This window comes from Hemiscyllium ocellatum, assembly GCF_020745735.1.
Source record: "Hemiscyllium ocellatum isolate sHemOce1 chromosome 27 unlocalized genomic scaffold, sHemOce1.pat.X.cur. SUPER_27_unloc_40, whole genome shotgun sequence".
Classification (NCBI taxonomy): domain Eukaryota; kingdom Metazoa; phylum Chordata; class Chondrichthyes; order Orectolobiformes; family Hemiscylliidae; genus Hemiscyllium; species Hemiscyllium ocellatum.
In genome coordinates, this window is record NW_026867510.1 from 174,678 (window position 1) to 298,976 (window position 124,299).

General features: G+C 46.7%; 23 non-coding genes across 23 annotated transcripts; 19 read left to right on the forward strand and 4 right to left on the reverse strand.

The window, feature by feature from the left end:
* Nucleotides 1-19,191: 19,191 nt before the first annotated feature.
* trnan-auu (transfer RNA asparagine (anticodon AUU)) lies at nucleotides 19,192-19,265 on the reverse strand. Its single transcript has one exon. It is a non-coding gene; the product is annotated as a tRNA-Asn (tRNA).
* Nucleotides 19,266-21,907: 2,642 nt separating this feature from the next.
* trnan-guu (transfer RNA asparagine (anticodon GUU)) lies at nucleotides 21,908-21,981 on the reverse strand. Its single transcript has one exon. It is a non-coding gene; the product is annotated as a tRNA-Asn (tRNA).
* Nucleotides 21,982-34,971: 12,990 nt separating this feature from the next.
* trnae-uuc (transfer RNA glutamic acid (anticodon UUC)) lies at nucleotides 34,972-35,043 on the forward strand. The gene has a single exon. It is a non-coding gene; the product is annotated as a tRNA-Glu (tRNA).
* A 1,840-nt stretch (nucleotides 35,044-36,883) lies between these two features.
* Nucleotides 36,884-36,955, forward strand: trnae-uuc (transfer RNA glutamic acid (anticodon UUC)). Its single transcript has one exon. It is a non-coding gene; the product is annotated as a tRNA-Glu (tRNA).
* Nucleotides 36,956-37,520: 565 nt separating this feature from the next.
* Nucleotides 37,521-37,592, forward strand: trnae-uuc (transfer RNA glutamic acid (anticodon UUC)). Its single transcript has one exon. It is a non-coding gene; the product is annotated as a tRNA-Glu (tRNA).
* Nucleotides 37,593-39,204: 1,612 nt separating this feature from the next.
* On the forward strand, nucleotides 39,205-39,276 carry trnae-uuc (transfer RNA glutamic acid (anticodon UUC)). Its single transcript has one exon. It is a non-coding gene; the product is annotated as a tRNA-Glu (tRNA).
* A 567-nt stretch (nucleotides 39,277-39,843) lies between these two features.
* On the forward strand, nucleotides 39,844-39,915 carry trnae-uuc (transfer RNA glutamic acid (anticodon UUC)). Its single transcript has one exon. It is a non-coding gene; the product is annotated as a tRNA-Glu (tRNA).
* A 1,841-nt stretch (nucleotides 39,916-41,756) lies between these two features.
* Nucleotides 41,757-41,828, forward strand: trnae-uuc (transfer RNA glutamic acid (anticodon UUC)). Its single transcript has one exon. It is a non-coding gene; the product is annotated as a tRNA-Glu (tRNA).
* A 2,230-nt stretch (nucleotides 41,829-44,058) lies between these two features.
* On the forward strand, nucleotides 44,059-44,130 carry trnae-uuc (transfer RNA glutamic acid (anticodon UUC)). The gene has a single exon. It is a non-coding gene; the product is annotated as a tRNA-Glu (tRNA).
* Nucleotides 44,131-44,697: 567 nt separating this feature from the next.
* Nucleotides 44,698-44,769, forward strand: trnae-uuc (transfer RNA glutamic acid (anticodon UUC)). Its single transcript has one exon. It is a non-coding gene; the product is annotated as a tRNA-Glu (tRNA).
* Nucleotides 44,770-45,337: 568 nt separating this feature from the next.
* Nucleotides 45,338-45,409, forward strand: trnae-uuc (transfer RNA glutamic acid (anticodon UUC)). The gene has a single exon. It is a non-coding gene; the product is annotated as a tRNA-Glu (tRNA).
* A 565-nt stretch (nucleotides 45,410-45,974) lies between these two features.
* trnae-uuc (transfer RNA glutamic acid (anticodon UUC)) lies at nucleotides 45,975-46,046 on the forward strand. The gene has a single exon. It is a non-coding gene; the product is annotated as a tRNA-Glu (tRNA).
* Nucleotides 46,047-46,613: 567 nt separating this feature from the next.
* On the forward strand, nucleotides 46,614-46,685 carry trnae-uuc (transfer RNA glutamic acid (anticodon UUC)). Its single transcript has one exon. It is a non-coding gene; the product is annotated as a tRNA-Glu (tRNA).
* Nucleotides 46,686-47,253: 568 nt separating this feature from the next.
* On the forward strand, nucleotides 47,254-47,325 carry trnae-uuc (transfer RNA glutamic acid (anticodon UUC)). The gene has a single exon. It is a non-coding gene; the product is annotated as a tRNA-Glu (tRNA).
* Nucleotides 47,326-47,893: 568 nt separating this feature from the next.
* On the forward strand, nucleotides 47,894-47,964 carry trnae-uuc (transfer RNA glutamic acid (anticodon UUC)). The gene has a single exon. It is a non-coding gene; the product is annotated as a tRNA-Glu (tRNA).
* A 549-nt stretch (nucleotides 47,965-48,513) lies between these two features.
* Nucleotides 48,514-48,585, forward strand: trnae-uuc (transfer RNA glutamic acid (anticodon UUC)). The gene has a single exon. It is a non-coding gene; the product is annotated as a tRNA-Glu (tRNA).
* Nucleotides 48,586-50,197: 1,612 nt separating this feature from the next.
* On the forward strand, nucleotides 50,198-50,269 carry trnae-uuc (transfer RNA glutamic acid (anticodon UUC)). The gene has a single exon. It is a non-coding gene; the product is annotated as a tRNA-Glu (tRNA).
* Nucleotides 50,270-50,836: 567 nt separating this feature from the next.
* trnae-uuc (transfer RNA glutamic acid (anticodon UUC)) lies at nucleotides 50,837-50,908 on the forward strand. Its single transcript has one exon. It is a non-coding gene; the product is annotated as a tRNA-Glu (tRNA).
* Nucleotides 50,909-51,473: 565 nt separating this feature from the next.
* Nucleotides 51,474-51,545, forward strand: trnae-uuc (transfer RNA glutamic acid (anticodon UUC)). Its single transcript has one exon. It is a non-coding gene; the product is annotated as a tRNA-Glu (tRNA).
* A 1,204-nt stretch (nucleotides 51,546-52,749) lies between these two features.
* Nucleotides 52,750-52,820, forward strand: trnae-uuc (transfer RNA glutamic acid (anticodon UUC)). The gene has a single exon. It is a non-coding gene; the product is annotated as a tRNA-Glu (tRNA).
* Nucleotides 52,821-53,387: 567 nt separating this feature from the next.
* On the forward strand, nucleotides 53,388-53,458 carry trnae-uuc (transfer RNA glutamic acid (anticodon UUC)). The gene has a single exon. It is a non-coding gene; the product is annotated as a tRNA-Glu (tRNA).
* A 23,474-nt stretch (nucleotides 53,459-76,932) lies between these two features.
* Nucleotides 76,933-77,004, reverse strand: trnaw-cca (transfer RNA tryptophan (anticodon CCA)). The gene has a single exon. It is a non-coding gene; the product is annotated as a tRNA-Trp (tRNA).
* An 11,640-nt stretch (nucleotides 77,005-88,644) lies between these two features.
* Nucleotides 88,645-88,717, reverse strand: trnaw-cca (transfer RNA tryptophan (anticodon CCA)). Its single transcript has one exon. It is a non-coding gene; the product is annotated as a tRNA-Trp (tRNA).
* Nucleotides 88,718-124,299: the final 35,582 nt, after the last annotated feature.

Here is a 124,299-nt window from a genome sequence, read left to right on the forward strand (position 1 = left end):
TTTCCCATCCAATTTCTCTACCCGCACCACCCCCCGCTCCCCCATCCTTTCTTGTGCTTCGAACCCTCTTCGTTCACTGTATCAGCCCTTCTCAGGACAGAGAGAGAGCGGATGGTGATGACTATATAGGGAAAAAAACCTACCCAGGTAAGCTTGCGCTACACCAGCTTCCGGGTCCGCTCCGCGCCTTTTCCAATAAAGGCGCGCAGGTAAGTCCCGGAGATGTGACTTGACTCTCCAGTCTCCCCAATGTTACAAAGATCGGATCAAGTCTTCTTACTGCCGCAGCCCGGGTTCGATTCCCGGGCAGCGAGGCAATTTTCACAGCGCAGCTACAAGAGCGGATTTACGTCTCCCTGGTGGTCTCGTGGTTAGGATTTGGCGCTTTCACCCCGCGCGGCCCGGGTCCGATTCCCTCTGCAAATGTGTTGCTGGTCAAAGCACAGCAGGCCAGGCAGCATCTCAGGAATAGAGAATTCGACGTTTCGAGCATAAGCCCTTTATCAGGAATAAGAGAGAGAGAGCCAAGCAGGCTAAGATAAAAGGTAGGGAGGAGGGACAAGGGGGAGGGGCGATGGAGGTGGGATAGGTGGAAGGAGGTCAAGGTGAGGGTGATAGGCCGGAGTGGGGTGGGGGGCGGAGAGGTCAGGAAGAGGATTGCAGTTAGGAGGGTGGTGCTGAGTTGAGGGAACCGACTGAGACAAGGTGGGGGGAGGGAAATGAGGAAACTGGAGAAATCTGAATTCATACCTTGTGGTTGGAGGGTTCCCAGGCGGAAGATGAGGCGCTCCTCCTCCAGCCGTCGTCTAGTTGTGTCTGCCGGTGGAGGCCTTATTTTCACGATGGACATCCAGTCCCTGTACACCTCCATCCCCCATCACGAAGACTCAAAGCCCTCCGCTTCTTCCTTTCCCGCCGCACCAAGCAGTACCCTTCCACTGACACCCTCCTTCGACTGACTGAACTGGTCCTCACCCTGAATAACTTCTCTTTTCAATCCTCCCACTTCCTCCAAACTAAAGGAGTTGCCATGGGCACCCGCATGGGCCCCAGCTATGCCTGCCTCTTCGTAGGATATGTGGAACAGTCCATCTTCCGCAACTACACTGGCACCACCCCCCACCTTTTCCTCCGCTACATCGATGACTGTATCGGCGCTGCCTCGTGCTCCCACGAGGAGGTTGAACAGTTCATCAACTTTACTAACACCTTCCATCCCGACCTGAAATTCACCTGGACTGTCTCAGACTCCTCCCTCCCCTTCCTAGATCTTTCCATTTCTATCTCGGGCGACCGACTCAACACAGACATCTATTATAAACCGACTGACTCCACAGCTACCTGGACTACACCTCCTCCCACCCTGCCCCCTGTAAAAACGCCATCCCATATTCCCAATTCCTTCGTCTCCGCCGCATCTGCTCCCAGGAGGACCAATTCCAACACCGCACAGCCCAGATGGCCTCCTTCTTCAAGGACCGCAGATTCCCCCCAGACGTGATCGACGATGCCCTCCACCGCATCTCCTCCACTTCCCGCTCCTCCGCCCTGAGCCCCGCTCCTCCAAACCGCCACCAAGACAGAACCCCACTGGTTCTAACCTACCACCCCACCAACCTCCGTATACAACGTATCATCCGCCGCCATTTCCGCCACCTCCAAACGGACCCCACCACCAAGGATATATTTCCCTCCCCTCCCCTATCAGCGTTCCGCAAGGACCACTCCCTTCGTGACTCCCTCGTCAGATCCACACCCCCCCACCAACCCAACCTCCACCCCCGGCACCTTCCCCTGCGACCGCAGGAAATGTAAAACTTGCGCCCACACCTCCACACTCACTTCCCTCCAAGGCCCCAAGGATCCTTCCATATCCGCCACAAGTTCACCTGTACCTCCACACACATCATCTATTGCATCCGCTGCACCCGATGTGGCCTCCTCTATATTGGTGAGACAGGCCGTTTACTTGCGGAACGCTTCAGAGAACACCTCCGGGCCGCCCGAACCAACCAACCCAATCACCCCGTGGCTCAACACTTTAACTCTCCCTCCCACTCCACCGAGGACATGCAGGTCCTTGGACTCCTCCACGGCAGAACACAACTACACGACGGCTGGAGGAGGAGCGCCTCATCTTCCGCCTGGGAACCCTCCAACCACAAGGTATGAATTCAGATTTTCTCCAGTTTCCTCATTTCCCCTCCTCCCACCTTGTCTCAGTCGGTTCCCTCAACTCAGCACTGCCCTCCTAACCTGCAATCCTCTTCCTGACCTCTCCGCCCCCACCTCACTCCGGCCTATCACCCTCACCTTGACCTCCTTCCACCTATCCCACCTCCATCGCCCCTCCCCCTAGTCCCTCCTCCCTACCTTTTATCTTAGCCTGCTTGGCTCTCTCTCTCTTATTCCTGATGAAGGGCTTATGCTCGAAACGTCGAATTCTCTATTCCTGAGATGCTGCCTGGCCTGCTGTGCTTTGACCAGCAACACATTTGCAGCTGTGATCTCCAGCATCTGCAGACCTCATTTTTTACTCGGGTCCGATTCCCTGTCAGGGATGTAGTTTTCAAATGGTCTTAATGCGCTGTACAGTTGTTTCTTGATCTTCGTCGTTCCTGGGCATTGCAATGTGAAGTAGCTCGTTGAAATGGCATCCTGATGCAGATTTGTTTGCATGTGTTGGGATGATCGCTTCTGCAGCGACAAACAAGTGAACAATCCTCACTCTCACTGTTAGGCCCAACTTGTCATCTGCTTTGTAGGTAGAATCACAGGTCCTCAGCACTGCACACACCTTTGCAGTCATTCATGGCTTCTGATTGGTGCAAGAAGTGATGGTCTTGGACACAATAACACCGTCAATACACTTGCTAACGTAGGAAATCGTCGACACCATGTACTCCTCTAAATTGATGGGTATCGCTAAAATTTGGGTCTCCCGGAACACCCACCAGTCAGTGCGCTCAAAACAGTCTTGAAGAGCAGAAATGGTTCCACCTGGCCAGGTTTTACCTGCTTCAGAACGGGTCTAACACCCCTTATATATTGGGATGAGCATAATAGAGATGTTCTCTGCGGAGCTGAGGTAAGGCCGGGATATCATTTTAACCCCAGAATGAGAAAATAAATTGAAAAGGATGGGAAGGGTGTAGAAAGAAAGTGCCATACTCACAGATGTTGGACAGAGGAAGGATGTTGCAGTCTCGGGTGAAGCTCTATCTTCATTCGGAGAAGTAGAGGCAGCTTCCGCAGCTCATTTAGACAATAGGTGAGCTCTGATTGGCAGGAGGACCAGACTCCTTTCGGATCCTCCAGGGTTTGCAATTGGTCTGTCGCCAAGTATGGTTCATGTCTTTGTGCGACATACGGGCCGTTGGCCAAAAGAACTTGTAACACAGCGACATCACCGGTCGGCGCTGCGATTCCTATTGGCTCCTTCATGACGCCCTGCCCTCCATCGTGAACGTCACAACGCGGGAAGAGGCCACTTTCAGAGGGAAACTCCCTACCTCTGGGCAACATCTGCTAGCAAATCAATGACTCCCCTTTCCATTCCTCATGCTGGCTTGGAGACGGGGAATGAGAGGGGGAGGGGTAAAACTATTCAATATAGCAGCTGGAAAAAGAGGAAGTGAATCAAATGGAAGGGGTTTCAACTTATCTTTGTCTCTCAGATCCGCAAGGCATTTATCAGGACTGGAACTAGAGAAGGGACAGAGATTGATCTAGTGTTATTAGATTACTTACAGCGTGGAAACAGGCCCTTCAGCCCAACAAGTCCACACTGACCCGCCGAAGCGCCACTCACCCAGACCCATTCCTTTACATTTACCCCTTTACCTAACACCACGGGCAATTTAACATGGCCAATTACCATTTTTGGATGGTGGGAGGGAAGGACAAAGGGAGAATGTGCAAACTCCACACAGAAAGTCACCTGAGGTGGGAATTGAACCCGGGTCACTGGTGGTATGAGGCAACAGTGCTAACCACTGTGCCACATAAATGGCTTTATATTCATTATGCTAGTCTCCGAGATTCAAATACAATTATCTGTTGTATTTTTGTTCTTTAGCTATGTCATATACATCCAATTATAGAATTATTGAAGGGAACAGTAAGTGACCATTGGACAGAGACCTCCCAATTCATATACTCGATGCTCTGACCAATATAGGGCTACTTTCTCTGGAGTGTCAGAGGGTGAGGGGTGACATTATACAGATTTATAAAATCATGAGGGGCATGGATAGAGGATATAGGCATGGTTTTTTTCCCTGGGGTGGGGGAGTCCAGAACTAGCAGGCATAATTTTACGGTGAGAAATGAAAGATATAAAAGGGACCTAAGGGGCAACTTTTTCACGCAGAGGGTGGCACATGTATGGAATGCGCTATTAAAGGAAGTGGTGGAGGCTGCTACAATGACAACATTCAAAATGGCATCTGGATGGGTATATGAATAGGAAGGGTTCGAGGGATATAGGCCAAGTACTGGCAAATTGAACTAGTTTAGGTTTGGACGTCTAATCAGCATGGACAATTTGGAATGAATGATCTGTTTCCGTATGTACATCTCCATGATTCTAAGATTCTTTGACTCTCCTGAGAGCTCAAACCCCCCAAGCCTGGCAACATCCTTGTGCATCTTTTCTGAACCCTTTCAATTTTAACATCCTTCTGATAGCAAGAAGGCCAGAACTGAACACAATATTTCAGAAGTGGCCTCACAATTTGGGATAACTGGTCAGCATGGATGAGTTGGACGGAAAGGTTTGTTTCCATGCGGTCAGGTTCTATGACTCTATGGTGGGGATATAAACCATGTCTGCATTCCCGTCTCCATCCTGCCATTTGTGGTGTGTCTCAGACTCTAGGAACATCAGTGGGTCACACAGACCCTGAAAATTTCAAAAATACCTCCAAAAGTCACCAGGATTGTAAGACATTATCAGAAACTCTCATTTTTTCCAATTTGGCCAACCTTCAGTACCGGTCAAAGTATTCTCTGTTTCCCATGTTATCGTTCTGATAGCCTCCTGGGGAAGGGACAAACTGGAGCCAATCTTTCCATGGGATAGATTTCTTCACAGAGTAAAACATGACAATTATACATTTCCCGACTCCACTGCTTCAGTAAGTGTGTCTTAATAGGTGCTCACCTGGCCAGTGAATGTCAGCACTCTTATGTACTATTAGTCGAGAGTGCGTTGCTGGAAAAGGACAGCAGGTCAGGCAGCATCCCAGGAGCAGGAGAGTCGATGTTTTGGGCATAAGCCCTTCATCAGGATCGACGTTCGGGCAGACGACCTTCATCAAAATCAGCTATTCCTCAGAACTGCCTATGGAACTATCTGATCTCACATGGACTCCAGACCACATTCAGCCCAACACAGTTTGAACCTGATCAGGAAAGCCAGTACACCTACAAATTCGAAACCTTCAGCAACAATTCTCTTTCCGAATCCTCTGCTCCATGCTAGCAGCCATGCACCACCACCTACTCTACCTGCATTCAGTCCTGCCTCAGCAATACTCCCCTTCCTCTTGAATACTAATACAAGTCACACCCACAAAGAATCCAAACATGCTCTACTTGGTGTGACTGGATTGGTGTCTGAGCAGATGGGATGACTGACTAAATCCCTTTCCTCACGTGAAGCAGGCGAAAGGCCTTTCCCCAGTGTGAACCCGCTGGTGCCCCTGCAACTGGAATAATCTGTGAATCCCTTACCATACACAGACCAGGAGAACGGTCTATCCTCAGTGTGGATGCGCCTGTGCGCCAGCAGGATGGATGAATGGCTAAACCCTTTCCCACAGACGAAGCAAGTGAACAGCCTCTCCTTGGTGTGAATGTGCCGATTTGTCGGCAGATCAGAGGGGTTAATGGATCCCTTCCCACACTCGGACCAAGTGACTGATCTCTCCCCAGTGTGAACCTGCTGGTGAGTCACCAGGGTGGATAAATGAATGAACCCCTTCCTGCACATGGAGCAGGAGAGCAGTCTCTCCCTGGTGTGAACTCGAAGGTGCATAAACAGGGCAGACAAGTTAATGAATACCTTCATGCAGACAGAGAAGGAGGATGGTCGCTTCCCTAGTATGATCTATTGGAGGACCAGCAAGGCAGATGACTGGGTGAATCCGTTCATGCACTTAGAGCAGGCGAACGGGCTCTCTCCGGTGTGAGCCGGCTGGTGGGTCACCAGGGTGATAAATAAATGAACTCTTTCCCACACACGAAGCAGATGAAAAGTCTTTTCCCAGTGAAACTCTACCGGTGGAGCACCAGGGTGGATAAATGAATGAAGCCCTTGCTGCATAGAGAGCAGGCGAAAGGCCGCTCCCCGGTGTGACCATGGCAATGGCGTTCAAGCAAATATGGAATTTTGAATTCCTTCCCACAGTCCTCACATTTCCATGGTTTCTCTATGATGTGGGAATCCATGTCTCTGTCCAGCTTCGACAACTGTTTGAAGGACGACTCACACATGGAACATGTTAAATCTCTTGCCACTGCCATTCACCAGGCTTACTTTCCAATTAAGAAGATCATGCATGTCCCGCTGTAGTGCTAACTTCATTTGCTACCTGTACTCAATAACATTTCATTCCCTGTCACTCAAACTTCAGTTCAATTCAGCCCTGAATACATTCAAAGAGCCTGTCTCTATTACTCTTTGTGTGGGAGCATTGCAATAAAGAAGAGCGAATAGATTCCTCATTCTGCTGATATGGGAAAGCCCTTATTTATAATCTGTGTCATCGAGTTCTAGATTCTCTGACAAGGAAGCATTTTATTGGCATCTATCCTGACAAGCCTCCCCTCCTCAGAAAGTGCCATACTCACATGTTGGACAATGGAAGGAAGTTGCAGTCTGGAATGAAGCTCTATCTTCATTCAATTTCAGTGTAAAATTGAATTCCCTCCTCTAGACAACACTGAGGAGCAAAGCAATGTCTCCCCTTTTCCATTCTTCATCTTGGGAGGGAGAGATGGGGGAAACTGTTCACTTATTGCAACTGCAGTGAATCCAGGGAGGGACAACACTCTGCAAAGGTGCTCAGATGCTCTCTGTCCCACTTAAATGTATTTTCACTTTTTTCTTTAATTTGACACATTCATTTGAATACAATTTGCACCCTAGAAATGGATAGCTTCTTTCCTCATGTACACAATTAAAAGGGTAGTTTCTCATGGAACTGAGCAGCATTTAAGGGATTAGCACATTGATATAAAAAGTACATATGTGTTGCTTCATTTTGAGTATATCTAATATGATTTACTGTTGTAAAAGTTTAATGGTTAATATGCTTTATCTTCTAATAACATTCTATATTTCTTGTCATCTTTTTCATTTAATAGAATAGAAGGAAGTCAATCAGCAACTTAAATGGCTTTCTTTTCTCAAGCGGCCTTGTTATTTCATTTTCATGTCCTTGATTCAGCTCCATTTGCAACAACTTTGACAGCATCTTGTTCTAGGTCATTGTGTATGGAGGAAAGCTTCACTTAGGTGCTTCTTAAGGCTGGCTGACTGGCTGCATGACAGTTTTCAGTTTTGGTGTCCTGGATAACGTGTGATCAGAAGGTATTTGGCAGTTTACAGGAATTTGGTGCCTATGCTATGTTCAATTAACAGTACACTTACTTTGTTAATTTTTCTGAAGAACATCAAGTGTCTCTACTACCCTTCTTGAATAAGGGAACCACATTTGCTATCCTCCAGTCTTCTGGCACTATTCCTGTAGACAACGAGGACATAAGAATCAAGGGCAATGGCTCTGCAATCTCCTCCTTTGCTTCCCAGAGAATCCTAGGATAAATGCCATCAGGCCCAGGAGACTTTTCAATTTTCACCCTTTCCAGAATTTCCACACCTCTTCCCTACATACCTCAAAGCCATCCATTCTAATTAATTGTGACTCAATATTCACATCGGCAACAATGTCCTGTTTCTGAGTGAATACTGACGAAAAGTATTCATTCAGTGTCTTCTCAATCTCTTCAGACTCCATGCGCAACTTCCCACTACTATCCTTGACTGGACCTATTCCTACCCCAGTCATTCTTTTATTCCTGACATACCTATAGAAAGCCTTTGGGTTTTCCCTAATCCTACCAACCAAAGAATTTTCATGTCCCCTCTTTGCTGCTCTTAGCTCTCTCTTCAGATCCTCCCTGGCTACCTTATAACCCTCAATCACCCCAATTGAACCTTCACGCCTCATCTTTACATAGGCCGCCCTCTTCGCTTTAACAAGGGATTCCAATTCATTATTAAACCACGGCTGCCTCACACGATGCTTTCCTCCCTGCCTGACAGGTACATACTTATCAAGGACACTCAATAGTTGCTCCTTGAACAAGCTCCACATATCAATTGTGCCCTTTCCTTGAAGCCTACTTTTCTGAGCCGCGCTTCCTAAGTCATGCCTCACCGCATCATAATTTCCCTGCTCTCAGCTATAACTCTTGCCCTACAGTGCACACTTATCCCTCTTCATCACCAGAGTAAAAGTCACCGAATTGTGGTCACTGTTTGCAAAGTGCTCACCTACCTCCAATTCTAACACCTGGCCTGAGTCGTTAGCCAGAGCTAAATCCAGTATGGCCTCACCTCTTGTTGGCCTGTCAACATATTGTGTCAGGAAACCCTCCTGCACACATTGAACAAACACCGTCCCATCTAACGTACTCGAGCCATAGCTTTCCCAGTCAATATCTGGAAAGTTAAAGCCCCCATCACAACCACCCTATTACTTCCACTCTTCTCCTGAATCATTCTCGCAATCCTTTCTTCTCCGTCGCTCGGACTATTAGGAGGCCTGTAGAAAACCCCTAACAGGGTGACCTCACCTTTCCTATTTCCTATTTCTAACCTCAGCCCAAACTACCTCAGATGGCGAGTCTTCATCCATTGTCCTTTCCACCACTGTAATACTATCCTTGACAAGCAATGCCACTCCTCCCCCTCTTTTTCCCCCACCTCTGACCCTACTAAAGCATTTAAACACTGGAACCTGCAACAGCCAATTCTGTCCCTGTTCTACCCATGTCTCCAAAATAGCCACAACATCGAAATCCCAGGTACCAACCCACGCTGCAAGTTCACCTACCTTATTTCATATACTTCTCGCATTGAAGTATACACACTTCAAGTCACCTTCCTGTTTGCAGGCACCCTCCTTCGAGATTGATGCCATGTTCCTAACCTCCCTATACTCAAGGTCCTGCACCCTAAAGCGACAGTCTAGGTTCCCATGCCCCTGCAGAGTTTAACACCCCCCCAAAGAGCACTAGCAAACCTCCCCCCAAGGATACTGGTGCCCCTCAGGTTCAGGTGTAGACCACCCTGTTTATAGAGGTCCCACCAGTCAACAATCCACAAGCCAGGGACACAGCCAGACAGAACGGACTCAGGATGATCCAAGTAATGATTACAGACGCTCACAACAGACTTCAAAAATACCGACAAGAAATTGCGCGCCAAAAATCGTTAATTTCAAAAACCACCAATCAGGAATGGACCCGGACCATAGAACAGGCCGTCACCATAGGACAGAACAGGACCACACACTGCAAAAAAACGGCACTAAAAGAAAAAATGGCCAAACTAACACACAACGAAGAGGACACCACAACACACACCTGGGTTAAAAACCTCTCCCACAGACAGCTCACAGACATGGAAAGAATAATACTGGCCAAGGGACTCAACTACAACCACAGGGACGCCAAGACAGCAGACGTCCTAGCAGCACTAGAATGCACACTCAGGAACAATGGACTGACAGAAGAGACACAACAAACAGTGAGACAAAGTATCACACCTCTGATAACAAGGAAAAGACAAACAAATAACCTCAAAACCCAGGAGAGAGAAGCACTAAAAACACTAAGAAACGATAAGAAACTAAGAAACACTAAGATACTACCAGCAGACAAAGGCAGAATGACGGTCATCTTGGACAAAGCAGAGTACATCCAAAAAGCGCAACAACTACTTGCAGATACCATCACCTACCAAAAGAGGGAGTTTGACCCCACCCCACAGCTCACCAATAGGATAAACAACACACTGAGGAATCTACAAAAAATGGACAGATAACCAGGTCGGACTGCAAAGAATGAAACCTGAAAGCAACAACACCCCAAGATTCCATGGATTACCTAAAGTGCACAAACCAGACATCCCACTCAGACCCATCGTATCACTAACAGGGACACCATCACACAAACTGGCTAAAGAACTACAGCAGAAACTGAAACACCTGATCAGCGGATCCAGACACTCTATACAATCAATACAGGAATTCTTGGACATCATCAGAAATATACACATAGACAAGGAAGAAACCATGGTCTCCTTCAATGTAACAGCACTGTTCACCTCTATCGACGAAACCCTAGCCAGAGAAACAATAGCCAATCTGCTGGACATACAGAACAGACAACAGGACGCTGAACCTATCAACAAAGACGGCATACTTAAACTACTGGACCTGTGCCTCACAACACATTTCACATTCAACAACCAGATATACGAACAAATCAACAGAATACCCATGGGCCCACCGATCTCTGGACTCATAGCAGAAGCAGTAATGCAAACGTTAGAACAAACAGTCTTACCGCAAATTCAACCCAAACTCTGGGTCAGATATGTTGGATGACACCTTTGTAATCATTAAACACACAGAAATAGAGAACACACACACCAGATCATCAACGCCACACTCACAGGAATCCGATTCACGAGAGAGGAAGAAAAGGATAACCAACTCCCATTCCTAGACGTGATGGTACAGAGAACACCGAACGGAGAATTCACCACAAAGGTATACAGGAAAGCCACACACACAGACCAAGTCCCGAACTATGAAAGAAACCACCCCAACACACACAAACGAAGTTGCATCAAGACACTATTCAAAAGTGCCACAACACACCAGAACTGCAAAAAGAGGAAGAACACCTATACAATGTATTCGCCAAAAACGGATACCCATGCAATTTCATCAACAGATGCCGAAGGGAAAGACAACAGAACGAGGACATGCCGCAACCCAAAGGACTAGCCATACTACCATACATAAGGAGCATTTCAGAACTGACAGCCAGACTACTGCGACCACTAGGACTCATAACAGCACACAAACCAACAGCCACTCGCAGACAACAACTCACCAGAACGAAGGACCCGATACCCACCCTGCGCACCTTTATAGCAAAAAAAACCTACCCAGGTAAGTTTGCGCTACACCAGCTTCCGGGTCCGCTCTGTGCTATTTTTGAAAATAAATTTAAATTTTTTGTTGTTTTTTTTTCTGTCGACACCAGTTTGAAGTTCCCCATGGACTGTTCGCTCTACTGTGACATCTAAGAATGGGACTTTGTTGCTGTTCTCCTCCTCTTCAAACCAGGAGCACCCCTCAGGCCACAGTCTCACCACTTGGAATACCAATATACACACTAGTCAAAGACCTCCACTGAAGACGAAAACACCAAGTCGAAGATTCACGCCACTCCAGTTACTCCATCCAAGAATTCTTGAACACCAAAGACAACACGCGCAAACCAAATACTTAACCGCAGAAGCAATCATCCCAACATCCACACACGAGTGAACAATCCTCACTCTCTCTCTCTCCGTGGAGCAGGTAAGGGCAGTTTGGCACTGTCTGTTTGTAGACGAGGTTACGTTTGTTTCACGGTTTAAATTTATTTTTTTTTAAAAAAAAGCGCGGAGTGGACCCGGAAGCTGGTGTAGCGCAAACTTACCTGGGTAGGTTTTTTTTCCTATAAAGGAGCGCAGGAGAGTCCCGGAGATGTGACTTCACTCTCCAGTCTCCCCAATGTTACAGAGATCGCATCGGGAGCAATGGATACCAAAAACATTACGTTGATGGATGTACCAGTGAAAGTCTTCTTACTACCGCAGTCTGGGTTCAATTCCCAGACAGCGAGGCAATTTTCAGGAGAGCTACAAAAACCGGTCTATGACTCCCTGGTGTTCTAGTGATTAGCATTCGGCGATCTCGTCCCCGCGTCCCGGGTTCGATTCCCGGTCAGGGCAGTAATTTACAGCGGGTCTACGGGCTGTCCATTCTACTTAAATGCGCTGGACAGTTTTTATTGATCTTCGTCATTCCTGGGTGCTGCAGTGTGAAGTAGCTCGTTGAACTAGCATCCTGATGCAGATTTGTTTGCATGTGTTGGGATGATGGCTTTGCAGCTACAAACAAGTGAACAATCCTCACTCTCTCGGTGGAGCAGGTCAGGGCTGCTTGGCAGTGTCTGTTTGTAGACTCGATTACGTGTGTTTTACAGTTTAAATTTAATTTTTCTTGTATCCATCAATGTACGTTTTTGTGTCCATTGCTCCCGATGCGATCTCTATAACATTGGGGAGACTGGAGAGTCAAGTCACATCTCTAGGACTCTCCTGCGCGCCTTTATAGGGAAAAAACACCTACCCAGGTAAGCTTGCGCTACACCAGCTTCCGGGTCCGCTCCGCGCCTTTTTCCAATAAAGGCGCGCAGGCGAGTCCTGGAGATGTGACCTGACTCTCCAATGTCACAGAGATCAGATAAAGTCTTCTTACTGCCGCAGCCCGGGTTCGATTCCCGGGCAGCGAGGCAATTTTCAGCACAGCTACAAAAACGCATCTATGTCTCCCCGGTGGTCTAGTGGTTAGGATTCGGCGCTCTCACCGCCGCAGCCTCTGTTCGATTCCGGGTCCGAGAAGCAACTTTTAGAGGGTCTGCTAGCTACCCATTCTTTTTAAATGCGCTGTTCAGTTTTTTTTATTGGTCTTCATCGTTCCTGGGTGCTGCAGTGTGCAGTAGCTCGTTGAAATAGCATCCTGATGCAGATTTATTTGTATGTGTTGGGATGATTGCTTCTGCAGCTTAAGTACTTGGTTCGCCGTGTGTTCTTTTCCTGTAGACGCTGTTTTGAATTGACCATTGACTGTTTGCTCTACTGTGGCATCTAGAAATGGCACTTTGTTGTTGTTCTCCTCTTTCGTGAATTTTATGCCAGTAAGGATATTGGTGATGGTGTTGTAGGTTTCCTCTAAGTTGTTTCACTTTGTGATGACAAAAGTGTCATCACTGTAGCCGACCCGAAATTTGGGTTGGATCTTTGGAAGGGCTGTTTGTTCGAGTCTCTGCATTGTTGCTTCTGTTAGGAATCCTGATATTGGTGGTTTCATGGGTGCTCCGTTGATTTGTTTGTTAGTCTTGTTACTGAATAGGAAGTGGGAGGTAAGGCACAGCTCCACGAGCTTGACAGTGTTATCTTTGCTGATGACGTTGGTGCTGTTTGGTGTTTGTGTCTTTGGTTCTTCAAGTAGTGTCTTCAGTTTTCTTTGGTCACGTTGATGTTAATGGATGTGAACAGGGCTGTATGTCAAAGGACAGCTTCATTCCATCCTCTTCTATCTTGGTGTCTTTGGTGTTCAAGAATTCTTGGATGGAGTAACTGGAGTAATCGTGAGTCTCCCTCGCCCCCTCAAAACCGCGTATCTGTGCCCCAAACAAGAGAGTCCCCAATAACTAATGCTCTGCTCTTCTCCACCCTTCCCTTCTGAATAACAGGAACAGGCTCCGTGCCAGAGGCCTGAACCCCATTGCTTAACCCGGTAAGTCGTTCCCCCCACAAGTATCCAAAAAAGTAAACTTGTTCTTGAGGGGAACGACCGCAGGGGGTCCCTGCACTGGCTGCTTCCTCCAAGTCCCTCTCACTGTCACCCATCTGTCTGCAATCTTTGGAGGTAGTACTTCCTTAAAGCTCCGATCTATGACCCCCTCTGCCTCCCGAATGATTCTAAATTCATCCAACGCCAGCTCCAGTTCCCAAACGCGGTCTTGGAGGAGCTGGAGATGGGTACATTTCCTGCAAGTGTAATCAGCAGGGACGACCATGGCATCCCTCACCTCAAACATGTTACAAGAGGAACATTGCACTGCCTACACTGCCATCCCTCTAAAAGTAACCTTTAAAAAAAAAATTAGGTCTAAAGAATAGAACAAGCAAAATGCAGCACTGACCTGCTCACCACTACGGGTCTTATTATAAGGTTAGAGGAGGAGGGCGGGTGGGAGGCACTACCCTTTTTTGTGCCTCCGGTTCCTCTCCTGCGCGCCTTTATAGGAATAAAAACCTACACAGGTAAGTTTGCGCTACACCAGCTTCCGGGTCCGCTCCGCGCATTTTTTTGAAAAAAATTTAAATTTAAACCGTGAAACAAACGTAACCGCTTCTACAACCAGACACTGCCAAACAGCCCTTACCTGCTCCGCGGAGAGAGTGAGGATTGCTCACTCGTTTGTAGCTGCAGAAGCAATCAGCCCAACGCATGCAAACAAATCTGCATCAGGATGCTATTTCAACGAGCTACTTCACACTGCAGCACCCAGGAACGACGAAGATCAATAAATAACTGTCCAGTGCATTTAAGAAGAATGGACAGCCGGTAGACCCGCTGAAAATTACTTCGCTGACCGGGAATCAAACCCGGGCCGCGGCGGTGAGAGCGCCGAATCCGAACCACTAGACCACCAGGGAGACAGAGACCGGCTTTTGTAGCTCTCCTGAAAATTGTCTCGCTGCCCGGGAATCGAACCCAGGCTGCGGTAGTAAGAAGACTTTCACCGGTACATCCATCAATGTAATTGTTTTGTATCCATTGCTCCCGATGCGATCTCTGTAACATTGGGGAGACTGGAGAGTGAAGTCACATCTCCGGGACTCTCCTCTCCTTTATAGAAAAAAAAACCTATCCAGGTAAGTTTGCGCTACACCAGCTTCCGGGTCCGCTCCGCGCATTTTTTTGAAAAAAATTTAAATTTAAACCGTGAAACAAACGTAACCGCTTCTACAACCAGACACTGCCAAACAGCCCTTACCTGCTCCGCGGAGAGAGTGAGGATTGCTCACTCGTTTGTAGCTGCAGAAGCAATCAGCCCAACGCATGCAAACAAATCTGCATCAGGATGCTATTTCAACGAGCTACTTCACACTGCAGCACCCAGGAACGACGAAGATCAATAAATAACTGTCCAGTGCATTTAAGAAGAATGGACAGCCGGTAGACCCGCTGAAAATTACTTCGCTGACCGGGAATCAAACCCGGGCCGCGGCGGTGAGAGCGCCGAATCCGAACCACTAGACCACCAGGGAGACAGAGACCGGCTTTTGTAGCTCTCCTGAAAATTGTCTCGCTGCCCGGGAATCGAACCCAGGCTGCGGTAGTAAGAAGACTTTCACCGGTACATCCATCAATGTAATTGTTTTGTATCCATTGCTCCCGATGCGATCTCTGTAACATTGGGGAGACTGGAGAGTGAAGTCACATCTCCGGGACTCTCCTCTCCTTTATAGAAAAAAAAACCTATCCAGGTAAGTTTGCGCTACACCAGCTTCCGGGTCCGCTCCGCGCTTTTTTTGAAAAAAAAATTTAAATTTAAACCGTGAAACAAACGTAACCGCGTCTACAAACAGACAGTGCCAAACAGCCCTTCCCTGCTCCGCGGAGAGAGTGAGGATTGTTCACTCGTTTGTGGGTGTTGGGATGATTGCTTCTGCGGTTAGGTATTTGGTTTGCATGTGTTGTTTTTCTGTTGATGCTAGTTTGAAGTTCCCCATTGACAGTTCGCTCTACTGTGACATCTAGGAATGGAACTTTGTTGCTGTTCTCCTCCTCTTCAAACCAGGAGCCCCCCTCAGGCCACAGTCTCACCACTTGGAACACCAATATACAGACTAGTCAAAGACCTCCACTGAAGACGAAAACACCAAGTCGAAGACTCACGCCACTCCAGTTACTCCATCCAAGAATTCTTGAACACCAAAGACAACAAGATAAAAGAGGATGGAATAATACTGTCCTTTGACATACAGCCCTGTTCACATCCATTAACATCAACGTGACCAAAGAAAACTGAAGACACTACTTGAAGAACCAAAGACACAAACACCAAACAGCACCAACTTCATCAGCAAAGATAACACTGTCAAGAACGTGGTACTGTGCCTTACCTCCCACTTCCTATTCAGTAACAAGACTAACAAACAAATCAACGGAGCACCCATGAAACCACCAATATCAGGATTCCTAACAGAAGCAATAATGCAGAGAAAATGGAACAACTTAGAGGAAACCTACAACACCATCAACAATCTCCTTACTGGCATAAAATTCACGAAAGAGGAGAACAACAACAAAGTGCTGTTGTTCTAGATGTCACAGTAGAGCGAACGGTCAATGGTAAATTCAAAACAGCGTCTCCAGGAAACAACGCGAACCAAGTACTTAAGCTGCAGAAGCAATCATCCCAACACATGTAAACAAATCTGCATCAGGATGCTATTTCAACGAGCTACTTCACACTGCAGCGCCCAGCAACGGCGAAGATCAATAAACAACTGTACAGCGCATTTAAGAAGAACGGATAGCCCGTAGACCCGAATTCCTGATGAAGGGCTTATGCCCGAAACGTCGAATTTCCTGTTCCTTGGATGCTGCCTGACCTGCTGCGTTTTTCCAGCAACACATTTTCAGCTCTGATTTCCAGCATCTGCAGACCTCACTTTCTCCTCGATAATTTTAACTGTGTCCAGTGAGAGGAAATAATTTGTTGTTGGTGAGAAACATTTCTATCTGAACTCGCTGTCACTCTCCTGATAGATTGTCTCTGGATTATGTAATAAACTTATCGGCATTATGTCATTCACACCGCACTGTCACCAACTGAAAGAAGCGGCTGCCCAGAGATAGACGGCTGTGTTTAAATCCAGCAATGCACTGGGGGAAGCTGAGCATTTACCCAAACACTGGGCACACCACCTCCCTGACACAGTGCTCACAAATCAAACTGGCAGCAAAGCTTCACGTGTGATTCCGGAAAGAAGCCTGGGCTTAACAGACATCCAGAGCGAACTCAATTCTTTCGCAATTGGAAATATGAGGAATCGACCTCAGTGAACCTGACGTGATTTGAACACGCAACCCTTTAATCTGGAGTCAGACGCGCTACCGTTGCGCCACAAGCTCATGGAGTGTTTGGGGGCCTGTATTCATGCTTAAGGGAAGTGACCGCACTACAATGATTTCACGTTATGAGTAACAACGGAGATCAACAGTTTATGTCTGTTCTGTCTCTCCACTTCTCCTTCTATTTCTCGAAACAATTTCCAACTCTACCTCAATAAAAATCTGAAAGAACTGCGGATGCTGTATATCAGAAACAAAAAACAAACAGTAGTTGCCGGTGACCCTTCGATAGAACTGATGGTGATTGGGAAAACGTTGGTTTATATGCAGGAGATATTGTGGGAGGAAGGCGGATGCAGTAAATGATAGATCAGGACAGACCCCAAAGAGAGGGAAGAACTGTTGGACAGGAAAGGGAGTTGATAACGATCTGCGTGGGAGGGTGAATAACTGTTAATAGAGACTGTTCGTGGCTAAGAATAGGTAGTGTGTAATGACAGACTATGTGATAACAAGGCTTGGTGTGTGTGGTAGAGATGAGGATACTATGGATTTCAGGCCCTAGAATTATTGAATTCGATATTGGGACCGGAGGGATGTATGGTCCACAAGTGTAATATCCGGTGCGCTTCGTTCTGCTGGTGCTGGGCTTCGCTGGGACAATACAGCAAAACCTGAGACAGAGATGTTGGTCAGGGAACAGGGTGGGTGTGGAATTGGCAGGCAACTGGAAGCTCAGGGTCTTTTTTGCAGGCAGAACGTAGATGTTCTGTAGATGTTTGGGGAACATTTTCCTGACCCCATTAAAAGCACACATTGTCAAAGCCGAGGAAGAGCAGCAAATAAAGCCCTCCTGGGTGGGTTCGAACCACCAACCTTCCGGTTCACAACCATGAAAGTATTACAAGCATTTTCGACAAGCGATACAGGGGACTGGGAAGAAAAGTATTATAAACTGTGAACAACAAAGTTCTGGAGCACAACACTTACATTCAAAGACCGAAAACATCCAGATTCTGATTAAACAGATTGCATTGTGGTGCTTTTCTGCAAAACATCCACTTGCAATATCCGACAGAAGAGTGACAAAACCCATCCCTGTCAGCCCAGGATAGAAAATCCGAAGGGATGAAGGTTGCTTATTTTCTGAAGATTCACAAACTAAGACTGGGTTTTGGTTATTGTTTCCTTTCCACTCCCAGGAGCCGCAGTGGTTGGGGCGGTGGGTTGGGGAAAGTAAAATGTGCCCTTGAGCAGCGTGTGAGGCTATTTCAGCTTCCGCTGTGACTTGACTCCGATGTTCTGAGGGACATTTATTGACGCGAGACAGTGAAAAGATTCTCATTCCCGCAGATCGGGAATTCAAACCGTATGCCGGCTTCAGGACAATGAGAAAGATTAATTGGGGTGTGTGAAGAATCTGTGAGCTGCATTTCAAACAGGTGGAGACAGATGCGTCATTCATTGCGCCCCTGGCCCAGTGCGTATCTAACGCCACCATGCTGCAGAGTTCTGACGCTAACACGGACATGCGCAGCAATGGGAGCAGTTACAAGGTCAACAACCAAAGATAATCACCGTTACTGCTTTCCTTCCACAGTCCCAACTTTGTGAAGCAGTATCTTTCACTGGCAAAGGAAACACCCTTGTCCTCAGGGTCACACCTGCGTGGGGAAACCGCAATGGGTTTCAAGTCCATCGCATAAACCACTCAGCCCACGAATACAGAACCACACTGACAGCTTCACTTCCCAGGTCTGTCTGCCTGCGGAGCTGAGAAAGAGTGAATCATCGCAGAGTTTGTTTGAATCCATTCACTTTAGTGATTCGAAAGGGTAAATATCTGCACACTGCGAGTCTAGGTGTTTCATCGCAAAAGATGAAATGAACTTTCAGTTAAAAACAAATCTAGAAATTTCAGGAGGAACGGAGAAGGTCAGGCAACATCTATGGAAAGAGAATCAGACACAGCATTTCAGAATTCCGTTTTCTCCGACAGGAGTTGTCAAACCTGCCGAGTTTCTCTTTTTAGGCTCGGGTTCACAGCATCCGCAGTCCCTTACGTTCGACAATAATACAAATCCAAAACCCCTTTGTGGAGAAGGTTCCCGAGTGGATAACATTTTCCTTATCGCATTAAAGTGCACACAGCCGCGAAGCCAAGAAAGAGCAAAGAACTAAACGTCCCTGGGTGGGTTCGAACCAACAACCTTGCGGTTAATAGCCCAACGCGCTGACCAATTCCGCCACAGAGACAGGCAATGGCAGGAACTGCGCCATCGCTTAGGGGAGGCTATTAGTGAATTCATAATTCAGCCTGCCCCGCCTAGAATTACAATTGTCATCTATCACTTTTACTTTTCCTTAATAATGCCTGGACATTCATTGTGGAGACACCGGGGACAGTCTGATCCCACCCTCTGCAGACATATCCATGTCACGAGGAACTAATTTTCTTCCTCCGGGACCGTCGCCCTTCGAGCCTTTCAGTGTTTTGCCTGTTCCCGAGTTCCCTCATTGGCTCGAAGGCGAGAAGGGGTTTGAATTCCTGATGTGCACGAACGACAATTCTTTCAATCTCTCAGATCAGTTCATGTCCCGAGAACATCAGAGTCAATCTCCCAGCCTCTTCAACAAGGGGACGGTGTCTGGACTGTCTCTGCTCAGTCTGACGGTTCACCTTTCATTCTCATCTAAATCCGCTTCCCAAAGAGTTTCTAAGGGTTCACAAAGCTGGAAACTGGGATTTCTGTTTTGCTTCATGAACATTTTTCCATTTCCTAACTGACAATATTTTGCCAAAATCTCTTCCCAAGTGTCCGCCATGCTTCATTTTCAGGGATGAGGAATTTCCATTGTGGGGAGACATTCCCAAGATTGGGAATGTTCGCTTTGGAGCAAAGAAGTTAACTGGAGATTTCCTGGGCTGTTGGTAATGATGGGAGAAGAAGCGGTGGGAATGGGCAGATTAATGATCAGAAGAACCAATTGCCACTGACCAGAGTAAGTTACCAGAGAACAGGAATTGAAGTTCTTGAATGAAAAGCAGCACTTGTGCCCAATAAACACAGAGAATACTGCAGAAAGCCAACAGGTCGTGCATCATCTGTGGAAAGGTAAACAGAGCTGACGTTTTGAGTCTGGTACGTTGTTTGTTCCGATCTCGAGTTTCCTGCATGGAAATCAATTCCCAGACATGAGAAAACGGGACTTTATTGAGACGGGTTTTGTGAAGTTTGAGCGATAATGCAACCAACAGGAAGTCATTTAAAATCGCCAGCGAAGAAAGCATAGCCAGCAGGTTACCACCCTGGGCGGGGAGCCCCAAAGGATCTCCACGCCAGCACCTTAAGTATTCGGCCACAACTACACGCCCAAAGTCATGATCTAAAATTTCTCATGGAATTGCTCTAACAGGAAAGGTAAATACTGGGCTTGTCCTGTCCGCGCCATAGCCCCAACGTATCCTGTTCCCCTGGATTTGATCAGGACAGAGGAGGCTGATGGGAGATCGAATTGAACTACACACATTGATGAGGGACAGAGCGGGTGGGAAGGATCCATTTCCATGCGTAGAGAGATGAATAACCAGGGCCGAAAATAAGGAGCCACTTCAAGAAATTTGGGTTCATTCAGCAAAGCTAATGTAGAACTGTTCACAGAAAATTGTGATGAAAGTTGGGGCGGAGGGTTGGAGAAAGTAAAATGTGCTGGTGAGCAGCGTGTGGGGCTATTTCACCTTCCTCTCATCTGACAACGCTGTGACTTGACAACGATGTTCTCAGAGATAATTATTGATGCGAGACAGTGAGAAGATTCTCATTCCCGCAGATCGGGAATTCAAACAGTATACCGGCTTCAGGACAATGAGAAAGATTAATTGGGTGTGTGAAGAAGCTGTGAGCTGCGTTTCAAACAGGTAGTTGGAGACAGATGCGTCATTCATTGCGCCCCTGGCCCTGTGCATATCTAACGCCACCATGCTGCAGAGTTCTGACGTTAACACGGACATGCGCAGCAATGGGAACATTCACAAGGTCAACAACCAAAGATAATCACCGTCACTGATTCCCTTCCACAGTCCCAACATTGTGAACGAGTACCTTTCACTGGCAAAGGAAACACCCTTGTCCTCAGGTGCCTGCTTCATTTCGATCACGATTTCCAACCCCTCACTGTTCTAGTCTCATTTCCAAACACTTGGCTCATAGCCTCAAAAGAAGCTCTGCGGATATCTGTTTGATCCACCCGAACAGGCAGTGGGTTGCAGATTCCCACCAGTCCCAATGTGAGTGAAATATTTTTCCCCTCCACTGATTTGAATCTTAAAGAAGAAGCCGGGGAGCAAGCTCCCTTTCTTTTCGACGACATTTCTCATTTTGTAGTTGGCAGGGGTCACACCTGCGTGGGGAAACCGCAATGGATTTCAAGTCCATCGCATTAACCACTCGGCCCACGAATACAGAACCACACTGACAGCTTCACTTCCCAGGTCTGTCTGCCTGTTGAGCTGAGAAAGAGTGAATCATCGCAGAGTTTTTTGAATCCATTCACTTCACAGTGATTCGAATGGGTTAAATATCTGCACACGGCGAGTCTAGGTGTTTCATTGCAAAAGATGAAATGAACTTTCAGTTAAAACAAAACACGAAACTGCAGGAGGTCAGGCAACATGGGTGGAATGAGAATCAGAGACCACATTTCAGAACTCCTTTTTCTCCGACAGGTACTGTCGAAACTGCCGAGTTTCTCTTTTTGTCTCGGCTCCTCAGGCCCGCATGTCAGACATTAATTCAATCCAGAAACCCCTTCGGGGAAAGGATTTCTGTTTGGGGGACGTTTTCCTGACCCCATTAAAAGCTGATGGCTTCAAAGCCAGGGAAGAGCAGCGAACACACCGCCCCTGGGTGGGCTCGAACCACCAACCTTTTGGTTAACAGCCGAACGCGCTAACCAATTGCGCCACAGAGGCAAGCAGGTGTAGGGGTTGCACCATCACTTAGAGGTGGCTGTTAGTGTGTTCATAATTCAGCCGGCCCCGCCGAGAATTACAATTGTCGTCTAACAGTTTTACTTTTACATAATAAAGCCTGGGACATTCATTGTGGAGACACCGGGGACAGTCTGCAGACACATCCATGTGACGAGGAACTAGCTTTTTACTCCAGGGCCGTCGCCCTTCGAGCCTTTCAGTGTTTTGCCTGTTCCCGAGTCCCCTCATTGGCTCGGAGGCGAGAAGGGGTTTGAATTCCTGATGTGCATGAACGACAATTCTTTCAATGTCTCAGATCAGTTCATACCCCGAGAACATCAGAGTCAACCTCCCGGCCTCTTCAACAAGGGGACGTTGTCTGGATTGTCTCTGGACAATCGATAGGATGAATGAAGATTGGTAAATGTATTTGTGACAGTTCTGTTCTAGCCCTGTGAGCGAAACGTGGATCTGAAGGAATAAAAGGGACATTAACAACATCGATCTGAAATTGGATACGTGACAAGAAACAGAGCCATCACTAACATTTTGCTTTTGAACTGGAGAAGGTTTCTCGTGAAATTAGCTTGAGGCTCGAGGTATGCAAGATCAACATAACTTAGGTAAAACACGCAAACACTTTCCTCGTTAGCAGACAGTGAAAGGCTTACAAAACGCAAATTAAACATTTCGACAAGTGATACAGGGGGCTGGGAAGATAAGTATTATAAACTGTGAACACCAATGTTCTGGAGCACAACACTTACATTCAAAGACCGAAAACATCCAGATCCTGATTAATCAGATTGCATTGTGGTGCTTTTCTGCAAAACCTCCACTTGTAATGTCCTACAAAAGAGTGACAAAGCTCAGGATAGAAAATCTGAAGGGATGAACGTTGGCTTATTTTCTGAAGATTCGCAAAGCTAAGACTGTGTTTTGGTGATTGTTTCCTTTCCACTCCCAGGAGCCGCAGTGGGGGAGAAAAACACCATCTGATTCACTCCTGTCCCTTTTAGTGAAGGAAACTGCTGTTGCAGGAAAGGGTCCACTCAGTCATCCCAGCTGCATGCTTTACCTGGCTGTACCAGGGATCCAGTAACAAACGGACAACTCAGCTGACCAACAAAGAAAGTGGGGTGGGGGGACTGGATGCACTTTGAGCTGGAGGTGTTTTCTTTTAAAAGCACTTATTGTATGCCTCTTTTCCTGGTGAAATCTGAAGCTGTAACAAAATAAGTTCGTAGTAAAGGTTACCTGAACATACCGTCAGGTTCAGACTCTGCGAGGTCCAACAGGTTTTTGTTTTAAAGCTGCTCATTTCTTTCAGCCTCCAGCACTAATGTCATGTCTCAGAAGGATCAGTGAATGAGTAGCTAATCTTGTTAGAAATTGTATATTTTTCAGGACTACAGGTTCATTGTTTCATTGGCATTGCAAAGTTTACTGGCAACAGTTAGAGGTGTGGGCTGTATTCACTGGAAATAAAGTTTCAAAATCTCACAAACACCAGGGTATAGTCCAACAGGTTTATTTGGAGGCACTGGGTTTCGAAGTGCTGCTCCTTCATCAGGTAGCTATGGAGTAGGATCACAAGGCACAGAATATAGTGCAAAAAGATTATAGTGTCATGCAACATAAGTGATGAATTGAAGAAACCTAGATTTCTGTTAAATCATTCATCTTTTAAAATGGATTGCAGATTTCGGCTAATTAATCTGTACATTCCAGAACTTATTTTAAGTCACGTTTTCCAGGAAACTTAATGTTTTATAAAAGGAGGGAGCACTTCACGTCAAACAATGCATGAAAGCTGTGAGGTTAGAGTCTGTCTGTATCCCAATCTTGAGTCAGACTGGTTCTACTTCCAAATATATAATCCTGCAAATGCAAATTCACTCCAAATGCGTGAGTGCGTGCATGAGAGAGAGAGTGTGTGTGTAAGTACGTGTGCATGCTGGGTAAAGTGTGTGTGTGATGGAGTATAATCATGTGCGAAGATGTATGCATTGGTGTGAGTGTAGGGACGTATTATTGTGTGTCTGAGAGAGAGCATGTCTACCGGAAAGGCTCTGCACGAGCGTGTGAGTGTGTAAGTGTGAGAGAGAGCATAACAGTGAAGTGGGGTTACCTGTCATGTGACATGAACCCAAGGTCGCGGTTGAGGCCATCCTCCTGGTTTGCCAAATTGGCTGTTAGCCTTTGCTGGGCCACTAAAAGTGATAAAGCAGTTACACAACACACATGGGAGAGGGCAGGGTGGGACGTGTCTTTCGATTTGCAGAAGGTGGGACGTTCTGGGTGCTAGAAACTAGGGAAAACACACACTGGAGGACCTTCGGCACAGAGAGATGGAGCTGGAAGCCAGGCTGGAGACACGTTGGGGGAACCACTGTGGATACAGGCCGTTTGACCCACCAAGTCCATACTGACCCTCGGAAGAACATACCCTCACCCCCGACCCACCCGATAACCCCCACAGCTTATCCCTGAATTTCGAACGCCCAATCCATTCTAGCCTGCACATTTTTGGAACATGGGAGGAAAACCAAGCACCCAGAGGAAACCCACGTAGACAGGGAGTGGGGGAGGGGTAGGAAAGGGCAAAATCCACACTGTCACCATGAGGGTGGGTTCAAACCCAGGTCCCTGGCGCTGCAAGGAATCCCCTCTCCAGCACTCGGCAACCGATTGGCTTCTGCCCAATCCTGGTGACACTCCAGTCAGTTTGAGGAAATCAATTTGCTTCCATAGAGTTTCCACGGGTCAGGGGTCGTTGTTACCCGCCAGATTCAACAATCCAATGAAAGGCTCGTCTACAGCGAGAACACTAGTCCACATTTCGCGAAAGAATTAAAGTTCTCTCTGCAATTAGAGACATTGAGCACTCCCACGCAGGCTACGTGTATTCATGGGGATTCTCAATGCACGTTGATATTCGAAATTCCCCAATCCTGGGAAAAAAGATTGAGTGCATTCACCCTCTCCATGCCTCTCAGGATCTCTTCACCTCTATAAGCCCGCCCCAACCCCCCGAGGCTCTTATGCTCGAAATAAAAACGTCATAGCTTGTCCAACCTCTCCCTGTTACTCAGACCTTGAGTCCTGGTTTCTTGTAAATGTCTTCTGCACTCTTTTCAAGTTTAATAACATCTTTGTTTCGCAAGATGATCAAAACGAATCACAATACTCCAAGTGTGGCCTCACCAATATCCTGATTAACTGCAACATAACTTGTCAACTTCTATACTCAATTCCCTGACTGATGAAGGCCAGTGAGGCTTAAGCCTTCTTCACTGCCCTGTCTACCTATTTTGTTGGACATATCGGACCTGCTCCAAACTGGATAATCTAACTGATGTGACAGGAAACCGCTTCCTTTCTTGAGACAAGTCTCCCAGAGAGAACTTGCTGGCTGACTGTCTGAACTACTGAACCTCAGTGCCCTACTGCCCTCAGGAGGAGGGTCCACATATTTGCGTAAAGTGGTGCTCGCAACTTTTATCATCTTTGGGATGGATCTCCATTCATTCAGTGCTATGGAGTCATGTAGGCCAGAAACATACCCTTCAGACCAACCAGTCCATGATCCCCAACTAAACTAATGCCCCCTGTCTGCTCTTGGCCTATAACCAGTTTGTTAGTAGTTGTGTTTATTTTTTAACTGTAACGATTGGATAAAAAAATTGCTGATAATTGATTTTAAAGTGTTGGGGATTTATTTTTATCACTAGAACAGGTTACACCACTTTTCAGGTTAATTTTACCTAATGTAGGGCAACATGTTCCTCTGGGTGTTTCTGTTTGAGATCTTGAATGCTGCTGTGATGTCCTGCTGAATGCAATGGAGTCAATATTAATCCTCGCCTCACTGTGGCTGTGAGTGAATTGCCTTAATTTGGCTCCTGACTCAGAAACTGCGCAGAGAATCAACTGCTGAAACAATGATTTACACTTTATTGTATGTAGCAACCAAAGATACCACCCCCCCCCCCCCCACCCAACCCCTCTCAAGTCACCAAGTTCAACCTCACTCCCAACTTGGGGATCACCCAATTGATGGCAGAATTTAACTGACTTTCCACCGACAATATCTGTCTCTGGAAGTGTTCAGGGATTCACTGCAGTGTTGTTCTTCCAAGTACTACTGCTGCATCTTTCTGGGTTTAAATTCTGGTGGAGATTCCTCACTTTGAAATCTGTGGTGTGATGTTTCTTTAGATTCTAACACCACCTCCCACATTGCTAGAGACAGGTTTAGCTGTCTGTTTGAAACAGCCTGTCCTGTAAGTAACCTCTTGGTGTCAAGGCCATCCTTCCACAGACAGACTAACTTGTCCTTTTGTCACGAGTTTATTAAAAACTTATCTCATCTGTCCCAGGAAACAGCTTGTTGTTATATATCCTTCTTCCCAGGGATAGTTAACTGGCAGAAATTAGGCCATTCAGCCCATTGAATCTGCTCCACCATTCAATCTTGGCTGATAACTTTCTCATCCCCATTCTCCCCGTAAACCTTGATACTTAAGAATGATTATATGGTGGAGCAGACTCAATGGGCTGAATTGCCTAATTTCTGCTTCTGAGGGCTTATGATTTTGCAGTTTCTCAGTGGCCCTTTGTTTCTTGGTCCAGAAGAGTTATTGCTGACCCAGGTAGTTTGGAAAGTTCTGGAGTTTACAGGACCACACCATATTCCTCTCTGCATTGTCCAGGAATAACTATCCTTCTGAGATATTGGAAATTCCAGAGATACCTTGGTATCCCTGAATAAAATCGGTTTGTCAGAAAATCTCTGCTGCTACTCTGGAACAGAAGGATTATGGGGAGAAAATTCAGAAATCAGATGTGCAAAGAGACGATGGAGTTCTATTCCAGGATTCTCTCAAGGTAAACTTGAAGGTTGAATCACTAGTTGGGGAGGCAAATGCAATGATGGCATTTATTTTGATCAGACTTGAATATAAAGGCAGGGATGTACTTCTGAGGCTCTGTAAGGCTCCGGTCAAGCCGCATTTGGAGTATTGAACGCAATTTTGGGCCCCATATCTCAGGAAGGATGTACTGGCCCCTTTATTATTAACTATTCAATTCAGCTCATTGAATCAATTCTGCCATTTATTCAGATCACATTAGCTCTGGTAAAGATCAACTCCACTTTCTTGCTATTTCCACATAATCCTCGATTCCCTCACTAGTTAAACAAAAACTGACAGCCTTGAATGTAATTAACGACCCAAGCTCAACAACCCCCTGTAGTAACATGGTCCACAGATTTACAGTCCCCAGTAAAAATTCCTATCTGTCTTCAACATGCAATCTCTCATTTGCAGGTTATTCCCTCTGGTGCTAGACTCACCCACAAAGGTAAACTTTTCCACATCAAGCCTGTCAAGTCTCCTCAGAATCGCTTATGTGAAAATAAGGTTACCTCTAAATCTTCTCACTTCTAATAAGTATAGGCCCAACCAATTCACTTCTCTTCATATGATATTCTTTTCATCCTGGTCAAACTTCTCTGGACTGCCACCAAAGTCAGTATATCTTTCCTTGGGTAAAGGACCCACCCAGTGTTCAGTTTTGGCCTGACTGTTGCCTGATAAAGGTTCACTATAACCTCCCGACTTTATACTCTATTTAAAGGTCAACCTCCCATTTGCCTTCCCTATTACTCACTGAACTTGGATGAAGAGATGCATGGGTATGGGCTTCCAAATCCCTCAATTCAACAGCTTTCTCCATTTAACATTCAGCACTGTTCGTCCTGGCAAAGTGCACAACCTCATTTCCCCAAATTCTATTCCATTTGCCATTTGCTTAACCTGTCTATATACCTCTGCAGATATTTCATGTCTTCTCACCACCTGCCTTCCTATCAACCATCTTTTCTGCAATCTTGGCAACAGTGCATTCACTTCACTTATCCAAGTAAATAATTGTAAATAATACATATTGTAAATAATTTTGGTCCCAGCACTGATCCCTGTGGCAAACTACTGATTACAATTTGCTATCCTGAACATGCCCCTTATCCCAATTGTATCATTGGTTAGCCAATCCTCTATCCATGCCTCTTTGCTTATTATTTCATGAGATGTGAATATCATTGGGTCTGCCAACAACCCTTCCCAAACTGTCCTTGAAAATGTGGCGCTGAGCTGCCACTTAAATTGCTTCACATAATTTGGTCTGAAATAATGTTCAGGAGCGAGTTCCAGGTTTTTGATCAATAACAAAGAAGCAATGCGATATATTTCACAGTTGGAATGCTGTGCTCACACTTACCTGCTCTTGGTGGTTGAGGTGATGGCTTGGAAGTGCTTTTGAAGAGCCACCAATTAATCAAGCCAGACTGATAGATTGTGGCCAGAGATTCTGCTTTTTGACTTTCATCATCAATCTACATTCTTTCCAGCCAAGAGTTTAGTCTGAAACTGCCACACAATTCCTCCTGTTATAGCTTCAATCAACTATAATAATATGACGATTCTTGGGATGAGTTTTCACACCTGAGTGCAAAATAAATATAGATCATTGTTTCCAGCTCTGCTGGAACAAAAAAAAAACAGCAAATTGGTGGATAATTACAGTTGGTGCAAACAAAGCTAGCGATCGATAAAGACTAACCCTGTTTACTTCAATGGCCAAATTACATTTTGAAAACCAAGTACACTCAGACAACTTGTAAAAGTGGTTCATAGGAGGAGAAATGGGGCATTGAAGAGGAGTGAAATGATTGCTTTTGGTCACCGCCACCATTGTCTGAAAAAGATGTTGAAAGGATTCTTAAAAGGTGGGCAACAAAGTGGAGTGGTATAACACTTCAGACACCGCAAAGTGTAAGATCACTTTCTAGTGGAAGAAAAAGACATTTCTTAATTCTCGAAGAACGGGGGAACAAATGGGAATAAATCTGAATTGGGAACTCTTTCTTATTAAGGATGTTCCTTCACCACAGTCTTGGTTCAGAGCATAAGTTCTTCATCAGGAATGAAGGTTGGTCCAACGGGGCTGAGAGATAATTGGGAAGGGGATGGGGATGGAGGAGAGGTAGCTGTGAATGAAATAGGTCGATGGAGGTGCTGATTTATCGTGAGAGGTAAGACAGGAGGGTGGAGCGAATAGGTGGGAAGCAAGATGAAAATGTAGGACAGCTCAAGAGACCAATGCCGAGTTGGAAGGTTGGATCTGGGACAAGGCGCGTGGTGTGGGAGTGAGGGTGAGGAGAAATATGGAAACTGGTGAAATCGATATTGATCCCATGTAGTTGCTGGGTCCCAAGGCGAAAGATGAAGTGTTCTTCCTACAAGCGTCAGGTAGCTAGAGCTTGGAGGGGGATGCGGCACAGGACTTGCATGCCCTTGACGGATTGGGAGGGGAAGTTAAAGTATTCAGCCACAGGGCGGTGGGGACGTTTAGGTTTGGAGTCCGAGAGCTGTTTCCTGAAATGTTCTGCAAGTTGGCATCCAGTCTCCCCAATGTGGCAGAGCAATGGACGTATAAATAAATTTTATAAACAAATTGTATAAATTTTAGCATGCTGGAGTTATTATCTTTAATGAAGATAACGAAAATATTAATAAAATTGGGTGACTGTTTGAAACGGTTTGTTGGTCAGGCTCAACTCATCCCCTTGAAATGAGACAATGCCATTGATAGCGGTGAACTGCTCTTTTTGCTGTAAAACCACAAGTTCTTGATTTATTTTCACAACTTACTGGTATTCACACCTGCACATTCAATGTCAAACTCTGACATCAGAAATGAAATTACAACATTAATTTTGACTTACAATATTCGAACAAACAAATTAGTAGCACACAGTGAATGCCAAGCCTGATAAATATGAAATCAAATTTGACCAAAAAAATATACAATCAAGATGGGAGATAATAAATGGGGGAAGTGCAGAAAGCAAGAAATGCAGCATCAAAGAAGGTGCTCCTCCAGGGAGTGTATTTTACGAACTACCACTGCTAAATATAAACAAACACTCTGACATGACCCTCCGGTTTTAATGTGAACCAAAGCCCCATACAGTAGGTACCATTTAAATAAGTTAATAGATACAAGCCTTGAGCAAATCCAGCCCCCCTTTTGGAACTCGGAGTTTTCTCCAGCTCCGGGGGGTTGTTGAGCTCCTGGGCTCTAGCTGCCACTGCTCTTCTGAAGAAGCTTTGGGAAGCAGATGCAAAGGCAAGATACAGAACAGAGCACCTTTGCCAAGGAAAGCAGCTTATGGAGACATTGAGCAATAGCATCACATGGTCTTGACCCCTCGGTTATGCGCCCAGCACACTCATACTGCACTACTCTGCTTCAGTGCTCCCAGTCGCAGGATTGTGGATCAGTTTAAAGTCGATCCTATATCTCTGATAACATCGCTGCACAAGGCAGTGAAGAAAGGTTTAATCACACTAACCTTCATCAGTTAGGGAATTGAGTAAAGATGTTGGCAAGATATAGTGTGGTTATGCAGAACGTTGATGAGGCTGCACCTGGAATATTGTGATCAGTTTTGGTCTCCTTGGTATCGTGTGATTTCTGACATCTTCAACTCTGGGTTTGTGTTGAACTTGATAGGATATTTTGTCCAACTCAGCATGTTTAAACAGTATCGCTCGGAGGGAGTCATTTGAAATATTTGAGGAGGTGAGTTCAACAAGATTGAAGTATTCAAAGTTACTTGGACTCTCTTTTAAACTTACATCGGGACCAGGAGTCAGAGACACATACAACATGGAAACAAAGCCTTCAGTCCAACTTTTCCACGCTGACCTGATATCCTAAATTAATCTAGTCCCATTTGACAGCACCTGACCCATATACTCTGGCAGCTCAATTCATGTATGTACCACCCTCTGCATGAAGAAGTTGACCCTTTAATATATTTCGCCTCTCACCCTAACCTATGCCCTCTAGTTCTGGACTCCTCCATCCCAGGGAAAATACCTTGTCTTTTACCCTGTCCATCCCTCTCATGAATTTGTAACCTCTATTAGGTCACTCCTCTACTTCCAATGCTCCACTGAAAACAGCCCCAGCCTATTCAGACTCTCCCTGTAGCTCAAACCCTCCAACCCCCAGCAACATTTCGTAAATCGTTTCTCATAGAGAAGTCAACGTTTAAGCCCTGAAGAAGCGTTAATACCCAAAATGCTGACTACTCCACATCCTGGTGCTGCCTGGCTTGCTGTATTCTCCCGACCTCCTGCTTGCCTACTTCGGGTTGCAGTAGGTAGTGGCTCAGTGGTTACCACCGCAGCCTCACTGTGCCACAGATCCAGGTTTGATTCCAGCCTTGAGTGACTGTCTGTGAGGAGTTTGTACATTCTCCCAGTGTCTGCGTGGGTTTTCTCTGGGTGGTCCTGTCCAAAGACATGCAGGTCTGAGGTTTGATGAAGGCCTTCCTGCACTTAGAGCAACTGAACAACCTCTCCCCCATGTGGACCCACGAGTGGGCCAGCAGGTCAGAAGAAAGAGCAAAGCCCTTCATGCACTCGGGTCAGAAGAACGGCCTCTCCTCGGTGTGGACCCACTGGTGTCTCAGCAGGTGGGAAGAACTGCTAAAGGCCATCTCGCACTCAGGGCTTGAGAACAGTTGTCCCAGGTGTGGATCAACCAGTGAGTCCGCATGGCAGAGGAATCACTAAAGGCCTTCCCGCACTCGGGGCAGCAGAAGGGCCTCTCCTCACTGTGGACTCATTGGTGCTTCAGAACCGTTTCAAATTTCACAATATCCTTCTGATAGGAGTGAGACCAGAATTGCACACAATATTCCAAATGTATTCCACAATATTCCAGTGTCCTGTCCAGCCACAACGAAACTTCCCAACTCCTATACTCAAGTTAGAGGATTGTGAAAGTTTTTAAAACTCACAAAATAAAATAGGAAAAAAAGGGAAGGACAAACCGAATTTTTGAAGTCAACTTGGAAGCATCATTGAGAAATCAGCGGACTGGGTTTATTAGGTACCTGTTCTCCTTAAATACACTATATACATCTTTCTCTTCTGCTCTTCGTAGTTCACAAAACCATGCTGAGTATCCTTGATCACATTATTCCTATCCAGATGTTCATAAATCCTATCCCTTACAATTTTCTCTAAGACTTTGCCCACAAAAGAAGTGAGACTCACCGGCTTATACTTACTAGGGTTATCCCTACTCTGCTCCTTGAACAAGGAAACCACATTTGCTATCCTCCAGTCTTCTGGCACTATTCCTGTAGACAACGAGGTCATAAAAATCAAGGCCAATGGCTCTGCAATCTCCTCCCTTGCTTCCCAGAGAATCCTAGTATTAATGCCATCAGGCCCAGGGGACTTATCTATTTTCACCCTTTCCAGAAATTCCAATACCTCTTCCCTACATACTTCAAAGCCATCAATTTTCAATATTCATATCGGCAACAATGTCCTGTTCCTGAGTGAATACTGATGAAAAGTATTCATTCAGTGTCTCCCCAATCTCTTCGGCCTCCATGCGCAACTTCCCACTACTATCCTTGACTGGACCTATTCCTACCCGAGTCATTCTTTTATTCCTGACATACCTATAGAAAGCCTTTGGGTTTTCCCTAATCCTACCAACCAATTACTTTTCGTGCCCCCTCCTTGCTGCTCTTAACTCTCTTTAGATCCTCCCTGGCTAACTTATAACTCTCAATCGCCCCAATTGAATTTCATGCCTCATCTTTACATAGGCCGCCCTCTTCACTTTAACAAGGATTCCAATTCATTATTAAACCATGGCTCCCTCACATGACCCTTTCCTCCCTGCCTCACTGGTACATACTTATCAAGGACACTCAATAGTTGCTCCTTGAACAAGCTCCACATATCGATTGCACCCTTCCATTGAAGCCTACTTTTCCAAGCCACGCATCCTAAGTCATGCCTCACCGCATCATAATTTCCCAGTCCCCAGCTATAAATCTTGCCCGACAGTGCACACTTATCCCTCTTCATCACCAGAGTAAAAGTCACCGAATTGTGGTCACTGTCCCCAAAGTGCTCACCTACCTCCAATTCTAACACCTGGCCTGGTTCGTTACCCAGAACCAAATCTAGTACGGCCTCACCTCTTGTTGGCCTGTCAACATATTGTGTCATCTAACGTACTAGAGCTATAGCTTTCCCAGTCAATATCTGGAAAGTTAAAGACCCCCATAACAACCACCCTATTACTTACACTCTTCTCCTGAATCACCCCGGCAATCCTTTCTTCTACGTCTCTAGGACTATTAGGCCTGTAGAAAACTCCTCACCTTTCCTATTTCCAACCTCAGCCCAAACTACGTCAAATGGCGAGTCTTCATTCATCGTCCTTTCCACCGCTGTAATACTATCCTTTACAAGCAATGCCACACACACCCTCTTTTACCCCCACCTCTGACCCTACTAAAACATTTAAACACTGGAACCTGCAACAGCCAATCCTGTCCCTGTTCTACCCATGTCTCCGTGATAGCCACAACATCGAAATCCCAGGTACCAACCCACACTGCAAGTTCACCTTCCTTATTTCGTATACTTCTCACATTGACGTATATACACTTCAAGCCACCTTCCTGTTTAGAGGCAACCTCCTTCGAGATTGATGCCATGTTCCTAACCTCCCTACACTCAAGGTCCTGCACCCTAAAGCTGCAGTCTACATGTCCCTGCAGAGTTAGTTTAAACCCTCCCAAAGAGCACTAGCAAACCTCCCCCAAAGGATGGTGGTGCACCTCAGGCTCAGGTGGAGACCATCCTGTTTATACAGATACCACCTTCCCCAGAAAGAACCCCAGTTATCCAGATACTGGAATCCCTCCCTCCTGCACCATCCCTGTAGCCACGCATTTAACTGTTCTCTCTCACTATTCCTCGACTCTCTATCACGTGGCACGGGTAACAAACCAGAGACAACAACTCTGTTTGTTCGAACACTGCTCTTCCAACCTAGCTCCCTGAAAGCCTGCCTAACATCCTCATGCTTCTTCCTACCTATGTCGTTGCTGCCAATGTGGACCACGACTTCGGGCTGCTCCCCCACCCCCTTAAGGAACCGGAAAACACGATCAGAAACGTCACTTACCCTTGCACCTGGGAGGCAACATACCAAAAGTGAGTCTCTCTCGCCCCCACGAAACCGGCTATCTGTGCCCCAAACTATCGAGTCCCCAATAACTCTTGCTCTGCTCTTCTCCAACCTTCCCTTCTGAGCAACAGGAACAGGCTCCGTGCCAGAGCCCTGAACCCCACTGCTTACCCCTGGTAAGTCGTCGTACCAACAAGTATCCAAAATGGCATACTTGTTCTTGAGGGGAACGACCGCAGGAGGTCTCTGCATTGGCTGCTTTCTCCAAGACCCTCACTGTCACCCATCTGTCTGCAATCTTTGGAGTTGCTACTTTCCTAAAGCACCGATCTATGACCCCCTCTGCCTCCCGAATGATTCTAAATTCATCCAACTCCAGCTCCAGATCGCGAACATGCTCTTGGAGGAGCTGGAGATGGGTGCACTTACGGCAAGTGTAATCATCAGGGACGACCATGGCATCCCTCCCCTCAAACATGTTGCAAGAGGAACATTGCACTGTCTTCACTGCCATCCCTCTAAAAGTAACTTTTAAGAAAAACTAGGTCTGAAGAATAGAACAAGCAAAATGCAGCACTGACCTGCTTACCACAATGGGTCTTATCATAAGGTTAGAGGAGGAGGGCGGGTGGGAGGCACTATCACTGTAGTGCCTCGGGATCCTCTCCTGCGCGCCTTTATCGGAAAAAAAACCTACCCAGGTAAGCTTGCGCTACACCAGCTTCCGGGTCCGGTCCGCGCTTTTTTCCAATAAAGGCGCGCAGGTGAGTCCCGGAGATGTGACTTGACTCTCCAGTCTCCCCAATGTGATAGAGATCGGATAAAGTCTTCTTCCTGCCGCAGCCCGGATTCGATTCCCAGGCAGCGAGGCAATTTTCAGCACAGCTACAAGAGCGGATTTACGTCTCCCTGGTGGTCTAGTGGTTAGGATTTGGCGCTTTCACCGCCGCGGCCCGGGTTCGATTCCCGGTCAGGAAGCAGTTTTCAACGGGTCTTAATGCGCTGTACAGTTGTTTCTTGATCTTCGTTGTTCCTGGGCACTGCAATGTGAAGTAGTTCGTTGAAATAGCATCCTGATGCAGATTTGTTTGCATGTGTTGGGATGATTGCTTCTGCCGCTACAAAAGAGTGAACAATCCTCACTCTCTCAGTGGAGCAGGTCCGGGCTTTTTGGCAGTGTCTGTTTGCAGACGCGGTTATGTTTGTTTAACAGTTTAAATTTAATACTTTTGTATCCATTGCTCCCGAAGCGATCTCTATCACATTGGGAAGACTGGAGAGTCAAGTCACATCTCTGGGACTCTCCTGCGCGCCTTATCGGAAAAAAAACCTACCCAGGTAAGCTTGCGCTACACCAGCTTCCGGGTCCGGTCCGCGCTTTTTTCCAATAAAGGCGCGCAGGTGAGTCCCGAGATGTGACTTGACTCTCCAGTCTCCCCAATGTGATAGAGATCGGATAAAGTCTTCTTCCTGCCGCAGCCCGGATTCGATTCCCAGGCAGCGAGGCAATTTTCAGCACAGCTACAAGAGCGGATTTACGTCTCCCTGGTGGTCTAGTGGTTAGGATTTGGCGCTTTCACCGCCGCGGCCCGGTTCGATTCCCGGTCAGGGAAGCAGTTTTCAACGGGTCTTAATGCGCTGTACAGTTGTTTCTTGATCTTCGTTGTTCCTGGGCACTGCAATGTGAAGTAGTTCGTTGAAATAGCATCCTGATGCAGATTTGTTTGCATGTGTTGGGATGATTGCTTCTGCCGCTACAAAAGAGTGAACAATCCTCACTCTCTCAGTGGAGCAGGTCCGGGCTTTTTGGCAGTGTCTGTTTGCAGACGCGGTTATGTTTGTTTAACAGTTTAAATTTAATACTTTTGTATCCATTGCTCCCGAAGCGATCTCTATCACATTGGGAAGACTGGAGAGTCAAGTCACATCTCTGGGACTCTCCTGCGCGCCTTTATCGGAAAAAAAACCTACCCAGGTAAGCTTGCGCTACACCAGCTTCCGGGTCCGGTCCGCGCTTTTTTCCAATAAAGGCGCGCAGGTGAGTCCCGGAGATGTGACTTGACTCTCCAGTCTCCCCAATGTGATAGAGATCGGATAAAGTCTTCTTCCTGCCGCAGCCCGGATTCGATTCCCAGGCAGCGAGGCAATTTTCAGCACAGCTACAAGAGCGGATTTACGTCTCCCTGGTGGTCTAGTGGTTAGGATTTGGCGCTTTCACCGCCGCGGCCCGGGTTCGATTCCCGTCAGGGAAGCAGTTTTCAACGGGTCTTAATGCGCTGTACAGTTGTTTCTTGATCTTCGTTGTTCCTGGGCACTGCAATGTGAAGTAGTTCGTTGAAATAGCATCCTGATGCAGATTTGTTTGCATGTGTTGGGATGATTGCTTCTGCCGCTACAAAAGAGTGAACAATCCTCACTCTCTCAGTGGAGCAGGTCCGGGCTTTTTGGCAGTGTCTGTTTGCAGACGCGGTTATGTTTGTTTAACAGTTTAAATTTAATACTTTTGTATCCATTGCTCCCGAAGCGATCTCTATCACATTGGGAAGACTGGAGAGTCAAGTCACATCTCTGGGACTCTCCTGCGCGCCTTTATCGGAAAAAAAACCTACCCAGGTAAGCTTGCGCTACACCAGCTTCCGGTCCGGTCCGCGCTTTTTTTCCAATAAAGGCGCGCAGGTGAGTCCCGGAGATGTGACTTGACTCTCCAGTCTCCCCAATGTGATAGAGATCGGATAAAGTCTTCTTCCTGCCGCAGCCCGGATTCGATTCCCAGGCAGCGAGGCAATTTTCAGCACAGCTACAAGAGCGGATTTACGTCTCCCTGGTGGTCTAGTGGTTAGGATTTGGCGCTTTCACCGCCGCGGCCCGGGTTCGATTCCCGGTCAGGGAAGCAGTTTTCAACGGGTCTTAATGCGCTGTACAGTTGTTTCTTGATCTTCGTTGTTCCTGGGCACTGCAATGTGAAGTAGTTCGTTGAAATAGCATCCTGATGCAGATTTGTTTGCATGTGTTGGGATGATTGCTTCTGCCGCTACAAAAGAGTGAACAATCCTCACTCTCTCAGTGGAGCAGGTCCGGGCTTTTTGGCAGTGTCTGTTTGCAGACGCGGTTATGTTTGTTTAACAGTTTAAATTTAATACTTTTGTATCCATTGCTCCCGAAGCGATCTCTATCACATTGGGAAGACTGGAGAGTCAAGTCACATCTCTGGGACTCTCCTGCGCGCCTTTATCGGAAAAAAAACCTACCCAGGTAAGCTTGCGCTACACCAGCTTCCGGGTCCGGTCCGCGCTTTTTTCCAATAAAGGCGCGCAGGTGAGTCCCGGATGTGACTTGACTCTCCAGTCTCCCCAATGTGATAGAGATCGGATAAAGTCTTCTTCCTGCCGCAGCCCGGATTCGATTCCCAGGCAGCGAGGCAATTTTCAGCACAGCTACAAGAGCGGATTTACGTCTCCCTGGTGGTCTAGTGGTTAGGATTTGGCGCTTTCACCGCCGCGGCCCGGGTTCGATTCCCGGTCAGGAAGCAGTTTTCAACGGGTCTTAATGCGCTGTACAGTTGTTTCTTGATCTTCGTTGTTCCTGGGCACTGCAATGTGAAGTAGTTCGTTGAAATAGCATCCTGATGCAGATTTGTTTGCATGTGTTGGGATGATTGCTTCTGCCGCTACAAAAGAGTGAACAATCCTCACTCTCTCAGTGGAGCAGGTCAGGGCTTTTTGGCAGTGTCTGTTTGCAGACGCGGTTATGTTTGTTTAACAGTTTAAATTTAATACTTTTGTATCCATTGCTCCCGAAGCGATCTCTATCACATTGAGAAGACTGGAGAGTCAAGTCACATCTCTGGGACTCTCCTGCGCGCCTTTATGGGAAAGAAAACCGACCCAGGTAAGCTTGCGCTACACCAGCTTCCGGGTCCGGTCCGCGCTTTTTTCCAATAAAGGCGCGCAGGTTAGTCCCGGAGATGTGACTTGACTCTCCAATCTCCCCAATGTTACAGAGATCGCATCGCGAGCATTTGGTTTCAAAACATTACATTGATTTATGTACTGGTGAAAGTCTTCTTACTGCCGCTTGTGCAATCTCTTCGAGGAGGCTGTTTTCATTCACAATTCAGCCTCCCGTGCCCAGAATTATCATTGCCCTCTACTTTTGTATAATAAATCCTACGCCATTCATTGTGAAGACGGGGGTTGGGTGGGGGGTGTGGGCGGGGGGGTGGGTTGGGTGGACAATCTGATCCCACCATCGGCAGGCACATCCATGTCACGAGGAATTAGCCCTCCAACACCGGGGCCATCGCCCATCGTGCCTTTCAGTGTTTTGCCTGTTCCTGACTTTTCACATTGATGTGGAGCCAAGAAGGGGTTTGTTTTCCTGATGTGCATGAACGAGAATTTTTTCAATGTTTCTGTTCAGTTCATGTCCCGAGAATAATAGAGTCAATCTCCCGGTGTCTTAAACAAGGGGACGATGTCTGGACTGTCTCTGCTCAGTCGAACAGTTCATCCTTCATTCTCCTCTAATTCCACTTCGCAAAGAGTTTCTCAAGATTCACAAAGCTGGAGACTCGGATGTCTGTTTTATTTCCTGAACATTTTAACATCTGCTAACTGACAACTTTTTGCCAACATCTCTTCCCTCATGTAACACTTGCTTCATGTTCATGGATGAGGCATTTCCACTTTGTGGAGACATTCCCAAGTTTGGGAATGTACTCTTTGCAGCGAAGAAGTTTAACTGGAGATATCCAGGGTCTGTTGGCAATGATGGGAGAAGAAGTGGTGGGAATGGACAGAAGAACCTATTGCCACTGACCAGGGTCAGTTACCAGAGTACAGGGTTTGAAGTTCTTTAATTGAATTCAGCATTTGTGTAGAACAAACACAGCGAATACTACAGAAAGCAAACGGGTCGAGCAGCATCTGTGGAAAGGTAAACGGAGCTGACGTTTTGGGTGTGCTATGTTTTTTGTTCAGAACTCGAGTTCCTGCATGGCAATAAATTCCCTGATGTGAGAAAACATGGCTTTATTGAGAAGAGTTTTGTGAAGTTTGAGCGATGATGCAGCCAACAGGAAGTCATTGAAAATCGCCAGCGAGGCAATTTTCAGCACAGCTACAAGAGCGGATTTACGTCTCCCTGGTGGTCTAGTGGTTAGGATTTGGCGCTTTCACCGCCGCGGCCCGGGTTCGATTCCCGGTCAGGGAAGCAGTTTTCAACGGGTCTTAATGCGCTGTACAGTTGTTTCTTGATCTTCGTTGTTCCTGGGCACTGCAATGTGAAGTAGTTCGTTGAAATAGCATCCTGATGCAGATTTGTTTGCATGTGTTGGGATGATTGCTTCTGCCGCTACAAAAGAGTGAACAATCCTCACTCTCTCAGTGGAGCAGGTCCGGGCTTTTTGGCAGTGTCTGTTTGCAGACGCGGTTATGTTTGTTTAACAGTTTAAATTTAATACTTTTGTATCCATTGCTCCCGAAGCGATCTCTATCACATTGGGAAGACTGGAGAGTCAAGTCACATCTCTGGGACTCTCCTGCGCGCCTTTATCGGAAAAAAAACCTACCCAGGTAAGCTTGCGCTACACCAGCTTCCGGGTCCGGTCCGCGCTTTTTTCCAATAAAGGCGCGCAGGTGAGTCCCGGAGATGTGACTTGACTCTCCAGTCTCCCCAATGTGATAGAGATCGGATAAAGTCTTCTTCCTGCCGCAGCCCGGATTCGATTCCCAGGCAGCGAGGCAATTTTCAGCACAGCTACAAGAGCGGATTTACGTCTCCCTGGTGGTCTAGTGGTTAGGATTTGGCGCTTTCACCGCCGCGGCCCGGGTTCGATTCCCGGTCAGGGAAGCAGTTTTCAACGGGTCTTAATGCGCTGTACAGTTGTTTCTTGATCTTCGTTGTTCCTGGGCACTGCAATGTGAAGTAGTTCGTTGAAATAGCATCCTGATGCAGATTTGTTTGCATGTGTTGGGATGATTGCTTCTGCCGCTACAAAAGAGTGAACAATCCTCACTCTCTCAGTGGAGCAGGTCCGGGCTTTTTGGCAGTGTCTGTTTGCAGACGCGGTTATGTTTGTTTAACAGTTTAAATTTAATACTTTTGTATCCATTGCTCCCGAAGCGATCTCTATCACATTGGGAAGACTGGAGAGTCAAGTCACATCTCTGGGACTCTCCTGCGCGCCTTTATCGGAAAAAAAACCTACCCAGGTAAGCTTGCGCTACACCAGCTTCCGGGTCCGGTCCGCGCTTTTTTCCAATAAAGGCGCGCAGGTGAGTCCCGGAGATGTGACTTGACTCTCCAGTCTCCCCAATGTGATAGAGATCGGATAAAGTCTTCTTCCTGCCGCAGCCCGGATTCGATTCCCAGGCAGCGAGGCAATTTTCAGCACAGCTACAAGAGCGGATTTACGTCTCCCTGGTGGTCTAGTGGTTAGGATTTGGCGCTTTCACCGCCGCGGCCCGGTTCGATTCCCGGTCAGGGAAGCAGTTTTCAACGGGTCTTAATGCGCTGTACAGTTGTTTCTTGATCTTCGTTGTTCCTGGGCACTGCAATGTGAAGTAGTTCGTTGAAATAGCATCCTGATGCAGATTTGTTTGCATGTGTTGGGATGATTGCTTCTGCCGCTACAAAAGAGTGAACAATCCTCACTCTCTCAGTGGAGCAGGTCCGGGCTTTTTGGCAGTGTCTGTTTGCAGACGCGGTTATGTTTGTTTAACAGTTTAAATTTAATACTTTTGTATCCATTGCTCCCGAAGCGATCTCTATCACATTGGGAAGACTGGAGAGTCAAGTCACATCTCTGGGACTCTCCTGCGCGCCTTTATCGGAAAAAAAACCTACCCAGGTAAGCTTGCGCTACACCAGCTTCCGGTCCGGTCCGCGCTTTTTTCCAATAAAGGCGCGCAGGTGAGTCCCGGAGATGTGACTTGACTCTCCAGTCTCCCCAATGTGATAGAGATCGGATAAAGTCTTCTTCCTGCCGCAGCCCGGATTCGATTCCCAGGCAGCGAGGCAATTTTCAGCACAGCTACAAGAGCGGATTTACGTCTCCCTGGTGGTCTAGTGGTTAGGATTTGGCGCTTTCACCACCGCGGCCCGGGTTCGATTCCCGGTCAGGAAGCAGTTTTCAACGGGTCTTAATGCGCTGTACAGTTGTTTCTTGATCTTCGTTGTTCCTGGGCACTGCAATGTGAAGTAGTTCGTTGAAATAGCATCCTGATGCAGATTTGTTTGCATGTGTTGGGATGATTGCTTCTGCCGCTACAAAAGAGTGAACAATCCTCACTCTCTCAGTGGAGCAGGTCCGGGCTTTTTGGCAGTGTCTGTTTGCAGACGCGGTTATGTTTGTTTAACAGTTTAAATTTAATACTTTTGTATCCATTGCTCCCGAAGCGATCTCTATCACATTGGGAAGACTGGAGAGTCAAGTCACATCTCTGGGACTCTCCTGCGCGCCTTTATGGGAAAGAAAACCTACCCAGGTAAGCTTGCGCTACACCAGCTTCCGGTCCGGTCCGCGCTTTTTTCCAATAAAGGCGCGCAGGTGAGTCCCGGAGATGTGACTTGACTCTCCAGTCTCCCCAATGTGATAGAGATCGGATAAAGTCTTCTTCCTGCCGCAGCCCGGATTCGATTCCCAGGCAGCGAGGCAATTTTCAGCACAGCTACAAGAGCGGATTTACGTCTCCCTGGTGGTCTAGTGGTTAGGATTTGGCGCTTTCACCGCCGCGGCCCGGGTTCGATTCCCGGTCAGGAAGCAGTTTTCAACGGGTCTTAATGCGCTGTACAGTTGTTCCTGGGCACTGCAATGTGAAGTAGTTCGTTGAAATAGCATCCTGATGCAGATTTGTTTGCATGTGTTGGGAAGATTGATTCTGCCGCTACAAAAGAGTGAGCAATGCTCACTCTCTCAGTGGAGCAGGTCCGGGCTTTTTGGCAGTGTCTGTTTGCAGACGCGGTTATGTTTGTTTAACAGTTTAAATTTAATACTTTTGTATCCATTGCTCCCGAAGCGATCTCTATCACATTGGGAAGACTGGAGAGTCAAGTCACATCTCTGGGACTCTCCTGCGCGCCTTTATGGGAAAGAAAACCGACCCAGGTAAGCTTGCGCTACACCAGCTTCCGGTCCGGTCCGCGCTTTTTTCCAATAAAGGCGCGCAGGTGAGTCCCGGAGATGTGACTTGACTCTCCAGTCTCCCCAATGTGATAGAGATCGGATAAAGTCTTCTTCCTGCCGCAGCCCGGATTCGATTCCCAGGCAGCGAGGCAATTTTCAGCACAGCTACAAGAGCGGATTTACGTCTCCCTGGTGGTCTAGTGGTTAGGATTTGGCGCTTTCACCGCCGCGGCCCGGTTTCGATTCCCGGTCAGGGAAGCAGTTTTCAACGGGTCTTAATGCGCTGTACAGTTGTTTCTTGATCTTCGTTGTTCCTGGGCACTGCAATGTGAAGTAGTTCGTTGAAATAGCATCCTGATGCAGATTTGTTTGCATGTGTTGGGATGATTGCTTCTGCCGCTACAAAAGAGTGAACAATCCTCACTCTCTCAGTGGAGCAGGTCCGGGCTTTTTGGCAGTGTCTGTTTGCAGACGCGGTTATGTTTGTTTAACAGTTTAAATTTAATACTTTTGTATCCATTGCTCCTGAAGCGATCTCTATCACATTGGGAAGACTGGAGAGTCAAGTCACATCTCTGGGACTCTCCTGCGCGCCTTTATGGGAAAGAAAACCGACCCAGGTAAGCTTGCGCTACACCAGCTTCCGGGTCCGGTCCGCGCCTTTTTCCAATAAAGGCGCGCAGGTTAGTCCCGGAGATGTGACTTGACTCTCCAATCTCCCCAATGTTACAGAGATCGCATCGCGAGCATTTGGTTTCAAAACATTACATTGATTTATGTACTGGTGAAAGTCTTCTTACTGCCGCTTGTGCAATCTCTTCGAGGAGGCTGTTTTCATTCACAATTCAGCCTCCCGTGCCCAGAATTATCATTGCCCTCTACTTTTGTATAATAAATCCTACGCCATTCATTGTGAAGACGGGGGTTGGGTGGGGGGGTGTGGGCGGGGGGGTGGGGTGGGTGGACAATCTGATCCCACCATCGGCAGGCACATCCATGTCACGAGGAATTAGCCCTCCAACACCGGGGCCATCGCCCATCGTGCCTTTCAGTGTTTTGCCTGTTCCTGACTTTCACATTGATGTGGAGCCAAGAAGGGGTTTGTTTCCTGATGTGCATGAACGAGAATTTTTTCAATGTTTCTGTTCAGTTCATGTCCCGAGAATAATAGAGTCAATCTCCCGGTGTCTTAAACAAGGGGACGATGTCTGGACTGTCTCTGCTCAGTCGAACAGTTCATCCTTCATTCTCCTCTAATTCCACTTCGCAAAGAGTTTCTCAAGATTCACAAAGCTGGAGACTCGGATGTCTGTTTTATTTCCTGAACATTTTAACATCTGCTAACTGACAACTTTTTGCCAACATCTCTTCCCTCATGTACACTTGCATCATGTTCATGGATGAGGCATTTCCACTTTGTGGAGACATTCCCAAGTTTGGGAATGTACTCTTTGCAGCGAAGAAGTTTAACTGGAGATATCCAGGGGCTGTTGGCAATGATGGGAGAAGAAGTGGTGGGAATGGACAGAAGAACCTATTGCCACTGACCAGGGTCAGTTACCAGAGTACAGGGTTTGAAGTTCTTTAATTGAATTCAGCATTTGTGTAGAACAAACACAGCGAATACTACAGAAAGCAAACGGGTCGAGCAGCATCTGTGGAAAGGTAAACGGAGCTGACGTTTTGGGTGTGCTATGTTTTTTGTTCAGAACTCGAGTTTCCTGCATGGCAATAAATCCCTGATGTGAGAAAACATGGCTTTATTGAGAAGAGTTTGTGAAGTTTGAGCGATGATGCAGCCAACAGGAAGTCATTGAAAATCGCCAGCGAGGCAATTTTCAGCACAGCTACAAGAGCGGATTTACGTCTCCCTGGTGGTCTAGTGGTTAGGATTTGGCGCTTTCACCGCCGCGGCCCGGGTTCGATTCCCGGTCAGGGAAGCAGTTTTCAACGGGTCTTAATGCGCTGTACAGTTGTTTCTTGATCTTCGTTGTTCCTGGGCACTGCAATGTGAAGTAGTTCGTTGAAATAGCATCCTGATGCAGATTTGTTTGCATGTGTTGGGATGATTGCTTCTGCCGCTACAAAAGAGTGAACAATCCTCACTCTCTCAGTGGAGCAGGTCCGGGCTTTTTGGCAGTGTCTGTTTGCAGACGCGGTTATGTTTGTTTAACAGTTTAAATTTAATACTTTTGTATCCATTGCTCCCGAAGCGATCTCTATCACATTGGGAAGACTGGAGAGTCAAGTCACATCTCTGGGACTCTCCTGCGCGCCTTTATCGGAAAAAAAACCTACCCAGGTAAGCTTGCGCTACACCAGCTTCCGGGTCCGGTCCGCGCTTTTTTCCAATAAAGGCGCGCAGGTGAGTCCCGGAGATGTGACTTGACTCTCCAGTCTCCCCAATGTGATAGAGATCGGATAAAGTCTTCTTCCTGCCGCAGCCCGGATTCGATTCCCAGGCAGCGAGGCAATTTTCAGCACAGCTACAAGAGCGGATTTACGTCTCCCTGGTGGTCTAGTGGTTAGGATTTGGCGCTTTCACCGCCGCGGCCCGGGTTCGATTCCCGGTCAGGGAAGCAGTTTTCAACGGGTCTTAATGCGCTGTACAGTTGTTTCTTGATCTTCGTTGTTCCTGGGCACTGCAATGTGAAGTAGTTCGTTGAAATAGCATCCTGATGCAGATTTGTTTGCATGTGTTGGGATGATTGCTTCTGCCGCTACAAAAGAGTGAACAATCCTCACTCTCTCAGTGGAGCAGGTCCGGGCTTTTTGGCAGTGTCTGTTTGCAGACGCGGTTATGTTTGTTTAACAGTTTAAATTTAATACTTTTGTATCCATTGCTCCCGAAGCGATCTCTATCACATTGGGAAGACTGGAGAGTCAAGTCACATCTCTGGGACTCTCCTGCGCGCCTTTATCGGAAAAAAAAACCTACCCAGGTAAGCTTGCGCTACACCAGCTTCCGGGTCCGGTCCGCGCTTTTTTCCAATAAAGGCGCGCAGGTGAGTCCCGGAGATGTGACTTGACTCTCCAGTCTCCCCAATGTGATAGAGATCGGATAAAGTCTTCTTCCTGCCGCAGCCCGGATTCGATTCCCAGGCAGCGAGGCAATTTTCAGCACAGCTACAAGAGCGGATTTACGTCTCCCTGGTGGTCTAGTGGTTAGGATTTGGCGCTTTCACCGCCGCGGCCCGGGTTCGATTCCCGGTCAGGGAAGCAGTTTTCAACGGGTCTTAATGCGCTGTACAGTTGTTTCTTGATCTTCGTTGTTCCTGGGCACTGCAATGTGAAGTAGTTCGTTGAAATAGCATCCTGATGCAGATTTGTTTGCATGTGTTGGGATGATTGCTTCTGCCGCTACAAAAGAGTGAACAATCCTCACTCTCTCAGTGGAGCAGGTCCGGGCTTTTTGGCAGTGTCTGTTTGCAGACGCGGTTATGTTTGTTTAACAGTTTAAATTTAATACTTTTGTATCCATTGCTCCCGAAGCGATCTCTATCACATTGGGAAGACTGGAGAGTCAAGTCACATCTCTGGGACTCTCCTGCGCGCCTTTATCGGAAAAAAACCTACCCCGGTAAGCTTGCGCTACACCAGCTTCCGGGTCCGGTCCGCGCTTTTTTCCAATAAAGGCGCGCAGGTGAGTCCCGGAGATGTGACTTGACTCTCCAGTCTCCCAATGTGATAGAGATCGGATAAAGTCTTCTTCCTGCCGCAGCCCGGATTCGATTCCCAGGCAGCGAGGCAATTTTCAGCACAGCTACAAGAGCGGATTTACGTCTCCCTGGTGGTCTAGTGGTTAGGATTTGGCGCTTTCACCGCCGCGGCCCGGGTTCGATTCCCGGTCAGGGAAGCAGTTTTCAACGGGTCTTAATGCGCTGTACAGTTGTTTCTTGATCTTCGTTGTTCCTGGGCACTGCAATGTGAAGTAGTTCGTTGAAATAGCATCCTGATGCAGATTTGTTTGCATGTGTTGGGAAGATTGATTCTGCCGCTACAAAAGAGTGAACAATCCTCACTCTCTCAGTGGAGCAGGTCCGGGCTTTTTGGCAGTGTCTGTTTGCAGACGCGGTTGTGTTTGTTTAACAGTTTAAATTTAATACTTTTGTATCCATTGCTCCCGAAGCGATCTCTATCACATTGGGAAGACTGGAGAGTCAAGTCACATCTCTGGGACTCTCCTGCGCGCCTTTATGGGAAAGAAAACCTACCCAGGTAAGCTTGCGCTACACCAGCTTCCGGGTCCGGTCCGCGCTTTTTTCCAATAAAGGCGCGCAGGTGAGTCCCGGAGATGTGACTTGACTCTCCAGTCTCCCCAATGTGATAGAGATCGGATAAAGTCTTCTTCCTGCCGCAGCCCGGATTCGATTCCCAGGCAGCGAGGCAATTTTCAGCACAGCTACAAGAGCGGATTTACGTCTCCCTGGTGGTCTAGTGGTTAGGATTTGGCGCTTTCACCGCCGCGGCCCGGGTTCGATTCCCGGTCAGGGAAGCAGTTTTCAACGGGTCTTAATGCGCTGTACAGTTGTTTCTTGATCTTCGTTGTTCCTGGGCACTGCAATGTGAAGTAGTTCGTTGAAATAGCATCCTGATGCAGATTTGTTTGCATGTGTTGGGATGATTGCTTCTGCCGCTACAAAAGAGTGAACAATCCTCACTCTCTCAGTGGAGCAGGTCCGGGCTTTTTGGCAGTGTCTGTTTGCAGACGCGGTTATGTTTGTTTAACAGTTTAAATTTAATACTTTTGTATCCATTGCTCCCGAAGCGATCTCTATCACATTGGGAAGACTGGAGAGTCAAGTCACATCTCTGGGACTCTCCTGCGCGCCTTTATCGGAAAAAAAAACCTACCCAGGTAAGCTTGCGCTACACCAGCTTCCGGGTCCGGTCCGCGCTTTTTTCCAATAAAGGCGCGCAGGTGAGTCCCGGAGATGTGACTTGACTCTCCAGTCTCCCCAATGTGATAGAGATCGGATAAAGTCTTCTTCCTGCCGCAGCCCGGATTCGATTCCCAGGCAGCGAGGCAATTTTCAGCACAGCTACAAGAGCGGATTTACGTCTCCCTGGTGGTCTAGTGGTTAGGATTTGGCGCTTTCACCGCCGCGGCCCGGGTTCGATTCCCGGTCAGGGAAGCAGTTTTCAACGGGTCTTAATGCGCTGTACAGTTGTTTCTTGATCTTCGTTGTTCCTGGGCACTGCAATGTGAAGTAGTTCGTTGAAATAGCATCCTGATGCAGATTTGTTTGCATGTGTTGGGATGATTGCTTCTGCCGCTACAAAAGAGTGAACAATCCTCACTCTCTCAGTGGAGCAGGTCCGGGCTTTTTGGCAGTGTCTGTTTGCAGACGCGGTTATGTTTGTTTAACAGTTTAAATTTAATACTTTTGTATCCATTGCTCCCGAAGCGATCTCTATCACATTGGGAAGACTGGAGAGTCAAGTCACATCTCTGGGACTCTCCTGCGCGCCTTTATCGGAAAAAAAAACCTACCCAGGTAAGCTTGCGCTACACCAGCTTCCGGGTCCGGTCCGCGCTTTTTTCCAATAAAGGCGCGCAGGTGAGTCCCGGAGATGTGACTTGACTCTCCAGTCTCCCCAATGTGATAGAGATCGGATAAAGTCTTCTTCCTGCCGCAGCCCGGATTCGATTCCCAGGCAGCGAGGCAATTTTCAGCACAGCTACAAGAGCGGATTTACGTCTCCCTGGTGGTCTAGTGGTTAGGATTTGGCGCTTTCACCGCCGCGGCCGGGTTCGATTCCCGGTCAGGGAAGCAGTTTTCAACGGGTCTTAATGCGCTGTACAGTTGTTCCTGGGCACTGCAATGTGAAGTAGTTCGTTGAAATAGCATCCTGATGCAGATTTGTTTGCATGTGTTGGGAAGATTGATTCTGCCGCTACAAAAGAGTGAGCAATGCTCACTCTCTCAGTGGAGCAGGTCCGGGCTTTTTGGCAGTGTCTGTTTGCAGACGCGGTTATGTTTGTTTAACAGTTTAAATTTAATACTTTTGTATCCATTGCTCCCGAAGCGATCTCTATCACATTGGGAAGACTGGAGAGTCAAGTCACATCTCTGGGACTCTCCTGCGCGCCTTTATGGGAAAGAAAACCGACCCAGGTAAGCTTGCGCTACACCAGCTTCCGGGTCCGGTCCGCGCTTTTTTCCAATAAAGGCGCGCAGGTGAGTCCCGGAGATGTGACTTGACTCTCCAGTCTCCCAATGTGATAGAGATCGGATAAAGTCTTCTTCCTGCCGCAGCCCGGATTCGATTCCCAGGCAGCGAGGCAATTTTCAGCACAGCTACAAGAGCGGATTTACGTCTCCCTGGTGGTCTAGTGGTTAGGATTTGGCGCTTTCACCGCCGCGGCCCGGGTTCGATTCCCGGTCAGGGAAGCAGTTTTCAACGGGTCTTAATGCGCTGTACAGTTGTTTCTTGATCTTCGTTGTTCCTGGGCACTGCAATGTGAAGTAGTTCGTTGAAATAGCATCCTGATGCAGATTTGTTTGCATGTGTTGGGATGATTGCTTCTGCCGCTACAAAAGAGTGAACAATCCTCACTCTCTCAGTGGAGCAGGTCCGGGCTTTTTGGCAGTGTCTGTTTGCAGACGCGGTTATGTTTGTTTAACAGTTTAAATTTAATACTTTTGTATCCATTGCTCCCGAAGCGATCTCTATCACATTGGGAAGACTGGAGAGTCAAGTCACATCTCTGGGACTCTCCTGCGCGCCTTTATGGGAAAGAAAACCGACCCAGGTAAGCTTGCGCTACACCAGCTTCCGGGTCCGGTCCGCGCTTTTTTCCAATAAAGGCGCGCAGGTTAGTCCCGGAGATGTGACTTGACTCTCCAATCTCCCCAATGTTACAGAGATCGCATCGCGAGCATTTGGTTTCAAAACATTACATTGATTTATGTACTGGTGAAAGTCTTCTTACTGCCGCTTGTGCAATCTCTTCGAGGAGGCTGTTTTCATTCACAATTCAGCCTCCCGTGCCCAGAATTATCATTGCCCTCTACTTTTGTATAATAAATCCTACGCCATTCATTGTGAAGACGGGGGTTGGGTGGGGGGGGTGTGGGCGGGGGTGGGTTGGGTGGACAATCTGATCCCACCATCGGCAGGCACATCCATGTCACGAGGAATTAGCCCTCCAACACCGGGGCCATCGCCCATCGTGCCTTTCAGTGTTTTGCCTGTTCCTGACTTTTCACATTGATGTGGAGCCAAGAAGGGGTTTGTTTTCCTGATGTGCATGAACGAGAATTTTTTCAATGTTTCTGTTCAGTTCATGTCCCGAGAATAATAGAGTCAATCTCCCGGTGTCTTAAACAAGGGGACGATGTCTGGACTGTCTCTGCTCAGTCGAACAGTTCATCCTTCATTCTCCTCTAATTCCACTTCGCAAAGAGTTTCTCAAGATTCACAAAGCTGGAGACTCGGATGTCTGTTTTATTTCCTGAACATTTTAACATCTGCTAACTGACAACTTTTGCCAACATCTCTTCCCTCATGTAACACTTGCATCATGTTCATGGATGAGGCATTTCCACTTTGTGGAGACATTCCCAAGTTTGGGAATGTACTCTTTGCAGCGAAGAAGTTTAACTGGAGATATCCAGGGGCTGTTGGCAATGATGGGAGAAGAAGTGGTGGGAATGGACAGAAGAACCTATTGCCACTGACCAGGGTCAGTTACCAGAGTACAGGGTTTGAAGTTCTTTAATTGAATTCAGCATTTGTGTAGAACAAACACAGCGAATACTACAGAAAGCAAACGGGTCGAGCAGCATCTGTGGAAAGGTAAACGGAGCTGACGTTTTGGGTGTGCTATGTTTTTTGTTCAGAACTCGAGTTTCCTGCATGGCAATAAATTCCCTGATGTGAGAAACATGGCTTTATTGAGAAGAGTTTTGTGAAGTTTGAGCGATGATGCAGCCAACAGGAAGTCATTGAAAATCGCCAGCGAGGCAATTTTCAGCACAGCTACAAGAGCGGATTTACGTCTCCCTGGTGGTCTAGTGGTTAGGATTTGGCGCTTTCACCGCCGCGGCCCGGGTTCGATTCCCGGTCAGGGAAGCAGTTTTCAACGGGTCTTAATGCGCTGTACAGTTGTTTCTTGATCTTCGTTGTTCCTGGGCACTGCAATGTGAAGTAGTTCGTTGAAATAGCATCCTGATGCAGATTTGTTTGCATGTGTTGGGATGATTGCTTCTGCCGCTACAAAAGAGTGAACAATCCTCACTCTCTCAGTGGAGCAGGTCCGGGCTTTTTGGCAGTGTCTGTTTGCAGACGCGGTTATGTTTGTTTAACAGTTTAAATTTAATACTTTTGTATCCATTGCTCCCGAAGCGATCTCTATCACATTGGGAAGACTGGAGAGTCAAGTCACATCTCTGGGACTCTCCTGCGCGCCTTTATCGGAAAAAAAACCTACCCAGGTAAGCTTGCGCTACACCAGCTTCCGGGTCCGGTCCGCGCTTTTTTCCAATAAAGGCGCGCAGGTGAGTCCCGGAGATGTGACTTGACTCTCCAGTCTCCCCAATGTGATAGAGATCGGATAAAGTCTTCTTCCTGCCGCAGCCCGGATTCGATTCCCAGGCAGCGAGGCAATTTTCAGCACAGCTACAAGAGCGGATTTACGTCTCCCTGGTGGTCTAGTGGTTAGGATTTGGCGCTTTCACCGCCGCGGCCCGGGTTCGATTCCCGGTCAGGGAAGCAGTTTTCAACGGGTCTTAATGCGCTGTACAGTTGTTTCTTGATCTTCGTGTTCCTGGGCACTGCAATGTGAAGTAGTTCGTTGAAATAGCATCCTGATGCAGATTTGTTTGCATGTGTTGGGATGATTGCTTCTGCCGCTACAAAAGAGTGAACAATCCTCACTCTCTCAGTGGAGCAGGTCCGGGCTTTTTGGCAGTGTCTGTTTGCAGACGCGGTTATGTTTGTTTAACAGTTTAAATTTAATACTTTTGTATCCATTGCTCCCGAAGCGATCTCTATCACATTGGGAAGACTGGAGAGTCAAGTCACATCTCTGGGACTCTCCTGCGCGCCTTTATCGGAAAAAAACCTACCCAGGTAAGCTTGCGCTACACCAGCTTCCGGGTCCGGTCCGCGCTTTTTTCCAATAAAGGCGCGCAGGTGAGTCCCGGAGATGTGACTTGACTCTCCAGTCTCCCCAATGTGATAGAGATCGGATAAAGTCTTCTTCCTGCCGCAGCCCGGATTCGATTCCCAGGCAGCGAGGCAATTTTCAGCACAGCTACAAGAGCGGATTTACGTCTCCCTGGTGGTCTAGTGGTTAGGATTTGGCGCTTTCACCGCCGCGGCCCGGGTTCGATTCCCGGTCAGGGAAGCAGTTTTCAACGGGTCTTAATGCGCTGTACAGTTGTTTCTTGATCTTCGTTGTTCCTGGGCACTGCAATGTGAAGTAGTTCGTTGAAATAGCATCCTGATGCAGATTTGTTTGCATGTGTTGGGATGATTGCTTCTGCCGCTACAAAAGAGTGAACAATCCTCACTCTCTCAGTGGAGCAGGTCCGGGCTTTTTGGCAGTGTCTGTTTGCAGACGCGGTTATGTTTGTTTAACAGTTTAAATTTAATACTTTTGTATCCATTGCTCCCGAAGCGATCTCTATCACATTGGGAAGACTGGAGAGTCAAGTCACATCTCTGGGACTCTCCTGCGCGCCTTTATCGGAAAAAAAACCGACCCAGGTAAGCTTGCGCTACACCAGCTTCCGGGTCCGGTCCGCGCTTTTTTCCAATAAAGGCGCGCAGGTGAGTCCCGGAGATGTGACTTGACTCTCCAGTCTCCCCAATGTGATAGAGATCGGATAAAGTCTTCTTCCTGCCGCAGCCCGGATTCGATTCCCAGGCAGCGAGGCAATTTTCAGCACAGCTACAAGAGCGGATTTACGTCTCCCTGGTGGTCTAGTGGTTAGGATTTGGCGCTTTCACCGCCCGGCCCGGGTTCGATTCCCCGGTCAGGGAAGCAGTTTTCAACGGGTCTTAATGCGCTGTACAGTTGTTTCTTGATCTTCGTTGTTCCTGGGCACTGCAATGTGAAGTAGTTCGTTGAAATAGCATCCTGATGCAGATTTGTTTGCATGTGTTGGGAAGATTGATTCTGCCGCTACAAAAGAGTGAGCAATCCTCACTCTCTCAGTGGAGCAGGTCAGGGCTTTTTGGCAGTGTCTGTTTGCAGACGCGGTTGTGTTTGTTTAACAGTTTAAATTTAATACTTTTGTATCCATTGCTCCCGAAGCGATCTCTATCACATTGGGAAGACTGGAGAGTCAAGTCACATCTCTGGACTCTCCTGCGCGCCTTTATGGGAAAGAAAACCTACCCAGGTAAGCTTGCGCTACACCAGCTTCCGGGTCCGGTCCGCGCTTTTTCCAATAAAGGCGCGCAGGTGAGTCCCGGAGATGTGACTTGACTCTCCAGTCTCCCCAATGTGATAGAGATCGGATAAAGTCTTCTTCCTGCCGCAGCCCGGATTCGATTCCCAGGCAGCGAGGCAATTTTCAGCACAGCTACAAGAGCGGATTTACGTCTCCCTGGTGGTCTAGTGGTTAGGATTTGGCGCTTTCACCGCCGCGGCCGGGTTCGATTCCCGGTCAGGGAAGCAGTTTTCAACGGGTCTTAATGCGCTGTACAGTTGTTTCTTGATCTTCGTTGTTCCTGGGCACTGCAATGTGAAGTAGTTCGTTGAAATAGCATCCTGATGCAGATTTGTTTGCATGTGTTGGGATGATTGCTTCTGCCGCTACAAAAGAGTGAACAATCCTCACTCTCTCAGTGGAGCAGGTCCGGGCTTTTTGGCAGTGTCTGTTTGCAGACGCGGTTATGTTTGTTTAACAGTTTAAATTTAATACTTTTGTATCCATTGCTCCCGAAGCGATCTCTATCACATTGGGAAGACTGGAGAGTCAAGTCACATCTCTGGGACTCTCCTGCGCGCCTTTATCGGAAAAAAAACCTACCCAGGTAAGCTTGCGCTACACCAGCTTCCGGGTCCGGTCCGCGCTTTTTTCCAATAAAGGCGCGCAGGTGAGTCCCGGAGATGTGACTTGACTCTCCAGTCTCCCCAATGTGATAGAGATCGGATAAAGTCTTCTTCCTGCCGCAGCCCGGATTCGATTCCCAGGCAGCGAGGCAATTTTCAGCACAGCTACAAGAGCGGATTTACGTCTCCCTGGTGGTCTAGTGGTTAGGATTTGGCGCTTTCACCGCCGCGGCCGGGTTCGATTCCCGGTCAGGGAAGCAGTTTTCAACGGGTCTTAATGCGCTGTACAGTTGTTTCTTGATCTTCGTTGTTCCTGGGCACTGCAATGTGAAGTAGTTCGTTGAAATAGCATCCTGATGCAGATTTGTTTGCATGTGTTGGGATGATTGCTTCTGCCGCTACAAAAGAGTGAACAATCCTCACTCTCTCAGTGGAGCAGGTCCGGGCTTTTTGGCAGTGTCTGTTTGCAGACGCGGTTATGTTTGTTTAACAGTTTAAATTTAATACTTTTGTATCCATTGCTCCCGAAGCGATCTCTATCACATTGGGAAGACTGGAGAGTCAAGTCACATCTCTGGGACTCTCCTGCGCGCCTTTATGGGAAAGAAAACCGACCCAGGTAAGCTTGCGCTACACCAGCTTCCGGGTCCGGTCCGCGCTTTTTTCCAATAAAGGCGCGCAGGTTAGTCCCGGAGATGTGACTTGACTCTCCAATCTCCCCAATGTTACAGAGATCGCATCGCGAGCATTTGGTTTCAAAACATTACATTGATTTATGTACTGGTGAAAGTCTTCTTACTGCCGCTTGTGCAATCTCTTCGAGGAGGCTGTTTTCATTCACAATTCAGCCTCCCGTGCCCAGAATTATCATTGCCCTCTACTTTTGTATAATAAATCCTACGCCATTCATTGTGAAGACGGGGGTTGGGGGGGGGGTGTGGGCGGGGGGTGGGTTGGGTGGACAATCTGATCCCACCATCGGCAGGCACATCCATGTCACGAGGAATTAGCCCTCCAACACCGGGGCCATCGCCCATCGTGCCTTTCAGTGTTTTGCCTGTTCCTGACTTTTCACATTGATGTGGAGCCAAGAAGGGGTTTGTTTTCCTGATGTGCATGAACGAGAATTTTTTCAATGTTTCTGTTCAGTTCATGTCCCGAGAATAATAGAGTCAATCTCCCGGTGTCTTAAACAAGGGGACGATGTCTGGACTGTCTCTGCTCAGTCGAACAGTTCATCCTTCATTCTCCTCTAATTCCACTTCGCAAAGAGTTTCTCAAGATTCACAAAGCTGGAGACTCGGATGTCTGTTTTATTTCCTGAACATTTTAACATCTGCTAACTGACAACTTTTTGCCAACATCTCTTCCCTCATGTAACACTTGCATCATGTTCATGGATGAGGCATTTCCACTTTGTGGAGACATTCCCAAGTTTGGGAATGTACTCTTTGCAGCGAAGAAGTTTAACTGGAGATATCCAGGGGCTGTTGGCAATGATGGGAGAAGAAGTGGTGGGAATGGACAGAAGAACCTATTGCCACTGACCAGGGTCAGTTACCAGAGTACAGGGTTTGAAGTTCTTTAATTGAATTCAGCATTTGTGTAGAACAAACACAGCGAATACTACAGAAAGCAAACGGGTCGAGCAGCATCTGTGGAAAGGTAAACGGAGCTGACGTTTTGGGTGTGCTATGTTTTTTGTTCAGAACTCGAGTTTCCTGCATGGCAATAAATTCCCTGATGTGAGAAAACATGGCTTTATTGAGAAGAGTTTTGTGAAGTTTGAGCGATGATGCAGCCAACAGGAAGTCATTGAAAATCGCCAGCGAAGTAAACAAATTCAGCAGGATTCCAACCTGGTCGGGGGAATCTCAAAGGATGTCTAAGGCAGCAACGTTTTTCAGCCACAACCAGAGACCCCAAGTTGTTGTCTAATATTTCTCATGGAATGGGTCCAACAGGAAAGGTGAGTATTGGGCTTGTCATGTCTGCACCATAACCCCAATGCTTCCTGTTCTCCTGGATTTGATCAGAACAGCGGAGGCTAATGGAAAACTGAACTGAACTGCACACATTGATGAGAGGTAGAGCGGGTGGGAAAGATCCATTTCCATGTAAAGAGAGATTAATAATTAGGGCCGAAAATAAGAAAACACATAAAGAAATTTGGGGTTCTTTCAGGAAAGCTAAAGTAGAAATGTTCACAGAAAATTGTGATGCAAGTCTCTGGAGTTATTTTGATGAGAAGTGTTGATGATGTGAATACAATCGATAGGATGAACGTAGATTGGTAAATGTATTTTATAACTGTTCTGTTCTAGCCCTGTGAGCGAAATCGGGACCTGAAGTAGTAAAAGCGACAATAACAACATCGATCTGAAATTGGTTACGTGACAGAAAACAGAGCTATCATTATCAGGTGGCTTTTGAACTGGAGGAGGTTTCCAGTGAAATTAGCTTGAGGCTTGACGTATGCAAGATCAAAGTAATTTAGGTAAAGCAAAGAAATGCTGTTCTCATTAGCAGACAGTGAAAGGATTACAAGACGCAAATTAAACATTTTCAGCAAGTGATACAGGGGACTGGGAAGAAAAGTAATATAAACTGTGAACAACAATGTTCTGGAGCACATCACATTCAAAGATCGAAAACACCCAGGTCTGATTAATCAGGTGTCACTGTCAGATTGTATTGTGGTGCTTTTCTGCAAAGCATCCACTTGCAATGTTCTCCTAAAAGAGTGACAAACCTATTCCTGTCAGCCAAGGATAGAAAATCCGAAGGGATGAATAAGTTTCTTATTTTCTGAAGATTCACAAAACGGAGACTGCGTTTTGGTGTTTGTTCCCTTTCCTCTCCCAAGAGTTGCGGCGGTGAGTTGGGGATAGTGAAATGTGCCCATGAGCAGCGTGTGGTTCCATTTCAGCTTCCCCTCCTCTGACAGCGCTGCGACGTGTCTCTGATGTTCTCAGGGACTTTTACTGACGCGGGACAGTGAAAAGAGTCTCGTTCAGGCCCTAGAATTATTGAATTCGATATTGGGACCGGAGGGATGTATGGTCCCCAAGTGGAATATTCGGTGCTCTTCGTTCTGCTGGTGCTGAGCTTCGCTGGGACAATACAGCAAACCTGAGACAGAGATGTTGGCCAGGGAATAGGATGGGGTGTGGTATTGGCAGGCAACTGGAAGCTCAGGGTCTTTTTTGCAGGCAGAACGTAGATGTTCTGCGAAGCAGTCACCCAGTTTATGCTTCGTTTTCCCCAATGGAGATGAGCCTATATTGTGAGCAGTAAATGCAGTACACTGAGTTGTGGGTAGTGCAGGTAAAGTGCCACTTCACCTGGAAGGTAAGTTTGGCCCCTTAGATAGCGAGGAGGGAATAGGTAAATGGGCTGGTGTCACACATTCGGCAGTTGCAGGCGAAAGTGCATCTCAACCTGCAAGTTTACATTGAGAAAACACTGGACTTGAACTCCCAAGTCTCTTTGCACTTCGGATTTCTTCATTTTCTCCCCATAATTCCTCTGTTCCAACAGTGACTATCTGATGTCAGGGCAGCACCAGTGATTTCCTGACATATGGATTGTATTTGGGGATACCAAGGAATGTCAGGAACTGCGAGTATCTCAGGAGCAATCGTTATTCCTGGCGGAGGCAGAGAGGAATGTGGTGTGGTCCTGTAAACTCCAGAACTTTGATAGCTTCATGAGTCAGCAATAACTCTTTCTGGACCAAGAAACGAAAGGGCCGATGAGAAACTGCTCCATGGAAGTTAACAAATAACATATATTAACCCGCTGTCACTCTGCTATGACAGGAGGAGCTGGAACCCCCTGATAGATTGAAACACAAAACTGGTAATCTCTTGATTATGTTGTAAAAATATCGGTATAATGTTATTCACACCACGCAGTCACCAGCAGAGGGAAGCGGCTTTGTGTTTAAATCGAGTGATGAACAGCTTGTGTTTTCATTCTCACATTGGGGAGAGCTGAGCATTTACCCAAACACTGGGCACACCACCTCCCTGACACAGTGTTCACAAATCAAACTGAAAGGCCATTACCCCGTGTGGACCAGCTGATGCCTCAGCAGGGCAGAGGAATCACTGAAAGCTTTCCAGCACTCGGGGCAGCTGAAGGGCCTCTCCCCGGTGTGGAGCAGATGGTGCTCCCGCATGGTGCCCACTTGACTGAATCCCTTCCCACACTCGGGACAGTTGAAGGGCCTCTCTCCTGTGTGGACCCGCTGGTGGGTCAGTATGGAGGAGGCCTGGGTAAAGCCCTTCCCGCACTCGGGGCGGGAGAATGGCCTCTCCCCGTGTGGACCTGCTGGTGCCTCAGCAGGGTGGCGGCCGTGCAGGAGAATGGCCTCTCCCTGGTGTGACTGCGCTGATGAATCTCCAGGGCAGACGGGACACGGAAGCCTATTCCACAGTCGCCACACTTCCACGGTTTCTCCACAGGGCGAGATTCCTCGGGATTCTCCACGGCCAAAGCTTCAGCTGCACACAAACACGTGTATAGCTCCTCCCCGCCGTGAATTCCTCGTTCCTGGCCGTATCACTCTTCCAGGCTCCACACTCAGTGCAGTTCAACAGTCGGGTCTCTCATCCAGTCCCACTGATGCTGAAAATGTATTGAAACAGGAACCAAAAAGCTTTGCTCCTTCTCACAGAATTTAAGTTGAAAATAGCTGAGGTCCTGATGGATTGAGTGACTTTCAGATATTGATGTCAAAGCAAGGATTGCAGATGCTGTACAGTGAGTCGAGAAGTGTGCTGGAAAAGCACATCAGGTCAGGCAGCATCTGAGGAGCAGGAGAGTTGATGTTTTGGGCATAAGTCCTTCATCTGTTGATTTGAAACTTCTATCTTCAAATACTCTGTAAAAAGAGATTATAAATGTCATCACTGTCAGTCGGAGTAGAAACTCCGAACAAGCAATTCTACTCAGTGAGTCACCCCTCAGACTCTGCCGCACTAGGGAAAACAACCCCATCCTATACTTCCATCTTCACTCACCCGGATAATTAAGATTCATACCTGAGTTTGCTCCCTCCCTGGATTCACTCCAGTTGCTCAAGTGAACAAAGGTCCCTCCCTTCTCTCTCTCGCCCCCAGGATAAAGAGTTACCCAGACGGAAAGAATTTCACTCTGAAACTGACAGGGCCACTTCCACGTTGTGACATTAATAATGATTCACAAGATCAGACCTAGGCCAACACACAGCCCCGCACTGCACCGGCTCCGGACGCCGGCGTGCGACTGACCCGCATTACGCCTGGTCCAGATGGCCGGCATCCGACGGACCTGCTCCGGAGGGACGGCAGCATCCGGCTGACCCTCACTGTGCCTACTCCAGACGGCAGCATCCGGCTGACCCTCACTGCACCTACTCCAGACGGCCGGCGTCCGGCTGCCCTCACTGCGCCTGCTGCGGTCGGACGGCATCCGGCTGGCCCTCACTGCGCCTGCTGCGGTCGGTGTCAGACTGACCCGCATTACGCCCGCTCCAGACGGCCGCCGCAGGACCTGCGCTGCCCTGCACAGTTGGGAAAATCTCTTCCCTTCAACAAATCCCCATAGGGTGGAAGCAAGCATTTCGGCCCAACGAGTCCACACCCATTCCTCTACATTCACCCTCTGACTAATCCACCCGAACCGGAGGGCAGAACTAGAAGGCATAGGTTTAGGGTGAGAGGGGAAAGATATAAAAGAGACCTAAGGGGCAACCTTTTCACAAAGAGGGTGGTACGTGTATGGAATGTTCTGCAAGAGGAAGAGGTGGAGGCTAGTACAATTGCAACCTTTGAAAGGGATCTGGATGGAATATATGAATAGCAAAGGTTTGGAGGGATATGGGCTGGGTGTGGGAAGGTTGGACGAGATAGGTTGGGATATCTAGTCAGCATGGACAAGTTGGATCGCAGGGTCTGTTTCTGTGCTGTACATCTCTACGACTCTGTTTCAGCTCAGACAATGCATGAAAGGTGTGAGATCAGAGCCTGTCTATCCTAACCTTGAGTCAGCCTGGTTCTATTTTCAAAGTTGAATTTACATAATACTACATGTATTGACTACCTGGAGATTGTTCATTTTAGGAGCAAAATAGAATGAATCAGCAAATATAATGCTGCAAACACAAATTCATTGCCATGGACTTGTGTGTACACACAAACGCATGACAGAAATAAAATGTCTATTTCTGTGCTGCATATCACACAGACATTGAGATAACAGATGCTTTATTTCTGTGGTTGTAAATGTTGTTGTAATTTATAGCTGGGTACTAATAGTAGATGTAAGGGACAGAATTCCTCAAAATAGGGCACTATAAGTAACGTGGGAGAACCCTATTCTGGTTTACTTACTAGTGAACAAACATTAAGCACAAGTATCTATTTATTTCTAATTTTGTTTCGTTTTTCTTGTTTGATTCCCTGCCATGACAACACTGTATCTGGATGGTTGACAGGCTGAGATGGTGTGTTGGGTCTCGATTGACTTCAATGTTTTATTGTTCCAAATGGTGTAAAATGGGTGTCAAAGCTTCAGCAGAAATCCAGCAGAGCTGACAGACTAACATCTTATTCTTAGCGAACAGGGAGATCAACAGAGGAGAGAGAAATCAGGACCTGAAATCTGAGCTGACACCAGACTACCCTGGGATCAATACTTTGATTAGCTGTGCCAACCCTCGACCTTTACCTCGCTTCCCATTTGACTATCCCCTCAATATTCAGGATACAATCCTTGTCATCCTGAAGCTGGGTTAGCCATTGGAAATGCAGGGTTATAGTTCCACAGTAATAAAAGCAGGAGTAGGCCACTTGTCCTGTCAGGCCTACTCTGCCATTCATTAAGATCATGGCTGATCAATCCACCATCGCAGTTCCTCCTCCCTGCATTGTCAAAGCTATCCTTAATTCACCAACCATGCAAAAACCCATCCAACTGTGTCTTCAATATACTGAAGTGGCCTCTACTGCTTCACTGGGCAGAAAATTCCACAGATTCACTACTCTCCAGGAAAAACAGTTCCTCCTAATCCTTGTTTGAAAGCTACTCCCCCTAATCTTGAGGTGTTATCTCGCCCAACAGCAACGAATTCCCACTTTCCACCAAAATCTGGGATAGACGGACTCACTCAGTTGTTTGCTCTTAAATGAAAGATTTCACTGTTACAACTTCTGCTCCCAGTCAGGGCAAAACATCTTTGACAGCTGTTCTGAAGGTCCAGTCTTCACAACCACACTTGTGAATCATTCTCCTCTCACCTCAAATATGCACCGTCTAGTTTTGGACTGCACCATCCTGGGGAAAAGATCTTGGGTACTCACCCTATCCATGCCCGTTACAACCTCAATAAGGTCATCCATCAGTCTCTGATGCTCCAGGAAAAATATCCCTGGCCTATTCTGCCTCTCCCAGTAGTTCAAACCCTCCGACTCTGGTAACAGCCTTGTAAATCTTTTCCAACCTCTTTCAAAGTTTCACAACATCTTTCCTATATCAAGGAGACCAGACTTGAATGCAGTGTTTCAAAAGTGGCCCAACCAATTTCGTGTGCAGCGGCCACATGACCTCCCAACTCCCATACTCAATGTTCTGACCAATAAAGGAAAGCATACCGAATGCCTTCTTTACTACCCTAGCTACCCAAGACTCCACTTTCAAAGAATTATGAACCTGCACTCCAAGGTCTTTGTTCAGCAACACTCCCCTCAACTGTGTCAGTTCTGCCTGGATTGCTTGACCAAAATGCAACTCCTCACATTTGGCTAAATTAAACTCCATCTCCCACTCCTTGGCCCAATGACCCATCTGCTCAATTCCCATTTATAGCAAACTCTCTTTCCTCTCTTATTCCCTAGAAGCTGAAAATCTCCTTCCCACACACATTCCCTCCATTCTCACTTTGCTGAACCTAATTCCTGCTGCATCTCATCCTGAAGGGTTTGGTTCATGTTGATCCACAGGCCCACACTCTAATTGAAACATACAGAATACTGAATGGCCTGGACAGACTGGACGTTGGGAAGATGTTTCCATTGGTAGGAGAGACAAGAACCTGAAGGCACAGCCTTACAGTAAAGGGAAGGCCCTTTTGGAACAGCGATAAGGAGAAACTTCTTCATCCGGAAAGTGGTGAATCTTTGGAATTCATTGCCACAGAAGGCTGTAAAGGACAGGTCATTGAGAATATTTAAGACGGAGGTAGACAGGTTCTTGAGGATCAAGAGTTACGGGGAGAAAGCAGGAGAATGGGGCTGAGAAACTTGTCAGCTGCGATTGTGTGCTATCAGCAGACCTGATGGGCTGAATGGCCTAATCTCAACTCCTATGTCTTATGGTCTCTTGCTGTCCTGGACACAGAGGGTGAGAATTGGGAGCAGGACTAGGACATTTGATTTTTCAAGCCTGGACCAGTATTGCACAGATCATAACTGGATATGAAAATACCTACAATTTGGTGGATAGGCTGGGACAGTTTTCATTGGAACATAGGATGTTGAGAGGTGACATTGCTGAGGTTGGTTAAATCATGACTGATATAGCTAACATGAATGGCAGGTGTCCTTTCCCTTGGGTGGGGGTTTCAAGATTAGGGAACAAATTTTGAAGGAGAGAGGAGAAAGATTTGAAAGACACGAGGGACACTATTTTTCGTTTTACACAGAGAGTGGTTCATGTGTGGAATGAATGTTCAGAGGAAGTGGTGGATGCAGGTGCAGTTATCGCACTTAAAGGACATTTGGCTAGGTATCTGAATAGGAAAGATTCAGAGGATATGGACCAAATACTGGCGGGTGGGACTAGTTTAGTTTGAGAACATAGTCAGCATGGACTGGTTGGACTGAAGGGTCTGTTTCTGTGCTGTCTGACACTGGAACAGTTCTATACTGGTCTTGAAACCATTTTCTTGACATCCCCCATAAACACCCATTTCATTGTTGTTCAAAATATCAGATGAACTCAGCAGTGAATACGTTCAATGACCCCCTAACTGCAGGAAGACATCCCCACTTCTGAACTCAATTCCTCTTGCTAATATACCACTTGCCTTGCTGATTGCTTGTTTCACCTGTCTGACAACTGGCAGTGACTGGTGCAGAAGGACACTGAAGTCCCATTGTACATCTACACATCATCCTTCATGAAGGGCTCGTGCCCAAAACATCAACTCTCATACTGCCTGACTAGCTGTATTTTTCCAATGCCACACTGCGACTCTGATCTTCAGCATCTGCAATCCTCACTTTCTCCACATCCCAATGTATCACATTTAAAAACGCACCTCCTTTCTGCACAACAAAGGCTATAGCTTCACATTGAGGTACTGCATTTGCCATGTGTTTGCCAACTGTGTCCAACATTTCCAGAGTCTGTCTGCACCCCAGAGAATCACTCCCTTTCCTTTCAGTTGCTGCAAGTCAACACTACATGAACAGGGATATCGGCTGGGTGCTGGCAAGCAGGACGAGATTAGGTTGCAATATCTGGCCGACATGGACGAGTTGGACCGAAGGGTCTGTTTCCGTATTGTCCATCTCTATGACTATAATTGAACACCAAAATGAAAACTAAATGGAAAAGGGGATGAGAAAAGAAAGTGCTGTACTCACAGATATTAGAGAGAAGGAAGTTACAATCTGGGGTGAAGCTCAATCTTCACAGCAGCGACAGAAGCTCATTCTCCTCCTTCTGCATTCAGACAATAGGGGTGCTCTAACTGGCAGGAGGACCAATCTCCATCCGGTCCTCCAGGCTTTACCATTGGTCCATCTAAAGGAAGTCGCGTGCCGTTCTTCGGACTTCGAGGAGCATGCGTACTACTTTGCTGACACCGGTGAGCATGCGCCTTCCTCGCCGACACCTCGGAGCATGCGCAGTGTGCGCTTTGGTGACTACTGTTACTGACAGATGTAAAGAATGTAAAGGCCAAAAGGAGAAAAAACGGCTGGAGCCACAATTTTATTTTTCCGGGTGGCTCGACGTTGTATTCTTTTTGCATTTTGTCTGGCTGCTCAACTTTTGTATGTCTTTTCACCAGGGCAGATGAAGTTGTAAACTGGAGGACATCGGTTTAAGGTGAGGGGAGAAATATTTAAAATGGCCCGAAGAGGCACCTTTTTCGCACAGAGTGTGGTGTGTGTACGGAATGAACTGCCAGGCGAAGTGGGGGAGGCTGGTGCATTTACAATGTTTAATAGGAATCTGGATAGGTATATGAATAGGAAGGGTTTAGAGAGATACGGTTAAGTTCGGATATGGTTAGATTAGTTAAATTCCCTACAGTGTGGAAACAGGCTCTTCAGCCCAACCAGTCCACACCAACCCTCCGAAGAGTAACACACCCAGACCCATTTCTCTCTGACTAATACACCTAACACAATGGGCAATTTAACATGGACAATTCACCTGACCTGCACATACTTGTACTGTGGGAGGAAACCGGAGCACTCTGAGGAAACCCACGCAGACACAGAGAACGTGCAAATTCCACACTGACAGTCACCCGAGGCTGGAATCGAACCGGGAACTTCGGTGCTGTGAAGCAGCAGTGGTAACTACTGAGCCACCGTGCTGCCATTCAAGTAAATGTCTCCCTGGGGGGAAGAGGGACAATCAAGAGTGAACCATTCTGCTGTGGGTCTGAAGTCACATGTAGTCCAGACTGGGTAAAGAATGCAGCTAGGACAACTGAGTGAATCCTTTCCCACAACGGCAATTTCCTTCCCTAAAAAGGATATGAGTGAATCAGATGTCATTTACCCCCCCACCAATTCAAAGTTCACATTAGTTTTGTTTCCTTCATATGTAAATCCCACAACTTTTTAAAAGTTACATTCTCAAGATAGCTTTAACAATAGGTGCCATCTCAGCTCAGATAATGCATTGAAAGTATTAGGTTAAAGTCTGTGTTCCAATATTTCTATCCTACCCATGCCCCTTATTTTATAATCCCCTATAAGGTCACTTAGCCTCCGACACTCCAGGGAAAACAGCCCCAGACTTTTCAGCCTCTCAATATAGCTCAAATCCTCCAACCCTGGCAACATTCTTGTAAATCTTTTCTGAATCATTTCAAGTTTCATAACATTCTTTCAATAGGAAGGAGACCAGAATTGCACGCAATATTCCAAAAGTGGCCTTACCAACGTCCTGTACAGCTGCAACACGACCTCCCAACTCCTATACTGAATGCTCTGACCAAAAAATGAAGGCATAACAAACATGTTCTTCACTATCTTATCTACCTGTTTCAAAGGGAGACTCCCTCTGGGCAACATCTGGGAACAAAGCAATGTCTCTTTCCATTCCTTATCCGGGGGCGGGGGTGTGGGGGTGGGTGGGTTTGGAGTCGCCCACACTGGGGAAACAACATCAGTATTCACCCTATCCATACCACTCATGATTTTTTAACCTTAGTAAGGTCACCCCTCAACTTCTGATGCTTCAGAGAAAACCAATCCCAGCCTATTCATCCTCTCTCTTTACCTCAAACTCTTCAATCTTGGCAACAGCCTTGTAAACTTTTTCTGAATCGTTTAAGTGTTAAATCCTTCCCAAAGCAGAGAGACTGGAGCTGAACATAGTATTCCAGAAATAGCCTCATCAATTTGGGATATCTGGTCGGCATAGACGTGTTGGACTGAAAGGTCTGTTTCTGTGCAGTGGAGTTTTATGGCTCTATGGTCGGGACATAACCCATGGCTACATTCCCCCCTCCATCCTGCCACTTGTTGTGTGGTTCAAACCATGGATCTCAGTTGGTCACCAGATTCTGACAATGTCCAAATACCTTGAGGCATTTCTCACATAAGCTACCAGGATTGTAGCCGCAGTAAGAAACTTTATTTTACCTAAATTTAATTGTCCAACCTTCAGCACTGGAAGAGCTCTCTCTTTTACCCATGTAGTCATCCTGACAGCCTTACTGAGAAAGGAGAAAGTGGAGCTAATCTTTACACGGGGCAGATTTCGTCACAGACTCAGAGCAGTCGAGTGACTGCAGATACTAGAAAGTCAGTGTCAAAAAGTATGGCACTGGAATGTGATGTAGGGCTTATGCTTGAAACATCAACTCTCCTGCCCCTCGGATGCTGCCTGGCCTGCTGTACTTCTTACAGTGCCACACTTTTCAACTCAGATTTCTTCAAAGAGTCAAACATTTCAGGTATATACCTCCTGATGTCACTGCATGTTCCAAATCGTTAAGAGCCTCTTAATAGATGCTCAACTGACCAGTGAATGTGTGCTATCTTGAATATAAATACAAGTCACACCTACATAAAGAGTTTAAAAACTCTCTACTCGGTGTGGCTGAAGAGGTGTCTCAGCAGATGGGACGACCGACTGAAGGCCTTCCCACACACTGAGCAGGTAAATGGTCTTTCCCCGGTGTGAACACACTGCTGTATCTGCGGGGCGGAGGAATCTGTGCTCCCTGCAGGTGGAGCAGGAGAATGGCTTCTTGCAGGTGTGAATGTGCTGGTGAGTTAGCAGAGAAGTCGAATGGGTGAAGACCTTCTCACACACTGAGCAAATTAATGGCTTCTCCCCGGTGTGAACCCGCCGGTGAGTCACTAGGTGGATAGGTGAACGAATGCCTTCCCATACGCTGAGCAGGTGAATGGCCTCTCCCCAGTGTGACCACGATGATGGGAATCAAGCAGACACAGGAATTTGAAGTCTTTCCTCCAATCCTCACATTTCCATGGTTTCTCCATCACGTGGAAGTCCTGGTCTCTCTCCAGGTTTGACAATCAGTTGAAAGACCACTCACACACGGAATGTGTTCTGTCTCTTGTCACTGCAAATGGGATGTTACTATTTCAGGCTGTGTATCCGCTTAGAGCTCTTCCCACAGTCAGTTCACTGCGACACTCTCACTCAGTGTGCCTCAGTCTCACTGATGTTTGAAACCTTTTGAAGCAGACAGGGCAGCTGAGACATAATAAATCCTGAGAGATTCAAAGGCTGATGATGATTGTCTCTATCAGATCTTGTTTTGATATTTCTGGCTGCAATTCCTTCCCTTTCTCATATCCTGTAAAAGGAGATTACAGGAAGCATCACCATCTGCACAGGATAGAAATTCAAAACAGACAATTCTGGTTCCTGTGGAACCCTAGGTCTGAATATCGTGCATAGGTTGAAGCACTTTATCCATATCTGCCCTGTCAAGATCCCACAGGATGTTTATAAAATCTTTGACCAAAATAATCCATTCAGCCCATTGAATCTGCTCCACCATTTATTAATATTATAATCTAAAAATCCACATTCATGCCTTATTATTGATTCCCTTATTGATTAAAATTCTGCCCACCATATGCCTTGACTATACTTAGTGATAGAACTTCAGTAGCCCTGTCATTCATTAACCGCTGAGAGAAGATATCCACATCATCTCCATAATAAATATGCAAACGGTTAAGATTAGAGGCTATTCCTTCTGGTCTGAGACTCTCCCACAAATGAACACTACCTTTTTGGCAACTAACCTTTCAGGCCCACTAAGATTCTGATATTTATTCATTAAGATCTCCTCTCATTCTTCCAAACTCGAACGAATGCTCAACTAAGCTACTCAACATTGCATCATTAGCAAACACGTCAATTCCCAGGATTAATTTTGAGAACGCTCTCTCAGAAGCTTCCAATGTTTCTGTCATCTCCTCTACTTCGAGGGACCAGAGTGCAAAACACACAAGTTACCGCATAATAAAAGAATGATAAAGAATAGACATTTTTCTAGCAGCAATTCGAAGTTGTGCAAAAAATTTCAGATAGAAAAAGAGTCCAATCATACAGTGTTAAGGAGTCAGATGGTTTGGGGGAGGAAACTGTTGCACAGTCTGGTCGTGAGAGACTGAATTGGGAGGTGGGTTGTGCGGGGGGGGTGGGGGTTAGAGTTCCTCACTGCCACATCATTTTGAGCCTCAAATTATGCATAAAAAGTTGTTCAACTCATCCAGCAGTGGGGAGGCACCACCAGCACAACCAGGCAATGCTGTTCGGTGGTTAGTGTTGGCCTGGGTGCCCTTCCACACGCTCAGTTTATCACTGCTGTCCTGAAAGTGGCTGTGTATTTTTTGTGTGTATGTACATTTTGACTCTTTCTCCCCCTCCCACTCCACCGAAGACATGCAGGTCCTTGGACTCCTCCACCGGCAGAACACAACTACACGACGGCTGGAGGAGGAGCGCCTCATCTTCCGTCTGGGAACCCTCCAACCACAAGGTATGAATTCAGATTTCTCCAGCTTCCTCATTTCCCCCCCTCCCCCCACCTTGTCTCAGTCGGTTCCCTCAACTCAGCACCGCCCTCCTAACCTGCAATCCTCTTCCTGACCTCTCCGCCCCCACCCCACTCCGGCCTATCACCCTCACCTTGACCTCCTTCCACCTATCCCACCTCCATCGCCCCTCCCCCTAGTCCCTCCTCCCTACCTTTTATCTCAGCCTGCTTGGCTCTCTCTCTCTTATTCCTGATGAAGGGCTTATGCTCGAAACGTCGAATTCTCTATTCCTGAGATGCTGCCTAACCTGCTGTGCTTTGACCAGCAACACATTTGCAGCTGTGATCTCCAGCATCTGCAGACCTCATTTTTTACTCTTTGATGCCTGGGTCAGGTTGGCCCTCACTGTTGTCAGGCCCACCTTGTCATCTGCTATGAAGGTAGAATCACAGGCCCTCAGCACTGCACACACCTTTGCAGTCATTCATGGCTTCTGGTTGGGGCAAGAAGTGATGGTCTTGAACACAATTACACCGTCAATACACTTGCTAACGTAGGAAATCACCGACACCATGTACTCCTCTAAATTGATGGAATCGCTATCATTTGTGGTCTCCCTGAACACCCACCAGTCAGTGCGCTCAAAACAGTCTTGAAGAGCAGAAATGGCTCCACCTGGCCAGGTTTTACCTGCTTCAGAACCGGTCTGACACGCCTGTATACTGGGATGAGCATAACAGAGATGTGCTCTGAGAAGCTGAGGTAAGGCTGGGATATCAGTTTAACCCCAGAATGAGAAAAGAAATTGAAAAGGATGGGAAGGGTGTAGAAAAAAAGTGCCGTAGTCACAGATGTTGGACAGAGGAAGGGAGTTGCAGTCTGGGGTGAAGCTCCATCTTCATTCAGAGAAGTAGTAGCAGCTTCCCGAGCTCATTTAGACAATAGGTGAGCTCTGATTGGCAGGAGGACCAGACTCCTTTCAGGTTCTCCAGGGTTTGCAATTGGTCAGTGCGACGTACGGGCCGTTGGCCAAAAGGACTTAGAACACAGCGACATCGCCGCTCGGCGCTGCGATTCCTATTGGCTCCTTCACGACGCCCCGCCCTCCATCGCGAACGTCACCACGCGGGACGAGGCCAGTTTCAGAACAAGTCAATGTCTCCCCTTTCCATTCCTCATCCTGGCTTGGAGACGGGGAATGAGAGGGGGAAGGGTAAAACTATTCAAGATAGCAGCTGGAAAAAGAGGAAATGAATCAAATAGAAGCGGTTTCAGATTCTCTCTGTCTCTCAAGGCTTTCAGATCCGCAAGGCATTTATCAGGACTGGAACTTGAGATGGGACAGAGATCTATCTAGTGTTATTAAATGGTTATATATTCAATGTGCTAGCCTCCGAGATTCAAATACAATTATCTGTTGTATTTATGTCCTTTAGCTATGTCATATACTTCCAATTATGGAATTATTGAAGGGAACAGTAAGTGATCATTGGACAGAGACCTCCCAATTCATATACTCAATGCTCTGACCAATATAGGGCTACTTTCTCTGGAGTGTCAGAGGGTGAGGGGTGACATTATACGGGTTTATAAAATCATGAGGGGCACGGAGAGAGGAAATAGACAAGGTTTTTTTTCCCTGGATGGGGGAGTCCAGAACTAGCAGGCATAAGTTTACGGTGAGAAAAGGGACCTAAGGGGCAACTTTTTCACGCAGAGGGTGGCACATGTATGGAATGCGCTCTTAAAGGAAGTGGTGGAGGCTGCTACAATGACAACATTCAAAATGGCATCTGGATGGGTATATGAATAGGAAGGGATTGAGGGATATGGGCCAAATGCTGGCAAGTGGGACTCGTTAAGGATTGGATGTCTAGTCAGCATGGACAATTTGGAATGAATGGTCTGTTTCCGTATGTACATCTCCATGATTCTAAGGCTCTATGACTCTCCCTGGAGCTCAAACCCTCCAAGCCTGGCAACATCCTTGTGCATCTTTTCTGAACCCTTTCAACGTTAACATCCTCCTGATAGCAAGAAGGCCAGAATTGAACACAATATTTCAAAAGTGGCCTCACCAATTTGGGATAACTGGTCAGCATGGATGAGTTGGACAGAAAGGTCTGTTTCCATGTGGTCAGGTTCTATGAGTCTATGGTAGGGATATAACCCATGTCTGCATTCTCTTCTCCATCCTGCCATTTGTGGTGTGGCTCAGACTCTGGGAACATCAGTGGGTCACACAGGCCATGACAATTTCAAAAATACCTCCAAAAGCCACCAGGATTGTAAGACATTATCAGAAACTGTCATTTTTCCAATTTGTTCAACCTTCAGTAATGGACAATCATTCTCTGTTTCCCATGTTATCGTCCCGACAGCCTCCTGGGGAAGGGACAAACTGGAGCCAATCTTTCCATGGGATTGATTTCTTCACAGAGTCAAACATAAAAGGTTTACATCTCCCGACTCTGCTGCATGTTCCAAATCAGTAAGTGTGTCTTAATAGGTGCTCAACTGACCAGTGAATGTAAGCACTCTTGAGTATTAATAGTCGAGAGTGCGTTGCTGGAAAAGGACGGCAGGTCAGGCAGCATCCCAGGAGCAGGAGAATCGATGTTTTGGGCATATGACCTTCATCAGGATCGATGTTCAGTCATAAGCTCTTCATCAAAATCAGCTATTCCTCAGAACTGCCAGAAATTCCTCATTCCTAATGAAGGGCTCTGGCCCGAAACGTCGAATTTCCTGTTCCTAGGATGCTGCCTAACCTGCTGTGCTTTAACCAGCAACACGTTTTCAGAGCTATTCCTCAGAACTGCATATGGAACCATCTGATCTCACATGGACTCCGGACCACATTCAGCCCAACACAGTTTGAACCTGAACAGGATACCCAGTACACACTACAAATTCAAAACCTTCAGCAAGAATTCTCTTTCCGGATCCTATGCTCCATGCTGTCAGCCATGCACCGCCACCTACTCTACCTGCAGTCAGTTCTGCCTCAGCAATACTCCCCTTCCTCTTGATACTAATACAAGTCACACCCACAAAGAATCCAAACGTGCTCTGCTTGGTGTGATTGGATTGGTGTCTGAGCAGATGGGATGACTGACTAAATCCCTTTCCGCACACGGAGCAGGTGAAAGGCCTTTCCCCAGTGTGAACCCGCTGGTGTCTCTGCAACTGGAATAATCTGTAAATCCCCTACCACACACAGACCAGGAGAACGGTCTATCCTCAGTGTGGATGCGCCTGTGCGCCAGCAGGATGGATGAATGGCTAAACCCTTTCCCACAGACGAAGCAGATGAACAGCCTCTCCCTGGTGTGAATGTGCCAGTTTGTCTGCAGGTCAGTGGGGTTAGTGGATCCCTTCCCACACTTGGACCGAGTGAATGACCTCTCCCCGGTGTGAACCTGCTGGTGAGTCACCAGGGTGGATAAATGAATGAACCCCTTCCTGCACATGGAGCAGGAGAACAGTCTCTCCCTGGTGTGAACCCGAAGGTGCATAAGCAGGGCAGACAAATTAATGAATACCTTCATGCAGACAGAGCAGGAGGGTGGTCTCTTCCCTGGTATGGCCCTATTGGTGGATCAGCAAGGCGGATGACTGGGTGAATCCGTTCATGCACTTAGGGCAGGCGAACGGCCTCTCTCCGGTGTGAGCCGGCTGGTGGGTCACCAGGGTGATAAATAAATGAACTCCTTCCCACGAAGCAGAAAAAAGGTCTTTCCTCGTGAAACTCTTCAGGTGGATCATCAGGGTGGATTAAATGAATGAAGCCCTTGCCGCACATGGAGCAGGCGAATGGCTGCTCCCCAGTGTGACCATGGCAATGACGTTCAAACAAATATGGAATTTTGAATTCCTTCCCACAGTCCTCACATTTCCACGGTTTCTCTATGATGTGGGAATCCATGTCTCTGTCCAGCTTCGACAACTGTTTGAAGGACTACTCAGACATGGAACGTGTTAAATCTCTTGCCACTGCCATTCACCAGGCTTACTTTCCAATTAAGAAGATCATGCATGTCCTGCTGTAGTGTTAACTTCATTTGCTACCTGCACTCAATAACCTTTCATTCCCTGTCACTCAAAATTCAGTTCAATTCAGCCTTGAATACATTCAAAGAGCCTGTCGCTATTACTCTCTGTGTGAGAGCATTGCAATAAAGAAGAGAGAATAAATTCCTTATTCTGCCTGATATGGGAAAGCCCTTATTTATAATCTGTGTCATCGAGTTCTAGATTCTCTGACAAGGAAGCATTTTATTGGCATCTATCCTGACAAGCCTCCCCTCCTCAGAAAGTGCCGTACTCACATGTTGGACAATGGAAGGAAGTTGCAGTCCGGAATGAAGCTCTATCTTCATTCAATTTCAGAGTAAAACTCCCTCCTCTAGACAACACCGAGGAGCAAAGCAATGTCTCCCCTTTTCCATTCTTCATCTTGGGAGGGAGAGATGGGGGGAAACTATTCACTGATTGCAACTGCAGTGAATCCAGGGAGGGACAAGACTCTGCAAAGGTGCTCAGATGCTCTCTGTCCCTCTTAAATGTATTTTCACTTTTTTCCTTAATTTGACACATTCATTTGAATACAATTTGCACCCTAGAAATGGATAGCTTCTTTCCTCACCTATACAATTAAAAGCGTAGTTTCTCATGGAATTGAGCAGCATTTAAGGGATTAGCACATTGTTATAAAAAGTACATATGTGTTGCTTCATTTTGAGTATATCTAAGATTATTCACTGTTGTAAAAGTTTAATGGCTTATATGTTTCACCTTCTAATAACATTCTATATTTCTTGTCATTTTTTCATTTAATAGAATAGAAGGAAGTCATTCAGCAACTTAAATGGCTTTCTTTTCTCAAGCGGCCTTGATATTTCATTTTCATGTCCTTGATTCAGCTCCATTTGCAGCATCTTTGACAGCATCTTGTTCTAGGTCATTGTGTATGGAGGAAAGCTTCACTTAGGTGCTCCTTAAGGCTGGCTGACTGGCTGCATGACAGTTTTCAGTTTTGGTGTCCTGGATAACGTGTGATCAGAAGGCATCTGGCAGTTTACAGGAATTTGGTGCCTATGCTATGTTCATTTAACAGTACACTCACTTTGTTAATTTTTCTGAAGGATATCAAGTGGAAGACCAGGGTTGTCTCTACTACCCTTCTTGAACAAGGGAACCACATTTGCTATCCTCCAGTCTTCTGGCACTATTCCTGTAGACAACGAGGACATAAAAATCAAGGCCAATGGCTCTGCAAACTCATTTGCTTCCCAGAGAATCCTAGGATAAATGCCATCAGGCCCAGAGGACTTATCTATTTTCACCCTTTCCAGAATTTCCAATACCTCTTCCCTACATACTTCAAAGCCGTCCATTCTAATTAATTGTGACTCAATATTCACATTGGCAACAATGTCCTGTTCCTGAGTGAATACTGACTAAAAGTATTCATTCAGTGTCTCCCCAATCTCTTCAGCCTCCAAGCGCAACTTCCCACTACTATCCTTGACTGGACCTATTCCTACCCTAGTCATTCTTTTATTCCTGACATACCTATAGAAAGCCTTTGGGTTTTCCCTAATCCTACCAACCAAGGACTTTTCATGTTCCCTCCTTGCTGCTCTTAGCTCTCTCTTAAGCTCCTTCCTGGCTACCTTATAACCTTCAATCACCCCAATTGAACCTTCACGCCTCATCTTTACATAGACCGCCCTCGTCGCTTTAACAAGCGATTCCAATTCATTATAAAACCACGGCTCCCTCACACGACCCTTTCCTCCCTGCCTGACAGGTACATATTTATCAAGGACACTCAATAGTTGCTCCTTGAACAAGCTCCACATATCGATTGTGCCCTTCCCTTGAAGCCTACTTTTCCAAGCCATGCATCCTAAGTCATGCCTCACCACATCACAATTTCCCTGCCCCCAGCTATAACTCTTGCCCTGCAGTGCACACTTATCCCTCTTCATCACCAGAGTAGAATTCACCGAATTGTGGTCACTGTTCCTAAAGCGCTCACCTAACTCCAATTCTAACACCTGGCCTGATTTGTTACCCAGAAACAAATCCAGTATGACCTCACCTCTTGTTGGCCTGTCAACATATTGTGTCAGGAAACCCTCCTGCACACATTGGACAAACACCGACCCATCTAACGTACTCAAGCTATAGCTTTCCCAGTCAATATCTGGAAAGTTAAAGACCCCCAAAACAACCACCCTATTACTTTCCCTCTTCTCCTGAATCATATTCGCAATCCTGTCTTCTATGTCTCTTGGACTATTAGGAGGCCTGTAGAAAACTCCTAACAGGGTGACCTCACCTTTCCTATTTCTAACCTCAGCCCAAACTACCTCAGATGGCGAGTCTTCATCTATCGTCCTTTCACCGCTGTAATACTATCCTTGACAAACAATGCCACACCTCCCCCTCTTTTACCCCCACCTCTGACCCTACTAAAGCATTTAAACACTGGAATCTGCAACAGCCAATTCTGTCCCATGTCTCCATCATAGCCACAACATTGAACTCCCAGGTACCAACCCACGCTGCAAGTTCACCTACTTTATTTCGTATACTTCTTGCATTGAAGTATACACACTTCAAATCACCTTCCTGTTTACAGGCACCCTCCTTCGAGATTGATGCCATGAACCTAACCTCCCTACACTCAAGGTCCTACACCCTAAAGCGACCGTCTAGGTTCACATGCCCCTGCAGAGTTAGTTTAAACCCCACCAGACAGCACTAGCAAACCTCCCCCCAAGGATACTGGTGCCCCTCAGGTTAAGGTGTAGACCATCCTGTTTATAGAGGTCCCACCAGTCAACAATCCACAAGCCAGGGACACAGCCAGACAGAACGGACTCGGGATGATCAGGTAATGATTACAGACGCTCACAACAGACTTCAAAAATACATACAAGAAATTCCGTGCCAAAAATCGTTAATTTCAAAATCCACCAATGGATGGAAGGAATGGACCCGGACCATAGAACAGGCCGTCACCATAGGACAGAACAGGACCAAACACCGCAAAAAAAAGGCACTAAAAGAAAAAATGGCCAAACTAACACACAACGAAGAGGACATCACAACACACACCTGGGTTAAAAACCTCTCCCACAGACAGCTCACAGACACGGAATGAATAATACTGGCCAAGGGACTTAACTACAACCACAGGGACGCCAAGACAGCAGACTTCCTAGCATCACTAGAATGCACACTCAGGAACAATGGACTGACAGAAGAGACACAACAAACAGTGAGACAAAGTATCGCACCTCTGATAACAAGGAAAAGACAAACACATAACCTCAACACCAAGGAGGGAGAAGCACTAAAATCACTAAGAAACGATAAGAACATAATCATACGACCAACAGACAAAGGCAGAATTACGGTCATCCTGGACAAAGCAGAGTACATCCAAAAAGCGCAACAACTACTTGCAGATACCAACACCTACCAAACTGGCTGAAGAGCTGCAGCAGAAACTGAAACACCTGATCAGCGGATCCAGACACTCTATACAATCAATCCAGGAATTCTTGGACATCATCAGAAATTTACACATAGACAAAGAAGATACCATGGTCTCATTCGATGTAACAGCACTGTTCACCTCTATTGACAAAACTCTAGCCAGAGAAACAATAGCCAACCTGCTGGACATACAGAACAGACAACAGGCCATTGAACCTATCAACAAAGACGGCATACTTAAACTACTGGACCTGTGCCTCACAACACACTTCACATTCAACAACCAGATATACGAACAAATCAACGGAACACCCCATGGGCCCACCGATCTCTGCACTCATAGCAGAAGCAGTAATGCAAAGGTTAGAACAAACAGTCTTACCACAAATTCAATCCAAACTCTGGGTCAGATATGTGGATGACACCTTTGTAATCATTAAGAACACAGAAATAGAGAACACACACCGGATCATCAACGCCACACTCACAGGAATCTGATTCACGAGAGAGGAAGAAAAGAATAACCAACTCCCATTCCTAGACGTGATGGTACAGAGAACACCGAACGGAGAATTCACCATAAAGGTATACAGGAAAGCCACACACACAGACCAAGTCCTGAACTATGAAAGCAACCACCCCAACACACACAAACGAAGTTGCATCAAGACACTAATCAAAAGGGCCACAACACACTGCAGCACACCAGAACTGCAAAAAGAGCGAGAAGAACACTGTATTCGCCAAAAACGGATACCCACGCAATTTCATCAACAGATGCCTAAGAGAAAGACAACGGAACGAGGACATGCCGCAACCCGAAGGACTAGCCATACTACCATACATAAGGAGCATTTCAGAACTGACAGCCAGACTACTGCGACCACTAGGACTCATAACAGCACACAAACCAACAGCCACTCTCAGACAACAACTCATCAGAAGGAAGGACCCGATACTCAGCATCAGCAAAACCAATGTAGTTTACAAAATCACATGCAAGGACTGCACAAAACACTACATAGGACAAACAGGAAGACAGCTAACGATCTGCATCCATGAACACCAACTAGACATGAAACGACACGACCAGCTATCCTTAGTAGCCACACATGCCGATGACAAGCAACATGAATTCAACTGGGACAACACTACTATTATAGGGCAAGCCAAACAGAGAACAGCCAGGGAATTCCTAGAGGCATGGCACTCATTCACAGATTCTATCAACAAACACATGGAGCTGGACCCAATATACTGGCCACTGCTGCGGACAGCTGGAACTGACAACTGGAAGCTGCAGAGAGAAGCCATTATAAATGCTGGAGGAAACATCACAGAAGCGCTTCACAGGAGGCTCCCAAGCACTGAGGATGTCACCTAGACAGGGGACGAAACGTTTGCAACACAAATTTCCAGCTCGGCGACCAGAACCACAACACAGGTCCCACCTTCCCCAGAAAGAACCCCAGTTATCCAGATACCGGAATACCTCCCTCCTGCACCATCCCTGTAGCCACGCATTTAACTGTTCTCTCTGACTATTCCTCGACTCGCTATCACGTGGCACGGGTAACAAACCAGAGACAACAACTCTGTTTGTTCTAACTCTGAGCTTCCAGCCTCGCTCCCTGAAAGCCTGCCTGACATCTTCATCCTTCTTCCTACCTATGTCGCTGATGCCAACGTGGACCACGACTTCGGTCTGCTCCCTCTCCCCCTTCTGAACCCGGAAAACACGATCAGAGACGTCACTTACCCTTGCACCTGGGAGGCAACATACCAATCGTGAGTCTCTCTCGCCCCCACAAAACCGCCTATCGGTGCCCCATAACGATTGCTCTGCTCTTTTCCAAACTTCACTTCTGAGCAACAGGAGCAGGCTCCGTGCCATCGGCCTGAAACCCATTGCTTACCTCTGCTCAGTCGTCTTCCCCACAAGTATCCAAAATTGACTTCAATGAGCCTGACGTGATTTGAACACGCAACCTTCTGATCTGGAGTCAGACGCGCTACCGTTGCGCCACAAGCTCACGGGGAGATTGGGACCGCTATTCATGCTTAAGGGAAGTGATCGCACTACAATGATTTTACGTCTGCGTAACAACTGAGATCAACAGTTCAGTCTGTTCTGTCTCTCCACCTCTCCTTCTGTTTCTCGAAACAATTTCCAACTCTACCTCAATAAAAAGCTGAAAGAACTGCGGATGCTGTATATCAGAAACAAAAAACAAACAGTAGTTGCCGATGACCCTTCCATAGAACTGATGGTGATTGGGAAAACGTTGGTTTATATGCAGGAGATATTGTGGGAGGAAGGCGGATGCAGTAAATGATAGATCAGGACAGAGCCCAAAGCGAGGGAAGAACTGTTGGACAGAAAAGGGAGTTGATAACGATCTGCGTGGGAGGGTGAATGGAGACTGTTCGTGGCAGTCATAGGTAGTGTGTAATGAAAGACTATGTGATAACAAGGCTTGGTGTGTGTGGTAGGGACGAGGATGCTATGGATTTCAAGCCCTAGAATTATTGAATTCGATATTGGGACCGGAGGGATGTATGGTCCAAAAGTGTAATATCCGGTGCGCTTCGTTCTGCTGGTGCTGGGCTTCGCTGGGACAATACAGCAAACCTGAGACAGAGATGTTGGCCACGCAACAGGGTGGGGTATGGAATTGGCAGGCAACCGGAAGCTCAGCGTCTTTTTTTGCGGGCAGAACGTAGATGTTCTGTGCAGCAGTCACCCAGTTAATGCCTCGGTTTCCCCAATGTAAATGAGCCCGTATTATGAGCAGCAAATGCAGTAGACTGGGTTGTGGGTAGTGCAGGTAAAGTGCCGCTACACCTGGAAGGTAAGTTTGGGCCCTTCGATAGTCAGGAGGGAGCAGGTAAATGGGCTGATGTCACACATTCGGCAGTTGCAGGGGAAAGTGCCGTTGGACTGTTGGGGTGGGAGTGGAGTTAGGGTTGGTGGGAATGAAGGAAGAGTGAACCCAAGGTATAACACCTGCCCATTTACTTAACCACTGCGCGCCTTTATTGGGAAAAAAAACTACCCAGGTAAGTTTGCGCTACACCAGCTTCCGGGTCCGCTCCGCACTTTTTTCGAAAAAGATATTTAAATTTAAACCATGAAACAAACGTAACCGCGTCTACAAACAGATAGTGCCAAACAGCCCTTACCTGCTCCGCGGAGAGAGTGAGGATTGTTCACTCGTTTGTGGGTGTTGGGATGATTGCTTCTGCGGTTAAGTGTTTGGTTTGCGTGTGTTGTTTTTCTGTCGACGCTAGTTTGAAGTTCCCCATTGACTGTTCGCTCTACTGTGACATCTAGGAATGGCACTTTGTTGCTGTTCTCCTCCTCTTCAAACCAGGAGTCCCCCTCAAGCCACAGTCTCACCACTTGGAACACCAGTATACAGACTAGTCAAAGACCTCCACTGAAGACTAAAACACAAGTCGAAGACTCACGCCACTCCAGTTACTCCATCCAAGAATTCTTGAACACCAAAGACAACAAGATAGAAGAGGATGGAATAATACTGTCCTTTGGCATACAGCCCTGTTCACATCCATTAACATCAACGTGACCAAAGAAAACTGAAGACACTACTTGAAGAACCAAAGACACAAACACCAAACAGCACCAACTTCATCAGCAAAGATGACACTGTCAAGCTCGTGGAGCTGTGCCTTACCTCCCACTTCCTATTCAGTAACAAGACTGACAAACAAATCAACGGAGCACCCATGAAACCACCAATATCAGGATTCCTAACAGAAGCAATAATGCAGAGTTTCGAACAAACAGCCCTTCCAAAGATCCAACCCAAACTTTGGGTCGGCTACAGTGATGACACTTTTGTCACCACAACGTGAAACAACTTAGAGGAAACCTACAACACCATCAACAATTTCCTTACTGGCATAAAATTCACAAAAGAGGAGAACAACAAAAAGTGTTGTTGTTCTAGATGTCACAGTAGAGCGAACAGTCAATGGTAAATTCAAAACAGCGTCGACAGGAAAACAGCACACGCGAAACAAGTAGTTAAGCTGCAGAAGCAATCATCCCAACACATACAAACAAATCTGCATCAGGATGCAATTTCAACGAGCTACTTCACATTGCAGCACCTAGGAACGACGAAGATCAGGAAACAACGATACAGCGCATTTAAGAAGAATGGATAGCCTGCAGACCCGGGGAAAATTGCGTCCCGGACCGGGAATTGAACCCGGGCCGCAGCGGTGAGAGCGCCGAATTCTAACCACTAGACCACCAGGGAAATATAGACCTGTTTTGTAGCTCTGCTAAAAATTGCCTCGCTGCCTGGGAATCGAACCCGGGCTGCAGGAGAAAGAAGACTTTCACCGGTCCATTCATCAATGTAATTTTTTTTGTATCCATTGCTCCCGATGCGATCTCTATAACATTGGGGAGATTGGAGAGTCAAGTCACTTCTCCGGGACACCCGCACCAATCAACCCCATCGCCCTGTGGCCTAACATTTCAATCCACCCTCCCATGCTGCCAAGGACATGCAAGTCCTGGGCCTCCTTCACCGCCGCTCCCTCCCCACCCGAGGCCTGGAAGAAGAACACCTCATCTTCCGCCTCAGAACACTTCCACCCCAGGGCATCAATGTAGATTTCACCAGTTTCCTCCTTTCCCCTCCCCCGACCTTACCTCAGTTCCAACCTTCCTGCTCAGCACTGACCTCATGACCTGTCCTCCTTGCCAATCTCCCTTCCCAACTATCCGCTAAACCCTCCTCTCTGACCTGTCTCCTCTATCCCCACCACCATTCACCTATTTTACTCTTTGCTACCTTCGCCCCAGCACACCCCCCACCCAAATTTATCTCTCCACCCTGGAGACGTCCTGCGTCTATTCCTGATAAAGAGCTTTTGCCCGAAACTTCGATGTTCCTGCTCCTCAGGTGCTGCTTGACCCGTTGTGCTTTTCCAGCACCATTCTGATCTAAACTCTGGCTTCCAGCATCTCCAGTCCTCACCTTTGCCGACCCAATACACCCAGTGTGCCGATTTCTCATCAACAAATTGACACAAGCAGACACAACTTGTGCAGAAACCCTAGCCACATTACCTTACATTAAATACATCTGTTAAATGGTGTCCAGACAACTCAAACCTCTCAGCATCATGGTAGCCCACAAATCTACCAACACACTTGAACAGCGGCTAATGAACCTGAAATACCCGATACAAACAACTAGCAAACGAATGTTAGTTACAAAATATCATTCAAGGAAATATACACATGAACTCTGCCGCACAGTTATCTGTTGAAAATGTGTTGCTGGTTAAAGCACACCAGGTTAGGCAGCATCCAAGGAATAGGAAATTCGACGTTTCGGGCATAAGCCCTTCATCAGGAATGAGGAGAGGGTGCCAGGCAGGCTAAGATAAAAGGTAGGGAGGAGGGACTTGGGGGAGGGGCGATGGAGATATGATAGGTGGAAGGAGGTCAAGGTGAGGGTGATAGACCGGAGTGGGGTGGGGGCGGAGAGGTTAGGAAGAAGATTGCAGGTTAGGAGGGCGGTGCTGAGTTGAGGGAACCGACTGAGACAAGGTGGGGGGAGGGGAAATGAGGAAACTGGAGAAATCTGAGTTCATCCCTTGTGGTTGGAGGGTTCCCAGGCGGAAGATGAGGCGTTCTTCCTCCAACCGTCCTGTTGTTATGTTTTGCCGGTGGAGGAGTCCAAGGACCTGCATGTCCTCGGTGGAGTGGAAGGAAGAGTTAAAGTGTTGAGCCACAGGGTGGTTGGGTTGGTTGGTCCGGGCGTCCCTGAGGTGTTCTCTGAAGCGTTCCGCAAGTAAGCGGCCCGTCTCCCCAATGTAGAGGAGGCCACATCGGGTGCAGCAGATGCAATAGATGATGTGCGTGGAGGTACAGGTGAACTTGTGGCGGATATGGAAGGATCCCTTGGGGCCTTGGAGAGAAGTAAGGGAGGAGGTGTGGGCGCAAGTTTTACATTTCCTGTGGTTGCAGGGGAAGGTGCCGGGAGTGGAGGTTGGGTTGGTGGGGGGTGTGGACCTGACGAGGGAGTCACGAAGGGAGTGGTCTTTGCGGAACGCTGATAGGGGAGGGGAGGGAAATATATCCCTGGTGGTGGGGTCCGTTTGGAGGTGGCGGAAAGGACGGCGGATGATACGCTGTATACGGAGGTTGGTGGGGTGGTAGGTGATTTCTCCAGTTTCCTCATTTCCCCTCCCCCCACCTTGTCTCAGTCGGTTCCCTCAACTCAGCACCGCCCTCCTAACCTGCAATCTTCTTCCTAACCTCTCCGCCCCCACCCCACTCCGGCCTATCACCCTCACCTTGACCTCTTTCCACCCATCACACCTCCATCGCCCCTCCCCCAAGTCCCTCCTCCCTACCTTTTATCTTAGCCTGCCTGGCACCCTCTCCTCATTCCTGATGAAGGGCTTATGCCCGAAACGTCGAATTTCCTATTCCTTGGATGCTGCCTAACCTGGTGTGCTTTAACCAGCAACACATTTTCAACTGTGCTCTCCAGCATCTGCAGACCTCATTTTTTACCCGCACAGTTATCTGTGGCAAGAAATGCTGGGATGAGATAAGGAAGATATTTTCAGCCAAAAAGAATCGACACTGAATGGTCAACCATTTGCAATCACCCTTTGTTAGCCCAGGATGGAAGATCCGAAGGGATAAACAGTTTTCTTATTTTCGGAAGATTCACAAATATGAGACTGGGTTTTGGTGTTTGTTCCCTTTCCATTCCCAGGATCAGTGGGTTGGGGCGGTGAGTTGGGGAAAGTGAAATGTGCCTGTGAGCAGCTTGTGGGGCTATTTCAGCTTCCCCTCCTCTGACAGCGCTGTGACGTGACTCTGATGTTCTCAGGGACACTGACTGACGTGAGACAGTGAAAAGTGTCTCGTTCCTGCAGATCAAGAATTCAAACAGTATGCCGGCTTCAGGACAATGAGAAAGATTAATTGGGGTGTGTGAAGAAGCTGTGAGCTGCATTTCAAACAGTTAGGTGGAGTCGGATGCGTCATCCATTGCGCCCGCGGCCCTGTGCGTATCTAACGCCACCATGCGGCAGAGTTCTGACGTTAACACGGACATGCGCAGCAATGGGAACAGTCACAAGGTCAACAACCAAAGATAATCACAGTCACTGCTTCCCTTCCACGGTCCCAACTTTGTGAAGCAGTATCTTTCACTGGCAAAGGAAACACCCTGCTTCATTTCGATCACGATTTCCAGCCCCTCACTGTTCTAGTCTCATTTCCAAACACTTGGCTCATAGCCTCAAAAGAAGCTCTGCGGGTATCTGCTTGTTCCACCCGAACAGGCAGTGGGTTGCAGATTCCCACCAGTCCCAATGTGAGTGAAATATCTTTCGCCCTCCACTGATTTGAATCTTAAAGAAAAAACCGGGGAACAGTCTCCCTTTCGTTTTGACGACATTTCCAATTTTGTAGTCGGCAGGGGTCACACCTGCCTGGGGAAACCGCAATAGATTTCACGTCCGTCGCATTCACCACTCTGCCCACGAATAAAGACCCACACTGACAGCTTCATTTCCCAGGTCTCTCTGCCTGTGGAGCTGAGAAAGAGTGAATTATTGCTGGGTTTGTTTGAATCCAATCACTTCACAGGTTACGAAAGGGTTAAATATCTGCAAATGGAGAGTCTGGTTGTTTCACACCGAAAGATGAAATGAACTTTCAGTTAAAAGCAAAAACAGAAATTGCAGGAGCAACTCAGCAGGTCAGGCAACATCGGTGGAAAGAGAATCAGAGACAATATTTCAGAACTCTGTTTTCTCCCACAGATACTGCCAAACCTGCTGAGTTTCTCCAGCAGTTCATCTTTCTGTCTCGGATTCTCAGCATCCGCAGTCCTTTACGTTAGAAATTAAATTATTTCAGCCTCATGTGCAGGAATGAGAATCATTTCAATTTCCCAAAAAATCGGCAGAGATTTCAAGGCATTTGGAAAAAAAGTAAAAGTGGCATTAGGAAGAACATTTTGGCACAAGGAGTGGTTCGGATGCGTAAATCTCTGTCTGACTGTGACAAAGAGGCAGATTCACGTACACAAAAGGGAATTCTGTGGTCATGTTCAAAGTAACAATGTGGAGACTTACAGGGAGAAGGTAAGAGAATGATACGAATAGAGACTCTTATTTACTTGCTGTGTAGAACCAGCAGAGCTAAGGTGGGCCTCCAAATGCGCTGTGACACGCATTGTGATTCAGAGTAAACTCACAGTTCGACCAACGGAAGGTGGGAATTTAGAAAAGTTTATATTTACACAGTCTCCTCACATCAACGCAACAACAAAATGGTTTAATAATCCGCCAATGCAGAGAACCCGGTTCCTGGAGATGGGACAAACTGCTGACTCAGGGCTATCAGTCCACATTGCTCTCTTTGCCACCAGTTCAGAGGGAGAACATTGGATGGCCAAAGGAGTGAATAACGATCTGTGTAGGAGGGTGACTAACTGTTAATGAAGACTGTTGCTGGCTAACGATATGTCGTGTGTAACAGCAGAAGATGTAAAAATAAGGCCTCGTGTGGGTGTGGTCGGGGTCAAGGGCATGGGGGAGTTCGGGTCCGAACAATATTGAACTCGATGTTGAAGACTTGATGACTATAGGATCTCCAAGTAGAAAATGAGGCGTTGGTCTTCAATCAGGGGCTGAACTTTGCTGGAATATTGCTGCATGCCTGAGACAGAGAAGTAGGCCAGGGTACAGAGTGGAGTGTTAAAGTGACAGGCAACCAGAAGCTCAGGGCCTTTTTTTCGGCAGAACCGAGATATTCTGCGAAGCAGTCACCCAGTTTATGCTTCATGCTACTTTGGGGAAACCACACCGTGAGCAACGAATGCAGTGGACTAGTTTGTGACAAATGTGCAGGTAAAGTGCTGCTTCACCTGGAAGGTATGTTCGATCCCTTGGATATTCAGGATGGAGCAGGTAAATGGGCAGGTGTTACACATTCGGCGGTTGCAGGGGCAAGTGCCTTGGGACAATGGGAGGTGGTTGTGGGGTGTGAGAGTGAAGGACGAGTGGACCCGAGGTGTAAGCCCTGCCCATTTACCTCCTCGCATATATAAATCCGTGAAGTTGAAAGAACACTCCATAGAATGATTCAGTACCACGTGACTCATGAACTAATTCGTATTCATGTTCCGGGGCCAGCACCATTATTGCGTCACAGCAGCTGCAGGCCATCACCGGGGGCTCGCACTATGACGTCATGGTGCGACTGGAAGTCCCCGGGACAGTTTATCAAAGAAACCTCCCTGTGGGTCAGCGCAGCCATGCATCGGGAAGCACTGGGATGGCTAACCACTATCAGTTTACATGGGGAACACATCTCCACATTACACAGCCTCGAGGCAAATTTCCCTTCCTTTGACTTAAAGTTCAAGAGCACTCAAACCGAAATTCCCAAGGTACGTTTGGCAGAATTCCTTCCAGGTGTTCGCTAAATATATCTATGAGCACTTTGTTAAAGTTTGAACATTGCGAGTGTTGAAATTTTGTGCTTTTGAGCGAAATCACAGTTCAGAAAAACAGAATGTGGGAATTTAGACAGAGTTTATACTGGTACAACGGCGATATGTCTGCGGGTGTGTGATGGAAGCATCACCCAGAAGGGAAACCATCTCTCCTATTCAGTCAATGTCGTCTTCAGCAACTTTCCCGTCTAACGGCGCACTGTTCTGCACCTCGCCTTCTCATCTCTTTCACAAAAAACTTCGACATAAATATTTCACATTGATATACTGGCCCAATGTGCACAGTTGAGATGACAGCCTCGCGGAGGTCTGACTGGTCTTCTGTTGTTCTCTGTATCCTGTGTTGAGGAGGGCAATGCTTATCACTGGTCACTCCGGTGTTACAGAAAAGTTTAGAAACAAAATGTTTTAAAATTCTACCAGTAGAGAGGACCCGGGACAAACAGCAGCAGGGAGACAGAATGAGAAGGAGCTGTTCTGGAAACTCTTTGCCGCTTGCAATTCTCAGAGCAATGTCAAATGTATTTCACACCGAGCAAGACTCAGCTGGCTGAAGAGGAACAGCGGGGGGGCTTGCGCAGTCTCGGTGTTGCTCGTTGGTCTCTGGGTATGATTCGCGGTTTGGGCCTTCTATTGTGCAGGCTTGCAGGAGATCCAGGGTTCGAATCTCTGATGAGCCTGCGTTTCCAGGTTTGTGCAAGAGTGCCCGCTTAACTTTCTCAAAACCCACTCTTGCTAAAGTAGGTTGGGCTGCTTGGAGTACAAATTGAGCAGAAAGCAAGGAAGTGAAATGATGGAATATTGCGCTGACGTCAGTGGTGCCGTGTTTAGGGAATGTTAGCGATGAGGGCAGATTGGAAAATTGGGACAGCTCTCCTCGGAGAACAGAAGTTTGAAATCTGGCGTGTTTGAAGTTTTCCAAGTCATGTGGGGTCCAGACAGGGAAAGTAATGCAGTTGAAATGCTCCCACACCTGAAAGGATCGGCAGAGTTTTAAAGTCATCAGGAAAAGAACTAAAAGAGAGATTAGAAAGGTGAGGTTAGGGTCAGCAAATCTTCTGACATTGACAAAGAGGCAGATTCAATAGACGCATAAGGTAATTCGCTGGTCATGTTTAAAGTAACAATGTGCAGAAATACACGGAGAAGGCAAGAGAATGCTACGAATAGAGACACACGTTTACTTACTGTGTCGAATCAGCAGAGGGAAGGTGGGCCGCATGGCCTCCGTCTGCGCTGTGACACATGCTGTGATTCAGAATGAAATCACAGTTCGATCAACACAATGTGGGAAGTGAGAAAAACGTTTTTATTTACACAGCCTCCATACGTCTGCGCACCAGCATATTACACGACAGCAGCGGAGGTCTTTGACATCAGTCTGGAACGTGCATGCCGCGTGCCAGATGAAAAGCTGAAGGGACCTGGGGAAAACGGGAGCGGGCTGGGCCCATAACGCAGAGATCGATGGATTGAAACCATCCTCTGCTGTTGTTCGATGTCTCCTTGAGCAGCTTCCTTTTGTAATGGTGCTGTGCTCTGTTCTGTATCTTGCCTTTGCACCTACTGCCTGAGTGTCTGAATACCCTGTATCATACCGATACACTAGCGAACCTCACACGGTTCAAGTAACATGCTTTTGGAGGTCTGAGTGGTCTTCTCCTGTTCTTCATCAGTTTCCTATGAACTGATTCGCAAAACCACTTCTCTGAGATGCCAATGAGCTGATAAAGTTGAAACGCATGCCTTGCGGTTTCGCCCATTCCCTGCAGTAATTCGCCACGCCGGGCCGGACGTGAATGACAAGACGATCAGCATGTCAGAAACTGTATCACCATTCAGACACAGTCCCTTACTATTAGGACAGATATCACTGATTGTGAATCACCTCAGAAAGAGACAAGTGGCAGACAGTCGCGGTGGACTCGATGGACTTAACAGCCTCTGTCGGCGGGAGAATTGCAAGTAGAAACGAAATGGTTCAATTATCCACCAGTGGAGACAGCCCGGTTCCTGGGGACGGAACAAACAGCAGCGTCCTGGGAGCAGGGAGGCAGAATGAGAAGCAGATGTTCTTGAAACTCTCTGCTGCTTGTAATTCTGGGAGCAATGTACAATGTATTTCGGACTGAGCAACTCCCAGTTGCTTCAGGAGCTGGGCGCGCACATGGTTTTTGGCTCATTGGTCTCGGGGTATGATGTCAGTTTTGGGTTTTCTAGCTTATACAGACGGGTGGGAGGTGCCGGGTTCCAATCCCAGGCGAACCCTCATTTCTTAAATTGACCTGAGCAAAGATGCCGGGTCAGTTTTCTCAAAAGCCGCTTTGTTAAATCAGATCGGACTGCCTGAATTAGGGATGGGACAGAGGGACCATTGCAGTGAACACGGCGAAGGGAAACACTTGCTCAAAGTGAGAACAAGTCTTGCAGATTTCTCGCCGGCGCAATCCGAGTCTGAATGAATCCTCCACCTGTATTACGCTCAATTCTGAGGGTGATACTTCAGGAAGCGGGGAAGTGAAGTGATTGCAGACGGCGCTGAACAGGTTGAAGTGAATGGTACCGTGTACGAGGAATGTCAGTCATGAAGGTAGATTGGAAAGTTAGGGCAGTTGTCTTTGGAGAACAGAAGGCTGAAAACTGGCCTGATTGAAGTTTTCCACATCATGAGGGTTTTAGACAGAGGAAATAATGCAGTGAAAATGCTCCCAGGCCTGAAAAGATCGAGAACAATTTGGCAGAGATTTAATGTCATCAGGAAAATAAGCAAAAGTGACATTAGGAAGACCGTTTTCGCACAGGGAGTGGGGTCAGTAAGTCGCTGTCTGACAGTGACAAAGAGGCAGATTCAATGGACACAAAAGGGAATTCGGTGGGCATGTTCAATGTAACAATGTGCAGATTTACAGGGAGAAGGAGACAGAATGAGACACGTATTTACATATTGTGTTGAACCAGCAGAGCTAAGGTGGGCTGCATGGCCTCAGTCTGCGCTGTCACACATTTCGTGATTCTGAGTGAAATCGGAGTTAGACCAACAGAACGTAGGAAATTTGGCAACGGGTATATTCTGCCCAACAGGATACTCCATCACAGCAATGAAAGTGTTTTGACATCATTCTCGATGGTACATGACACAGTGCAGATTCAAAACCGAGTATTCATTTGAATCACTGAGTAATTTGTTTAGTTATTCAGTTGAGGTGAGTGGAGTTGCGCATTGGGAGCCACTCCAGTTGATCTGTCGAAGCCGTTTTCTCCTGTGTGATAGTCCCACCAGCACTCCAATTTGCTGTGCTTCCAGTCAGTAGATGCAGATTACTGTCCCATACTGATACACGGGCCACGATGACCCAGCTGTGGTGACAAGCTTGTGAAGGTCTGAGTGCTCTTCTCATGTTCTCTGTCGGCCTCCTATGATCCGAATCATCAAAACTCTCTTCTCCGAGATGGGAATAAACTGATGAAGGTGAAACACATCAGTTGCGGTGTGTTCCATGCGCAGGAGGCCCTGCAGTAATTCCCCACGCTGTCTCACACAGCAGCATCCTCTCGGTGAATTACGCTTGGCAAATAAAAACGATTGAACCAAATCAGTGTCCTCCATTGGATTTTACTGACACCGTTTATACAATTCAGGCTCACCGTTAATGTGGAGAGGGGCCGTCAGACTGTAGTTTCCGCTCCTTCTGTTGAATAAAGATAATTTTAACTGTGTCCAGTGAGAGGAAAGGATTTGCTGTTGGTGGGAAACATTTCTATCTGAACTCGTTTGTCACTCTGCTATGAGAGAAGGAGCTGGGACCTCCTGATAGTTTGAAACACAAAGCTGATAATCTCTAGATTATGTTGTAAAAATATCGGTATAATGTTTTTCACACCGCGCTGTCACCAACTGAACGAAACGGCTGTGTGTTTAAATCCCGTGATGAACAGTTTGTCTTTTATTTCTCACACTGGGGGGAGCTGAGCATTGCCCCAAACACTGGGCACACCACCTCCCTGATTCAGTGTTCACAAATCAAACTGACAGCAAAGCTTCACTGTGATCGAAAGTTTCCGGAAAGAAGATTTGGCTCAACAGAAAAACGGAGTAAACATCCTCCTTCCTTGGTTTGAAACATAAACGGTCGACTTCAGTGAAGCCTGACGTGATTTGAACACGCAACCTTCTGATCTGGAGTCAGACGCGCTACCGTTGCGCCACAAGCTCACGGATGGCCAGTGGTCTCTATTCATGATTAAAGGAAATGATCGCACTTCAATGATTTTACGTTTTGAGTCGCAACGGAGATCAACAGTTCATATCTGTTCTGTTCCTCCTCCCTCTCTTTCTGTCTCTCGAAACAATTTCCAACTCTCTCTCAATAAAAATCTGAAAGAATTGCGGATGCTGTATATCAGAAACAAAAAAAACAGGAGTAGCATGTGACCCTTCCACAGAACTGATGGTGATTGGGAAAATGTCGGTTTATATGCAGGAGATATTGTGGGAGGAAGGCGGAGATCAGGACAGAGCCAAAAGCGAAGGAAGAACTGTTGGACAGATAAAGGAGTTGATAACGATCTGCGTGGGAGGGTGAATAACTGTTAATGGAGACTGTTCGTGGCTAAGTAGTGTGGAATGACAGACGATGTGATAACAAGGCTTGGTGTGTGTGGGAGGGACGAGGATACCATGGAGTTCAGGCCCTAGAATTATTGAATTCGATATTGGGACCGGAGGGATGTATGGTCCCCAAGTCGAATATCCAGTGCTCTTCGTTCTGCTGGTGCTGAGCTTCACTGGGACAATACAGCAAACCTGAGACACAGATGTTGGCCAGGGAACAGGGTGGGGTGTGGAATTGGCAGGCAGCTGGAAGCTCAGGGTCTTTTTTGCAGGCAGAGCGTAGATGTTCTGTTCAGCAGTCACCCAGTTTATGCTTCGGTTCCCCAATATAGATGAGACCACATTGTGAGCAGCAAATGCAGTAGACTGGTTCTGGGAAGTGCAGGTAAAGTACCACTTCACCTGGAAGGTAAGTTTGGGCGCTTAGATAGTGAGGAGGGAACAGGTAAATGGGCTGGCGTCACACATTCGGCAGTTGCAGAGGAAAGTGGCGTTGGACTATTGGGGTAGGAATGGGGGTAGGGTTGATGGGAATGAATGAAGTGTGGACCCAAGGCATAACTCCTGCCCATTTACCTATCTGCCAAAAAGAGGAATATGTTAAGTGTGTACAAGGAAATTTTCTAATTCACAATGTGGATGTACCTACTGGAGAGGGTGCAAAACCTAAGGCCAGCAACCCCAATTCTATTAACATTAGAATCGTGATTGAAAATAATATATCAGATCTAAAAGTTGAAGTTCTAAATTGGAGGAAGATTCAGGTATTAAGCAAGATCCTACAAAAGCTGATTGGGGGCAGATGTTCGCAGGTTGCTGGAAAATGGAAAGCCTTCAGATATGAGATAACAAGAGTCCAGACAAGTATATTTCAGTTAGGGTGAAAGGAAAGGCTGGTATATGTAGGGAATGCTGGATGACTAGAAAAAATGAGATTTTGGTTAAGAAAAACAAGGAAGCATATGTCAGGTATAGACAGAGAGATGGAGTGAATCCTGAGAGTATGAAGGCAGTACAAGCATACTTGAGAGGGGAATCATGAGGGCAAATAGGGGGCTTGAGATAGCTATGGCAAATAGAGTTAATGATAATCCAAAGGGTTTTTATAAATACCTTAAGGACAAAAGGAAAAAAGGGAGATAATAGGGCACCTGAAAGATCAGCAAGGCGGCCTTTGTCTGGAGCTGCAGTAGATGGGGGGCGGGGGGGGGTGGGGGGGTGCGTGGAATACTGAACGGATATTGTGCATCAGTGTTTACTGTGGAGAAGGGCATGGAAGATATAGAATGTGAGAAAATAGATGCTGACATGTTGAAAAAATGTCCATATTACAGATGAGAAATTGCTGGATATCTTGAAATGCATAAAAGTGGATAAATCCCAAGGACCTGATCAGGAGTACCCTAGAACTCTGTGGGAAACTAGGGAAGTGATTGCTGGGCCTCTCACTGAGATATTTGTATCATCCATAGTCACAGGTGAGGTGTCGGAAGGCTAGAGGGTGGCTACTGTGGTGCCAGTATTTAAGAAAGGTGGCAAGGAAAAGCCAGGGAACTATAGACCGGTGAGCCTGACATCCGTGATGGGCAAGTTGTTGGAGAGAATCCTGAGAGATAGGATTTACATGTATTTGGAAAGGCAAGAATTGACTAGGCATAGTCAGCATGGCTTTAAGCTTGGGAAATCATGTCTCACAATCATGATTGAGTTTTTTGAAGAAGTAACAAAGTGGATTGATAAGGGCAGAGCAATAGACGTGATCTATATGGACTTCGGGAAGGCGTTCATCAAGGGTCCTCATGGGAGACTGGTGAGCAAGGTTTAATCTCATGGAAGCTGAAAATGTGTTGCTGGAAAAGCGCAGCAGGTCAGGCAGGATCCAAGGAGCAGGAGAATCGACGTTTCAGGCATGAGCCCTTCTTCAGGAATTCATGGAATGCAGGGACAACTAGCCATTTGGATACAGAACTGGCTCGAAGGCAGAAGTCAGAGGGTGGTGATGGAGGGTTGCTTTTCAGACTGAAGGCCTGTGACCAATGGTGTGTCAGAAGGATTGATGCTGGGTCAGCTACTTTTTGTGATTTATATAATGATTTGTATGTAAACGGAGGAGGTATAGTTAGTAAGTTTATAGATGACACCAAAATTGGAGGTGTAGTGGACAGCAAAGAAGGTTACCTCAGATTGCAACGGGACCTTGATCATGGGCCAATGGGCTGAGAAGTGGCTTTTGGAGGTTAATGTAGATAAATATGAGGTGCGGCATTTTGGAAAAACAAATCAGAGCAGGACTTTTACACTTAATGGTACGTTCCTTGGAAGTGTTGCTGAACAAAGAGACCTTGGAGTTCAGGTTGATAGTTCCTTAAACGTAGAAACGCAGGTAGATAGGATAGTAAAGAAGGCTTTTGGTGTGCTTTCCTTTGTTGGTCAGAGCATCGAGGATAGATGTTGGGAGCTCATGTTGCCACTGTACAGAACATTGGTCAGGCCACGTTTGGAATATTGCATGTAATTTTGGTCTGCTTCCTATTGGAAAGATGTTGTGAAACTAGAAAAGGTGCAGAAAAGATTTACAAGGATGTTGCCAGTGTTGGAGGGTTGAGCTATAGGGCGAGGTTGAATAGACTGTTTTCTCTGGAGCGTCAGAGGCTAAGGGGTGACCGTATAGAGGTTTATAAAACCATGAGGGATATGGATATGGCAAATAGACAAGTTCTTTTACCTGGGATGGGGGAGTCCAGGACTAGAGGGCATAGGTTTAGGAAGGGGAGGGGAAAGATATAGAAGGGACATAAGGGGCAACCTTTTCACGCAGAGGGTGATGCATGTACGGCATGAGCTGCTGGAGAAATGATGGAGGCTGGTATAATTACAGCATTTAAAATGCTTCTGGTTGTGTAGATGAATAGGAAGGTTTTATGAGGATTTGGGCCAAGTGCTGTCAAATGGGACTGGATTAGATTAGGATATCTGGGCTGCATGGACGAGTTGGACTGAAAGGTCTGTTTCCGTGCTGTACATCTGTGTCACTCTGTGAGACTCCATGGGATTATCTGCCTAAGAGAGCAGTTGAGACAGCTTCATGAAGTATATTGAAGACACAGTTGGATGGGTTTTTGCATGGTAGGGGAATTAAAGGTAGTCGGGATAATGCAGGTTGGTGGAGCTGTGATCTTAACGAATGACGAAGCAGGCTTGACCAAATGGTCCTCTCCTCCTGCTTCTGTTACTATGAATCTGCAATACTGCGTTTCCCGCGACAGCAGTTTTCCCACGGCACAAAGGAGGTTTTCTAAAATAAATTTAAACCCCTTGCTTTGCTTGAACTCAAACTGCATTGACTTGGAGGAGAGTGGGATTTGCAAAGTGTCCTCCCCTCCACACGTGCCTCAACTGCAGGGCAGCTGTCCGGCCCGCCTCCATTGTTGACGTCACAATGCGGATGCAGCCCCGTCAGTTTCAGAGTGAAACTTCCTCTCTCTGGGCAATATCTGGGAGCAAAGCAATGTCACACCCTTTCCATATACCATCCTCCAGCAGGGAGGGGAGGTAGGGGTGGGTGAAACACTGTTCACTTGTAGCAACTGGAGTGAATCCAGGGAGGGGGCAGACACTCCAAAGGTGCTCAAATACTTTCTATCTCTCTTAAAGCTATTTTCCTTGTGTATTCACTCAGTTTGGCACGTGTACAGTTTGCACCCTCGAAAAGGATTGCTCCTTTACTCATGTTCACAACTAAAAGGTTAGATTCTCATGGATCTGAGCAGCATTTAAGGGATTGGCACATGTCAAAAAAATGTAGGGCCTTTGGGGCATGTGGCTCGTTGGTCTAGGGGCATGATTCTCGTTTCGGGCTTCCTACGACGTGCATGTGCGAAAGATCCCGGGTTCAAATCCCGGACGCGCCCTTGCTTCTTACATTTCCTTGTGCAAAAACGGCTAATCAATTCTCTCAAAAAGCTGCTTCGTTCAACGAGATCCGACTTCCTGAATCAGGGATGGGACAGAGTTACCATTACAATGAACGCCGCAAGGGCAACACTTATTCAAAGCGAAAACAAGTTTTACTTCACACAGAGGGTGCTGGGCGTTTGGAACGCGTTGCCAGCAGAGGTGGTAGAGGCAGGCACGGTAGATTCATTTAAGATGCGTCTGGATAAATGCATGAGTGGGTGGGAGTAGAGGGATAAATACTTAGGAATTGACCAACAGGTTTAGACAGTACATTTCGATCGGCTCAGGCTTGAAGGGCCTGTTCCTGGGCTATAAAATTTCTTTGTTCTTTGTTCTATATGATGTATATCTGATATTGTTGGCTGTTGTAAAAGTTTCTTTGTAATTATTATTCACCTTCTAATGTAGTAATTGTCATAATTTTTTTATTTAATAGGCCAGCAGGAAGTCATTCAGCAATTTTACTGCCTTTCTTTTCTCAAGCAGCCTTAACATTTCATTTTCATATCCTTGATTCAGCTCCATTTCCAGCATCTTTGTAGGCAGTTTGTTCCATGTTATTGTCACTGGAATGAAGTTTTCCTCCATACATACCTAAGCCTATCTGGCTGCATGAGGGTTTTCAGGTTTCTGTGGCCTGGATAATATGTGATCAGCAGGCATCTGGCAATCTACAGGAATTGCCACCTATGTTATGTTCATTTAACTGTACTGGCAGTGATCACTTATTTTGTGATTTTTCTTTGCAGGAAGACGTGCAGAAAGAAATCTGAAAGCAAATGATACATCAACTTCTGACAGAGCCACTTGATTCATTGGGACTTGAATATCAGCAGCCATTCCAATCAAGAAGACATGTTTGCTTGAAAGATTTTGGACACTGGTGTGGCAGGAAGAATACTGAGACACCCGAGTGAGGGAGATTCAGTGCGCTGACTGTGAAAAGTGCTTCAAACTATTTACTCAGCTTAGGGGAATCAAACTCTCACCCCTCATGGTGGGGATAGACTGGTAATTTCAAACCCAGAATAACACAAGGAAAGCTCCTTCAATGGGGAAACCGTGGAAATGTGGGGACCGTGGGAAAGGATTCCCTTCCCCATCCGTGCTGGAAACTCACAGACTCATTCACACCGGGAGAGGCCATTCACCTGCTCAGTGTGCAGGAAGGGCTTCAGTCGGATCTGCCATCTGCAGGCGCACGAGTGGGTCCACAAGGGAGAGAAGCCATTCACGTGCCCCATGTGCGGGAGAGGGGTCACTCAGTCAGCTGCACTGCTGACCCACCAGCGGGTCCACACCGGAGAGAGGCCATTCACCTGCTGTCAGTGCCGGAAAGGATTCACCTGCTCCTCCCACCTGCGGAGGCACCAGTGAGTTCACGCGCCATCGCAGGAGGATTGAACGAACGATGGCCGAGTGCCAAGTGCTTATGCACGAAACGCGATTCTCCTGCCCCTTGGATGCTGCCTGACCTGCTGAGCTTTTCCAACACCACGCTCTCGACTCTGATCTCCAGCATCTGCAGTTTTCACTTTCTCCTCGAGGGCAAGGTTGGACTTGTCTTTTATTCACTCATTCACTCCTTACAGCCTCTCCTTTGTTGTGGCCTAACTGCACATACATCAATGCAAGTTTCAGAAAGATTTTTGCAGCTTTTGTTTTGGAAAAAATAGCATTCTTCCCGACTTTAACGAAGTTTCTGAATATACGGTTTTAGTTATTCTCAATTTTAAATATCAACTATTTCCCACATGCCGTGTTTCCCAGGTAAAGTCATCACCATCCATTCTCTCTCTCCCCTGAGAAAGACTTCATACAGCGATCAAAGAGGGCTGAGGCACGAGAAAGGACGATTGTGGGGGTGCAGGGGATGGTGGAGAAAGGAGGGAAATGGACAGGGGAACAGACTGGGGTTCAGAGCGTTCGGGGGGAGAATAGAGGGTGCAGTGTGAGGAGAGAGAATGGGCAGGGGGCAGTGAATAGGGAGAAAATGGACAGGGGGCAGAATGTGAAGAGAGAGACGGCACAAATGCCACCTTCTCCAGACCTGGTGTCAATGTCCCACGAACTGGAACCCACTCCTCCCACATTTCTTAATATGCACGTGGCTAAGGCAATGGTACCATATCATCATTCCAGGCCATTCACACCGACCTTCCCAACAGCATCCCACTTAGACTCACTCGATTATGCTACAGCCCTGCAGTTCCCCATGGCTATTTCCTGATGAAGGGTTTTGCCCGAAACGTCGATTCTCCTGGTCCTCGGATGCTGCCTGACCTGCTGTGCTTTTCCAGCTCCACACTCTCGACCCTAATCTCCAGCATCTGCAGTCCTCACTTTCGCCCAGTAAGGGGTAAATGTTCTGTTCCTAGTCTTTTAGATCTTTTAAAATCTTTCCCCCACACCCTAAGCCTTTACCCTCTAGTTTTGGAATACCTCTACCCTGGGGAAAGGACAGAAACGTTGAGCAGCCAGACAAAATGCAAAAGAAATAAAATGTCGAGGCACAGGGAAAAAAAATCGGCAAAATAAAATAGCGTCGGCATTTGTCTCCCGTATTCGCATTTGGACGCTTAATATTTGTTATGATCGGGGGGTGCCTGTGTTGGACTAAGGTGTACGTGCTCAACGTTGGACTGCTGTGCTGTATCAGAGTTGAATATTGTGGCGCTGGAAAACCACAGGAGGTCAGGCAGCAACTGAGGAGGAGGAGGGTTGACGTTTCGGGCACGAACCCTACATCAGGAGTGAGGTGTGGATAGACAAAGGGGCCTCAGTGTCCTTCTACACCAGTCACTGCCAGTTGTCAGAAAGTGCAGCAAGCAATGAGCAAAGCAAGTGGTATATCAGCGAGAGGAATTGAGTTCAGAAGTGAGGATGTCTTCCTGCAGTTAGGTCGGTTATTGAATTTATTCAAGGCTGAGTTCATGTGACTTTGAAGAACAAAGAAGTTATGGGAGGAGGCAAGAAAATGGTTTTAAGACCAGTACAGAACAGTTACAGAGTCATACAGCACAGAAACAGACCATTCAGTCGAACACGTTCATGCTGATGGTGTTCCGAAACTAAACTGGTCCCACCTGCCAATGATTGGCCCATATCCCTCCGAACTTTCCCTATTCATGTACTTATCCAAATGTCTTTTAAACATTGTAACTGTACCTGCATCCAGCAACTCCTCTGGACATTGATTCCTCACACGATCTACTCTTTATCTTTTAGAAAAAAAGGTGCCCCTCATGTCTTTTTAAAATATTTCTTTCTTCACCTTCAAAATTTGCTCCCCAATCTTGAAACACCCACACTAGGGAAAGAATACTTACCGTCCAACTCATTTATACCTCTCATGATTTTATAATCCTCTCTAAGGTCACCTCTCAATCTCTGATGCTCCAGTGAAAAAAGTCTCAGCCTATCCATCTAGATGCAGGTATGTTTATATCCAGTTATGAACTGTTCAATGCTGGTGCCAGCTGGAAATATAAATGACCTATTCCTACTTCCAATTCTCTCACTGTGTCCAGGACAGCAGGAGACCATACAACATAGGTGCAGACATTAAGCCATTTAGTCCATCAGATCTGCTCCACCATTCACTCACAGCTTATATGTTTCTCAACCCCATTTTGAAATATGGATTTTGGAAAGGCAGATCAGGGCAGGATCTACACATTTAATGGGGAGTGTTGTTGAATAAACATACCTTGGAGTGCTGGTTCATAGTGGAGTCGCAGGTCGACAGGATAGCAAAAAAGGTATTTGGTATATTTGCTTTTATAGGTCAGTGCATTTCAATATAGATGTTGGGAGTCATGTTGCGACTGTACAGGACATTGATTAGGCCACTTTTGGAATACTGCATTCGGTTCTAGTTTCGCTGCTACAGGAAAAGTGTTACGAACTTTTGCAAGGATTTGGAAAAGATTTACAAGGCTATTGCCAAAGTTGGAGGGTTTGATCTATATGGAGAGGCTGAATCGGCTGGGCTGTTTTCTCTGGATCATTGGGGGCTGAGGGGTGACTTTATAGAAGCTCATAAGGAGCATGGATAGGGTGAATAGCCAAAATCTTTTCCCCAGAGTAGGGGTTTCCAAAACTAGAGGGCATAGGTCTGAGGTGAGAGGGGAAATATTTAAAAGGAACTTTACAGGCACCTTTCTTACCAAAGGGTGTTGTGTGTATGGAAAGAGCAGCCAGAGGAAGTGGTGGAGGCTGGTATAATTAAAGCATTTTAAAAGGCATCTGGTAATAGGGAGAATTGAGAGTGATATGGGTTATGTGCTGACAAATGAGACTATGTTAATTTGGGATATCTGGTCAGCACGGACAATTTGGACTGAAGGAAAGCAGAAGTGTCATTGTGAAGACTGGACTTTCAGAGCAGCTTTCAAGGATGTTTCGTCCTTACTGGGAGCAGAAGCTACAATGAAATCTTTCATTTGTGAGACAGCAACTGAGTGAGTGAGGACATCCAGAATATTGGTGGAAAGTGGGAATTTGTTTTAATGTGGAGTTGAAGTGATTGACGTAAAGTGTGCTGAGCAGGGAGCCTAGTGAAGGGTTAGGTGAGTTTTTGTTTTAAACTGCTCATTTCTTTCAGCCTCCAACATTGTATTTCCAATGCTGTCCACCAGTGGGAGCGGTGAATCAGTAACTGGTAGCGTTAGAAGCCTTACGATTTTCAGTACTGCAGGTATTGCATTGTCTCATCAGCTTTGTAAAGGTTACTGGCAGCAGCGGGAGGTGTGGGCTGTATTCACTAGAAATGATTAAGCAGTTAGATAACACACGTACAAGAGGGCAGGGTGGGATTTGTCTTTCGATTTGCAGAAGGTGGGAGTTTCTGGTGCTGCGGTCCATGGCAAACACAACTGCGGTAAATCATAGAATCACTACAGCGTGGAAGCAGGTCATTCATCGCATCAAGTCCACACTGACCCATCCAACGAGCATGTCACCCAGACCCACGCTATCTAGTCATTTCTGCCGGTGAGTGAGACTAGGTCACAAGATTAGGGAGTAGGTTTAAGACAGAGGAGAAGGAACTGCTTTTCCCGGAGAGTGTGAATCTATGGAAGTCTCTGCCCAAGGAAGCAGTAGAAGCAGCCATATTCAAGACTTAGTTCGATGGGATTTTGTATAGTAGGTGAATTTAGGATAGTCAGGATAATGCAGGTAAGAGGAGCTGAGCCGATGGATAGATGAGCCATGATCTTAATGAATGGTGAAGTAGCTCGATGGACCAAATGGCCTACTCCTGCTTCTATTACTGCGAATGTATAAACATGCATTTTTCATGGCCAATCCGTATTAAGGCAGGTGAGCAATGTAGTGATGTGGAAAATGAACATCAGAGAATGATAGAAAGGGACACGGAAAGTAAATGTCCCAGTCCAAAGATGTGCAGGTCAGGTCAAATGACCATGCTAAATTGTCCATAGTGTTAGGTTCATTAATCAGAAAGAAATGGGTCTGGGTGGGTTACTCTTCAGGGTGTCAGTGTGGACTTGTTGGGCCGAAGGGCCTGGTTCCACACACTAGGGAATCTAATCTAATCAGTCAAAACTGGATTCTACAAAATTGAAACCGAAGACTGTATGGCTGAATGTGTGCTGCAATGTAACAAAACTGAATGAATTGACTGCACACATTGAAGAGAATAATTATGATCTGAGACTCCTTACAGGGACATGGCTTCAGGATGACAAGGATTGGATCTGAATATTGAGGGGGTACGTGACATTCAAGTTGAATAGGAAGCGAGGTTAAGATATAGGGTTGGCACTGCTAATCAAAGCACTAATAACATGGTAATCTGGTGTCAGCTCGGATTTCAGGTCCTGATTTCTCTGTCCTCTTCTCCCTGTTCCCACAGAATAAGATGTTGTCTGTTCTCAGCTCAGCTGGCATTCTACTGAAACTTTGAGCCCCTTTTACACCTTCCAGAGCAATAAAACATTCAGTCGATCAAGGCCCAGTCCAAATATTCTCAGTCTGATAACCATCCAGACTGAGAGAGTAATCGGAGCAGGGAATAAAACAAGAAAAATGAAACAAAATTAGACATAAATGCACATTTGGTGCTTAAAGTGTGTTAATTAGATAGTAGAACAGAATTAGGGGTCTCCTAGGATTCTTATCATCCCCTACTTGAGGAATTCTCTCTCCCTAAAAATATTTACATCAACAGAAATAAAACATCTTTTATCAAATAGACATAGCGATTTACAGCACGGAAATAGACTTTTTAATCCAACACATCCATGCTGACAAGATGTCCTGTATAAATCTAGTATCCCATTTGCCAGCATTTGGCCCATATCCCACCAAACCTTTCCTATTCACACACCCATCCAGATGCCTTTTAAATGTTGTAATTGTACCAGCCTCCACCACTTCCTCTAGCCTATTTACCCTATCCATGCCCCTCATGATTTTATAAATGTCCATAAGATCACCCCTCAGCCTCCGACACTCCAGGGAAGCAGCCCCATCCTATTCAGGCTCTCCTTATACCACAAACCCTCCAACCCTGGCGACATCCTTATCAATCTTTTCTGCACACTTTCAAGTTTCACAACATCGTTCGTATCCTATCATAGGGAGACCTGAATCGAATGCAATAATCCAAAAGTGGCCAAACCGATGTCCTGTACAGCTACAACATGACCTCCCAACTCCTATACCAAATGCATTCAATGGGCCAAATGGCCTATTTCTGCACTGCAGCGATTTAATGATGTGATTTTGTATCAGAGTCAATGTCAGTCACTATCTCTGGTTTATGGTGTGTCAGGGTGGGATCACTGGTACCAGAATTGCATGCAATACTCCAAACGTGGCCTAACCAATATCTTCTACAGTCGCAACATGACCTCCCGACTGCTGCAGTCGTGCACTGACTAATAAAGGCAGGCATATCAAACACCTTCTTCACTATCCTGTCTGTGTGCGACTCCCCTTTCAAGGAACTATGAACTTACCATCGAGCCATACAGCATGATCATGGACCTTTGGTCCAACCAGTCCATGCCAACCATAATCCCAAACTAAATCAGTCTCTCCTGCCTGCTGTTGGCCTGTATCCCTCCAAACCTTTCCTATTCATGTACCAAAACAAATGTATTTTTATTGTACCCGCATCCATCGCTTCCTGAGGAGGTTCATTCCACACATCAACCACCCTCTCTGTAAAATTAGTCTTTGAATGGCAAGGACAAAATGGTTCATTAAAATAAACAGCTTCTACCAAACCCCCTACAGCAGATATTTTAGGAACTCTGGAGTCTCTCAAATCGGTATTTCCAGGGAGTGGAGGGGGCAGTAAAGTGTTGGATTCACAGAGGTGGGCGTCTTCTGAGAGTGGAAAGCTAAAATTAAACCCCGTGCTTTGCTAGAACTCAAACCGCATTGATGTGGAGGAGAGCGAAAGGAGTTAGCAAAGTGTCCTCCCCTCCCCATGTGCTTCAGCTGCAGGGCAGCGCAGGCGCAGTGCGTCCCCCCACCCCATTGTGGACGTCACAACGTGGAGGCAGCCCTGTCAATTTCAGAGTGAAACTCCCTCCCTCTGGGTAACATCTGGGAGCAAAGCACTGTCTCCCCCTTTCCATTCCTCATCTTGGGAGGGGGAGAGAGAGAGGCATTTGGGGGTTGGGGGGGTGGGGTGGAGACTGTTCACTTGTAGCAACTGGAGTGACTCCATGGAGGGAGCAGGCTCTCCAAAGGTGCTTAGATGCTCTCTGTCCCTCTCAAAGGTATTTTCCTTGTGTATTACCTCAGTTTGGCACGTATACAGTTAGCACCCTGGAAAAGGTTTGCTTCTTACCTAATGTTCAGAATTATAAGGGTAGTTTCTCATGGAACAGAAAAGTATTTAAGGGATTGGCACATTGATTTCAAATGTAGATATATGTTGCTTCAGATGGTGTATATCTGATATTGTTGGCTGTCATAAAAACTTTGTGGCTATGATTTTACACCTTCTAATGCAGTAATAGAGTTACATTCTATATTTCGTGTCTTTTTTTTATTTACTAGGACAGCAGGAAGTCATTCAGTAACTTCACTGGCTTTCTTTTCCCATGCAGCCTTAACATTTCATTATCATATTCTTGATTCAGCTCCATTTCCAGCACCTTTGTTGACAGCTTGTTCCAGGTTATTGCGATCTAAATTAAGTTTTCCTCCATACACACTTAAGGCTATCTTGTTGCATGAGGGTTTTCTGTGTCCTGCATAATATATGGTCAGCATTCATCTAGCAATCTACAGGAATTTCCACCAATGTTATGTTCACTTAACAGTACTGACAGTGATCACTCAATTTGTGATTTTTTTTTGCAGGAAGACATGCAGAAAGAAATCTGAAAACAAATGATACATCATCTTCTGACAGCGCCACGTGAGTCAATGGGGCTTGAATATCAGCAGCCATTCAATTCAAGAAGAAATGTTTGCTTTTGTCTGTGTGAAAGATTTTGAACACTGGTTTGGCAGGAATAATACTGAGACACCCGAGTGAGGGAGATTCAGTACGCTGTCTGTGAAAAATGTGTCAAACAATTTACTAAGCTTGGGGGATCAAAATCTCACCCCTCACAGTGGGGAGAGACAATGCATCCATTCTGTTTTTAATTTCAAACCCAGCGTGACACAAAGAATGCTCCCCTTATGGGGAAACCATGGAAATGTGGGGACTGTGAGAAAGGGTTCCCTTCCCCATTGGGGCTAGACACCCACAGATGCGTTCTCACTGGGGAGACGCCATTCTCCTGTTCAGTATGAGGGAAGGGATTCAGCTGGCTGTGCAGCCTGCAGACACACCAGCAGGTTCACATCAGGGAGAGGCCGTTCTCCTGCTCTGTGTGCAGGAAGGGGTTCACTCAGACATCTGCACTGTAATCTACCAAAGGGTCCATATCATGGAGAGGGCGTTCATCTGCTTTCAGTGTGGAAAGGGCTTCACCCGCTCCTCCCACCAGCGGAGCCAGCAACGAGTTCTGGATTTTCTTTTAGGATGTAACTCTGAAGATGGACAAGGGAGATCCAGTGGATGTAGTGTACCTGAACTTTCAGAAAGCCTTTGATAAAGTCCCACATAGGAGGTTAGTGAGCGAAATTAGGGCGCATGGTATTGGGAGCAAAGTACTGACTTGGATTGAAAGTTGGTTGGCTGACAGGAAACAAAGAGTCGTGATAAATGGCTCCATTTTGGAATGGCTGGCGGTGACCACAGGGATCAGTGCTGGGACCGCAGCTTTTTACAATATATATTAATGATATAGAAGATGGTATTAATAGTAATATTAGCAAATTTGTTGATGATACAAAGCTGGGTGGCAGGGTGAAATGTGAGGAGGATGTTAAGAGATTACAGGGTGACCTGGACAAGTTAGGTGAATGGACAGATGCATGGCAGATGCAGTTTAATGTGGATAAATGTATGGTTATCCACTTTGATGGCAAGAACAGGAAGGCAGAATACTACCTAAATGGAGTCAAGTTAGGTAAAGGGGCAGTACAAAGAGATCTGGGTGTTCTTGTACACCAGTCAATGAAGGCAAGCATGCAGGTACAGCAGGTAGTGAAGAAAGCTAATAGCATGCTGGCCTGGAATATTGTGTGCAGTTCTGATCTCCAAATTTGAGGAAAGACATTCTGGCTATTGAAGGAGTGCAGCATAGGTTCATGAGGTGAATTCCTTGAATGGCAGGACTATCTTATGTTGAAAGATTGGAGCGACTGGGCATGTATACCATTGAGTTTATAAGAGTGAGGGGGATCTGATTGAGACGTGTAAGATAATTAAAGGATTGGACACTCTGGAGGCAGGAAACATGTTTCCGCTGATGGGTGAGTCCTGAACCAGAGGACACAGCTTAAAAATAAGGGGTAGGCCATTTAGGACAGAGATGAGGATAACCTTCTTCAACCAGAGAGTGGTGGGTGTGTGGAATGCTCTGCCCCAGAAGGCAGTGGAGGCCCAGTTTCTGGATTCATTTAAGAAAGAGTTGGATAGAGCTGTCAAGGATCGTGGAATCACGGGTTATGTAGATAAGGCAGGAACAGGATGCTGATTGAGGATGATCAGCCATGATCATAATGAATGTTAGTGCAGGCTCGAAGGGCAGAATGGCCTACTCATGTGCCTATTGTCTATTGAGTGCCATTGCAGGGGGATTGAAGGAACGACGGCTGAGTGCCATTATCGACTGGACTATCAACCCAGTTCCAGGGATTCCCGGGGTTTGAATCCCGCCGAGGCAGATGGTGGGATTGGAATTCAATCAGAAATTTGAAGTTCTGAATCTAATAATGAAACCATTTTTGGGGGGAGAAACTGCCATCTAATTCACTCATGTCCCTTTTAGGAAAGGAAACGGCCATTGTGGGAAAGGCTCCCCCCCCCCCCCCCCCCTTTTGGCAATGAATGGGAGGAAATCAAATGGATACAGTGTGTGGGTTGAAATTGCTGAGTGAGGCAATACTTCCTTCAGCTTAAGGCTGTACCAAGGACCAATTATAAAGGGACAACTCGGTGCTGACCAACAATAAAGGAAGTGGAGTTGGGAGGAGTGTGTGAGCTTTGAGCTGTTTTTAAAAAAAGCTTCTTTTCAAACACTTTTTTTTGGCTGGGGAGATCTGAAGCTGTAACAAAGTTGGGTGGCAATAAAGGTTACTTGAACTTAACCCCAGTCTCAGACTGTCAATGAAACCTATGAGATCCAATAGGTTTTTGTTTTGAAGCTGCTCATTTCTTTCAACCTCTTGCACTAAGTTTCCAATATTGTGTATCAGAAGGAGGAGTGAATGAATAGCTAATACCATTAGAAATTGTAAACTTTTCATCTCTACAGGTATTGCATCATTTCATCGACATTGTAAGGTTTACTGGCAGCACCTGGAGGTGTGGGGTGTATTCACGAGAAACAAAGTTAAAAATCATACAACACCAGATTATAGTCCAACATGTTTATTTGGAAGCACTAACTTTCGGAACACTCTCCTTCATCAGGTGTTTGTGGAGCAGGATCAGAGGAGAATTTATAACAAAAGATCGCAGTTTCATGCAACAGAAATGATATAGAACAAACTTAGATTGTTGTGAAAGCTTTCATCTTTTAGGATGGGTTGCAGGTTTTGGTTCATTAATATGTAAATCCCAGAACTTGTTTGAAGACACATTCTCGAGACAACTTAAGGTCTGTATCCCAATCTTGAGTGAGACTGGTTCTATTTCCAAAGTAGGAATTTATAAAATCTCACATGGATTGACTGCCTGTAGATTGTATTTGGCTCAAAAAGCGCACAATATATCTGCAAATACAAAATCACACCAAAGCCTTGTATGTAAGTGTGCACGCATGAGAGTATGTGTAAGTGTGTGCATGCTTGATAAAGTGTGTGAGTGATAGAGTATCAGCCTGTGAGAAGGTGTATATGTGTGTGTGTCAGAGAGGGATCTCTGTGAATGTGAGAATGTGTGCTTTGTGTGGGTGTGAGAGAGCGTGACAGTGAAGTGGGGTTACCTGTCATGTGACAGGAATCCAAGGTCCTGGTTGATGCCATCCTCATGTGTTCCAAACTTGGATACCAGCCTCTGCTGGACCACTAAAACTGAATAAGCAGTTACATAGCACACATTGGAGAGGGCAGGGTGGGACTTGTCTTTCGATTTGCAGAAAGTTGGAGGTTCTGGGTGCTGGAAACTAGGGAAAACACATGCTGGAGGATCTTCGGCTCAGAGAGATGCAGCTAGAAGCCAGGCTGCAGACACGTTGGGGGAATCATCAAACCCCCTACACTGTGGAAACAGGCCCTTTGGTCCAATAATACACACTGACCCCTCTTAGAGCATCCCACCCAATAACCTCCACAGCTAATCCCTGAATTTAGAACATCCAATCCACTCTAAACTGCACATCTTGGGACCTTGGGAGGAAACCAGAACACCCAGAGATTGGGGAGAGGGGGTAGTAAAATGCAAACTCCACACAGACAATCACCCTGAGGGTGGGATCAAACTCAAGTCCCTGGCACTGTGAGGCAGCGACGCTAACCACTGAGCTGCTGCCGCGCCGCCCACAGTCTTGGATTGAAGGAATCGATTGACTTCATTCCAGGATTGAAGGAATGGATTAGCTTCATGCCAGTCCTGGTGACACTCCAGCCCGTTTGGGGAATTGTATTTGCTTCCACAGAGTTTCCACTGTGCAGGGGTCATTGCGTCTCAGCAGCTTCAACGATCCAAAGAAGGGCTCGTCTACAGCGAGAACACTAGTCCACATTTCGCTACAGAGTTAAAGTTCTCTGCACAGTCAGAACCCTGGAACACTCCCACGCAGGCTGTGTGTAATCACGGGGCTTCTCAAGTCACGTTGATGTTTCAAATAATTTCCCCTCCTGGATTCAAACGCTGCTGATATTCAGGCCCTGAGTAAATTTCTTGTGTGCGCCTGAACAGCAAATCCTCCTCTGCTCATACCTTGAGAAAACAGATCATTGCTGTCAGTGCAGGGCAGGAAATAGGATAGGAGAATTCTAGTTTGTACCGAACAGCCTTCCCTATCTCCTACCCAAAATCTCTGTTTCCCAATTCCTCCACCTTTCAATGGATTCCAACTCGAATTCATCCTTCCATCCTCCTGTTTTTGCCTAGCTCCCCTCACCGGAGAGCGCTCTCAGTTCAGTTTCTTAGTCTCTTCTTGCCATTCCCAGTATATTTCCCACATCTTTATTTAGTTTTTAAAACAGAAAGGCAGTGGTTTGCTGATGCCAGGATCTGAGGGTAACTGCGCTCACGCTCCAGATTCTCTCTCGCATCATTCACAACAATCTGCACTGCACATGTGGAAAGAAGGGGATGCTGGGAGTGGGTGGGACGCATTCACCAACTCCCCATTCAATCAAGATCCAATCATGCCCACAGCACCCCCAGTCTATTCTCTCTCACTATTCCTAGCTTCCCCCGCCCTTTGACACACATGCCACTCTCTGCACCTCCGTCCATTCTATCTCCATACCATCTGTCCCCTGTCCAGTCCAGTCTCTCATCCACCCTCTGCCTTCCTACATCCAGTCCCTCTCCCCACACTCGTTCTCTCTCTCCTCCCACTCTCTGCCCCCTCCATTCTCTCTCTTCCCCACCCTCTGCTCTCCATCCATTCCCTCTCTCTCTCCCACCATCTCCTAACATTCATTGTTGCTCTCTTTCTCCACCACCCTCTGCCCCCCTTCCATTCTCTCCCCACCCACTGACCCACGTCCATTCTCTCTCCCCACACTCTGCAACCCCATTCTCTCTCTCTCTCTGACAAACGTTCTGCCGCCCATCCTGTGCACCCCCAGGGTTTCTATAACTCCAATACTCTGTCCCCATGTCCATTTCTCTCTCTCTCTTCCGCCTAGCCTCTGTTTCCCATCCAATTTCTCTACCCGCACCACCCCGCTCCCTCATCCTTTCTTGTGCCTCGAACCCTCTTCGTTCACTGTATCAGCCCGTCTCAGGACAGAGAGAGAGCGGATGGTGATGACTTTATAGGGAAAAAACCTACCCTGGTAAGTTTGCGCTACACCAGCTTCCGGGTCCGCTCCGCGCTTTTTTCCAATAAAGGCGCGCAGGTGAGTCCCGGAGATGTGACTTGACTCTCCAGTCTCCCCAATGTTACAGAGATCGGATCAAGTCTTCTTACTGCCGCAGCCCGGGTTCGATTCCCGTGCAGCGAGGCAATTTTCAGCGCAGCTACAAGAGCGGATTTACGTCTCCCTGGTGGTCTAGTGGTTAGGATTTGGCGCTTTCACCGCCGCGGCCCGGGTCCGATTCCCGGTCAGGGATGTAGTTTTCAATGGGTCTTAATGCGCTGTACAGTTGTTTCTTGATCTTCGTCGTTCCTGGGCACTGCAATGTGAAGTAGTTCGTTGAAATGGCATCCTGATGCAGATTTGTTTGCATGTGTTGGGATGATCGCTTCTGCAGCGACAAACAAGTGAACAATCCTCACTCTCACTGTTAGGCCCAACTTGTCATCTGCTTTGTACGTAGAATCACAGGTCCTCAGCACTGCACACACCTTTGCAGTCATTCATGGCTTCTGATTGGGGCAAGAAGTGATGGTCTTGAACACAATGACACCGTCAATACACTTGCTAACGTAGGAAATCGTCGACACCATGTACTCCTCTAAATTGATGGGATCGCTAAAATTTGGGGTCTCCCTGAACACCCACCAGTCAGTGCGCTCAAAACAGTCTTGAAGAGCAGAAATGGCTCCACCTGGCCAGGTTTTACCTGCTTCAGAACGGGTCTAACACCCCTTATATACTGGGATGAGCATAATAGAGATGTTCTCTGAGGAGCTGAGGTAAGGCCGGGATATCAGTTTAACCCCAGAATGAGAAAATAAATTGAAAAGGATGGGAAGGGTGTAGAAAGAAAGTGCCGTACTCACAGATGTTGGACAGAGGAAGGATGTTGCAGTCTCGGGTGAAGCTCTATCTTCATTCGGAGAAGTAGAGGCAGACTTCCGCAGCTCATTTAGACAATAGGTGAGCTCTGATTGGCAGGAGGACCAGACTCCTTTCGGGTCCTCCAGGGTTTGCAATTGGTCAGTCGCCAAGTATGGTTCATGTCTTTGTGCGACGTACGGGCCGTTGGCTAAAAGAACTTGTAACACAGCGACATCACCGGTCGGCGCTGCGATTCCTATTGGCTCCTTCATGACGCCCTGCCCTCCATCGTGAAGGTCACAACGCGGGACGAGGCCACTTTCAGCTGGAAACTCCCTCCCTCTGGGCAACGTCTGCTAGCAAATCAATGACTCTCCTTTCCATTCCTCATGCTGGCTTGGAGACGGGGAATGAGAGGGGGAGGGGTAAAACTATTCAATATAGCAGCTGGAAAAAGAGGAAGTGAATCAAATGGAAGAGGTTTCAACTTATCTTTGTCTCTCAGATCCGCAAGGCATTTATCAGGACTGGAACTAGAGATTGATCTAGTGTTATTAGATGACTTACAGAGTGGAAACAGGCCCTTCAGCCCAACAAGTCCACACTGACCCGCCGAAGCGCCACTCACCCAGACCCATGCCTTTACATTTACCCCTTTACCTAACACCACGGGCAATTTAACATGGCCAATTACCATTTTTGGATGGAGGGAAGGACAAAGGGAGAATGTGCGAACTCCACACAGAAAGTCACTTGAGGTGGGAATTGAACCCGGGTCTCTGGTGGTATGAGGCAACAGGGCTAACCACTGTGCCACCGTGCTGCACATAAATGGCTTTATATTCATTATGCTAGTCTCCGAGATTCAAATACAATTATCTGTTGTATTTTTGTTCTTTAGCTATGTCATATACTTCCAATTATAGAATTATTGAAGGGAACAGTAAGTGACCATTGGACAGAGACCTCCCAATTCATATTCTCGATGCTCTGACCAATATAGGGCTACTTTCTCTGGAGTGTCAGAGGGTGAGGGGTGACATTATACAGGTTTATAAAATCATGAGGGGCATGGATAGAGGAAATAGGCATGGTTTTTTGTTCCCTGGGGTGGGGGAGTCCAGAACTAGCAGGCATAATTTTACGGTGAGAAATGAAAGATATAAAAGGGACCTAAGGGGCAACTCTTTCACGCAGAGGGTGGCACATGTATGGAATGCGCTATTAAAGGAAGTGGTGGAGGCTGCTACAATGACAACATTCAAAATGGCATCTGGATGGGTATATGAATAGGAAGGTTTCGAGGGATATAGGCCAAGTACTGGCAAATGGGACTAGTTTAGGCTTGGACGACTAGTCAGCATGGACAATTTGGAATGAATGATCTGTTTCTGTATGTACATCTCATGATTCTAAGATTCTTTGACTCTCGCGAGAGCTCAAACCCCGCAAGCCTGGCAACATCCTTGTGCATCTTTTCTGAACCCTTTCAATTTTAACATCCTTCTGATAGCAAGAAGGCCAGAACTGAACACAATATTTCAGAAGTGGCCTCACAATTTGGGATAACTGGTCAGCATGGATGAGTTGGACGGAAAGGTTTGTTTCCATGCGGTCAGGTTCTATGACTCTATGGTAGGGATATAAACCATGTCTGCATTCCCTTCTCCATCTTGCCATTTGTGGTGTGGCTCAGACTCTAGGAACATCAGTGGGTCACACAGACCCTGAAAATTTCAAAAATACCTCCAAAAGTCACCAGGATTGTAAGACATTATCAGAAACTCTCATTTTTCCAATTTGTCCAACCTTCAGTACCGGACAAGTATTCTCTGTTTCCCATGTTATCGTTCTGATAGCCTCCTGGGGAAGGGACAAACTGGAGCCAACCTTTCCATGGGATAGATTTCTTCACAGAGTAAAACATGACAAGTATACATTTCCCGACTCCACTGCTTCAGTGAGTGTGTCTTAATAGGTGCTCACCTGACCAGTGAATGTCAGCACTCTTGAGTACTATTAGTCGAGAGTGCGTTGCTGGAAAAGGACAGCAGGTCAGGCAGCATCCCACGAGCAGGAGAATCAATGTTTTGGGCATAAGCCCTTCATCAGGATCGACGTTCGGGCAGACGACCTTCATCAAAATCAGCTATTCCTCAGAACTGCCTATGGAACTATCTGATCTCACATGGACTCCAGACCACATTCAGCCCAACACAGTTTGAACCTGATCAGGAAAGCCAGTACACCTACAAATTCGAAACCTTCAGCAACAATTCTCTTTCCGAATCCTCTGCTTCATGCTAGCAGCCATGCACCACCACCTACTCTACCTGCAGTCAGTCCTGCCTCAGCAATACTCCCCTTCCTCTTGAATACTAATACAAGTCACACCCACAAAGAATCCAAACGTGCTCTACTTAGTGTGACTGGATTGGTGTCTGAGCAGATGGGATGACTGACTAAATCCCTTTCTGCACGTGGAGCAGGTGAAAGGCCTTTACCCAGTGTGAACCCGCTGGTGTCTCTGCAACTGGAATAATCTGTGAATCCCTTACCATACACAGACCAGGAGAACGGTCTATCCTCAGTGTGGATGCGCCTGTGCGCCAGGAGGATGGATGAATGGCTAAACCCTTTCCCACAGACGAAGCAAGTGAACAGCCTCTCCTTGGTGTGAATGTGCCGGTTTGTCGGCAGATCAGAGGGGTTAATGGATCCCTTCCCACACTCGGACCAAGTGACTGATCTCTCCCCAGTGTGAACCTGCTGGTGAGTCACCAGGGTGGATAAATGAATGAACCCCTTCCTGCACATGGAGCAGGAGAGCAGTCTCTCCCTGGTGTGAACTCGAAGGTGCATAAACAGGGCAGACAAGTTAATGAATACCTTCATGCAGACAGAGAAGGAGGATGGTCTCTTCCCTAGTATGATCTATTGGAGGACCAGCAAGGCAGATGGCTGGGTGAATCCGTTCATGCACTTAGAGCAGGCGAACGGACTCTGTCCGGTGTGAGCCGGCTGGTGGGTCACCAGGGTGATCAATAAATGAACTCTTTCCCACACACGAAGCAGATGAAAGGTCTTTTCCCAGTGAAACTCTACCGGTGGAGCACCAGGGTGGATGAATGAATGAAGCCCTTGCTGCATAGAGAGCAGGCGAAAGGCCGCTCCCCGGTGTGACCATGGCAATGACGTTCAAGCAAATATGGAATTTTGAATTCCTTCCCACAGTCCTCACATTTCCACGGTTTCTCTATGATGTGGGAATCCATGTCTCTGTCCAGCTTCGACAACTGTTTGAAGGACGACTCACACATGGAACGTGTTAAATCTCTTGCCACTGCCATTCACCAGGCTTACTTTCCAATTAAGAAGATCATGCATGTCCCGCTGTAGTGCTAACTTCATTTGCTACCTGTACTCCATAACATTTCATTCCCTGTCACTCAAACTTCAGTTCAATTCAGCCCTGAATACATTCAAAGAGCCTGTCTCTATTACTCTTTGTGTGGGAGCATTGCAATAAAGAAGAGCGAATAAATTCCTCATTCTGCTGATATGGGAAAGCCCTTATTTATAATCTGTGTCATCGAGTTCTAGATTCTCTGACAAGGAAGCATTTTATTGGCATCTATCCTGACAAGCCTCCCCTCCTCAGAAAGTGCCGTACTCACATGTTGGACAATGGAAGGAAGTTGCAGTCTGGAATGAAGCTCTATCTTCATTCAATTTCAGTGTAAAACTCCCTCCTCTAGACAACACCGAGGAGCAAAGCAATGTCTCCCCTTTTCCATTCTTCATCTTGGGAGGGAGAGATGGGGGAAACTGTTCACTTATTGCAACTGCAGTGAATCCAGGGAGGGACAAGACTCTGCAAAGGTGCTCAGATGCTCTCTGTCATACTTAAATGTATTTTCACTTTTTTCTTTAATTTGACACATTCATTTGAATACAATTTGCACCCTAGAAATGGATAGCTTATTTCCTCACGTACACAATTAAAAGGGTAGTTTCTCATGGAACTGAGCAGCATTTAGGGATTAGCACATTGATATAAAAAGTACATATGTGTTGCTTCATTTTGAGTATATCTAATATGATTTACTGTTGTAAAAGTTTAATGGCTAATATGCTTTATCTTCTAATAACATTCTATATTTCTTGTCATCTTTTTCATTTAATAGAATAGAAGGAAGTCAATCAGCAACTTAAATGGCTTTCTTTTCTCAAGCCGCCTTGTTATTTCATTTTCATGTCCTTGATTCAGCTCCATTTGCAACATCTTTGACAGCATCTTGTTCTAGGTCATTGTGTATGGAGGAAAGTTTTACTTAGGTGCTTCTTAAGGCTGGCTGACTGGCTGCATGACAGTTTTCAGTTTTGGTGTCCTGGATAACGTGTGATCAGAAGGTATTTGGCAGTTTACAGGAATTTGGTGCCTATGCTATGTTCATTTAACAGTACACTTACTTTGTTAATTTTTCTGAAGAACATCAAGTGGAAGACCAGGGTTGTCTCTACTACCCTTCTTGAATAAGGGAACCACATTTGCTATCCTCCAGTCTTCTGGCACTATTCCTGTAGACAATGAGGACGTAAGAATCAAGGGCAATGGCTCTGCAATCTCCTCCTTTGCTTCCCAGAGAATCCTAGGATAAATGCCATCAGGCCCAGGAGACTTATCAATTTTCACCCTTTCCAGAATTTCCACACCTCTTCCCTACATACCTCAAAGCCATCCATTCTAATTAATTGTGACTCAATATTCACATCGGCAACAATGTCCTGTTTCTGAGTGAATACTGACGAAAAGTATTCATTCAGTGTCTTCTCAATCTCTTCAGACTCCACGCGCAACTTCCCACTACTATCCTTGACTGGACCTATTCCTACCCTAGTCATTCTTTTATTCCTGACATACCTATAGAAAGCCTTTGGGTTTTCCCTAATCCTACCAACCAAAGACTTTTCATGTCCCCTCTTTGCTGCTCTTAGCTCTCTTTTCAGATCCTCCCTGGCTACCTTATAACCCTCAATCACCCCAATTGAACCTTCACGCCTCATCTTTACATAGGCCGCCCTCTTCGCTTTAACAAGGGATTCCAATTCATTATTAAACCACGGCTGCCTCACACGATGCTTTCCTCCCTGCCTGACAGGTACATACTTATCAAGGACTCTCAATAGTTGCTCCTTGAACAAGCTCCACATATCAATTGTGCCCTTTCCTTGAAGCCTACTTTTCTGAGCCGCGCTTCCGAAGTCATGCCTCACCGCATCATAATTTCCCTGCTCTCAGCTATAACTCTTGCCCTACAGTGCACACTTATCCCTCTTCATCACCAGAGTAAAAGTCACCGAATTGTGGTCACTATTTGCAAAGTGCTCACCTACCTCCAATTCTAACACCTGGCCTGATTCGTTAGCCAGAGCTAAATCCAGTATGGCCTCACCTCTTGTTGGCCTGTCAACATATTGTGTCAGGAAACCCTCCTGCACACATTGAACAAACACCGTCCCATCTAACGTACTCGAGCTATAGCTTTCCCAGTCAATATCTGGAAGGTTAAAGCCCCCATCACAACCAACCTATTACTTTCACTCTTCTCCTGAATCATCCTCGCAATCCTTTCTTCTCCGTCGCTCGGACTATTAGGAGGCCTGTAGAAAACGCCTAACAGGGTGACCTCACCTTTCCTATTTCTGACCTCAGCCCAAACTACCTCAGATGGCGAGTCTTCATCCATCGTCCTTTCCACCACTGTAATACTATCCTTGACAAGCAATGCCACTCCTCCCCCTCTTTTGCCCCCACCTCTGACCCTACTAAAGCATTTAAACACTGGAACCTGCAACAGCCAATTCTGTCCCTGTTCTACCCATGTCTCCAAAATAGCCACAACAGCGAAATCCCAGGTACCAACCCACGCTGCAAGTTCACCTACCTTATTTCATATACTTCTCGCATTGAAGTATACACACTTCAAGTCACCTTCCTGTTTGCAGGCACCCTCCTTCGAGATTGATGCCATGTTCCTAACCTCCCTATACTCAAGGTCCTGCACCCTAAAGCGACAGTCTAGGTTCCCATGCCCCTGCAGAGTTTAACCCCCCCCACCCAAAGAGCACTAGCAAACCTCCCCCCAAGGATACTGGTGCCCCTCAGGTTCAGGTGTAGACCACCCTGTTTATAGAGGTCCCACCAGTCAACAATCCACAAGCCAGGGACACAGCCAGACAGAACGGACTCAGGATGATCCAGGTAATGATTACAGACGCTCAAAACAGACTTCAAAAATACCGACAAGAAATTGCGCGCCAAAAATCGTTAATTTAAAAAACCACCAATCAGGAATGGACCCGGACCATAGAACAGGCCGTCACCATAGGACAGAACAGGACCACACACTGCAAAAAAAGGCACTAAAAGAAAAAATGGCCAAACTAACACACAACGAAGAGGACACCACAACACACACCTGGGTTAAAAACCTCTCCCACAGACAGCTCACAGACATGGAAAGAATAATACTGGCCAAGGGACTCAACTACAACCTCAGGGACGCCAAGACAGCAGACGTCCTAGCAGCACTAGAATGCACACTCAGGAACAATGGACTGACAGAAGAGACACAACAAACAGCGAGACAAAGTATCACACCTCTGATAACAAGGAAAAGACAAACAAATAACCTCAAAACCCAGGAGAGAGAAGCACTAAAAACACTAAGAAACGATAAGAAACTAAGAAACACTAAGATACTACCAGCAGACAAAGGCAGAATGACGGTCATCCTGGACAAAGCAGAGTACATCCAAAAAGCGCAACAACTACTTGCAGATGCCATCACCTACCAAAGAGGGAGTTTGACCCCACCCCACAGCTCACCAATAGGATAAACAACACACTGAGGAATCTACAAAAAATGGACAGATAACCAGGTCGGACTACAAAGAATGAAACCTGAAAGCAACAACACCCCAAGATTCCATGGATTACCTAAAGTGCACAAACCAGACATCCCACTCAGACCCATCGTATCACTAACAGGGACACCATCACACAAACTGGCTAAAGAACTACAGCAGAAACTGAAACACCTGATCAGCGGATCCAGACACTCCATACAATCAATACAGGAATTCTTGGACATCATCAGAAATATACACATAGACAAGGAAGAAACCATGGTCTCCTTCAATGTAACAGCACTGTTCACCTCTATCGACGAAACCCTAGCCAGAGAAACAATAGCCAACCTGCTGGACATACAGAACAGACAACAGGACGCTGAACCTATCAACAAAGACGGCATACTTAAACTACTGGACCTGTGCCTCACAACACATTTCACATTCAACAACCAGATATACGAACAAATCAACAGAATACCCATGGGCCCACCGATCTCTGGACTCATAGCAGAAGCAGTAATGCAAACGTTAGAACAAACAGTCTTACCGCAAATTCAACCCAAACTCTGGGTCAGATATGTTGGATGACACCTTTGTAATCATTAAACACACAGAAATAGAGAACACACACCGGATCATCAACGCCACACTCACAGGAATCCGATTCACGAGAGAGGAAGAAAAGGATAACCAACTCCCATTCCTAGACGTGATGGTACAAAGAACACCGAACGGAGAATTCACCACAAAGGTATACAGGAAAGCCACACACACAGACCAAGTCCCGAACTATGAAAGAAACCACCCCAACACACACAAACGAAGTTGCATCAAGACACTATTCAAAAGTGCCACAACACATCAGAACTGCAAAAAGAGGAAGAAGAACACCTATACAATGTATTCGCCAAAAACGGATACCCACGCAATTTCATCAACAGATGCCGAAGGGAAAGACAACGGAACGAGGACATGCCGCAACCCAAAGGACTAGCCATACTACCATACATAAGGAGCATTTCAGAACTGACAGCCAGACTACTGCGACCACTAGGACTCATAACAGCACACAAACCAACAGCCACTCGCAGACAACAACTCACCAGAACGAAGGACCCAATACCCATCCTGCGCGCCTTTATAGCAAAAAAAACCTACCCAGGTAAGTTTGCGCTACACCAGCTTCCGGGTCCGCTCCGTGCTTTTTTTGAAAAAAAATTTACATTTTTTTCTTGTTTTTTTTCTGTCGACACTAGTTTGAAGTTCCGCATTGACTGTTCGCTCTACTGTGACATCTAAGAATGGGACTTTGTTGCTGTTCTCCACCTCTTCAAACCAGGAGCACCCCTCGGGCCACAGTCTCACCACTTGGAATACCAATATACACACTAGTCAAAGACCTCCACTGAAGATGAAAACACCAAGTCGAAGATTCACGCCACTCCAGTTACTCCATCCAAGAATTCTTGAACACCAAAGACAACACGCGCAAACCAAATACTTAACCGCAGAAGCAATCATCCCAACACCCACACACGTTTGAACAATCTCCACTCTCTCCGTGGAGCAGGTAAGGGCAGTTTGGCACAGTCTGTTTGTAGACGAGGTTACGTTTGTTTAACGGTTTAAATTTATTTTCTTTTTAAAAAAAAGCGCGGAGTGGACCCCGAAGCTGGTGTAGCGCAAACTTACCTGGGTAGGTTTTTTTTGCCTATAAAGGAGCGCAGGAGAGTCCCGGAGATGTGACTTGACTCTCCAGTCTCCCCAATGTCACAGAGATCGCATCGGGAGCAATGGATACCAAAAAAATTACATTGATGGATGTACCAGTGAAAGTCTTCTTACGACCGCAGCCTGGGTTCGATTCCCAGACAGCGAGGCAATTTTCGGCGGAGCTACAAAAACCGGTCTATGACTCCCTGGTGTTCGAGTGGTTAGCATTCAGCGGTCTCGCCCCCGCGTCCCGGGTTCGATTCCCTGTCAGGGCAGTAATTTACAGCAGGTCTACGGGCTGTCCATTCTTCGTAAACGCGCTGGACAGTTTTTATTGATCTTCGTCATTCCTGGGTGCTGCAGTGTGAAGTAGCTCGTTGAACTAGCATCCTGATGCAGATTTGTTTGCATGTGTTGGGATGATGGCTTTGCAGCTACAAACAAGTGAACAATCCTCACTCTCTCGGTGGAGCAGGTCAGGGCTGCTTGGCAGTGTCTGTTTGTAGACTCGATTGCGTGTGTTTTACAGTTTAAATTTAATTTTTCTTGTATCCATCAATGTAAGTTTTTTTTCCCTATAAAGGCGCGCAGGCGAGTCCCAGAGATGTGACTTGACTCTCCAGTCTCCCCAATGTTACAGAGATCGGATCAAGTCATCTGACTGCCGCAGCCCGGGTTCGATTCCCGGGCAGCGAGGCAACTTTCAGCACAGCTACAAGAGTGGATTAATGTCTACCTGGTGGTCTAGTGGTTAGGATTTGGCGCTTTCACCGCCGCGGCCCTGGTGCGCTTCCTGGTCAGGGATGTAGTTTTCACAGGGTCTTAATGCGCTGTACAGCTGTTTCTTGATCTTCGTCGTTCCTGGGCATTACAATGTGAAATAGCATCCTGATGCAGATTTGTTTGCATGTGTTGGGATGACTGCTTCTGCAGCGACAAACAAGTGAACAATCCTCACTCTCTCGGTGGAGCAAGTCAGGGCTGCTTGGCAGTGTCTGTTTGTAGACGCGGTTACCTTTGTTTAACAGTTTAAATTTAATATTTTTGAATCCATTGCTCCCGATGCGATCTCTGTAACATTGGGGAGACTGGAGAGTCAAGTCACATCTCTGGGACTCTCCTGCGCACCTTTATAGGGAAAAAAACCTACCCTGGTCAGCTTGCGCTTCACCAGCTTCCGGGTCCACTCCACGCTTTTTTCCAAGAAAGGCGCGCAGGTGAGTCCCGGAGATGTGACCTGACTCTCCAATGTCACAGAGATCGGATAAAGTCTTCTTACTGCCGCAGCCCGGGTTCGATTCCCGGGCAGCGAGGCAATTTTCAGCACAGCTACAAAAACGCATCTATGTCTCCCCGGTGGTCTAGTGGTTCGGATTCGGCGCTCTCACCGCCGCGGCCCCTGTTCGATTCCGGGTCAAGGAAGCAACTTTTAGAAGGTCTGCAGGCTACCCATTCTTTTTAAATGCGCTGTTCAGTTTTTTTATTGGTCTTCATCGTTCCTGGGTGCTGCAGTGTGCAGTAGCTCGTTGAAATAGCATCCTGATGCAGATTTATTTGTATGTGTTGGGATGATTGCTTCTGCAGCTTAAGTACTTGGTTCGCCGTGTGTTGTTTTCCTGTAGACGCTGTTTTGAATTGACCATTGACTGTTTGCTCTACTGTGGCATCTAGAAATGGCACTTTGTTGTTGTTCTCCTCTTTCGTGAATTTTATGCCAGTAAGGATATTGGTGATGGTGTTGTAGGTTTCCTCTAAGTTGTTTCACTTTGTGATGACAAAAGTGTCATCACTGTAGCCGACCCAAAATTTGGGTTGGATCTTTGGAAGGGCTGTTTGTTCGAGTCTCTGCATTGTTGCTTCTGTTAGGAATCCTGATACTGGTGGTTTCATGGGTGCTCCGTTGATTTGTTTGTTAGTCTTGTTACTGAATAGGAAGTGGGAGGTAAGGCACAGCTCCACGAGCTTGACAGTGTTATCTTTGCTGATGACGTTGGTGCTGTTTGGTGTTTGTGTCTTTGGTTCTTCAAGTAGTGTCTTCAGTTTTCTTTGGTCACGTTGATGTTAATGGATGTGAACAGGGCTGTTTGTCAAAGGACAGCTTCATTCCATCCTCTTCTATCTTGTTGTCTTTGGTGTTCAAGAATTCTTGGATGGAGTAACTGGAGTAATCGTGAGTCTCCCTCGCCCCCTCAAAACCGCGTATCTGTGCCCCAAACAAGAGAGTCCCCAATAACTAATGCTCTGCTGTTCTCCACCCTTCCCTTCTGAGCAACAGGAACAGGCTCCGTGCCAGAGGCCTGAACCCCATTGCTTAACCCGGTAAGTCGTTCCCCCCACAAGTATCCAAAAAAGTAAACTTGTTCTTGAGGGGAACGACTGCAGGGGGTCCCTGCACTGGCTGCTTCCTCCAAGTCCCTCTCACTGTCACCCATCTGTCTGCAATCTTTGGAGTTAGTACTTCCCTAAAGCTCCGATCTATGACCCCCTCTGCCTCCCGAATGATTCTAAATTCATCCAACGCCAGCTCCAGTTCCCAAACGCGGTCTTGGAGGAGCTGGAGATGGGTACATTTCCTGCAAGTGTAATCAGCAGGGACGACCATGGCATCCCTCACCTCAAACATGTTACAAGAGGAACATTGCACTGCCTACACTGCCATCCCTCTAAAAGTAACCTTTAAAAAAAAAATTAGGTCTAAAGAATAGAACAAGCAAAATGCAGCACTGACCTGCTCACCACAACGGGTCTTATTTTAAGGTTAGAGGAGGAGGGCGGGTGGGAGGCACTACCCTTTTTTGTGCCTCCGGTTCCTCTCCTGCGCGCCTTTATAGGAATAAAAACCTACACAGATAGTGTTTGCGCTACACCAGCTTCCGGGTCCGCTCCGCGCATTTTTTTGAAAAAAAATTTAAATTTAAACCGTGAAACAAACGTAACCGCGTCTACAAACAGACAGTGCCAAACAGCCCTTACCTGCTCCGCGGAGAGAGTGAGGATTGTTCACTCGTTTGTGGGTGTTGGGATGATTGCTTCTGCGGTTAGGTATTTGGTTTGCATGTGTTGTTTTTCTGTTGATGCTAGTTTGAAGTTCCCATTGACTGTTCGCTCTACTGTGACATCTAGGAATGGCACTTTGTTGCTGTTCTCCTCCTCTTCAAACCAGGAGCCCCCTTCAGGCCACAGTCTCACCACTTGGAACACCAATATACAGACTAGTCAAAGATCTCCACTAAAGACGAAAACACCAAGTTGAAGACTCACGCCACTCCAGTTACTCCATCCAAGAATTCTTGAACACCAAAGACAACAAGATAGAAGAGGATGGAATAATACTGACCTTTGACATACAGCCCTGTTCACATCCATTAACATCAACGTGACCAAAGAAAACTGAAGACACTACTTGAAGAACCAAAGACACAAACACCAAACAGCACCAACTTCATCAGCAAAGATAACACTGTCAAGAACGCGGTACTGTGCCTTACCTCCCACTTCCTATTCAGTAACAAGACTAACAAACAAATCAACGGAGCACCCGTGAAACCACCAATATCAGGATTCCTAACAGAAGCAATAATGCAGAGATAATGGAACAACTTAGAGGAAACCTACAACACCATCAACAATCTCCTTAGTGGCATAAAATTCACAAAAGAGGAGAACAACAACATAGTGCTGTTGTTCTAGATGTCACTGTAGAGCGAACGGTCAATGGTAAATTCAAAACAGCGTCTCCAGGAAACAACGCGAACCAAGTACTTTAGCTGCAGAAGCAATCATCCCAACACATGCAAACAAATCTGCATCAGGATGCTATTTCAACGAGCTACTTCACACTGCAGCGCCCAGCAACGGCGAAGATCAATAAACAACTGTACAGCGCATTTAAGAAGAACGGATAGCCCGTAGACCCGAATTCCTGATGAAGGGCTTATGCCCGAAACGTCGAATTTCCTGTTCCTTGGATGCTGCCTGAGCTGGTGCGTTTTTCCAGCAACACATTTTCAGCTCTGATCTCCAGCATCTGCAGACCTCACTTTCTCCTCGATAATTTTAACTGTGTCCAGTGAGAGGAAATAATTTGTTGTTGGTGGGAAACATTTCTATCTGAACTCGCTGTCACTCTCCTGATAGATTGAAACACAAAGCTGGGTGTCTCTGGATTATGTAATAAACTCATCGGTATTATGTCATTCACACCGCACTGTCACCAACTGAAAGAAGCGGCTGCCCAGAGACAGACGGCTGTGTTTAAAACCAGCAATGCACTGGGGGAAGCTGAGCATTTACCCAAACACTGGGCACACCACCTCCGTGATACAGTGCTCACAAATCAGACTCGCAGCAAAGCTTCACGTGTGATTCCGGGAAGAAGACTGGGCTTAACAGACATCCAGAGCGAACGCAATTCTTTCGTGATTGGAAATATGAGGAATCGATCTCAATGAGCCTGACGTGATTTGAACATGCAACCTTCTGATCTGGAGTTAGACGCGCTACCGTTGCGCCACAAGCTCACGGAGTGCTTGGGGCCTGTATCAAGCTTAAAGGAAGTGACCGCACTACAATGATTTCACGTTATGAGTAACAACGGAGATCAACAGTTCATGTCTGTTCTGTCTCTCCCCCTCTCCTTCTGTTTCTCGAAACAATTTCCAACTCCAACTCAATAAAAAGCTGAAAGAACTGCGGATGCTGTATATCAGAAAAAAAAAACAAACTGTAGTTGCCGGTGACCCTTCGATAGAACTGATGGTGATTGGGAAAACGTTGGTTTATATGCAGGAGATATTGTGGGAGGAACGCGGATGCAGTAAATGATAGATCAGGACAGAGCCCAAAGCGAGGGAAGAACTGTTGGACAGAAAAGGGAGTTGATAACGTTCTGTGTGGGAGGGTGAATAACTGTTAATAGAGACTGTTCGTGGCTAAGAATAGGTAGTGTGTAATGACAGACTATGTGATAACAAGGCTTGGTGTGTGTGGTAGAGATGAGGATACTATGGATTTCAGGCCCTAGAATTATTGAATTTGATATTGGGACCGGAGGGATGTATGGTCCCCAAGTAGAATATTCGGTGCTCTTCGTTCTGCTGGTGCTAAGCTTCGCTAGGACAATACAGCAAACCTGAGACAGAGATGTGGTCAGGGAACAGGGTGGGGTGTGGAATTGGCAGGCAACTGGAAGCTCAGGGTCTTTTTTGCAGGCAGAACGTAGATGTTCTGTGCAGCAGTCACCCAGTTTATGCTTCGTTTTCCCCAATGTAGATGAGGCCACATTGAGAGCAGCAAATGCAGTAGACTGGGTTGTGGGAAGTGCAGGTAAAGTGCCGCTTCACCTGGAAGGTAAGTTTGGGCCCTTGGATTGTGAGGAGGGAGCAGGTAAATGGGCTGGTGTCACACATTCGGCAGTTGCAGGGCAAAGTGCCGTTAGACTATTGGGGTAGGAATGGTGTTAGGGTTGGTGGGAATGAAGGAAGAGTGGACCCAAGGTATAGCTCCTGCACATTTACATATCTGCCAAATAGAGGAATTTATTAAGTCTGTACAAGGACATTTTCTAATTCACAATGTGGATGTACATACAGGCGAGTGTGCAAAACCTTAGGGCCAGCAACCATAATTCTATTAACATTAGAATACTGATTGAAAATAATTTATTAGATCTAAAGGTTGAAGTTCTAAATTGGAGGAAGACTCAGGTATTAGGCAAGATCTTTCAAAAGCTGACTGGGGGAAGATGTTTGCAGGTTAAAGGACTGCTGGAAAATGGGAAGCCTTCAAATATGAGATAACAAGAGTCCAGACACAGTATATTCCTGTTAGGGTGAAAGGAAAGGCTGTTAGGTTGGGGAATGCTGGATGACTAGAGAAAATGATATTTTGGTTAAGATAAAGAAGGATGCATGTATCAGGTATCGACAGAGAGATCGAGTAAATCCTTAGACTATAAAGGCAGTATGAGCATACTTAAAAGGGAAATCATGAGGACAAAACGGGGACATGAGATAGCTTTGGCAAATAGAGTCATGGATATCCCAAAAGGTTTTTTGTAAATACATTAAGGACAAAAGGATAACAAGAGAGAGAATAGGGCCCCTCAAAGATCAGCAAGGCGGCCTTTGTGTGGAACTGCAGTAGATGGAAGGGTTGGAGTGGAATACTGAACGGATATTGTGCATCAGTGTTTACTGTGGAGAAGGGCATGGAAGATATAGAATGTGAGAAAGTAGGTGGTGACATGTTGAAAAAATGCCCATATTACAGATGAGAAATTGCTGGATATCATGAAATGCATAATCGTGGATAAATCCCAAGGACCTGATCAGGAGTACCCTAGAACTCTGTGTGAAACTGGGGGAGTGATTGCTGGTGAAAATGTGTTGCTGGTTAAAGCACAGCAGGTTAGGCAGCATCTAAGGAATAGGAAATTCGACGTTTCGAGCATAAGCCCTTCATCATCCATAGTCACTGGTGAGGTGTCGGAAGGCTGGAGGGTGGCTAATGTGGTACCAGTATTTAAGAAAGGTGGTAAGGAAAAGCCAGGGAACTATAGACCTGTGAGCCTAACATTCGTGATGGACAAGTTGTTGGAGAGAATCCTGAGAGATAGGATTTACATGTATTTGGAAAGGCAAGAAATGTTTTGGGATAGTCAGCATGGCTTTATGCTTGGGAAATCATGTCTCACGAACATGATTGAGTTTTTTGAAGAAGTAACAAAGTGGATTGATGAGGGCAGAGCAATAGACGTGATCTATATGGACTTCAGGAAGGCGTTCATCAAGGGTCCTCATGGGAGACTGGTGAGCAAGGTTTAATCTCATGGAAGCTGAAAATGTGCTGCTGGAAAAGCGCAGCAGGTCAGTCAGGATCCAAGGAGCAGGTGAATCGACGTTTCAGGCATGAGCCCTTCTTCAGGAATTCATGGAATGCAGGGACAACTCGCCATTTGAATACAGAACTGGCTCGAAGGCAGAAGTCAGAGGGTGGTGATGGAGGGTTGCTTTTCAGACTGAAGGCCTGTGACCAATGGTGTGTCAGAAGGATTGATGCTGGGTCAGCTACTTTTTGTCATTTATATAAATGATTTGTTTGTAAACGGAGGAGGTATAGTTAGAAAGTTTGTAGATGACACCAACATTGGAGGTGAAATGGCAAGCAAAGAAGGTTATCTCAGATTGCAACGGGACCTTGATCAGATGGGCCAATGGGCTGAGAAGTGGCTTTTGGAGGTTAATGTAGATAAATATGAGGTGCTGCAGTTTGAAAAAAACAAATCAGAGCAGGACTTTTACACTTAATGGTACGTTCCTTGGAAGTGTTGCTGAACAAAGAGACCTTGGAGTTCAGGTTGATAGTTCCTTAAGCGTAGAGACGCAGGTAGATAGGATAGTAAAGAAGGCTTTTGGTGTGCTTTCCTGTGTTGGTCAGAGCATCGAGGATAGATGTTGGGAGCTCATGTTGCCACTGGACAGAACATTGGTCAGGTCACGTTTGGAATATTGCATGTAATTTTGGTCTGCTTCCTATTGGAAAGATGTTGTGAAACTAGAAAAGGTGCAGAAAAGATTTACAAGGATGTTGCCAGTGTTGGAGGGTTGAGCTGTAGGGCGAGGTTGAATAGACTGTTTTCTCTGGAGCGTCGGAGGCTAAGGGGTGACCGTTATAGAGGTTTATAAAACCATGAGGGAGATGGATAGGGCAAATAGACAGTTCTTTTACCTGGGATGGGGGAGTCCAGAACTAGAAGGCATAGGTTTAGGGAGGGGAGGGGAAAGATATAGAAGGGACATAAGGGGCAACCTTTTCACGCAGAGGGTGATGCATGTACGGCATGAGCTGCTGGAGAAAGTGATGGAGGTTGGTATAACAACAGCATTTAAATGTATCTGGATGTGTATATGAATAGGAAGGTTTTATGGGGATTTGGGCCAAGTGCTGGCAAATGGGACTGTATTAGTTTAGGATATCTGGGCTGCAAGGACGAGTTGGACCGAAGGGTCTGTTTCCGTGCTGTACATCTGTGTCACTCTGTGAGACTCCATGGGATTCTCTGCCCAAGAGAGCAGTTGAGACAGCTTCATGAAGTATATTGAAGACACAATTGGATGGGTATTTGCGTGGTAGAGGAATTAAGG